Raw genomic sequence first — 144,179 nt, 5'->3', positions numbered from 1 at the left:
TATATGTTGTGTTTTGATACATTACATAGTTTAAGTTAATTCAGATCAGGTCAGAACATTTAAAAATATTTTAGTTTAGTTTAATGGTGATATATTTTGATACGATTCTATTTCAAATCGAGTTAGAGTTTAGAGTTTTCAATCTAAACTTGAACTAATACGATATTAATACAATCTAATAACACGAACTATCAAATCTATTTCAAGACTATTTGAACCCAAAATCAAACTAAAATATCAGATCTCAAGCTTGTTTCGCCCAATCGACAAGAGTAAATTTATGAATGGTTGTCTTAAATATCATCCAATCAAAATCACATGTCAAAGCAGGAGGAGTTTATCAAATGCTCCACCTTTTATTTATTCTGGTGAAGAAAATATGAATTTATGGTCAAACATCCGCAATCTAATTTCACGTAAAATTACACTTGCCTCATATTTATCATAAATGATAAGGATAATATAATACATATTTAATTTTAAATATTTAATTAATTATTTAAAAATAAATTTATATATATCTATTTTAAACACATAAATAAGTACATATTTATATATGTCATCACATGATTAGATAATTTTGAATTAAAGTTAAAATAATACCTAATTACATGATAATAATATGTATATTTTTATATACCTAAAATAGATACGTATAGTATTATTTTTACTGTTCAAACTCATTGTCATTAACAATAATTTATATTGATACGAAAATAATTAAAAGATCACTTGTGGATTAAGCTGTGATGCAAAGAGACCATTACAACACAAAGAACAGACCTTTTATAATTGGCCAAATGATTATTCTCACTTAAGGTATAGTAAAAACCCAAAGTAATTCTCATTAATTTTCAAAAACTCAATACCCATCTACTTGTTAGTTTTGACTGATACAGTTAGTGGTAAAATCATCATTTAAAAATTTTTACTTAAACAAAGAAAAGTTATTTTTTTCCCTCGTAGTTTTAAAAATTAACCATTTTCCTCCTAACTTAATTTAAAAAAATTAATCTTTCAAATCTATTATATATTTTTTTAGTGTTTTATATTTTAGAATGAATAGCCGCCACCTTCAAGTTTTGAAATATTACATTTACACATAAAAACTTCATTTCATCTTTTTGGCAACCATTCTTCTGGGCGTTCCTCGCTGACAACATCTTCCCTCCATTAATGGTGCCTTTTTGGTGTGAAAACTGCTAAGAATTTGGCTAAAATGGCCAAAGACACTATCTAACAAATCTGTGAGTCACTGACACACAAATTTGTTCAATTTTTGCACAAATTTGCGCACAAAAATCTGGCCATTTTGGTAATTTTTTATTGGTTTTTGCTTTAGAAAACAACCAAAGAGGGAGGGGAGATATTGTCAAAGAGAAACATTGGAAAAGACAGTCATTGAATGTGTTGTGTGCAACTTCTCTTTGATGAGGACGAAGATATCGTTGAAAAGGGAGGTCTGAAGAAAAGGGAGAAGGGATTTCAATCGTTGGAGGAATTCGTTAGAGAAATGAAAACCTAACAAGGAAAAATTGTAATATTTTAAAGTTTACTTTGAAGGAAAATTATTAATTTTCTAAATTAAGGGAGAAAATGAGATAAAATTTTATTATTTTTAATATATTATTAGTTGAATGATAATTTTATCTATTATACTAGTTGATTTTGTTAATTTTACCCATTCATAGGTAGGAGTTTAGGTTTTCAATACTTAATGGGTGGAAACTTTCAAAAGAGTAAACTTTGGGTGGGAATAAGTCTTTTGGCCTTTGTAAAGTAACCCAAAGTTGCAACATAAAAGCCCATTCAAATGTTGCTACTTACTGAAGACTCAAAAGTATTTGTATTTTTGTACCCCTATGCTTTTTCTTTCTGACGTGAGGTCTCTAAAATTGATGGCATTTTTATTATATTGAGATTCTCCTTTTTTTTTTTTTCAATATTGAGATCTTGACCATATTTTGTGTCATTATATTATGTTCGTATTATATTATTTTGAGTTTTGGATTAGAGATTTTTAACTTTAATTTTATCTAAATTATAATCGTATAAAAATTTTTAACCCAAACTCAATCTGAATTATGTTTAGGTTTACCTAAAACAATCTGAATTAACTCAAAAACATCTACTATTTTCACATTTTTAAGTATTTTTAATATTTTAATTTCTTCATCAAATTACTTCAATATACTATTAACAAAATATAATATTTTGTCTTATTTATAAATAGTTAAAAAAATTACATACCAAGATCCTTTAAAATATAAATTGAAGATAGAGGTTAGTAAAACTGATAGAATATTAAAATTTTCGTATTTACAACTTTGGCTCAAATTCTTGTGGCACATGTAAAATCATGAAAAGCAAGATATTAAAAAAAGAAAAGTATGCAATTGGGGCACCAACACTGGTTCACAGCCTCACCATGTGCAACCCACAAAAAAAGAATTTATTATTAATACAATTCATTTTAAATTCCCCCCAATAGGGTTTAGGGATAAGAATAGTCAAATTTGTGTCATAATTGAACTTTGAGTTAAAGGTGAGGCAAAATTTACAAATTTATTTTCCATATTTGCCTTCAAAAGCAAAGTGCATATATGGTCCTTTCCCTTATAGATAATTATACCATATTAGTTAATGCACAAAATTTCATTAGAATTTACAACATAAAAATAGATAATAAACAAAATAACAATCCATCTTAATATCTTTTATTTTGAAAACCATTATTTAGGCAATTTGAAAAACACTTTAATATCATTCACTTGCTTATGCTGCATGTCCTTATTATTATGTCTGCCATGGTTGCTTGAAACCTTGGAGTTTCAAAAAAATTCTCACCAGACTATTCCTTAATCCTATGAATAAAAAGTTTACCATGAAATGAGGCCTTTTAAAATATATATATATATATATATATATATATATATATATTCACAGTAATTCCTTACATTATAGAGTTACATACTATAAAGGGAAAATGGATCATCCTAGTTGCATTTCTTTTTTCCAACACCATGGTTTTAAAACTTGAATCAAATTGGTCAATTCAAAATTGGTTTTAATAGTTTTCACCATTGTATTGCTTCAAACTATAGTTTAATCAAAAAAGTTATATTGGGTTGCCAATGAACCACTGAATCAATCGCAAAAATGAGTTAATAGAAAGTGACAAGATTTATGTTAGGAGGAACTGTTAGAGAGGAGATTAATTTATGATAGAGTTAAAAATGACAAAATAGACATCAAAAGAAGTTGAAAATGACAATATTAATACTAGGAGTTGTTACAGAGGAGATTGGTGCATGATAGAGTTGAAAATGACAAAACCAACACCTAAAGAGTTGGAAATGAAAAGATTGGCACCAGGAGAAGTTGCCAAAAAGGAGATCAATGGCTGGCTAGGGTTTTTGTGGTTTATGGCTTACAATTTTTGCAACCTTTTAAAAAAATATCATTCACCATACGAAATTAAAACAAAAATATTACTCTTAAGTATATAGCAATTTGACCCTTGAGCAAAATAAAAGAGAAAAAATTACCCCAAAGCAATTCATCCTTCCCATCATTGATTAATTAATCCAACCGTTGATTGACTTAAATTAACCTTTTTATCTGGTCACTGTCAATTTGAATATGAAAATCAGGCCTATCACATGACATTCCTGGTAGCAAATTTATTCATGAGCATTAAAAAATATATATGGCATTTGTTTACCAAATTAATAGATTAACATTTAAAAAATTGCATATATATATGGATAAGTAAAAAAACATGTTAGACATGCCGTAATTTTGTACATCCTAACAAAAAAATATAAGGGACCTAAAATCTTACTATTGAATGGATCCAAAATATCTAAATTTTTTTTCAAAATATTTTATAAATGAATTAGTTTCATTCACTTTTGAAGTCAATGGGCCGGGCTAGGCCCTAGGCGGCACAGTAATAGGCCTTGGGCGGGGTTTGCCCATGGATTTTTGAAAACCCAAAGCCCGGCCCTATAAATGGGGTCAAGCCTATTCGGGCATTAAACCGGTTGGTCCACAGGCTTTAATCGGGTCGACCAAATTTAAACAATTTTTTAATTTTAATTAAAACTTTTAAACACAAATTATTTTTTAATTATTAAGACCGAAGACAGTACCCAAAATATTTTATTTATAATCTCTCACTTGTGACGTAGAAATATTGTGGTTATATAATAAAAAATATTATAAGTTTATAATATAATACAAATAAATTAATTTACATACTGTATAATTATAAATATGAATAAAATATATACACCATACCTTTTATCAACTCATCTTCAACATCTAAATTTCTGAATTCATTTGACATTGGATTCATTTGATATTAAATTTATTTGTAATATTTTGTAATGATAAAATTAAAATGAAAATGAAATTATAAATACAAAAAATTATTATTTATAAATTTAGACAATTTTTGAAAGAGAGTTGATAAGATAAAATGAAATTGAAAATATAATGAAAACATTAAGATTAAGAGATTTGTAAATAAAATTGAAAATAAAAATTTTTTTAATTGGTTTATATAAAAAAATTAAAAAAATAATTGCCACAAGGCTTTTGCTCGCGGTGGTCAAAAACCATGAAGGCTTTTGCCCCTTTTTTTTTTTTTAAATTTATGAACAATATTTGGTCGGGTGGTCCATATACTTAATATTAAAGCTCACAACTTGACACGAAAGGCCCATGGTGCTATAGTATCAGATCGTGCCTTCTTGGGTTGGATTTGAATTCCAAACTTTGGGCCGAAACTCCATTTGACTTTACCTAATTGTCATGTCTAAGCTAACTGAAACAAGCATAACTTGTTCAAACCCAAGCTTATAAAAAATTTTGGACCAATCTTTAGGCATATTCATTCCAGATTTTTTTTTTTTTGGTTTTTTTGTTTTTTTAAGCCTGGTTTATGAATTTTCTTCGGGTTTTGAGTCTATTTTGAATCCGTCCTATAGTTTTAAAATCATATAAAGCCCCCTATGATCTCTTACATGTTTGAAATCCTCATAAAACATCTCTACTTATAATAAAATTTTTTGGTAGACTTAGCAAAATTTAACACGATCCATTAATTCGATATGATATAATACAACAAATATCAGATAAAAGTTATGATTTTTAACATGAAAAGTAGTTTAAATTATATTAGAGTTGACATTTAAAAAATTAGATCGAGTTTGAATTGACACAAAACCAACTTGAATTAACTTGAAGATTTTGAACAAAATATTACATTACATGATGTCCAGAAAAAAAATCCAATATCTTTTATTTGTTTTTATTTGACAAAAAGAGTTTTAATCTACGTAATTTTTATTCTTTAATTCGAATCAACAAAGAAATTAATATTATATTACCAAATACCAAATTTGCATCACTTATCCACAGCTTCTTGAAATATTATACAGATTAGTTGGATATCTACTTTTTTTTCAATAAGTTCTTTTACTTTTTTTTTTTTTTTTAAGTGTGTTGCAGGTACCACTAAATTGAACTTATTATATTTGGTGTCTCATATAGATATAATTATTAATTATTTTAATATTTATAATGGTCACATTCATCATATAAAATGAAAATTAAATTTTTTAAATATTTGATAAATAATTGTTAATCTCATTAGTTATTAATTACATTATTTTAAAGTTGAAATTATAGACTTATATAGGTTCATAATTATGATATTATATTTTTCTCTTATAATTGATCATATGAAAAGACAATAAACAAATTATTAATATTCACTTGAAATAGAGTAATTTTGTTTTGACAAAATGTTTTTTCATGTGTTATTTTATAATAAGTCATGTTATTCTTTGACATTTGATAAATATATTGTTTCGTAACAAATTATGTTATTATATGTTGTGTTTTGATACATTACATAGTTTAGGTTAATTCAGATCAGGTCAGAACATCTGAAAATATTTTAGTTTAGTTTAACGGTGATATATTTTGACATAATTCTATTTCAAATCGAATTAGAGTTTAGAGTTTTCAATCTAAACTTGAACTAATACGATACTAATACAATCTAATAACACGAACTATCAAATCTATTTCAAGACTATTTGAACCCAAATTCAAACTGAAATATCAGATCTCAAGCTTGTTTCGCCCAATCGACAAGAGTAAATTTATGAATGGTTGTCTTAAATATCATCCAATCAAAATCACATGTCAAACAAGGAGGAGTTTATCAAATGCTCCACCTTTTATTTATTCTGGTGAAAGAAAATATGAATTTATGGTCAAACATCCGCAATCTAATTTCACGTAAAATCACGCTTGCCTCATATTTATCATAAATGATAAGGATAATATAATACATATCTAATTTTAAATATTTAATTAATTATTTAAAAATAAATTTATGTATATCTATTTTAAACACATAAATAAATATATATTTATATATGTTATCATATGATTGAATGATTTTGAATTAAAATTAAAATAATACTTAATTATATAATAATAATATGTATTTATGCTTATACCTAAAATAGATACGTATAGTATTACTTTTATTGATCAAACTCATTGTCATTAACAATAATTTATATTGATATAAAAATAATTAAAAGATCACTTGAGGATTAAGATGTGACTCAAGAGACCATTACAACACAAAGAAGAGACCTTTTATAATTGGCCAAATGATTATTCTCACTTAAGGTATAGTAAAAATCCGAAGTAATTTTTATTAACTTTCAAAAACTCAATTCTCATCCACCTGTTAGTTTTGACTGATAAAGTTAGTGGTAAAATCATCATTTAAAGATTTTTATTTAAACAAAGAAAAGTTATTTCTTTTTTTCCTCTTAGTTTTAAAAACTAATCATTTTCCTTCTAACTTAATTTAAACAAATTAATCTTTCAACCCCATTATATATTGTTTTTAGGCTTCTATATTTTAGAATGAATAGTTGCCACCCTCAAACTTTGAAACATTGCATTTACACATAAAAAACTTCATTTCATATTTTTGGCAACCATTCTTCTTGGCGTTCCTCGCCGACAACATCTTCCCTCCATTAATGGTGGCTTTTTGGTGCAAAAACTGTCGAGAATTTGGCTAAAATGGCCAAAGACACCGTCTAACAAATCTATGAGTCATCGACGCACAGATCAATGCACAAATTTGTTCAATTTTTGCACAAATCTGTGCACAAAAATCTAGCCATTTTGGTCATTTTTTTATGGTTTTTGTTTTAGAAAACCACCAAAGAGGGAGGAGAGATGCTGTCAGAGAGAAACATTGGAAAGAATAGTCGTTGAAAAGATGAAATGAGGTTTTTGAGATGTAAGTGCAATGTTTTAAAGTTCAAGGGGGCAGTTGCTCATTCTAAAATATAAAACCCTAAAAATCATATATAGTGGGGTTGAAAGATTAATTTTTTAAAATTAAATTAGGAAAAAAATGGTTAGTTTTTAAAACTAAAGAGAAAAAAGAAATTAATTTTTGTTTGTTTAAATAACTAAGGGGAAAATGATTAGTTTTAAAACTAAGGGGTTAAAAAGAAATTAATTTTTTATTTAAATAAAAATTTATAAATGATGATTTTATTCCTAACTGTAACAACCAAAACTAACATATAAGTGGACATTTGAATTTTTGAAAGTTAACGAGGGTTACTTTGGATTTTCAATATATCTTCGGTGGGAACAAGTCTTTCGGCCTTTATAATTTAACATGTTATTCTATGTAAACATTCATGATGAAATTCCCCTACCCCACAAAAAAATGATTTAACGAAAGTTTTCTCATATTATTTGGGCCTGACACTATTTCCACCCAAGGTTTCATAAAATAATATTTTCATCCTTTAAGTTTAAAAGAACTAATTTCTCATTTGTATATTAAAGTCAACTATTAATTTTAATAGATAAATTATATTTATGTCATTTTATCCAAATATTATAATATGGAGTTTAAGTGATGATGTAAGTGCCATTTTTCAAAATTTACTAGGGGGTAAACGACAATTTCCCTATCTTGTTTAAGAAATTTTTATATTCATCTTATATATTTTAAAAATATGTTTATAGTCCTAATAATTTTAATATAATATTTATACTCTTAATTTGTTGTATTTTATTCATTTTATTACAATGTTATTGTAATATTTAAAACTATCAAGAGGTATATTAAAATTTAAAAATTATAAAAAACATCTCTAAATTTTTTTAGAATTTATAAAAACTTTATAATTTTCATAATCACCCCTCATTTTTTTTAATTACACTTTATCCCAAACATATAATTATATGTCATTAATACATTTATCTATACTTGTATTAGTATTTTTTTCATTTTTAATTAAAACTAATATCAATTAGGGGTATATAAATTATTTAATAAACTTTTGGGGTATAGTGTTATTTAACTAGATGGTTTTTTATCTTTTCAATATGTTTATAAAAAATAGTCATTTGGCCTATTATTTGAAGAGACCATTGTTATATTGTGTTTGTTTCTATATAGATTTTTAATAATAAAACTATATATATATATATATATATATATATATATATATATATATATATATATATATGATTATATATTTATAATTGAAAATTTTTAAATTAAAAAAAATTAATACTCAATTATATTATGACATGCACTAGTGTATCTATTTATGTATATAAAATGAGTATGCATAATATTGTTTTTTTTTTTAACTTTTGTAAATAATAGAATTACAAGAGTGGTGCAAGGCAATATGTTCATAATTGAACTAAACAATGACCAAGTAAATGATCGGTTTGGGTCAATTAATGATTGAACTTAATAATAGATGGTTTGATTGGTAAATTGTTTGAATAAATATAAATTAATATTTAAAATGATTTTACTTATTTAATTATTAAGTATTAAATATGAATTATAATTAATTAAAATTGAAGATAGCCTGTGCTAAGTGTATATTCATTTTAATACACAAAGTGTTGGTGAATCACAAAAATTGTAAATGTCAAATAAAAAATTCTTTTAAATTAGACTTGACAGTTTATATCATTAGGTTGTATTTATATCATATCATAAATGACTTGAAATTATCTAATGTTTTTGCTTGTATAACTGTTTTTAGCGTTTTAATTTTTTCACTAAATTACCTTCAATATATAATTAACAATATATACAACGTAACATTTTGTCTTGTTTATAAATAATCTAAAAAATTTACACACAAAACCTTTAAATACACCAATAATCTTAGTATCTAAATCTCAAACCAAAAAAAAATAAAATAAAATTTTGTAAAGAGTAAATAATTTTTTCCACCGAAGGTTTGGTCTAAAAACACGTTTCCACCCCTAGTTGACATAAATAACACTCTCTCATCCAAAATCAAATTTCATTTAAAAAAAATAATGACATAAGCCCTAAACATTATAACATGAAAATTTAACCGTTATTAAGGTTTAAAAACTCACAAATTAATCTTTAAATTTTTTTTAAGTTTCTATATATCTTAAAACTATTATGTTATTTCAATACTTGTAATATGACATTTACATTTATTTTTTGTTGTATTTTGTTTAATTTTTTTGAAAATATTGGTTTTTTTTAATTTTGCATGGGGTAATTGATAATTCAAAAAAAGTTTTGGGTTTTTTGAAATATTTAAAATATCAATTTGCCCTTTAATAGTTTCAAAATGACGTTACACCCCAAAAAATTATAGTTACCCTCTAATATACAACCATACAACAAAAACACACACACACACACACAAAAACAAACATATGTATATATACATTCATATATATATATATATATATATATATATATATATATATATATATATAAATAAAAGAAGAAAGGAAGAAAGTGTATGAGTGAAAGAAAAGAGAAATAAAAGGATTCTTATATAATTTGAATATTTAAATATTGTTTTTAATTTTTGTTAATTTAGAGTTGTATTATAATTTTAAAAAATGAAATAGCCAAGACAAAATGGTAATTTTCCTTTTTAATATTGTTGTTTCATTAACATAAATAAACTTTGGGTAAGAAAATGTTATTTATTCTTGATTTTAAGTGGGAAAATGCTAGTTATGCTAACTAAGGGTGAAAAACTGTTTTAAGGCCAATCCTTAGGGGGGAAAAGGTAATTCACTCTTTTTATATAAAACTCAATAGTAATCGAGGTAATTGCAACCATACGAAATAAAAACTATATGCAATACATAAGAATTTAACTATTATTTATATTTGTCTTTCAACATTTTTTAATATGTTTTTAACAAATTCTATTATAGTAAATATTTTTCTATAGATTCGTGTCATATCAAATTACTTACATATTAACCTTAATTAGATTAGATTTAGTACTAAATCGTATCGGATTGATCTGAAGTAAATTTTATATCAAAAAATCTCAACCCTAATTTAATTTTGTATTCGTATCATATCATATTAAATTAATATATTATATTAAAATGGTCAAACTCTACTTTAAATAAGTTAATTAAAAAATATTTAAAGTTAGTTACACTTCAAGATCGATCACTAATATCACAAAACCTTAAAACCGTGAGCAATTCCATTCAATCTGTTACTCTTTAAATAAGCTTTATATAAAATAGAGTAAACAACATTTCCCACCCACCGTATGGTCTAAAAACAATTTTCTATTCTTAATTAGCATAAATAATATTTTTTTCATCTAAACTCAAATTCTGTTAAAAAATTAACGGTATAAAGATAAAATAATAATTTTATTATTCATTGATTTTGAAAATTAGATAAAACAATTTTCTATTATACCCCAAATATTTTTAAATAAAACAATTTAACCTTTAAAAAATTATATTGCATTATGTTTTTTTTTTTTTTACAAATGTAACTGTTATTTTTAAAACTATTAGATAATAACTGATATTTCAATAATTTTCAAAAGACCTCCAAACTTTTTTTAAATATCTAATAACCTCTTAAAAATTTTCATAAAGACCCCATATATTTTAAAAAATTATAGTTTATTTTCTAATATACCATCAAACAACAAAAATATCCATATTTATATGAAAGAGATGAAAAAGAGGTGAGGGTGAAAGAAAATAGAAATAAGAGGCTTATTACATTATTTGGATATTTAGACAATTATTTTTAATTTTATTAATTTAAAATTATATAATAATTTTGAAAAATAAAATAATATAAATAAAAAATGATAATTTTACTCTTTAATATAATTGATTTATTAATATAATTTAATTTTGAATAGAAAATTATTTATATTCAATTTTAAGTTTAAAAAAAGTATTATTAACTGGAATTAAAGGTGGCAAAAATTTTAAGGTCAAACTTTAGTTGGAAAAATTGTAAATCAGTCAGTAAAATAGTTCAACAACAACATTGGAAAAGCATAATGTACTTCATGAATGGTTCGTTGGTAATTGAATTCAAAAGTCTACCCACCTTCTATCGAACTAAAAGTAAATTAATATAGAATTGACTAATAGTTGACACTTGACAAAGACCCTCTGGAATTTAGAATTTAGTGGACTAGTTGCGAGGCCAATCAGACTTATTCCGCGTAGGATATATGAAAATCTAGAATGATTTTTGTTAATTTTAAAAAATTTAAATAGTCATTTATTTATTGGTTTTGGTTATTATAATTAGAGATAAAAATTATTATTTAAACAAAAAAAAATTATTTTTTTCCCCTTAGTTTTAAAAATTACTCATTTTCCTCTTAGCTTAATTTTAAACAAATTAATCTTTCACCTCTACCATATGTAGTTTTTAGAGTTTTATATTTTAAAATGAACAACCATCTCCTCAAAGTTTGAAATATTATACTTACACCTCAAAAACTTTATTCAATCTTTTCGATGACCATTCTTCCCAACATTCCTCTTCAACAATATTTCCCCCTTTTTTGGTGGTTATGGTTGTATTTTTGCATATAGATATGTGTGAAAATCACATAGATTACCCAACTAACATTGCATAGATGTCAGCCACGTCTATGCAATGTCGTTGGACAGATTTGTGCGTCCACTAACGTATAGATCATTACATAGATCTGTGCAATTTTAGCACAAATCTGTGTGTAAAAATCTGATTGTTTCAACCAAATTTTTGGTAGTTTCCAAGTTGAAAAACCACCAAGGAGAGGGAAGATACCACTAGAGAGGAATGCCAGAAAGAACGGTTATTAGAAAGATAGAATGAAATTTTGGGGTATAAGTGTAATATCTCAAAGTTTGGGGGGTGGTTGTTTATTCTAAAATATAAAACCTTAAAAGCTATATATGGTGAGGGTGAAATATTAATTTTTTAAAATTAAGCTAAGAGGAAATGGTTAGTTTGAAAACTAAAAAAGAAAAAAGAAAAAACTTTTTTTTTATTGAAATAAAAATTCTAAATAACAATTTTACACCTGACTATAACAATCAAAACTAACGGATGGGTGGGTATTTAGGTTTTCAAAAGTTAATGGATTTACTTGGGGTTTTCACTAAACCTTGGGTGGGAATAAGCCATTTGGCCATAGTTGTGACTTTATAAATAAAGAAGGGTTATAACAAGCACGAGACTTAATAAATTATCAATAAATGAAGGGCCAACACAATTATTTCCATCCAAGGATTAGTCCATTCTCAAATATTTATTTGTTAAATTTTAAAAATCAAAATACTTACTTTTTATTTAATTTTTTGTTAAAATTTTTTATTAAGTGAAAAAGTTTAATTATCATTTTACCAATAATATTAAAAACAAATAAAATTTTATCTCATTTCTTCATCTTAATTTTAAAAACTCATAATTTTTTTTTAGCTTAAGTTTTAAAAAGTTACATTTTTTTCTCTATAAAATTTCATTCTTTCCCCTTCCTTCTTCTACAACTATTCTCCAACAAACTCCCCATATCGGTGCTCCCTCTTAGCTCTTGGACAAAGACAAATCAATCAACCTCCAAAAGTCAGTTAACACACAGTCAACATGGATCTCTGCAACAGACATATGGATTGACTGACGCACAGCTCAATTGTTCAATTGATCTGTGTGTTGGCTAATTCTCGGGAAATTGAAATTTTTAGCACTTTTTTATTCCTTGTATACAAAATTGTCACCTATCCTAAAGCTTTCACAAATATACCACAACAGTACTCACCTTTCCCAAAATACCCCTCTTCAATCTTTCATGCATAAATTCTCTCTCCTCTTCTCTGCAACTTTTTTTTCTCTTCTTCCTCTTCTTCCAAAGTTATAAAGAAATCACTCTTTCTTCTCTCTCATCTTCAAAAACAAAAACAGGAAGGAAACAACCAAATTCTTCAAATTAAGAATTCTTCAAAGTAAGGATTTTAAAAAAAAAAAGGGAAAAAAAAGAGCAACCTACAAGATAAAAAATGACCATCGAAGAAATGACCATGTAAGATGATCATGTAACAGTATTTAACTGGAAAAAGAAAAAAAATTGATATTTAAGGATTTAAGTGAAACAAAAAAAACTGGGCATTTAACTTTAAAAAAAAAAAAAAGATTGGCGTGAAAGTTGTTGTGTAACGCCAACCCTTAATATATGTATATAATATTAAATAATATTATTATATTAATATAATATATTATATACTATAATATTATAATATATTATAATTTATATAATTAAATTATAATATTTTATAATATAATATTACATATATAATATAAAATATATTATATATAATATATATAATTATTACAGGGGTTGGCGGCATCGCCAGGGGTTGGCGATGCCGCCAACCCCTGGTAATATATATTATATATATAATAATAATATTATATTAAAATATTATAATTATATATTAATATAATATTAATATAATATTATTATATTAATATAATATATAAAATATATTATATTATATATTTTATAATTATATATTATTATAATATATTACATATTTTATATAATAAAATTTATATAATTATAAATATTATATTATAATATAATTTTATATTTTATAAAATATATGTAAAAGCAGTCTGGGTTGACGATAAGGGGAAATTGGCCTGTAGCATTAATGTAGGATGGGCCCACCCTTTATAAAGCAAAGCATGATTTTTATATATATATATAATTATTTAATTATATATATATATATAATTATATTATATATTTATATTAATATATGATATATTATATTATATTTTAATTAGAATATTATAATTATATATTATTTATATTATTATAATTATTATTTTATTATAATAGTATATTAATATTAAAATATATTATTATATATTATTATTATAATATTAAAGATATTCTAGTATTAATAATTATATATTATAATATATAATATTATATATATTAATATAATATATATAATATTATATTAATATATTTTTTTGCCAGGGTTGGCGGAATCGCCAACCCTTGGCGTACGCCAAAGGTTGGCGATTCCGCCAACCCATGACTTATATATATATAATTAAATAATTATATATATATATATATAATTATATTATATATTAATATATAATATATTATATTTAATATATAATATATTATATTTAATATATTATAATATATAATTATAAATAATAATATATATTATATATTAATATATATAATATATAATATTATATATAATAAATAATATATTATATATATAATATATAATAAATAATATATTATATATAATATAATATATGTATATATTATTGCCAGGGTTGGTGGAAACCCTTACCAGTTTATTTTATATATTAATTTATATAATATTATAATATAATTATAATTTATGTTAATATATAATATGTTATATAATATAATATATTAAAATTATATTATAATATATTTTATATATACCGCCAACCCTTTATATTAATATATATATTATATTATATTATACATAAAATATATATTATTATATTAATTTTATATATTATTATATATATTATTATAATATAATATATTATATTATATATTATTATTATAAAATATATTATTAATATTATTTATATTCGTACTTATACTATTATCAATATGTTAAATATTATTGAAATGCTGCCAATATAATAGCTAAAGAGGATTGTTTTTAAAGGTGGATCAAAATTGACCTAAAATCAAATTGACAAAAAAATTTATTAGGATTTTGGCAGTTAATTAATATTTTTATATAAGAAGAATAGTAAAATTAATAAAACAATTTGATTTATTATTTTTCAATGCAGCCCATACCGTGTTTCAATAAAACAATGTGTCAAATACACTATACAAATAATAAAAAATGACATCATTCAAAAAATAATAAAATACACCTTTCAATCAATAATAAAATACATCTTTCAAGCAATAATAAAATGACATCCAATTCGTATGCATGCCCGTCCATCCATGCCTGTTTAGAAATCCTCGAAACCTGCATTGTCACATTCCAATTGAATTGAATAAAGACAATCAATTTAGTAAACTTTGCTGACATACAAATAAACTCATAAACAGTTAATACTTACTGAGGGCCCTTCCTTGGAATATGGTTGTAGCAACGCGTTTTCTTAACCTCTTGGAATGTGCTGATGTAAAATTAAATGGGTGATCTCGGCAAGGTATTCCATAAACATGAGTAAAAAAATGCCACAGTCTCCACTTCCAACATCCTGTTTTGGGACATCACGAACACACCTATATTGTAATGTCGGTAGAGGATTTGGTGATGGAATTCCCTTTGATATATAGAAGTTACTCGCCTTCATTAGGTGTGTTAGTGTCCTAAATGGCATCAATAACTTCTTCACCCTCTCTATGCTTTCAGTATATTGGGCAGAGTCGTATATATACATCCTCCATTCATTTATATCCAATACGCCACACACCCAATGTTGGTTGTCGAAGTTGATCGGAAAGAATACCTGTCGACCAATGAAGATGAAATAAGTATCAATAATCAATCTTACCGTAAACAACTTACAGTTGTACACCACCTTGTCAACACTACTCCATGGGCGAAAGAATTCTTTTGTCCGAAGTGAGATTCCATTGATTTGATCTAGAAAAAACGTAGGCCACTCCATATTTGCACCCAATTGTTTAAACTCACTGTAACACTGAGGGAGAAGTGCAACAAATTGGGTGGAAACAGTAGTCCAGTTACCGTCCGGATAAGATTTACGAAGTATACTCATAAAAGCTTCAATATGCTGTGTTCATAGATTAATCACATCATACTTTGAACATGATAAGTAATAGAAACAAATATAAAGGAAGGGTACATACCATGTTTTCCAACCATTGCCCTAGTGTTACAATTTGGGTCCACCATGGTTTGGGCATACGGGCGGTCGTTCCGACTGGTCCCCCGAGGAAGACGCGTCGACTGTCATTATCAGACGCTTGATCATACCATATTGTGAACTCTGAATAGGACCCAGCCAACTTGGGGTCAAAATCAATACCCTTAATTACTGGTTGTTTGTTCTTTTTTTCCTTTACTGGATTTGTGAATGGACTGACCAACTGTTTCCCTTTTCGCAGTACACGACCAAAAGCTGACACTTTTTTAGTTGTTGTCGGCTTCTGAGCAGTTGTTGGTCGGTCCTGAATTTGTTGTTGGACTTCCTCGTCGGATGATTCGTCTAACTGGAAAAAAGTAAAAAAAAATAATGTTTATCATAACTTTATAATTAAGCAATTGAAAAAAGAAATTAAATAATAAAACTAATTGAAAAATAAAATTAAGTATGGTGGATAATAACCTGTACTGATTCAGATGCTTGAACATAAGAACCCTCAAGTCCTGTAATTCGATTATTTAATGATTGTATTTTTTCCTGCATCTCCCCTTGAAGCATCGTCGATTGTTGTTGCCATTGGTCTTGCATCTTCCCCCGAAACATCGATTGTTGTTGTTGCCATTGGTCCTGTAACTCCCCTCGAAACATCGATGCTTGTTGTTGCCATAGGTCCTACAATTCCCCCCGAAACGTCGATTGTTGTTGTTGCCATTGGTCCTGCAACTCCCCCCGAAATGTCGATTGTTGTTGTTGCCATTGGTCCTGCATCTCCCCCCGAAACGTCGATGCTTGTTGTTGCCAATACTACTGCATATCCTCACGAACCGATGCCGATTGTCGCTCCTACTTCGTGCGCATCATTGCACCGTGTTGGTCCAATTGTTGTTGCATCTGAGAGTTGATGCCTCTTTTATGTTCCATTAATATTTGTTGAAGACGGTCGTATGAAACACCACTGTATGACGTCCCATGGACCGAGTGTCTTGCAGGCTCGTGTACCGGATGCTCACGAGAATGGGAGGCGCGTGAAGTGGACCTTCGTGGTGGGGAAGCAGGTACATTAGGTGTGGCCCTATATGACCCTCGGAAGGATGACACCTGTGGAGGGGATGTACGTGCAATAGGAGACATCCTAGGAACCATGGGTCTGGCACCTCGTGATGACGGTCTTCTCCTGGAAGCAGTTAAAGACATAGAAGACCCTGTAGGGACTGTCTGAAAGGCAGCAGGAGGGTTCGACTGGGTGGCATCATCATCATCTGAATGCATAGATGGTGCGTGTTCTCCCATAAACTCCAAGGCTCGAATATACCACTCAGAGTAACGCTCAATCTCGATCGGATGTAATGCAGTTGTAATCTCCTCCTACAACATGAAAGAAATTTTTCATGATTTTTGAAATACAAAACAGAATAATAAAATATAAATGAGCAACATACCGGAGAAGTGTCCCAAAGTATCGATATGTCATCCCATGAAGGTAGTACAATTGTTTTCCATTTTAGGATACGAGGGATTCGATCATTTGCTTCCATACGGATATAAGGCGATAGATTCTGAATCGTCTCATAAATCCAATACTACACAATGTACAACAAAAATTATTAGTATTGATAATAGGCATTAAGTATGTAAACTTTAGCTATTATATTATACTTACTTGAAAAGCAATCGGGTATCCCAAAATACTGTAACTGAGAAGTGGGAGCGGACTTGTGTACGGCGGGTAATGGTCAACACAATATTGATATTTCTTATGTATACCTTTCCGTATCGAGTCGAATTTTTATTCCATGTCAGTGTTCCCCATGGATATCGACTAAATGCATCTAAATTATTTGCTAAATGCAAAAAATGATCAGGTACTTTGTTTCTGTTGTCCGCCCCTAATAATCCAGTAAATGCGCAATACAAGACTGCAAACTTCACTGCATCATCATCATTGTCCCCCCAAACTTCATTGTCGAATGCTTCTTCAATCTCCCCATGAGATAACAACCTGTGAATGTTCGGGAAGTATTGCTCTCTTAATCGAGGCGTATCCGTGCAATCAACGTAACTGGACATGTCCATGTCCTCCCCGAAAATTAAACCAGTGACGAGTGCAAACTCAACAGGGCTGAATCGGAATTCAACCCCATTTATTCTAAACCACATTTCTCTATCTGGGTTCCCACGATTGATCATACGTAGCAACATTGCTTGAATAAAAACGGCACTGAACCGTGGCTCCACCAAATCTAATAAATGTCCAAAACATGTTGTGCGGAAAATGGCTCTTTGACTAAATGTTAGTTTATTCCTAATTACAGTCAAAGTATCCATTTTTGTTCGAAGCGACATGTGCACACGGAATTGGTATGCATCGTGGAATCTGTAAGCCCCCTCTTGATAGTTGATTGCAAATGCCTAAAAATATATATTAATTCATTAAATTACACTACTGAAGGAAACTGAATGATTATTATTAAATTAACCACGTTGTGATGGATGAGATATTCCCTACTTTAGTGGTATGTTTGTTCTTACAACTAGAGAGCTGAGAAGAGATGTCCTAAAAACACAAAAACGAATATCTTACCAGATTCATAAATTAGAATTTGCACAGATTTAACATAACACAATTTCTCCAAATCACTACAATAATCAAATATGCATGGACTATATAGCTAGAAAGATATACCCAATAAATTAATAATAATTTAAAAATTATAATGTTAAAAATAAAAATAAATTAGAATGGAATTGGCTTCCCTGGACGTTCCACATGCAATGATTCTAACTCCTTTATAGTTTTTTATTTGTATTATTTTAATTCTAAACAATTAAAAATTCTCATGTTAAAATTAAACAATTGAAATTAAACAACGCCACCCTTTATAGTTTTTTATTAGTATAATTTTTGCATTTTATGCAACGGTGGGACCTCCTAAATGCTTGCTAAATTTTTTCGCTTTCTTCAACATTTTAAATTAACTGTAAATTATGCTAAGCTACATAATCTGACCCACAAAATAAGTAAATTGCTAAATGTTTTATACATGAAGAAGGACAAATATTGCTAAATTATGCTAAACTACATATTCTAACCCACAGGAAAAAAAAATCGTTGATCATATAATTAATCTAAGCCACAAGAAAAAAACTCTGAAAATATATATTATTACATTTATTATAACGAAACCTAACCTGTCTTCCTGCCATTATGTTGTAAGTATCGATATCCGATGAAACTATTTGATGGATTTTCCGCTGAACCAGAAAATTACCCGAACCAAGCAACTAAACAATTTGGTGGGAAATATGGATGCAAGCAAGCAAAAACATTACTGGGGAAAAATTGAAAACACATGCATATATATATATCCAATAAAGCAAAACACATTCCACGGAATTTTGTTGAATTATTAAGGGAACTGGATTGAATTATTGATGCAAAAAATTCAACTATGTCAGGAATGAATAATCAAAAAATGCTTTTGAACAAAACTATGCACAACAGTAAATTACTCAGAAGAATTATTAAAGGTGAGAAAAGGGTGCAAAAAAAAAAAAAAACCATCGGCAACATTTATTTTATAATGCAAAAAGGGCTGGCATTATAATAAAAAAACAAAAAAGGTTGGCCCCGCCAACCCTCCTGCTTTTTATACTTAATTATATTATTTCACAATGGTGGGGGGCCTGCGCAAAATCCATGCCAAATGTGTTTGCAGCATTATTTCACAACGGTGGGGGTCCTGCGCAAAATCCATGCCAAATTTCTTTATAGCAGCAGCATGCGAATATTGCAGAGGAATAATCGCAGAGGAATAATTGCAGAGAATACACAGTCTGGCAGGGATGCATTGATCGAATAATATTCACGTGCTACCATTTGTAATATATTATTACCTATTATTATTACTATTATCGATATAGAAGATTCACGATGAAAACTTGTTGGCGTGAGTCATGAACTTCGTATTGTTGCATGTTGATTGGTTTAACAATCATGTTGACAAATTTGAACACATGCCGAGCAAGCTTGTCCTCAGCCCATGGTGTTAACGGGTGAGATCTCTCACCTGCAAAAAAACAACTAAAATAAATGGGGTGAAAAAATGGAAACATCATAATAAATTTGAGTCATACGCACCAGCCATGTTTCGCCTATTGAAAAACCAATGTTGTAGCGTGCTTCGAAGAAACTCTACCAATATAGTGATAGGCAAAGCGCGAGCAGTCCGTGTTAAAGCATTGAAGGACTCAGCAATATTGGTCGTCATAATATTGTACCGCCATCCTCCAAAGTGCGCACGTGCCCATCTGTCATACCCAATGTCGGTCAAATAGATTGCTGCAGCGGGATTTACTCTAGCAATTCTATTCATAGCGGCTTGAAAGTCCGTGAGACGATATGCCTTAGCAGCTCTCCAAAATATTCCTTCAATATGTTTAGTATTTTTGAACTGCGAACGCATGTTACCCTTGATATGGAAATTACAAAACCCATGACGAGCGTGAGGCATTACGTTCGCGACCGCCGCAATTATTGAATGATGACGATCAGAAATAATAGTCAAATCCGGCAAATCACCAATGCACATGCGAAGGTATGTCAAAAATGGTGTCCATGTATCTAGTCCCTCTTTGTGCCCAATACCGAATGCAAGTGGGTAAATTTGATTATTACCGTCCTTGGCAACAGCAATGAAAAAAGACCCAAGATACTTTCCTTTTAAGTGTGAAGCATCAATGCATATCACCGGACGACAGAATTGTTGGAACCCTCGTATAGAACACCCCATACACATGAAAAAAAACTTGAACCTATTTTCCAGATCGACATCAATACGTACCATAGTTCCTGGGTTCTTAAGCTCCAAATTATGACAGTACTCACGTAATATACCGAAAGACTCTTCCGGAGATCCTTGTAATGCATTTATTACATATGTTTTGGCACGCCATGCTTGCGTGTATGATATGTCAATCCGATACCTATCTGCCATGTCTGAAATGATTTCCTTTGGTCGATAAATACGATCAACCACGAACATGGACTTAAGTATGTTACCTAACGATTCGGCATCTGCTTGTCTGTGATGTGGCAATATTTGATCTCGCAGACAAGTGTGGGTCTCATCCATACGTCGTAAGACCCAATAGTCTCCGTCTTGCTCTCTCGTCGCTCGTGCTTGCCATTTACATTGTGGGTGTACGCACTTAAGCTCGTACCGTATGTTATCGAAGTGACCAACCTTTCACTGAATTCCGGTCTCCAAGGCATACGTTCGAAATAGTGCTCTCAATTCAGCCTTGGAGTTATAAAAACCCATTATTTGCAAACGATTGCCCCTTTGTGTTGCCCGGTTAGTAATACCTGTATTCTCAACATCAACAGCAGGCTCAGGAACCCATTGAAATGGATTTGGATTATGGTGTTACTTGAATATGCTCCACTATTCATAAAGCCATGACGGCTTGTGCTACATTCAGCCTCATTGTAGCAAGGATGACTTTGACTTCTGCCAGCGTCTTGGCTCGGAACACCATATATGTCGTCACCAAACCCCGAGAATTCTTCGTCTTCATCATCATCATCCTCCTCCTCCTCCTCCTCCTCTTCCTCTTCATTACCTTCTACATCATAATCCTCATCCATGTTCTCGTCATTATCATCATCAACACCATAATTCCCTCCAAACTCTTGAAAACTTTGTGGATGTGCCCACTCATCTGTCGGTTGATTTGACCGTTCTTCATCATGAACATCTTTGCCTTGTTGATTGGCCCTTCCGTCAATTTGACTCTCGGTAACAAAAAGTTTTGTGTAACCTTGTGAACCTCTTGCTACAACCATCAAAAACTCCACATCATCATCGTCTACAATCTCTATTGGACCTATATCACCTACTGTAAATACACGCACAATTGACTGTCTTTGATCGAGTCTTAGACGAGAGCTGATTCTTCCAATGAATCCATCAAAATCAACATTTGGGTCAATACAAATCCCTCTCTCATTCCCACCAACATATCTTGTGACATTATCATCACCTTCAACCCATTGGTCTCTATATCGAATCTTAAATGCAGCTTTTTCCATCCTAACTAAAAATAAACCTAAAAAACATAAAAACTCCAAATTACACTATGCTTCCATTTTTTCAAATTAAGCCCCAAATGCAGTACCAATGACATCAAACTTCATATATACATATTTAACTATCATATCATCAACTGATGCACAAAAATGTATCAAGGCAAAACATGAAAAAATAGACAGTGGCAATTTCGTAATATATTATCTAACTCCCTGTCAATACAAGGAAAACAACACATCATGCAATAGAAAAAAACAGGAAAAAAAAAGCATAAAAAATAAAGAAATTGCTTACAATAGAAGAAAACAGGAAAAATTAAATAAATTCAGTGGGGCATATTTGGTGGCAATTTTGTAATATATTTTCTAACTCTCTGTCAATACAAGGAAAACAACACATCATGCAATAAAAGAAGACAGGAAAAAACAAGCATAAAAAGTAAAGAAATTACGTGCAATAGACGAAAACAGGGAAAAATTAAATAAATTAAGTGGGGATGAACAGGTTGGCGGAAACGCCAAGGGTTGGCGTTTCGCCAACCCTTGGCGATTCCACCAACCTGTTCATCATTAAACTGGAATTTTTTTTCAGCTGTATTTTGGTTTTTTATAGCTATCACAACAATATTAAACAATAATAACAACTTTAAACAATAGAAACAACATGAAATAATAGCATTAAACAATCTAACAACATGAAATCATAATAAAATTAAATTTTACATGAACATGAAAACACCATAATTATTTAATTTTCAGCTATTTATAAAGAAAACAAATAACATAAAGGGTTAAGTCAACACTAACCTGGACGTGGATGACTTTGCTATGAATTTTTTGCAGCAGGTGTTTATTCTCTTAATAAATTTATCAATGTTCGTCTCTCCCTCCCTTATGTCCATTTTGAATCTTTTATAATGGATTCTCACAGGTTTTATTGTTCAATTACATGTCTTCTTCCTACCATTAATATTAATATTTTAGTTTCATACTGCTGGGATTCCTTCCTCATATTATAGAGATTCTCTGCATGGGTCACTTCATGAGCATCAATCATTTAATTATACTAAAATATAATTTAATATTCCAATTAAAAATATAATAATATATATTATTATATAATATTATATAATAATAAGAATTCTTCAGAATATATATAATATATAATAACTTATTATATATATATATTATATTATATATAAAATTAAATAATAATATTATTTATTATTATATATTATAATTATAATATTAATATAATAATAATATATACATATAAGGGTTGGCGTTGGCAACTCCAACCCTTATACATATATTAAAGAAAATATTTTATATATTAATATATAATATAATTATAATAATATAATTATAATATTTTAATTAAAAATATAATATAAATAAGATAATATAATATATTATATATTAATATATAATATAATTATATATATATAATTATTTAATTTTATATATATAAGTCATGGGTTGGCGGAATCGCCAACCTTTGGCGTACGCCAAGGGTTGGCGATTCCGCCAACCCTGGCAAAAAAATATATTAATATAATATTATATATATTATATTAATATATATAATATTATATATTATAATATATAATTATTAATACTAGAATATCTTTAATATTATAATAATATATAATAATATATTTTAATATTAATATACTATTATAATAAAATAATAATTATAATAATATATAATTATAATATTCTAATTAAAATATAATATAATATATCATATATTAATATAAATATATAATATAATTATATATATATATATAATTAAATAATTATATATATATAAAAATCATGTTTTGCTTTATAAAGAGTGGACCCACCCTACATTAATGCTACAGGCCAATTTCCCCTTATCGCCAACCCAGACTCCTTTTACATATATTTTATAAAATATAAAATTATATTATAATATAATATTATATATTATATATATAATATATATAACCAGGGGTTGGCGACATCGGCCAACCCTTGGCGCCAAGGGTTGGCGATGCCGCCAACCCCTGGTAATAATTATATATAATATATTTTATATATATTATATTATATATGTAATATTATATTATAATAATATTATTTAAATTATAATATATTATATATTATATTAATATATTATTATATGATAATATTATAGTATATAATATATTATAATATATAATTATATAATATAATTATAATATTCTAATTAAAATATAATATAATATATCATATATTAATATATAATATAATTATATGTATATATATATAAAATTAAATAATTATATATATATAAAAATCATGTTTTGCTTTATAAAAGGTGGGCCCACCCTACATTAATGCTACAGGCCAATTTCCCTTATCGCCAACCCAGACTGCTTTTACATATATTTTATAAAATATAAAATTATATTATAATATAATATTTATAATTATATAAATTTTATTATATAAAATATGTAATATATTATAATAATATATAATTATAAAATATATAATATTATATATAATATAATATATTTTATATATTATATAATATTATATTATAAAATATTATAATAATATTAAAAAATAATTATATAAATTATAATATTTTATATATTATATTAATATATAATTATAATATTTTAATATAATATTATTATTATATATATAATATATATTACCAAGGGTTGGCGCCAGGGGTTGGCGATGCCGCCAACCCCTGTAATAATTATATATATTATATATAATATATTTTATATTATATATGTAATATTATATTATAAAATATTATAATTTAATTATATAAATTATAATATATTATAATATTATCGTATATAATATATTATATTAATATAATAATATTATTTAATATTATATACATATATTAAGGTTGGCGTTACACAGCAACTTTCACGCCAACCTTTTTTTTTTTTTAAAGTTAAATGCCCAGTTTTTTTTGTTTCACTTAAATCCTTAAATATCAATTTTTTTTCTTTTTCCAGTTAAATATTGTTACATGATCATCTTACATGGTCATTTCTTCGATGGTCATTTTTTATCTTGTAGGTTGCTCTTTTTTTTCCCTTTTTTTTTTTTAAATCTTTACTTTGAAGAATTCTTAATTTGAAGAATTTGGTTGTTTCCTTCCTGTTTTTGTTTTTGAAGATGAGGGAGAAGAGAGAGTGATTTCTTTATAACTTTGGAAGAAGAGGAAGAAGAGAAAAAAAAAGTTGCAGAGAAGAGGAGAGAGAATTTATGCATGAAAGATTGAAGAGGGGTATTTTGGGGAAGGTGAGTACTGTTGTGGTATATTTGTGAAAGCTTTAGGATAGGTGACAATTTTGTATACACGGAATAAAAAAGTGCTAAAAATTTCAATTTCCCCTAATTCTCACATATATGTGTCGATTATATGTTGACCAACCTTCAGAGGTCTACTAATTCATCTTCATCTAGAAGTCAGGAGGGAGCACTAGTATGAGAGGTTAGCCAGAGAACGGTCGTCAAAAAAGGAAGAGGAAAGAATAAAACCTTAAAGGGAAAATATAACTTTTCAAATTTTAAATTGAGTAGAAATTGTGAGTTTTTTAAAACTAAATTAGAGAAATAAAATAAAATTTTATTTATTTTAACATTACGGATAAAATGACAATTTTACTATTATAAATAGTAGAGAATTTTAATATAAATTAAATGACAAATAAATATTTAAATTTTTAAAATTTTGCATGTGATAGCTGAGAATAGAATAAACCTTGAATGAGAATCGATCTTCTGTCATAAATAAAACTAATCTTGACCTCCATTTCAAGTCCATAACTGAACTTATAAACGTTAAGTGTTTCCCTTTGTTAAGTATCTGTTAGGATCCCCTGCTTTAGGAGTCTTACTAGGGACGATTGTTATGCAAATTGGAAAGTTTCTTGGAAGAAATATGCTAACACCCTTGACAAAATTGAGGAATATTTTTTTGAAATTATAAATAACACAAAAATATATTATAAAATTATATATTCAAACAATTCTTATAAGCTTATATTATAAAATATAATTGAATGATGTAATTATTAATTTTTTCTTATATTTCGAAATATATGAATTATATATATATATAATATTGAATTTTCATCTTATTCACCCAGTTAATCATCAAGTAATAAAAGTTTGATGAAATTAAAAAATAATAATATTTTTATTGTGATTAAACATTCATTAGAAGTTAATGACATGATGGCTTTTATATTTGATTTTTGAATAATATTATATGTATATACTTTTTTGAGTATATAATTAAGTACAAAATTGATATGTTATCATATTATGAGTGTTATTTTATTATTAATTCAAAATTTTCTAATTACATGATAATAAATTAATTTTGTACTCAATTGTATGGTAAAAAATATATATACATAATTTTATTGTTGATTTTTATGAGTCATTTTGATAATTCGAATAGGGCCAAAGAACTATTTCTCACCCAAGTTTTAATGCAAAGAAAAATATACATCCGCAAGGTTTGAAAAATCTAAATACTCACTCGTGGGTAATTTATGTTAAAATTTTATATTAGAGGCAAGTGTAAGATCGTTATTTTATCAATAATATTAAAAAAATTATAAAATTAATTATATTTTCTCCTATATTTTAAAAACTAACAATTTCACCCCTGTCTAAAGTTTTCTAATTTTCGAAAGTAACATTCTCTCCCCAAGCCTAAGGTTTATTTTCTTCTCCTCTTTAGCCACTATCGATGAGCTTTTAACCCATGAAACGTCGGTCACTAGATCTTCATCTTTTTGGTACAAAGAAGGATCGATGAAGATATGTGTTTGTCAATTCTAAACAAATAGACAAAGATAAGCATCTTTGTTGACTCTTCTTTGCCTTGGAGAGATGAAGATCTGGTGACCAACGTTTCGTGGGTTGAAAATATCGTCATCGATGGCTAGAGAAGGAAACAAAATAAATCCTAATTTTAAAGGGGAAAATAGTATTTTTAAAAGTTAAAAAACTTTAGGTAAGATTAAAGTTATTAGTTTTTAAAATTATGAGAAAAATTTAATAAATTTTATATATTTTTTATATTATTAATTATAATAGGTAACTATATATATTGTATTAAAACTTGAGTGGGAACATAGTCGTTTTGCCTTTGAATAGATAGAAAAGAAAGAAAAAAGAGAACATACACATGGCATTAATTTGTTTCATGGAGTCAAATTTGAATGACCTGTCTTAGACGTGAAGAACGGGTTGTATTGTGGGACAATCTCGTAGATATATTGCTTGTGTGAAAGTAAAAAAACATAGACTGCATAATTTTCTTGGTCAAGTCGTTGGTCCACCGTCGAAAACAAGCCAGTTGTTTCAGTCAATTCCACCATTCACGTGTAATGTTAAATCCTCACCTAACAACTCACAAGTCAAGGTCAACCTACCACTAGCGGAGGACTTAATTGTTTTGTTTGCCCCATGGAGCCTCCTGTCTATTTGTATTACGCTGTTATTCACTCATTACCCTTGTAATGATATTGAAATTTATAGAATTTGACCCTTGAGAATTTTCCTCCCTACAACTAATTGACTAATTGGATACTATCATAATATGAAAACAATACATCTAAGTATATTTATTTTAAATATATAAATAGATACATATTTTTATATATCATCATATAATTGAATGATTTTGAATTAAAAATAAAGTAATATTCAATTATAAAATATGCATATTTTATATATTTAAAATGAGTACGTATAGTATTACTCGTAAAAAACATTTTTACTTTTACGGTCATTTACGTATCTTTTGAATTTACGCGTAATGAATGGTGGTATGTTTGAATGCACAACCACTTCAAGATGAATCGACTTTTTCTATTAGCTTAGTGTACACAAAATGGATCTTTCAACCCCAAAGGACCAAAATGCAAACAATCAAAAGTCTTGCATGCATGCAAATAAAACCAAGTGAATCAACAAGACTTGACTGAGTCTTAACCCACACCACAAGCAAAGTACGGAATCATATGCATTCATCAATATATATATGCATATTCATACAGAGAGCTAAACACTATTGTTTTATTATTTGTTCTTTCTTCTTGAAATCATCTCCCAAAGCCTCAAAGTTTTGCATTTATAAAACAGCTGTAGAAGTTGGAGTGCTGCCATGGGAGTTGGAGGTGAAGTTGCAGAGATGCAATATGTCAAGGCAAAGACTTCAGTGTGGTGGGATATAGAGAATTGTCAGGTGCCAAAAGGGTGTCAGCCTCATGCAATAGCTCAAAACATTAGTTCTGCCATTGCTCAGTTGAATTACTGTGGACCTTTGTCCATCTCTGCCTATGGTGACACCAATCGGATCCCTCAATCTGTGCAGCATGCTCTCTCCAGCACTGGCATCTCCCTCAACCATGTCCCTCCGGGTACTTCTTTCATCACCTTTCATCTCTACTTTTCTTGCTTTTAATACATCTGATATTAAGTCACCTGATACAATACCTAATTAATTTGTATTATATTTGGAGGAAATATGTTTTTTTGGTTGCACATGAAATTCAGAGAAATTTTATGGGTTATGTTGATTGATAAGCAGGGGTTAAGGATGCAAGTGACAAGAAAATTCTGGTGGAGATGTTGTTCTGGGCAGTGGACAATCCTGCACCTGCAAATATAATGCTAATTTCTGGAGATAGAGACTTCTCCAATGCCCTCCATCAATTGAGGATGAGAAGATACAACATTCTCCTTGCTCAGCCACAGAAAGCATCAGCTCCTCTCCTTGCAGCAGCCAAGAGTATATGGCTCTGGACCAGTCTTGTGGCTGGAGGCCCTCCATTAACAACTAAAATTGATGAAAAAATTTCTGTCCCTAATGATATTCCCTCTGTTCATGTTAAAGTTCCCCAATTGGGAAATCCTGATGAGAAAGTTTATAATAGTGCACTAGTTGAAATTCTGGAAGATCAGAAACCTGTAAATTATCACCACCCAGGTACTAATTATAATCCAAAGAGTTCCCTGATGGGGCCTTGCCCAGACGGATTTTCTCCTTTGAATCTTGATCAGAATGGTTATAGAAATAATTATCCATTGCCTTTAAAGCCAAACAATCACCCTAATCAATCTCTGAATTTTGTCCAAAGATGTAGTGGAGACACCAAATTCAATCCTGTTAGCATGAATCTGAAGCCTGCATCATTGAGTAAGTCACAAAATGGACATATAGAACATAGGAAACTGTATTTTTCTTCTCCAATGAACTCAATTAACATTCCTAGTAGTGTCATATGGGGGATGCCGGGGTGTCCAAAACCTACCAATTATTTGCAAAGCCTTATAGGTGTTATCTTACAGACACTGAACTCCTTGAAAACTGAAAAGATAATACCGACTGAAGGCAATATAGTCGATTGCATTCAATATGGGGATCCAAAGCACCGGAATACTGACATTAAAAAGGCTTTGAAAACTGCTATTGATCTACAGATGGTGGTGAAGCAGAACATTGGAGCTATGAACTTGTATGTTGGTAAGAATGAGAAACTCTGGAAATGTGTGAATCCTATTGCCGGAAACCCGTTAAGAATCTCGGAAAGGACCTGGGAAAGAATTAGAAAATTTCTGGTATCTACTGAAGGGCAGTCTGCAATAGTGGCTTCTCAATGCAGGTAATTTCCTTTGCTTGTTTAGTCTCATTTATTTAGCTTCTGGGATTTATCATAGGACTAATTTTCATTCTGTTTTGTGTGCTTTTGTATTTTTGTTTACAGTTATGAAGCTGGTACTATTTTGAAAAATATGTGCTTGAAAGAATTTACATTAGGTGACATACTTCAAATCTTGAACATGGTAATTACCATCAAGAAATGGATTGTACATGGCCAAACAGGATGGCAACCCATTAACATCGCTGTTGCAGAGCTCAACACTGAATCAGGCACTGTATCCAGTTTATAAAAGTTGAATGTAATCAGTAGCAAGGGAAAAGGACCTCTTGACCGTTTGAATTAAAGGTATTAAGTGCAAATAGATAGATGAATTGTTGGAATAAAGGTTGGCAAAAGAAAAGGGCTCTTTGTCACAAGACTGGTTGTGTAGATTTACTAGAGATGAAAGTTGTTACACATGATGGTCATTGTTTAGACTCTGGTGTATTAGAAATGCGCTAGTATTGCTTGGGATTGTGCTGCAGTCCATTCTGGTCTTTGGTTGCACCTTATGGATTCTAATGACAGTTGGAAGGATGATCCTTTTGCTTTGATTTTCAATGGAGCATATTTCTGCAGATAATTTTCCTCCCTCTCATATAGTTGATTGCGCCGTTAGAACTCTAAATGCAAGGTGTTATTTAAGAGTGAAACAGATTTTTGACATTGGTTGTATCTTCAAGAAGGGGCAAGCTTTGGTTACTTTTGCAGAGAAATTACACAGTTTAAGGAAGGAAACACTTAAATGTAATTAGATAAAATTTCTAGTGGAAGCTGAGAAATCTCCAGTGACCATATCAGAAACTATGAAAGATATCAAGATGAGGCATGCAAAAATTGCGCAATGCTGTAAAGTTCTTCTGGGTAAAATTCTTGAAGATTTGCTGAATCAACGAGTTTTCTGATTCATATTTTCCGGTACTCTTCTGCAGCATCAGTTTAGTTGTTTGTCAATATATTTGTTGTACTTCTTTGAAAGTTGTTTATGGTTTCAGCCCTAAGAAACCTCTAGTCCCTTAAGTATAAACCTTAAATTTGAGTCTCTTGTATGCAGAACTTTGATGGAATAATAATAAAAAGTGTTTGTTTCTTAATTTTGCTGCCAGTTTTATGGTTTCAAGCTTGAGAAAACAACAAAATACAGGTGTTGGATTTATCATCTATTGTGTTACAGCCCAAGAAAGGCCAGTGGGCCTATTTCCCTAGTTTATCCTAAACCAACCATATGACCACAACAAAAACAACCAATACAAAATCACACTCACGGCCACGGAGGAATTCTCATTTAGAAACAATAATATATTCCAGGATTCAATCTCAATCACCTTTGGCTCAGTGATTGAACTTCCTAGTATTGCTTATTTCAAGTTTCATTTTTTTAAGGGTTTCTGTTTTCAGTGATGCCAAGTTGTCTTAACTTGTTCATGAACTCCTTCAATGGCCGTTAATTTTTCATCTTTAATATTTTCAAAAAAAAAAAATCCTCAGATGGTTCAATTTAACTGCTTGTGTACAGTCCAGGTTGCTGATTTTGAAGTAGCACACTGCTGATACTTGTTCAATACAAGACTTCCAGTTTTGAGTATTCAATTGATATCTAGATAATATATATTATTATATAATTAAATGATTTTCAATTAAGTATAAAACAATAACTAACCACATAATGACATAAGTGGATATTTAAAACTTGCTGCACATAGTATTGCTTCTTACAGTAAGATGATTCAAATGCTGGGTTTGGTTGGAAATGTTAAACATATGAAGGGATTTTGACAACATCACAACTAAACAAATTCAAACTTCATCCTGAATACTGAATTTCATATTCAACCATGCAGAAATCAACTAGACGAAATAGTTCCATGCATAAAGAGTCAGAAAAGTTTTAGAAGAAAGTTATGAATAGAAAAAAACTTCAATTTACGTGAAACTGTCAACAAAATGATACTGTGAGCAGCATTGCAAATGCAAGAAATTTCTTACAACAGTTTGAACACTAGGAAAGAAAGGTAAATGCACTACAGTTGCTTCCACTTATTGGGAGACTAATCAACAAAGTTCTTCCACAACAGAGAGCAATCCGAGATCTCAAGACAGAAAAGTAAAATGACCATCTAGGCAAAATTTTGCAGTCATTGCATTTCTAACAGCTTTAAATAATCAGAATGATGAATGGATACTACACTAATATTAATATAATATCACATGTTGTCTGGTGAGGGAAATATACATATAGCAACATCTAAATATGAGGTTATCTCAACTTGAGATTAAGGAGAAACAGATGCAGAAACAAAAGGTCCCATTGAAGAAACAAGACAAAATATGCAACTAGAAGATTATTGAGAAATTCTATAATCTGATTACGTATGCTACAAGCTGATATGAAACAAATACCCTTCAAAATGGCAGAAGAGTGATGACAAAAATCAATAAAGCCTTAATCATAGACACAAACTGTAAAAAATCGTTCTTGTGAGAATCAAACAAATAACCTAACAGGACTTAAATTTCGCATCAAGGCAGTGAAATTTTAAAAATCTTTTACCCCAGGCACGATTTGCTGGGTTAGTTGAAACCAAGCATCCCAATGATGAGTCTGAGACATGCACACTATGCACCACGATACAAATAACATATTTGTTAAAAGCAAAAAACGCTTAAAAGTGATGAGGTCCTCATTGCATAGACCAAAAAAGCGAGATGAAAGCATTGCCTTTGAGCCAAAGGTGATAAAAAAAATTTAGAAGGGGCAATGAGTGAGCAAGAAAATGGAATGGAAGGTTAAGTGCAAGAGAAGATAGATCACTAAAATAAAAACTTGGTAGGTGGCTGCATTTAATGCCATAGGTGTAAAACTTTAATAAAGGAAAATATTATTATTTAATTGCCATCTCTCCAACAATCTCTATGACAACCTCAGAACTTGTCGATGATCTTTCCGACATCCTTAAATCTCTCCAACATCTCCGATGACCTCAAAATTGGTCAACAACCTCTTTGACGACTTTAAAACTCCTTGTTGACCTTTATGATAACCTTGAAACTTGTCGGTTATCTTCAAAATTGCCTCAAACATCAACAAAGTCTTGTGTGATAATAAAGCACACTTTTCCAACACCTAAGCTTCTCCAAAGGTGTCAAAAAAGCGCTAAAGGAGATCACCTTTGGACCACCAATCGCCTTGTCCATACTCAAGGCAGCGAGCAAACAGAATCATCCAAGAACTCATAACAAATCAGCCATTTGTTCTTTCATTCATTAACTTATATGGTAAAACAGAAACAAAATTTTTTTCTGGTAACATTGTTTATAATTAAGTGCTCTATCTGCACCAAAAGGAATTCCAGGTTATTGACCCATGTTTTGTTTCAACAACAAATGAATTAAATGCATCAAATGCCAACACCATAAACAATAACAAACACTAATGCTAAATTTAAAACACAGAGTGTAAAACAAAACGAGACATACTTTTTTCCTTTTTCACTAAAAGAAGATATATCCATATCCATATTTAGTGAACTTAGGTGAAAACTCAGGCTCCGCTGATCCCTTCAATCTGTAGGAATAACAAAACCACAAACTAACAGCTTTTAGTGACTAGTAAGGTCAACAGCCCTAATGGATCCAATCCTACACTTGGTGGGATCAAACCAGGAGGCTGAGTCACTGAAAACTTAATTTAGCTCTCAATCCTCAGTGTTTCACACAAGCTCTGCCACATGTACAACTATGTTCCCACTGAAAAAGATCAGCAGAGAAAAAATACAACCGGGCACATGATACCGAATTCAACTCTATATTCTCTTCACATGATAAAATCTAACAATTGAATGTACCTATAAAAAGTCACATAACAAGTTAAAACAATCATTACACAAAACAACTTAGAAACTCCAAAATTCTACCTCGTAGCTATCCATTTTCTAAAGAATTTCTTTTCCGAACTTACAAATTCAAACCAAATCCCTCTTCTACAAATTGTAGCTATCGATTATCATTAACAGTAACATTATTAACCAACTCCTTAGGAGACATGGACATAGACAAACTTTGTTGTTGCTTCTCATTAACCTTAAAACAGCTAGCGTTACCAGAGACAGAATGCTGAACAGACCCAGACCTATCAAAGTTTCTGTCTGTATTATCATTATTATTACTCTTACTTATTAAAAAACCCACATGCTCCAAGGCTTCTCTGGCCCTCTTCCTCGCTACGGCAGCCTCTTTCGACTTTTTCTCCGCCTCAATTCTCGCCACCAACATGGCCTTCCTCATCGACGCTGCTGCAATCCTCGCCGCACAGAGCAGCATCGCTGCTGACTTGGAGTCAATTACATGAACATTTTTATTATCAACAGAGGGCACGCTGTCCGTCGTGTTCGCATTCGGATTTGTGTTTGTGGTTTTTGCAGGTGGGGCTTTAAAAAAATTGAACGTGGTGGGGTCTTCACAACGAGGGCAAAGAAAGGGGGACGAAAGTGAGGATGACGTGGCGCAATGTGAATGGGTGAAGGAAGCGCATTTAGCGCAGGTGAGGCGTTCAGAAGGGTGAGGGGGATTAGAATCGTAGAAAATGAAGCAAATTGGGCAAAAAGATGAAGGGTAGAGGCGAAGAACACAGGAAGTGCAGAGATTCTGTTGGATGCCACGTAGGCGGACTCTGTGGAGGAAGAGACGGGTGTGGGTCCTGCAATTTCCGCATTCTCCAGAGGTGGATGTGGTAGCAGTGCCTGGTGGTGGCTGTTGTGGTTGGGGTGGTGCGTTCATAGAGGGGTGGTGGGTTTGGGTTAGGGTTAGGATTGTGCTTTTGTTTTGTTGGTTAATAATTAAGGGTTTATGGGGAGAGATTTGACACGGAGGAGAAAGACGAGAGTGCGTTCGTTTATAAAGAAATGATGTCGTTTTGAATGGGTAACGAATTATTTCTTTTTTAAATTTTTGTCGTTTTAAAAATATTAGTTTAAGCTTTTTGATAAAGAATCAGTGGTGGGAGTTGAGATGAAAATTTTGATTTGAATTTAGGGTTTTTAAATTGTTACAATTTTAATAGAAAAAATATTTTTTTAATAAAAATGGAAAAGAAAAAGAGAATTAGAATAAAAAATATTTCTGCAACCAAAGACAAAGATATATAAGTTTCCTTTTCAATTTATTCTTTTATATTAATATATTTTTTAAAAATAATAACATATTCTTATAGATTATTTATTTTTTATTAGGTATATTAAATAAATAAATTTACTATTTGTGATATTTAAAATAGTTAATTGATTTTAATTTTAGTTAATTTTATTATTTAATATATTTATATTATGTTTGTAGAGTATAAGGAGTTTTTTTTGTCGATAAAGAATGAAAAATCTTTATCATCCTTATAACGAGGATAAGTCAAGAATGAAAATTAATATTTTATACAAAGATAGAAACGTGAAATAGGATATTCAACCTTATCTTTTCTTGTTATCATCCCTAGGTTGAAGGTGGGTGGGATGATGATTTATTGATGATATATATAATTTTGATTAAGTTTAATAATTTAATATGATATAATGTTACGTAATTAATTGATTTTAAAATTAAAAAAAATGAAAATCTTGTTACTCAATGGTATATATACTATTAACTTAGGTTTATACGAATAGGCAAAGAAAATTTATTTGCTCACTTTGTTGGTTATCAATCTCTAATAAGATCGAGTTTAATTGGCCGATAAGACAAAGTATTGATTAATTATAGAAAAAAAAATTATGTGTTTTCAGAGGCCAAAAGACTACTTTTCACCCAAGGTTTGATACAAACCCAACCTTTTTATATGGTAATTATCAAACTCAATTGTTTATATGTTAATTATCAAAAATCTAAATACTCGTCTATATATTAAATTTTATTATTACTGTCAGAGATAAAATCATTATTTAGAAATTGTATTTAAACTCATATTTTGAATTATTCTCAAATTGTAATATTTTTATTTTTATCCCTTAACCTCATATTTTTTAGGTTTAAAAACTAACTCCCTCCCCCCCCCCCAAAAAAAAATCCAAGATTGCAAAACTCCCATTTTTTTACCATAAACAATTGCCCCCTAGAGTTTTAAGAAATCTCAGCTTAACCCTTATTCAACTTGGGTTTTCAGATTTTCATCCTCGGCTACCAATCACTTGTCAATGGTCGTCGACTCTCTCCCTCTCGCCTTTCCAATCGATTATTCTTCCTTCTCCAATTGTCTTTGTTGAAGATGAAGACGAAATCGTCTTTGTCTCTGATGAAGATGAAGACAAAGCACTGAGTCTTCGTCAGACGAAGACCGATCATCTTCATATTCATTTGAGACGAAGATGATTTCATCTTCGTCTCTGATGAAAATGGTCTGATAACAAAATGAGGGTGATCATGAGGGAAAGATAAGAAAAAGGAAGAGATTTGACCACCATCTCCGGTGAATCGTCGCCAGAGAAAGGAAATTGGGTTCAACTGTAACTTTCTAAAATGTTGGGGGCCGACATATATGGGAAAAAGTTTTCAACCCTAGAGTTGGGGGGAAAAAAGTGAGTTTTAAAACCTCGAAAATATGAGTTTAGGAGACAAAAATAAAAATTTGAAAACTTTGGGATAATAAAAAATATAAGTTTAAATAAAAATTTTAAATGATAATTTTACCTATGACAATAACAATGAAATTTAACAAATAGGTGAGAGTTTAGATTTTTAATAATTGGCAGGTTGACAGTTGGGCTTGCATCAAACCTTGGGTGGAAATAATCATTTGGTCGTTTTCAAATCATATTTTTGGCAATGTTTGCTTGATTTCAAAATTTGGCAAATAATTTGTCTTATATCTTTATAAGCACACTGATAGTCTTTATCGATCCCTAATGTAAGAATCAGCTCAAAAGTTAGGCGTTAACAAAAGTGAAAGAAAACACAAATGCAATTAATTGTTAGTATATGCAGTAGGAACCATTCGTATTGTCGATTTCAAGACATTTCATCTTATATGTAATCTTTTAAATAATTTATTAATAAAAAAGTGATTCTTTTGTTCATATACATAAATTGTTTCTTTTATTTTTTGATAATATAAAGTGTGTGTATAAATTGTCTGGATGACTCACTTAATACAAATTCAATCATCGAATTATTTCCTACAGATGTAATATAACTTAAACAATTATATCACATAGTAAGCATTATTGAATATCTTCGTTCAATGTCATGAGATGACATTAGTGTGAGTGACGATGAAGGTCATGTCATTAGAGTATAAGTTTAGATTAACAGTTAGAGAATCGTTTTTTGAATATGACCAATAACGATAAGTCACATGGTTATAAATTCATAGTTAATGACTTATTGTAAGATTATATTAATATACAAAATAATCATTTGATTCAAGACGTCATAGTCAAATTCGATATGGATACATGTGATTCATATGATGTATATATACGAGGTTAACCACATCTAATAAGACAAGTCATATTGGTCATGTGTTATTTGTATGTGGAGAAAAATGATGGTTAAGATGGGATCCGTTGACTTGGAAAATATTGAATTCTGAATATTCACTTATTCGATCTGAATCTGAGTTCTAAAATGAAATTAATAAATATTGGAAACCAAATCTTTAGTCAGAGTATAATGTAGGTCATATAAAAGATGTTCGTTATGACATGTTTCGAATATTTAAATTGATTATTCGTAATGAATCAAAATTAAGACTTTAATAATCCATAAATTCGAAATCGATCTAAATTAGATAATGGAAGGATAATATCTATATGGAATATATGATCGGAGATATTATGTTCGATAGAGTATTTCTTCATTATGGTTTAGGGGCTATAACATATTGCTAAATGTTTATCATAGTCATTGAGTTTTTGATATACTTTTGGATCGTTTAAAAAAAGACTCACAACTATGCTACGATGAATATAAAGGGTAATACCAATAAACCAAGCTTTCTAAAGGAAGGATTAATTATCTAAGGATGACTAGTACCTTTCGAAGGATAATGAAAAGGCCAAAGGACTATTTCCCACCCAAGGTATGCTGCAATCATAAGTTTCCACCCTTTAACTATGGAAATACCAAACACTTACCCATGAGCAGTTAAAATTAACGGTAGTAAGGGTAAAATAGTTATTTTCTTTATAATATTAAAAAATAAACTAAAATATAATCAATTTTTGCCCCCTAAACTTTAAAAACTAAAATTTTCCCCCAGCCTAAGTTTTAAAAAATGGCAGTTTCACCCTAGGGTTTCGTTTTGAAATCTCCGACGACATCTTCGGCTTCATTGCTGACGGCCTCTCCCTCCCGAAGCATCCTCTCCTTCCGACGATCTCTTTCTTCCTATTTAGACGCCCGATCAACATCGGAGAAATCTTAGGAGACGAAGAACTTCGTCTTCCCAGAGGTCTTCTTCTGGGAAGACGAAGAACTTCGTCTTTCCCGATGAAGTTTTTCGTTTTCCAAGGTTTCTTCGATACTGATCGGGCATCCAAATAGAAGGAAAGAGATCATCAAAAGGAGAGGATGCTTCATAAGGGAGAGGTCGTCGACAATAGAGTTGGAGATGTTACCGGAGATTTCAAAACGAAACCCTAGGGTGAAACTGTCATTTTTTAAAACTTAGGCTGGGAGAAAATTTTAGTTTTTAAAGTTTAGGGGGGCAAAAAGATATAAAATTTTTAGGCGTTAGGGTTCTGTTAAATTCAACCGATCATGGGTAAATGTTTGGTATTTCCATAGTTAAAGGGTGGAAACTTGAGATTGCAGCATATCTTGGGTGGGAAATAGTCCTTTGGCCTAATGAAAACATATAAAATGTTATACGAGTGTAAAAAAATAATATTTTAAAAGTTAAAATGTTAGTGAGATAAAATTAAGGTGGCTAAGGTATATATTTGATATACATTCATATTAAAGCTTTAAATTATGAATTTGTTGGGCTAAATAAGAATTTTGAAATTGTAAAATAGCCACCATTATATAAAGTGCATTTTAGTTTATTTTGAACTAACATAAACATTTTTGCACTTTACTTTCTCTCACAAAACAAACTAATGCTCTCCCCTCTCTGTAGGATTTGGCTTGGAAGGTGCACTCTTTTAGAGGTTGTTCAAGTGATGAGCTTAATTCATCATCCTATATCCGTATAGGGGGCAAAAAAGTTTGTAAAAGTTTTATCCTTCTATTATTTGTCTTAATTATACTTTGATTCTTGTCCTATCTACATGCATAACATTTTTGGCATCTTGTTTTTCACCTATTATTTTCATTAACAACACAAAAACAAATGCAAATGCAAAACACAATACACAAACAATTCAACCAACCACAAAACTCACTCCAATCTTGCAAATCATACGTCCGACAAGCACGAAGACACCCCAAAATGGATTCAAAGGTAAGTTTCCACTGCTTCTTTACCTTTTTCTTGTCTAGTAGAATGTTTATCAAAATACACATACACAAGCACATATGTATAGCATTTTCCAAGAAAATCACTGTTTTAGTTTTTCTTAGATTTGGACACCAATAATTATTCTAATTTGACAAAAACAACAAATATTACTTATCTAAAAGTAATGTAATTGTTTGAAGTTCCCAAAAAAAAAGCATCACATTCTTTTAAAGAATCAACATGATTTCATCTTTATTTTCAAATGCTTGAAACTAATAACACTAACACAAAAATATAGAAGTTTCTATTTAATATAGTCATGAGTCAAGATACTTGGATTGTGATGATCTTGTAAAAGAAAACAATGTTTTCAAATTTAAGTGTGATTGTCGTAAGTTAGAAGGGTATTTTTGGTACAAATAATAGGATTTGCCTAAATAGATATAGCTTAAATTTTGTTATCTAAATTGATATAAACGATAATTTTTTTGTTTATTTTAATTAATTTCCCTTAAAAAGAACATCTTTTATTAGCCATTATTGTACATTTGTACGAAGTGGTTATGGTATGCTTGAAAACACTTTGTTTCTCTTTCCCCATTAGCTTTTATTAATATAAGGTTGCAATTGCGGATAATTCACTCACCATTCAATTTCAGATCATCAATCTCAACTTGAGTTTTAGTTTGTGATATAATTATTAACACGGATTTGAATAGGACCACGTCTCTCATGAAAATGAACTTCCATTAGATTTGGAGGCAATGGAAGTTCATTTTTGTTTTAGGGTTATGCAAACTTTAGGCACACCTTTTCTTTTCTGCCCTTTTGAGAGCACGCTTAATTCAATAGTCCCAGAAAAAGAGAGAAGAATCATACCATTACCAGAGAGCTGATGAATGACTTTGAGCAAGAATGTTGACTTCAGCTCAGTTGAGATAAATGGAACAGCATTTACTTGGATAAATTGCTGCGCCAAACTTTCCTGAGATTGTTAAGGTCACTGACTCTATCAACCTACCCGGGAATTCAAGTTAAAATGTATACTTAAAAGAAAAAGACAAAAAGGTACTACTCCACTACATGCATCACTAATAAGCACTGCAGCATCTGGGTATTCTTTTTTTTACACTAAATTACATGTTTACATCTCTTAAATTTCCTTCAAAATACGGTCGTCAGACAGAGATTGTCATGTCCCTGGTTCTTTGATCCCTATCAACAGAAGAAAAAACTTAAGTCAATTGTTGAAAGCTTAAAACGACAACTGTGTGAGGGCAAAAACAAAAACAGAAACAAGGAGTAGGCTCCAAAATATCATTGCCATGTTGAGAATCTCCTAGAAAGTTAGTGCTTGTATGGTGATCTAGAGGCAATGGCATAAACTCATAGTTAGCCTATTGATAATAGTTTTTTCAGAAATGCATATAAAAAGAAGCAATTGAATCCCTTTTAACATCGTATTGAAAAATGTAATGCATGTTAAAAATGGATGGGATACATACAGTATCTTGACTATTACAAGGAGTCTTTGCAGGTTGATTTGTTGTGTCCGAGACCCCTGCATCTACTGCACTGGAGTTGCCGCTTCATTACATCTTGAGATCCAGATTTCTTTGTTGTAGGTCGGCCTGGCGGCCGACGAGTGGGAGGAGGAGTTACAGTCACAGCAACCTGGGAAGGATCAGACTGTGCAGGCCTGTCCAGATCAGGAATAGGATGTACCGTCTCTGAATATGTTACTCTGTACATTTCTGTCGTGAAATATCTGGAACAATAGTCATATGGACTCCGTCCAATACAGCTAATGACGGCAATAGCATGGCAGCATGGCAAACCAGTAAGTTGCCATCCTTTGCAAGTGCAATCCCAGTGATCCATATCAACCACTTCAACAGTGTCACCACGAACTTCACAGGTGCTCCCAGTTGACAGTAGCACTTGTAGATTACGGACTTTTAGGTCCTCCTTTTCCAGCTTTTCTTCCATAGATGGTGTCATTCGTGTCATCCAGAGATTTGAATCTGCTCGTCTTGTATAAGTCAATTCCATAATCTTACTCCGTATCATATCAACCATCTGTGTTATTGGTAATTCATGTGCATCTGACACCCAGCTGTAAAACAGCTCTCCGAAGTTTGATGCAATATGATTATATCGTGCACCCTGAAAGAATGCATTTGCCCAATTCTGGGGCTCACTCTGCATGATCCAATTGTAAGCTTCGAGAGAAATACTTTTGATGTTTTCAATGCTCCTTTGGAATCCTTCTGGTCTAGGCGCATAAGCAGCAGCATAAAGATCTTCAACCACAAGTCGCTTTACCTCATGAGAAAATTGTCCCTTCACGTCTCTTATAAGTTGTTCAGTTAAGTATCTTAGGCAATAAGCATGATATGAATCCTTAAATATCTCAGCAATAGACTCCCTTAGACCCTTCTGTTTGTCTGCCACAAATGTTATAGGACAAGGTGTTGCTGATAGTGCAGTTTTTAATTGTAATAAAAACCAATGCCAATTATTGTCAGTTTCAGCATCTACAACAGCAAAAGAAACAGGAAAAACTCCGTCATTACCATCTGCAGCTGTTGCAGCCAACAATGTACCTTGATATTTTGACTTTAAAGGTATGCTATCAAGAAAAAGGAGAGGTCGGCAACCTTGTAGAAAGCCATACAATGAAGCATGGAATGAGACAAATAGACGATGGAAACTTGAGTCTTCCTTAGTAGTGAAGGTGGCGAAACTACCTGGATTAGTCTCCTTTATCTTCTCACATAAAAAGGGTAATTGATTATATGCCTCTTTGTATGAACCCTGAAGCTGCTCCTTTGCTATTTCTTTCCCACGCCAGGCCTGAAAGTAATTAAGCTGGATTCCATATTCCACTTTGATATCATTGACAATATCCTTGGGCTTGTAGTTAGGGAAAATTTTCAACTTCTCCTTAATAATACCAGCCACCCAGCTCCTGGTCGCCTGATGCCCTGTTGTCACAGCAGCACCTTCACATGTATGAGTTGGATTCATCTTCTTGATACATATTAGTTGAGTAGTAGATAACCTTGATGCATGAATTCTCCAAGGACAACCTTCAGCTTTGCATTTGACAGTCACACGATGACTATCGTTCTTTTTATACCTAAAAGCAAACTGATGTGCAATGGCATATTTACGCAACTGTTCACGAAACTCATGAACACTGCTGAATCTTTGTCCAACACCTGTGATAGTATTCTGCCACTGATGAGCAGCTTTAGCATGCTTCTCATCATTGGAATCAACAAGAGGAAGAATGGGTGAAATTTCAGGTGGGAGCTCAGTCCGTGTATAATCAAGATTCACATCAATATGGGAGGTATTGACTACAACATCGAGTGATGCATCAAAAGGTATTATGGGATTATTAGTATTATCCACAATGTCTTCCACAACATCAAGGGGTGCATCAACTTGAGGTACTGCTTCCGAAAGAGTTGTTCTGCTTGATCTGCAGACTCACCAATAACTAAAGTTAGAACAAATAAGCCAAATATGAAAACAAATTGCCAACTTAGACATTGAGAAAACTACCTACTGGCAGGCATGTTTGAGACATCAGGCTCAACATTTTCTTCCATTATGATATAAACCTCAGCAGTAATAGAATCCCCATGAAACTTTATCATCCTCTTTAAGTCCTTGTCGTTGGAGATTGTAATAAGAGTTTTTCTGTTACCTGGGAGGAAGTACTTCAGAGACATTGTGTTAACATTACAACTAAACACTTCTGCTACTTCTGTCTTGAACTCATTAAACCTCATTTGGTCATCAATATCTATGGCATGTGCATCACCACCCTTATATGATAATGTGCCATCCTGTTCAGTCTCAAACTCACCACCTAGCTGACAAATTGCTATAATTTTGTTCTCCGCCATGACCTAACAAAGTCGAACAAAAAAAAAGTCAAACTCTTACAACTCTTGAAAAGTTAAGGCTACTAATTGCTGACACTATGAACTGTTAATAGTGAATAAAATCCATTTCAAATCACAAAAACCCTGAACCAATGAACTTTCCATACTTAAGCCTGGAACTTATGTCAACCAAATCCAACTTTTCGCTAAGAAGTCAAGCTAAACTGTCAATCTTGGACAACATTAACGTTAAAAGGCTCAAAATTTCCAACTCGTAACATTTGAACCAAAAAGAACAAAATATTCAAACACAGCTGAAATAGATGAAACCACCCATTTGGCTAGAGTTCAAGACTCAAACTTAAAATTAAAAAAACCATAAAAAAAAAAAGTAAAACAATTACTACCTTACAACTACAAGGTACTTTAAAAACAAAACATAGAATTCATTGAATGATACCAATTACAACAAACCATTGACACATGAATGACCTTAACTTTCACAACCCTAACAAAACAAACCTAAAGAGAAAAACTAAAAAAGCAATGAAAAGATTAACTAAAACCCCACAAGAGTTCCAAAAAACGAAAACTTAATCATAACATGCAGAACCCAGAAAATTTTTCTTAAATTTTCACCCTAAAACGCTAATAATCAAATACAACATTACAAATTCACCCTCTTCAAAGCTCAAATTAAACCAAAAATTAAAAACCCTAGAAAAAGAAAAACCGGGTCTGTACCTTTCATAAGATTGAAGAAGAGACGTTTCAAAAGTTCCAAATTTTGAGGTCTCACCACAAAAACTCAAAGCCAGAGAGAACAAAAGGTAACAGAGCACCAAGAGTGATGCGCTTTACTTTCAATTTTAAGCTAATTTTTAGGTTCCATTTTAGTGTTCATGTAAATATGACTAGGTTTTGAGCCAATAATATCATACCGCATCATCTTTACAGGGGTTTTTTTTTTTGGTGGATTTTGTTACCATGTCATATTGAAGGGGATGGATTAGGACCCATTTCGGTTGAGGGTCACTTTCTAATTTTTAATTAACAAATTTAATAATATAATTAAGAAAATAGTTCCAACTTAATCATTTGTTTTCTTTGTGGAATTAAAGTGTTAGAGTTCATTTTGTCCATCTTTCTATATTTATAATAGAAATTTTTTTTTTTGTTAACTGGGGACTTCGTCTATATTTGTTGGATAAGTAAATCCGAAACACAATAATCGAACTCATAATCATTATATCAGGTAAGTCAAAATTTTATAAATATAACAGAGACTCGAACACAAACTTTTACTTTAAAAATTCTAATACTTCACCTTGATGATTTTGTTTCATAATAATGGAGAAATTTATGAAATTCATCGGTCAATTTAATGTGACTATTTTCTATTAGTAATTACCTTATTAGCAATAGTGCTTTTGAAATTGAAGTAGAAGAATGTCTCCATTAAAGTAATATTTTTCAATTAAAATACACTATATATTTAATTAATTTGATACAGTTACTCCTGGTTTGGCTAGAAATGGTTTTAATAGCTTATTTATGAAAAAAGATCTAAAGAAATACATTAATTAATTAATAATAATCAAAATGAAGTTCCATTTATATGTAAAATATAAAAATAAGTGTTTAAATCAATGTAAAAATTTTGCAATTTGATTCAATCTTTTGAGCATATAATACTTTCAATAATATTTGAGTGTAAATTTAATCTTCAATTATTCTATATGCATCTATTTATACTAAAAGTTGATTCTGAATTATGTCATAATATTTGAATGTAAATTTAATCTTCAATTACTTTATATACATTTATTTATACTAAAAGTTGATTCTGAATGACATCATGACGGAAAATACAACATCAGTTTTTTAATGTATTTTCTACCATATAAGAATATCAAATTGATCATAATTTCAAATTAATAATTAGTATATATATAAAATTTGTAGATTCATTAAAATAAGAGTTCGAACAAATAGATTGTTTGTTTACCTTTTGTGAAGATAAACCCTACACGTTGTTTATATTTAGATGAACTTGAATTTAATCATGGTTGTTATGTGTTTGTATTGTTGAAATATTGATTAAAATAGCCTAATTTTTTCTTTTGTAGACATATGTAACTTTTTTTTTTTCTATTATAAATATATAACTCAAAATATAAAATATTTAAAATATCTTTATGTTTTGTATTCATCCAACCAAGACATAAACTCACTCAGTTAAGATATAAAACTAATCCACCCACCCAACTAATTTCACTATGGTGTGTTCTATGGAGGATAAAATGGGTAAAGCTAAATTCTAGCGGTCTTTTTTTTTTTTTTGTTTTATAGGGTTGCATAGTTTTAAAACAATCTCTGTAAGAAAAGAAGAGAAGATTAAACAAGCAAAGGTTGAGATACGGGGTAAAATGAGGTAAAAATATAAAAATTTTTGACAACTTTGATAATGGGAAGGTTCTTTAGGTGGTTGGTTGACAAGTCAAACACCTAACCAACTAATTTATTTTTAAAAAATTGATTAATCGATTGATCAATCACCAAATTAATCAATTTATTTTTAAAAAATTGGTTGATTGGGTTTTTGGTTAATTGGCCATGGCTGGTCGGCTAATCTATCCAATCAACCCCAAATTCTAAAATCTTCGTCTTTTAAAGGTGAAGTTAAATTAAAAAGTGGTTATATTAGTATAGGAAGAAAAAGTAGTTATATATGTATAAAAGATCAAAAAAAATATAATTATTTTAATTAATACCTTTGTATTATTTCTATATTTTATTCTAAATACATTTCAAATAAAAATTCTCTTACATTTTCTATAGTTAGTGATAAGAGAGTTTCTAGATTTTCTCCAAATAATTTTTAACAATTTTTTTACTTTTAATAATTTTATCTTAAGATCCATGTAATAGATACATCAAATGATAAGGGTGTATCTTCCCAAATGTTCTAAAGGTTTTTTTTTTTTTTGATTGATTTTCTATTAGGTTCAAAAATTTTATAATATTTATATTCTTTAAAAATATAGTTAATGTTCATTAAACAAGGTAAAATTTAATAGGTTGAAAAATAATAAATTTCAGAGCATTGATCAGTAAAATTCTTTAAAGGTTTTAACATATTCATCGAAACATTTTCGAATCCCAATCATGTTAATAAAAAATATGGGCTTTTTAAAATCTTTTAGTTGTGTATTAATATATTAAATAATTATATTTTCATAATTTTCACAAGATTTTAATATCAAATATTAAGTTCAAACCAGTTTTAACATCAATTTTTTTTATTCTCTTTTTCTAGTCCCATTTATTTACACATGTTATGCTATTCATTTAAATGTGAAACAAATGATGAAATATAAATAATTGCATGTCTAATTTATCCTATTTTTTCTTGTGCTAAACTTATTTTATTTTGTATAATTAAATTTATTATATCATAGACACATATAACATATAATAATTTCTTATCAAAAGATAAATTAAATATTGCAACATTAACTTAATAACTTTATAATTTGATATATCATTATCAAATGTGATAGAAAAATAGTTTTATTTATTTTATATTCAGAGAAAAATCTCAACTAATTCTCCGTTAAAACTCGGAGTGCAATAATTTTATTTTGTAATTGCTAATCAGAATTAATATAATTAGTTGTTGCACAAATATATCTCAATTATTAGATGTCTATAAATCAGAAGTCATCGAAATATCTCCAGTAAATTGACTAAATTCATTTATAATTTACAATTTTATTAATTCATAGGTTGTACATTATTTTGTACAAACTATTCTAAAATATTATCATCACCGAATGAAAAAAGTTGATCAGTTGCGATAACGTACATGTTTATATAGTCTCTCATGTTTTATTGACTACATATGAAGTTAGATATTTCCCCTATTACAGAAGTGGATGGACACTTAGTTCAAAAAATAAATATAATCTTTTGATTTAAATTCAAATTAAACAGATTCAAACCGAACTGAACATAGCTCAAAACTGGTTCATCCAACCATATTTATTTTCTTTTATAAAGCAAAAATGATTTTTTTATTGTAACTGGATATTTAATATATAATTACATATTATTTATTTCTTATTTTATTATTTTTTTGGCATGACAAAGCTTAATTATAATTTTTAGTCCATATTATTTGTTACCTAAGTTAGTGACAATTTGAAAGGTGGTATTAGTTTTTCATTTATTTTTTAAAAACATTTGTAATATTAAATTGAATGGGAAAAAATATAACAAAAAAATTTTAATTAATTTATTATTTTTTTAAAAAATATATCATGTAATATGATACGATATACGATATAAAAAATTAAATTTTTAATACATAATATAATATATAATTTGACTATTATAATTATCTTACTTTAAATGTAAAATTGTAATAAAATATATATTAAAAAAGTGGTTGTGAGTGTTATTAACATTATTACTAAAGCTGTAAGAAGTTCATCTTAGCAAGAATGATACAAGAACACATGAAATTAAATTATGCTCAACTAATTTGTTAATTAATAATTATATAATTCAATAATTTAATACAGAGAAAGAGAGCATCTTAAGACATTTGTTCACAACAATTATTGATTGTATAGGATGAGACTATCACTTTAGTGGATTATTTAAAAAATTGGAAATTAATTTCCTTGTCCTTTTTTTTTATGATAATAACTTGTTGCTTTCAATGTTTTTTCTTTTTAATTAATTGGATTAAACTTAAGCGACAGGAGTGAGGCAAAAGCTGACACGTCGGATACGGGCAAATGTCATTATTGCTCTACAGCATGGCCTCACTTAAATTTTCGATAAAATTTCTCTAACTTTTCTTTTTGTAATTAATTTAATATACTTATTATTTTAATTAAAAAGCAAAAGAACGACACAAGAATGGGTGGCTGAACACTGGCTCCAAAAGAAAAAAGTAGGAAAAAATCTAGTCTGACAGAACCCATTTTTCATAAATTACTATTTAATTTTTTTATATATTATTTTATTTGTGTACCAAGAAAGAGAGCATCTTATAAAATTTGCTTACTGTAATTATTGATCATATGAGACAAGATAGACTATTACTTTAAGAGATTATTAAAAAAATTGGGCGAACCCATTTTTTATTTTTAATTATGGAATTAACTTATTTATTTATTTTTTTGTTATTTTTTATAATGTTTATGATAATAACTTGTTGCGTTCAATGTTTTGTCTGTTTGACTAATTAGATTAAATTTTTGATATTTACCGAATCTTTATTCTTTTTTAAAAAGGAAAATTGAAGTAAAATACATTTTAATATTGAACACTTAGATCTATAATATTTTTTATTCCTAACCTTATTTCAGGTATGTTGGGAGTTTACTCTCTGCTACAAAGAATGTTAAAGCCTTACATATATTATTTCCTGTTATCACGAAGAAAAGTAAAATTTACTCCTAAATTGAATTTCTTTGCATAACTGTAATTATTATAGATTATAATGTCCACTGGATAATGCATGAAGTTGTTGGCATGTTGCTTTCTCTGTTGACTAACCAAACATTTTAAGTCTTTCATCTTTATCTCCTTTAAAATAATTTAATTAAAATAACCAATCAATACTACACACAAATGCCCTGTATCTCTTTGACCCCCTCTTGTTTTCATCTCTGAGTTCTCTTTCCTTTTCTTATTTTCCTTCTAATCTGTCTGATACCAAATCTTTCCTTGTGCTTGAGAATGGAAGAAACTGCTTGGAATGCTGGTTTAGAAGTCGGAAAGTGCTTAAGTGCTCCGATTGGCCGTCAGTTTATGTACTTGTACAACTACAAAACCAACTTTCACAATCTTGAAAAAGAAGCTGGAAAGCTGAAGGATGCAAGAGATGAGGTGAAGGCTAAGGTTGTTGCTGCTGAAAATAATGTGGAAAAGATCAAACAGAATGTTAAGGACTGGCAGGGGGATGTGGATTCCGCCATCGAAGAAACAGACATGCTGATTCAAGAGAAATCAAACAGCAGTTGTTTCAACTTGATCACTTGCTACAAAAATGGCAGGAAAGCATGGAAAAAGCTGAACGCTATAACTGAACTTCTTCAGGAAAAAGAAACATTTGCTGACGTTTCTCTTCCTACCTCTCATGAAGTCATTCGGCTCACTAACAAAGATTATGAGGAATTTGAATCAAGAAGGTCAATTTTCAACGATGTGCTGATGGCATTAGATGATCCTGAGGTTGGAATTATTGGGGTTTATGGAATGGGTGGAATTGGTAAAACCACACTGGTCAAAGAAGTTGGTCATCAAGCCAAGAAAAACCAGATCTTGGATGAGGTGGTTTTCGTAGAGGTATCTGATAAACCAGATACTAAAAAGATTCAAGATGAACTTGCGAATCAGTTAGGCGTGAAATTTGATACGGAGGCTGAACGAGTGAGCAAGTTGAATGCGAGACTGAAGAATGATAAGAAAGTGCTTGTAATTTTAGATAATATATGGGAACGATTAGATTTGGAGGCTCTCGGTATTCCTTGTGGAGATGAGCGTGGGGGATGTAAATTATTGCTGACAGCAAGATATCGTAATGTATTATGGAGTATGGATTGTAAGAAAGATTTCTCGATGGGTGTCTTAAAGGAAGAAGAAGCTTGGAGATTGTTTAAGAAGATGGCAGGTAATCACAGAATTGTTTCATATTATAGTCTTTTCTTCTGCATATCTATGAAAAATATTTATATTCATTTAGATAAATTTCTATTTACTGTTATATATTACGTGAAATAATAAAAAGCAAATTTACTCTGAGAAATTAAAATATAATTGTGCTAATTAAAATTCAAATTTCAATTTCTCTTGTTATATATCAGTTGTAAAAATAAATTTTTTGAAATTGAATACAAATTTAGTTTACTAGTAAATTAATTAAACATTGCTTTTTTAGTATTAAACATCTCTTTTTTAGTATTTCATTAACTAATATTATTTAGTTCTTAAGATGTTCAATATATAATTCGTATGAAAAAAAAAAAAACTCCCTTTGTTTTTAAATTCAAAGCACATAACAGAAATGCTATTAATACTTATGTTAAATGCATGATCTATAATAAAGAATTTATTAGTTAAAAAATTTCAATGTTCAAATGGGATCAATTTTATTATATTTGAAGCATATAGAAGACATATCTCTGCCTCTTGATCTAAAATCCAGTGTCCCCCTTGCAGGTGATGTGGTTGATCAAACAAATAAGTTGAATTCTCTGCCGCATGATGTATGCAACGAATGTCGGGGTTTGCCAATTGTCATTACTACTGTAGCAAGAGCATTAAGAAACATGAGACATCAATTTCAATGGAAAGATGCCCTGCGAGAACTAAGAAAACCTTCTCCAACAAAGTTTGCAGGTTTGCTAGAAAAAGAATATAGAAATATAGCATTGAGTTACAATTATCTAAAAAGTGATGAGCACAAGAAAACTTTGCTAATTTGTAGCCTAATGGTAAATGATACTACCATTTCAGACTTGTTCAAACTCATTATGGGTTTAGATATACTAGAAGAAGCTAACCTTACTATGGAAGAAGCACGAAATAAGTTGGAAAGTCTTGTTTGTGAACTCAAGGATTCTTGTTTGTTGCTTGATGGTTCAACCAGTGAAAAGTTTTCCATGCATGATGTTGTTCGTTTAATTGCCATTACAATTGCATATAGTGATCATCACGTATTTACAGAGCGAAATGTCATGGGGAGGGAATGGTCAAATGAAGAACTGAAAAAATGCACTCAAATCTCACTTGCTGATTGTAACATGAATAGCGAGATTTGGCCTCAAGGTTTGGATTGTCCAAAACTTGAATTTTTCAGTATGAGGATACAAGGTTCTTTTGAAATCCCTGAAAGTTTTTTCGTAGGGATGCGAAATGTCAAGGTTCTAAGTTTCGTTAACCTGAGGGCATTGTCCTTGCCAACATCTCTTGATCTTCTCATAAATCTTCAAACACTGTGTTTGAATTATGGCAAATTTTCAGATATAACAATCATTGGAGAGTTGAGAAAACTAAAGATTCTTAGCTTGCGACATTGTAAGATTAAGCAGTTGGTTGGAGAAATAGGTAAATTAACTCAGTTAAGGTTATTAGATTTAAGTGATTGTAAGAAACTAGAAGTTATAGTACCAAATGTTATATCAAGCTTATTCCGATTGGAAGAATTGTATATGAGCGGATGCTCTATTTCATGGAAGCTTGAAATACTTGGGGAGTTGAAGCATTTGTCTCAATTGACGACTTTAGAAATAGATATTTCTGATGATCAAATATTGCCAAAAGACTTCATCTCCAAAAAGTTAGAAAGGTACAAAATATCAATTGGAAATGGGGCTACTGATTTTGGTGGGTACCTCATAGATGGTGATTATGGGAAGGACATGGAGGTTGAAAGCTATTCATTAAATAAGCCTGCTGCTTTAAGAATACTGAAACTGAATCTTAATTCTTTCATTTGGCAAGAGGAATTGCAGTTGTTATCGAATGTTGAATTCTTATGCTTAGACAAATTGCAGGGTGTCAAAAATGATCTCTCCGAATTAGACCAGAAGGGTTTTTCTCAATTAAAATATCTTCGTATCCATAATAATCCTAACATCTTGTGCATTGTTGACTCAACAAAGTGCATACCTCATGATGTCTTTCCACTCCTGGAGTCTCTAATTTTTTTCAACTTGATTAACTTGGAAAAGATATGTTATGGTCTACCCTCAACAAAGTCTTTCTACTACTTAAAATATATAGAATTGAAAAGTTGTGATAAGTTGGAAAATATCTTCTCATTCTCCAATGCTAGCAGAAGTCTTCCACAACTTCAAAAAATTAGGGTGGATGATTGCAAGAATTTGACTGAAATTTTTGCTGTTGAAAGTAAAAATAGAGCAAACAAGAATGAAGTAATTGATAAGATTGAATTCTGCCAATTACGCTTCTTGACTTTGCTTAATCTTCCAAGGATTGCGAGCTTCTACTCAGATATCAATTATGAGGATGAGGAAATTGATGTTGTCATGCCATTTTTCAACAAAAAGGTTTGATTTGTGATAACCTTATCCTAATTTATTATGTTTCTAGATTTGAATTTCTTTAAATGAACTTCATTTTAGGTTTTATGCTATTATTTTAATTTTCAATTTATTTAAAAAAAATTGTTTGAGGTTAAAATTTTAGTATATGGACAGGTACATTAAATTTTGCATATGTTAGAGAGAGAGAAAAATACTTAAGAATATATCTTCAAGCCTAGTGACAAGAGAGAGTTTTATAACATTAATGGCATGTCATAGTATATAAATGAATAAAATACAACTTTTATTATCTGAGAAAATATTGACATTACATTAAATTTTAAGCAGGTTGTTTTCCCTAGTTTGGAAGAATTAAACCTAGAAGCAATTAATTCTGAGAAGATTTGGGACAACAAACTTCCAACAACCTCTTGTTGCTATCAGAATTTGAAAAAATTGATTGTGGATGGCTGTCAAAAGCTAAAATTTGTATTTCCATCATCTATAGTCAAAAACTTTGAGCAGCTTCAACACCTTGAGATAAGTTATTGTAAGGAATTAAAGGAGATTGTTGCCAGAGAAGAAACAGAGGGTACTACTACATTTAACTTTCCAAGGGTGGCCTTGTTGAAACTCAGAGGATTGCCAGAGCTTACAACTTTCTGCTATGGTAAACACAATTCAAATTGGCCCATGTTAAAGGAGTTGGAGGTGTGTAATTGTGGCAAACTAGATATATTTTCTTCAGAATATAAGGTATGAGTCTTATTTTCTTTGTTATATATCAAATATAAAAAGTAGTGCTGCAGATGGTGGCTATTCTCTTCAATTTACTCACCTTTTTAACGTTTTAGTTAGAATTTGTTGATCAATCTGATTTGCATTTTAGCCTATCAAGACCTATTCTACGTTATTTATTTCCATATTTCCATCCATCCACCCCAAAAAAAAAAGTTTTAATTATGATTTTACAGCATCACATTATATACAAAATTATAATTCTGCTTTTCTTTATTTTATACTGATGAACATTTGAGCGGTGAACCAATGTTATAGGGTTTCTTTTCTTCAAAAGAGAGACAATGAAAACAAACCTGGGTAAATTAAAATCTATTGGATAAATTATTTTGAATTTCTTTCTGAAAATGAATAAAGAATAAAAAAAATAAACTTGGTATTTCTAAGATTTAGGAATTTTATTAGTAATATTTTACAACAAAAAAATCTGTGTGCAGGTTGTTGTCCCCAATTTGGAGGTCTTAAAATTGGCTGCAGTCAATGCTGAAATACTCTGGGATAGTCAACTTGCTGCAACTTCTTGCTATCAAAACTTGACACGCTTAATTGTGGATGGTTGTGAAAAACTAAAATATGTATTTCCATCTTCTATGGTGAAAAGCTTTGAGCGGCTTGAACACATTGAGATATGCAATTGTAGTGTGTTGAAGGAGATTATTGCAAAAGGAATAGAAGCAACCAATACATTTGTATTTCCACGAGTAACCTTTTTAAAATTGAAGGATTTGCCCAAACTTACAACTTTCTATCCTGGAGTACACACTTCTGAATGGCCGGTGTTAAAAAAGTTGGAGGTGCATAATTGTGACAAAGTAAAAGTATTTACTTTAGAAAATATGAACTTCCATGATAATAATGAGGGTGAACAAAATATTTGGGAGAAACAATCCCTCTTCTTGGTGGAAAAGGTAAGTGCCTTTCGTTTTTACTTTTACTTTTCAAAAAATAATAAGTAGCATGAAAAAAATTTATGTGTTAACCTTTTGCCAATGTTGTTTGCCTTTAGTATGAGTTACTTTACGTGTGCATTGATTCAAAATATTTTCATATTATATTTCTGCTTAAATAAAAGACAAAATTTTTTTTGTCAAATTGTTTGACAACTTCAACTTGAGCTTTATTTTGTCTAATTTGTTTGCAGATTAACCTCAATTTGGAGAAATTAACCCTAAGCAGAGTGGATGACATGATGACATTGCTGCATCAGTTTCCAGAAAACTTTTGTAGATGTACAATTGAGATCAAACAGGATAAATCTTTCAATATTTCGGTTGGCATCCTTCAGAGATCGGTTAAGCTGGAAAAACTCAAACTCAGTGACTGTTCATATGAAGAGATATTTACATGTGGAGAGGATGAGAAAGATACAAAGATCTTGATACAAATAAAAAGTTTGGAGTTGTGTGATCTTTCCGATGCAAAGTACCTTTGGGGAAAAGGCTCCAAACTAGACTCTCTTCTTCAAAATCTTGAAGCTCTAAAAGTATATAAATGTGACAGAATGATAAATGTTCTGCCATCCTCAGCATCTTTTGAGAATCTAACAGTTTTGATTGTAGAGTGGTGTTATGGATTGATGAACTTACTCACACCTTCAATAGCAAAAAATTTGGTGCAGTTGAGAGAAATGAAAATTCAAGGTTGCGCAATGATAACAGAAATAGTATCAGATAAGACAGATGTAGCAGCAGAAGATGAAATTGTTTTTGGAAAATTGAAGTTGTTGTCACTTGACTACTTAGAAAGTCTCACGTGCTTCTGCCCTGGGGATTATGCATTGAAATTTCCACATTTGGAAGAATTGGTTGTGCATGCTTGTCCTAAGATGAAAACTTTCTCTGTAGGAAACTTATACACACCAAGTTTACAGAAAGTTCAACAAAATCAGTGGGATAAAGACAAAGGGGGTTGGGTGGGTGACCTAAATGCAACTATACAACATCTGCACGAAGAAGAGGTATGCATTTAGATTAAAGTTGTTTTACTTTGATTTTCTTATTCAACTTCAAAGTTGAATTCTCGATGTACAAAATAATTGAGAAGTTTTTTATAGAAGTAATATTGCTACAAGATTTTAATTTTACATGCACTAAAAATGGCTTCTCTTTTATGGATTCTTAACTCTTCAGCACACAAATTAAAGCTGAATAGTATAACCAATATTAGGATGGCATATTAGTTGCCTGAATTCAGAATGTTTTTTCTCCTTACTTCCTATTAAAAAAGTAGTGACATAAATGTTGAAGAAAACATTAACTTTTATGTAATTGTTTTGATCAATCATCAGGATAACTCCAAGTCAGACGAATTGACACTGAGTGGAAAAGACGTCACACTTGTATGGCAAAACCAGCTTCAAGAACATCAGTTTTTCAAAGTGAAAATTCTTAAGATCATTAAGGATGAATCATCTAACATTCCAATTGAAGTCCTTCAGAGATTTAACAATCTCAAAATACTTATACTACGATTGAGTTCATATAAAGAGATATTCTCATGTGAAAAAGACAAGAAACATGTAAGCATGCTCACACAAATAAAGGAACTAGAGCTATGGGGGCTTTTCAATTTGGAGTACATGTGGAAAGAAAAATCTCATCAGGACTCAATTCTTCAAAATCTTGAAATGTTAGATGTAAATTTTTGCCACAATTTGATTAGGATAGTGCCATCTTCAGCAACTTTTGAAAATCTAGCAACTTTAAATGTGTGGTGTTGTGATGGATTGATAAACTTAGTATCATCTTCAACAGCCAAAAGTCTGGTGCGACTTGAACAACTGACATTGTCAGAATGCAAAATGATGGCAGAAGTAGTATCAAGTGAGGGGGGTACAAAAGCTGAGGAAATTGTTTTTGACAAATTAAAGCTACTGTCACTTTTTAATTTAAAAAATCTCACAAGCTTCTGCTCCGGGAATTACAGCTTCAAATTTCCAGCTCTGGAAAAATTGATTGTTTTCAAATGCCACAATATGAAGACTTTCTTTGAAGGAGTCTTAAGTGTACCAAGTTTACGAAGAGTAGAACATCAACCAAATGACAAATTAGGATGCTGGAAGGGTGACCTTAACACTACTATTCAATTTCTACACAGAAAAAAGTGGTACATATTCATTTAACAGTTACTTATCTTTGTATTATCTCATTCCCCTTACTTCTAATCATTGTTTCTTGAGGATAAGGTCCTGCGTCCTCATGACCTTATCATTAACTTTCCTTTATATTAACATTATCTTGGAAGTAGTCAATAACTCTATAGACAAAAGATGCAAAAAAATTATTGAATTTATATATATATATATATTGTGGACACGTGTTTTTGTTTTTTTTATCTTCACATTTTTTTTCTCTTTACCAAACTATAGATCATCATTTTAAAATTTAAAATGACATTTCCCTGCAATTCATTTGTTCACTTTCACTGTGTTGTGCTATATTTTTACAGAATATTCAGAGTTCTGGAAGGATACAAAGCAAACTTCAATGAAGTCTCTGGAATAGGGCTCTTTTGTTTGTGGTTTGTGAGGCATCATTGCGGCTCAAGTTTCCTGTGCTGAGGTCAGAGATGGGAAGCCTTTTGTTTCCATCTTTATTGTTCTGCTTCTGCTTTTTTGTTTTGCCTATTGTGGTTCTTTGCATTTATAATGTAATATGAATTATGTGTCTACATGAATAAATGTCTGAATTTTGAAATTTGGGTGATTTGAGATTTGTGTCCTGAATGGTATGATGATTCTATTTGGTGATATTGTCTTTGTCAAAAGTTGTTAACAACAGACTAGATGTTAACAGGACATAAGACTCTCAAAAGGACATAAGCAGTGGACTAGATGTTAACAACAGACTCACAAAAGTTGTTATAATGTGTTTTCATTGTTGCAAAAGTTGCTGAGCATGCGGTTGCTCCATTAGAAGACTAAATGAGCAACTTGAGAATCCCAAAAAGTTTGTATTGATAACTATGATTTCATAATGTTCTTCATAGCTTATAAATAATTAATTCTTTTTCACGTGCAAGAGATATATATAAAAACATAGAATTTAAATTTTATAAGCTATTCATCAGTTTGAAAAAGTTTTCTGAATTTGAGAAATTGACGGTTGGTTTTTCTGGTTTTATTGCATGTACTGCTAAGCAGAGTTTCAAAGTATATCATTAGGTTACTAGAGATGTTTGCCTCATGAGTACAGAACAAAAGACATTTTGTGACTGAGGACAAATGATTCATTGAAGTGTAAACTTCAACTTGTTTCATAAAACCTTTCCCTATTGCAAGCTCAGATTTAGAAGGGTGTGGTACCGGGTACAAAAGAGCCTGAGATCACCTTGTTGAATCTTAGGTCCTCTTTAAGTCTTTTGATTGTTCTTCTTCAAAAATTGGTAACATATATCTGGTATTGAACTTATTTCTTGCTTTTGTTTTATTTATGAAGCAATTCTGGAATCAGGTCTGTCGCAAAGCTCTCTCCTGGCCATGCAGCTTATCGTCACTTGGCAAGCTATCAAAATGGGAAGTTTGTGCTTGCATACTGCAATTTTCCTTGCGTTGATTTATTGGAACTTGCAAAGGCATTTCTGTCCAAGGTCAAATATCAGAGCTGAGCTCTAAATCAATTTCAATTGATATTTTTGTTTATCTTGTCCAGCTTCTGGTTCCAGGTGTTCTGCTCCAGAATAGATTGTGAATCCTCTGCTTCCTTGGTTCCCTGTATTGTCCTGTCTTTCCAGAACGAAACTCTGCAATTGCTTACCTGCTGTGTTTGTCATGGGATTACGGCTGCTGTAGGTTTCTTCTGCAGGATCCAATCCCGGATTTTCTCTACTTCTCTGCCCAGATTTTCTGTTCTGCTCTCCTGCTTTCTCTGGTTGACTGTAGAAGCTCAACGTTTCTGCTTCCTGGTTTTCACTGCAATAGAATCCTTCTAATGCAGTCTGTTCCAGATTTTATTCTTCTCCAGTGCCCCAGTCTGTATGACTGAATTTATTCTTCTACTGCTTGCGGAGTTCTACTATGGAGATTTATTTTTGCTGTGTTCCTCTTGAGCTGTTTTTTTCTGGAGCTGAAGTCTGCACGAGAAAGCTGTCTGTGCAGTTCTCGGAAGAAGCAAGCACTGCCAATTTGCCTGCTACTTCGCCTTTCTTGATTGTGCAGCAGTGCAGCCATTTGGGTGAAATCCTGCCAATGTCCAAGCTGTCGGGGAATAGCAGCATTGATCACTGCATCCTTGCAGTTCTAGTTTTTTCCCCAGGTGCTGCAATTAGACAGAAGCAGGCCTTGCTCTGCAGATTTTCAGTCAGCAGCAGTTCTTGCCCAGGCCATTCTAGAACTTTTCCAGGTGCAGAAGTCAGGCAGAAGCTGATCAAATTATGTAAATTACGTGCTGGGCTTCTTTCTCCTGTTTCAGCTGCTGCTTCGACCATCTGTGAGAGTGCAATTTTTTTTCTGGATGTTTGTTGCTCCTCCCTGGTCCTGCAGCATTTGCATTATGCAGGTGTAGGTCTGAGTGATCAGAATCCTGGAGGATCTAGTTTGTTGCTGGCTTGGAAGAAGGCACCCTGCTGGTTTAGCCTCAAAATTAAAGTTTCGTTTTTCATAGTATAGGGTGTTGGCTTCCCTACAGAGTTGTCAGGATGTTTAGCTCCCTTAGAACTGATACAAATGCAATTTTTTGTGTGTTGTTTGGGTGAGAATTTTTGTATAGCATTGACAAACCTGCACATGTACTTGTAAAGGTACGTGATATAAAGGTTTTGTTTGATTCTCTTTTATATCTCTATGATTGTAAGAACTTTGATGGGTTTTCAAAAGGAGATAATGTCAATCTGTCTGAGGTCTTCTTGTGGAGGTATTGGCTACCCTTAATTTGTGTTTTGGGATGTCCATCTCATTAGAAAGGATGAATGTAGAGTGTTCCCAAGTCTTTCTGTTGGACGGCTTATTACTTTTTTGTTAATATATACTTACCATAAAAAAAGTTGGGTACTAGTTATCTTTCTGCATTGTTGATGTAACTGAAAGGCCACTCATTTCCATCCTTCCTAGTTAAAGTAAAAAAGGAGAAACAAATATAATTGATAATAAAAAAATCTTATGTATTGAGTTTAATTTATTTTAAGATGTAACAAATTATTTTAAAGATGAATATATGAATTATAAATACAATCAGTAGTATTTTAGCCCAATGCTGAACATTCTATATTTGTGTCTCTTTTTCAATGGATCAAAACATATGTGTTTTATATTATATTATATTATATATATTGTTTTTTTCCTGTTACTCTAGAAATTTGCATTGGGGAAAGAATCCAAAGGAAAGAAGATAATAAGTATATATTATTTTGGGAATGGACAGTGAGTATAGTTCTTGTTGCTGGATTTCTTGAATTTCTTTTCTATTCATGTGTATATATCTACAAGAGCCATTTGATGGTGCATTCAAAAATATTTTGGTAATTTTTGTATTTGTGTTTTATACAGTTTTACAAATTTAGTTAACCTGTTGCATATTTTAGTCTTTTCCAAAATGTAATGGGGAATGATTTCTAGCCCTTAAAGTTTTTCTCTATAACACTGCTTTAAGTTTTTTAGTGAGGATGAAACTGTTTTGTTGAATATAAAAAGGAGTATTCTTCTTCATCCATACTTTTAATTTAAAGCTTTATATTTATAGTTACTGAAAAATTAAAAATTCTAATTTATTTAATAAAACTTTTTGTCTTAATTAAAGAATAAAAGATACTCACCTAAGATTTGTTGAAACGACAAATTTATTGTTATTAAGTTATAAAAGGTCAGATTTTTATCAATATCTAATTCAATTAATAAATTTTGTTAAGTGAAAAGACAAAACTGTTATTTTATATAAAAATTTTTATTCAATTTTCTTTTTTTCAAAATTAGGGATGTTTAGATATGAACTATAACTTTTTTAAAAAATATTAGGGGTATTAATAAAATTTTAGAATATTTTGAAATTTTGAAAAAAATTTAGGGTGTTTTAAAATTTTTTATATATTTTTTGTGGTTTAAAAAATAACAGTTACACCCAAAAAATATTGAATAAAATACGACCTTTTAAAATTAGTTAAAGTTAAGAAATTTTTGATAAATTTTTTAATTGATAAAGATATATTGTTATTTTGATATTTATATTATATGTTAATAGAAGTTTCATAATTTCATTGAAAAGGTAAAATTATCATTTTCATGAAAGCCAAATAGAATTTATTAACAAGAGCAAATGAAGGGTAAAATTTTGGTTTTTTAAAAGGGAAATTAAAGTGATTGCCTAAAACAAAATGGGTTTAAACGAAATTACCTAAAAACTAAGGATTAAGTGAAAATGCACTCTTTTTATGCAATGACCAAAATGCCCTTATATATAAAGTAAGAATTTTACATATTCCTTCCTAAATTTCCCTTGATATACTGTCGAAATTCAAAGAAAATCACAGGTCTCCCACGGGTCTTCCACTGGTGTAGCAAACTGACCCAAATTGACAAAGAAGGTTAGTACATCATTCCTAATCTTTTTTGAATCAATTTATTGTTAGAATTATTTCGATTTGATAAAGATTTTGAGTTTTGAATGTTTAGGGTTATGATTTTGAACAATGCATAAAATATCTTAATTCTTGATTATTTTGGGTGAAATTTTTGAGGGCTATTGTGTTATAAAATGTGTAGATTTGATTTGTGTTGAAATTGGAGGCTAAAATAACGATTTTTGATTGAAAAATGCATTATATTGGCTGGAGATCCATCCCGAGGGACCTTTGGATCCCCCAGGTTGAATTAAGTCTCCCACGGGTTGGAACGATGGCCCTTGTGATAGGGGAAAATTTTGCTTTTTTTAAATATTAGGGCCTAGGAGAGGCAAGGGAAATCCATGGGGGCAAGTTGAAAATTTTACATTAACTCGGGGGGAGATTTGTGGAACACGGGGAATCCGGAGGGTTAGGCAAAAATTGACTTTTTTAAAACTGTAGGGCTTGTAGGAGATTAGAAAATTGATGAGGTGACAAAGGAAAACTATTGGACTTGTGTGAGAGTAGAAAATTTATAAGGGGGTAAATTGATATTTTTTACACATAGAGTTTTTTGACATGTAGTTTTCAAATTTCATATTTGTTTTTTCTGTTTTAGGGTTTTTCAATATGTAATTTTCAAATTTAATGTCTATTTCTTGATTTTTGTGCTTTTTTAAGCCTGTTTTACGATGTAATAATGAATTTCATATCATTTACCATACTAAGGTAATTCAAAGTTTAGTTTTCAAATTTCATTTCTATTTTTCCTGATATAGGGTTCTTGGACGTATCATTTTCAAATTTCATGTCTATTTCATTATTTTTGCACTTTCTAAGGTAGTTTTCTTATGTAATTTCCTAATTTTAATTTGATATTTCTATTTTTTCGTTTTTAAGCTATTTCAATATTTAGTTTTTAAAATTCAGATAAATTTTTTTATTTTTATTCATTTTAGAATATTTCAATTCATACTTTTCAGATTTTCGAGCGGCTTTTTGTTTTTTGACATTCTAAGGTATTTCAACATATAAAATTCAAATTTCAGTTTCGTTTGTTTGATTTTTGTTATTTTAAGGTTTTTGGACTTGTAGTTTTTAAAATTTCATCCAATTTTTTGATTACTGTCATTTAAGTGCATTTTCATTTGTACTATTTAAATTTCAAATGAAGTTTTTAGTTTTTGTTATTTTTGGGTATTTTAACGTTTAGTTTTCGAAATTCAAGACAATTTTTCTGTCAATCTAGGGTATTTTCACTTGTAAGTTTCGAATTTTCTACATTCTAGGATATTTTAACAAGTAGTTTTCAAATTTTAATTCTGTTTTTTGATATTTGTTATTTTTAGGTTTTTAAACGTGTAGTTTTAAAATTTTAGTTCAATTTTTCAATTATTGTCATTCTTAGATATTTCGATTCCTACTTTCAGATTTTCAAGCGATTTTTTAGTTTTTGACATTCTATAGTATTTCAACGTATAGATTTCGAATTTCAATTCCGTTTTTCAATATTTGTCATTTTTAGGTTTTTGGACATGTAATTTTAAAATTTTAGTTCATTTTTTTGATTGTTGTATTCTGGAATATTTGGACTCGTATTTTTTTAGATTTTTAAGCGATTTTTTGAATTTTGATATTCTAGGGTATTTCAACATATAGATTTCGAATTTTAGTTCTGTTTTTTCAATAAAAGACATTTCTAGGTTTTTGGACATGTAGTTTTCAAATTTTATTTCAGTTTTTTGATTTTTGTTATTCTTAGACATTTCGACATGTGCCTTTTGAATTTCAGTTTGATTTTTTAGTTTTTATCATTTCAGGGTATTTTAACGGTTAGTTTTAGCAATTCAGGGTTGTTTTTTTTTTGTTTTCATCATTTTAGGATATTTTGACTTGTACTTTTTATATTTTCAAGTGATTTTTTAGTATTTAACATCCCAGGGCATTTCAACGTGTAGATTTTAAATTTTACTTTTGTTTATACAGTTTTCATCTTTCTAAGGTATTCCAACATGTAGTTTTTGCATTTTAGGTCTGTTTTTTTCTATATTTGTTGTTTCCATATCTGTTTATATATCTAGTTTTTATGAAATTCTTATAACCTTTTTAATTTTTATACAGGATACTTCTTATAAAAGAAAACGTGAGGATGGCAAGTTGTGAATCTCAAATGAGTCATGACACTTTTGAGCAGAGGTTATATGTTGTGTCCAACGCATCACCATGTCGAAGATTAGGTCAACACTGACACCAAAGCAGCTGCGATTGTTTGAGAGGACATGTTTCAGGCATTTCCTTTGATTACCAGATATCGAGTTCTCTAGAGTGTTAGTGCACTTATTTCTGCTACGACAACTATATTGGGACTTAGGTAGAGATGAGTTTTGGTTTAGGGTGAATGGGATTGATGTGAGATTTAGCCTATTCGAGTTTGCATTGATGATGGGACTATCATTCAGCCAAATCATTGTACTTTCATCATATATTCCATGCGGATTTGAACATAAGATTAGGGATACCTATTTTCAAGGATGTCAGAAGGTGCAATATTACAATATTGAACATGTTTTCTTGGCTAGGTCTGAGGGGATGATGATATCGACGCCATCAAAATGACCTTATTGTATTGTCTACATATGGTGTTAAAGAAAAATGATCGATGAAAGAAGGTATCTATAGAGTACCTCCAATTACTTGATCACTTGGATGGGTTTAATTCCTATCCCTAGGGTGTTCTAGTGCAACAGATAACATACGAGTCAATATCCTAAACAAGTGACAAAGTCTGCTCTAACTAGATGCTCGACATGTGTAAATATGGCATGTACGGATTTCCCATTGCATTCCAGGTAAATGTATATTTCTTGATTATCTATATTAATTGGTAAGAACACAAATTAATTTAATTTAATCGTTAATGTTTTTATTGCAGTATTGGATATATGAGACGATAGACACTCTGTTAAATTGGGTGGATTTGGTTGATGTCCATGTGTCTCCACAGATTTTCAGGTGGCATATACGAGATGTACTTGGTTAGAGTCATATGGGCACTATTTTCACCAGTGATAAGGTATGTAATTATTAATTAATTAGTTAATTGATACCTTGATTATTACAAATATGTTGAATTATATATATAAATGAATAGTTTGATATCACTTTCCCACTCCATTTGAGACCGATTGAGGAGGCTAGACCATGGTATGTGGACATTATTCTGTACATGGGTATTTCAAATTTGCATTCCTCCTTATCCTCTTCGACACCCCCTGATAGAAGATAGAGTATCTTTGGTGATACCATATGTTGATATGCTGATTGGTAGTTCTGAGACACCTCAAAAGCTTATTCAACCCCCTGTTATGGAGCATCTTACGTGTCTCCCTGTTATCGAGATCCTAGCCATCAAGACCGTACACCTTCCTGAGGTTTAGGACTATGCTCCTTATCCTATCACATAAGAGTGTCCCATTACTGCATCACCCATTTTATCCCTAGTAGATGTTGCTTTGGCCATTGGGGCACTATGATATTATGTGAGATTTCTTATTTATAAGACGAGGTGTCTTCTCAGATGACTCGATTAGAGGATTGTTTGACTCATTTGGAGGAAATCATCACACATACACGCCCAGCTCCAATCGATTAGGTTACAAAGCCACATCTCATTTATTCCTTATAAAAATTGTATTTACCTATTTCTCTAACATCTATATTAACCTCATGTAGGGTACGCACAATGCTATTAAGACGACCTCACCCTTTGATTCCATCTCATCACCTACATGAGGTCTGTATTTAATTTATCAGAGATATTTAATATGAAATGTTGTTATTATATTTTAGGCCAAACGACTATTTCCCACCCAAGGTATGCTGTAATGACAAGTTTCCACCCTTTAACTATGGAAACACCAAACACCCACCCATGGCTGGTTAAATTTAACAAAACCCTAACGATGATAAGGGTAAAATCGTCATTTTCTCTATAATATTAAAAATAAACTAAAATATAATCTACTTTTGCCCCCCTAAACTTTAAAAACTAAAATTTTCCCCTAGCCTAAGTTTTAAAAAATCATAGTTTTACCCTAGGGTTTCGTTTTGAAATCTCCAATGACATCTCTGGCTCCATTGCCGATGGCCTCTCCCTTCCGAAGTATCCTCTCCTTTCGACGATCTCTTTCCTTCTATTTGGATGCCCGATTGGCATCAGAGAAGCTGTGGAAGACGAAGAACTTCATCGGGGAAGACGAAGTTCTTCGTCTTCCTAATCATCATCGTCTGGGAAGACGATCGTCTTCCCAGACAAAGACGAGACGACTCGTCGTCGTCTGGGAAGACAAGTCGTCTTTATCTAGAAAGACGATCGTCTTCCTAGATGACGTATCTCTACGTCAGATGGGTTGGGGTGGAGTTGAGGGGGATCGTCGGTGGAAGAGAAACCGTCGAGAGGGGAAGAGAGCCGGTGATGACGTCGAAAAAAGTGAAAGGGTTTGGAAATAAACCCTAGGGGGGGAAATGCGATCTTTTCAAACTTAGCTTAGGGAAAAAATATTAGTTTTTAAACTTTTAAGGGGGAAAATGAGATTAAATTTACCACCTTTAGGGTTTTGTTAAATTTAACCGATCATGGGTGGGTATTTGGTGTTTCTATAGTTAAAGAGTGAAAACTTGTCATTACAGCATACCTTGGGTGGGAAATAGTTGTTTGGCCTATATTTTATATGAAATGTCACTGATGAAGTTGTTATTATTATTCGTATAGGGTATTGGCTGTGAGGAGGTCTCGATTGGCCTTGCAGTTACATCACCTCCCTCATCCAAGTTTTGTCATTTATGTTTGTTACTACATTTTGTTTTGTATTGTTTTTAATTAATTTGTTTTACATATTCATACAGGGTCCTAGTAATAAAGGTATTCCGGTTGGCGCTTCGGTTACATCACCTCTCCCACCTAAGGTTTGAAAATTATTGTTGTTATTATATTTTATATGAAATGTCATTTATTAATTTGTTATTAATATTCGTATATGGTACTGGTCGTGAGGCATTATCGATCAAAAGTTCTTCTCATACACTTCCCCGACTGTAGAGGTAACGTATTTTTTTTTATGAAATGTCATTGATCAATTTTTTATTAATATTATTATGTATATTGAAATTGTTTTTTCTTCTTTTCAGGATGAGCGGTTATGGTTACTTGTTGATATCTCTAGCTCTAGTAAAAAAGTAATTGAAATTAGTTCACAAGAGGACGAGCTACTAGAGGATGTTTCACATGGAAACCAGGATGAGGAATATCCATTATAATTTGTATATATTCATATATATATAATGATCACTAATAATATAAAATTAATTTTGCAGTCCATCAGGGGGTAACAAATAGTTGACTTGATAACAATAGAGGATTCCTTTGTCAAACCTCTTCTAGCATACATCAATAAAGTAACATTAATTGATTAAATCATATTTGTTACTTAAGATTAAATATTGAATTAACAATTTTATGTTATTTTTCAGATGGTGCAAATTGCACATGGTCAGGCCACTAAAAGGGTTTGCCCGTTTGCACCCTGTATATAAATTTAATCAAACCGAGGGTGAAATGACAAATTTGGACCATTCCATCCTCTGCTGTAAAGTGCGAGGAATCTTTCCTCACGTGGTACATCAAAGTTGTAGCATCTGATGACCATGAGGTTTACTTTATTAGAGCTAAGTTTAGAGAAAGTTTTTGGAAGATTATTATCAAGGTGCGGGAGTGGCTGACCAACGATGTAAGTTGTTATATTTAATGAATTTGGTTAAATGTTTTATATATTCATCAAAAACTAATACAATTCAAGTTTTTTATATCCTTTTCAACATGTAGATTCTTTTTTGGTGATATTACGTTGACACTAACACGAGCCGCAAGTCGTCATTCCGCAGAGTTAGACAATAGCCTATAACTTCTTCGTGAGGCATATCAGGATGGCATTTTATAGTTAGAGTACCACACTGACAAAGGAGTACAAGTTTCCCGAGCTATTCATTAAGATGGTTAAGATAGATTATACCCCTGGTTTGTTTTACAAACGATGGCGAGAGGTCGACAGTGTAGAGTATAATAGTGTTTTCATTATAATTTACTTTGAATTAATTTATACACGACATGTGTATCCATTATAATTTCTTAATGTTTATAGGTTTTTATCCCTATAAAATTCGACTGTGCACATTGGGTAGTTCGAATTATAGATTTTTATGATTGGTCGATTACAGTATACAACTCTGAGGTATCGTACTCAAGGAGTTATAAGGGACTTGCATGGTGGATGTGACCATACACGACATTCATACTAGCATTCTTAGAGGCGACGAGTTTTTGGATGACATCTGAGCGCACACCATGAGTTGATCACCTGATACTACATCGAGTGGAGGGTATCCCCTAATAGGATGAGGGTTTTGATGATTGCGGTATTTTTATGTTACGCTTCATAAAGTATATGGCGCTATCACAGAGCCCAAATTTTCCCCGAGAGTCGTCCACCTCCATGCATTGGCGTTTAGTCTTGTAGTTGTATTTTTACTGTATCGAGTAGATTACAGATGTATATTTGTATTTACCATTGTTTATTTTACCGATTTCGGAGTTGTTGTGTATATATTTATTGTATATGGTTATGCGTTTAATATACATTGTTTTTCATTATATATAGTTATGCATTTGATTCCAATTTTTAAATAATTTTATATGAAAAAATTAGAGAGAATTGTGATGTTATTTACTTTAAATTATGGTATTAATTAAAAATTTGTCAACATTAAGATTTAGGTGAAAAAAATGTTAATAGTAAAATACTAAAAATTTCTCAACGTTAATGTCATTATTATATATAAAAATTATTTATATAGCATTATTCTATTTGAATTTTCAAATGAATTGATAAATTATATAAAATAAACAATAAAGATATAATTTTGGAAAGATACATTTAGTTATTTGTATGGACTTGATCATATTATTAGTTTAAAAATACTATTGAATCAATAAATTACATGATTTTTATAAGTTAATGTATTATGCTACAAGTCATTTTTGGTATATATTTGATGTTCAATAACATATTTTTACTATTAAGTCAAAATTGTACTACTTTATAATTTCTATAAATTAGGCCTCATATACAATTCCAATACATCCAAGCTTCATACACAAATATTTATAACACCCTAAACTATCATATTATCAAGTGTTGTACAAATATTGATCAAGGAAAGACAATCAAAAGAGGAAGAAAATGTTAAGGCAATTGTGTAATTTTGATACAACTCTCTGTCCTGACAAATAAAACAATGCACACACACACACACTCAAATGGCACCAAATTAAAACACAAGCATAACCAAGGTATAAAGGATAAATCCACCAACCTTGGAATTCCACCACCACTTCCTAAACACAAGTAAATCACACATTAATCAAACCACAAAATGTTCATTCTAATAACGACATAAATAATGATCATTATAACAATTATGTAATTAAAACATTATTCACACTAAATGTATTATATCACATATGAACATAATTACTCAACTGAAACATTAAACAAAATACATTGATTACATATCATTTGAACAAATATATAAATCATATAATTAATAAAACTAAATAGAAGGTTGCCAAGAACTCGTTCCTTTATTTCTTCTGGATGAATACTATTGGATGAAGTTTGGACCTGGTGTTGGGCTTTTACATTGGGTTCGGACATGCCCTGGTTGTTTACACCAATTATATACCTTTAGTGTAACAATCTCTCCTTGTGAGGGATGTCCATTTCTGTTTGAAAGGTCACCTAGTCAATGATGATTAAGAACGAGGGATAGATAAGTCTTTCTTTTAGGGCATGCAACCATTCTGATTGGTTTTCGAGTAGGTTGACAAGTTCCACATATATTGCATGGTAGAATTTGGTGCTGAAGAATGGATGAACCAATGCACTGACATTTGTGAGTCTCATGTGTCTTGCAACAACAACGACATGCTTGCATGGAATACGTAAAAGTTGAAACTTTCTGCACGTATAAGACGTTTCATTGAAGTTCACAATCCCATGTATCTACCAATACCAACAACCTAAAACCAAAGAGTTGTAATTGGCCAAACTTCCAAACATGCAGACTTCAACACATGACAACTGAACTTCTCCTCAGTCTATAGGGTAACATAGTTAAGGCATTCATCTGCAATTTGGAAAAAATAAGAACACATGTTAATAACAAGCATAAGGGAAGAAAGACATACTTAAACAAGTAATTATTAATAATTGGGTATGTACTTGCATAGTTTCTCCTCACATAAAATCATCGTTGTAATGTACCCCGAATGAATTTAGCGAGCATCATGACAGACATACCTCGTGCATGTCTGACAAAGGCATTAAATGACTCTGTAATATTAGTTGTCATTATGTTATATCAATACTTTGGAAAATATGCCCTACTCTATCGTTGAAACCCCACTTCACGTAGGTAAGCCCCAACTTGAGGATTTATCGCATCAAGAGATCTCATCATAACCTTAAAATCTACTTCTGTATATAATTTTGTGGCTTTCCACTATGAACACGCAACCTACAAGTTTATAATAATATGAGAACTTCATTATCAAAATTTATAAAATATTAAACGGAATAAAAATTTTATACATGTGTAAACACATTACCTTTGAGTCATGTTTGTATTTTGATCGCATGTTACATAGAAGATGATGGCAACAACACCTATGAAGGACATCTGGAAAGACTTCAGCAATTGCAGAGTATATAACATAATGTTGATCCAAGATTATTGCCAACTCGGAGGTTTACAACATTTTTCAAGTGTTGTTTGTTAAGAAAAATATCACCAAACTTTATAGCATTCTCCCCTCGGATCGATTTTGTACCACCTTATGATAGTGATAGCTATGGAGAAAAATCAAAAAGTCACTTAAACGGATTAGTGAGGACATTGTCAAAAAATGGTCATGAATAATTTCTGCCACCCATAATAGGATTTTCAAGTTGCAAACTATTTATACCCCTGGTAACAAGTGACATATCGTTGGACTCTACCTCATCAAGAGGAATATTAGTCATCTCGTTCCCTTTAAAGTCACCCCAATCGAGAATCCTATCTTTCTTTCCACAAGCCCATTCATTTGCAATATAGAATGCATTGTTACTGAAATCAATCAAGTCTTTCAAATCATATTCTTTTTTCACTTCACCAATTTTTCTGATTCTTCTTCTTCTTATCCTTCGATCGGGGTACATGTAACAAAAATAGAAATACATTCCTTGAAATATTGAGACATGCCAATAAGACCTTGGACATTTTCATCGTTTTGGATCTGTACTGGGTAGTCAAGTTTAATTTTTCTTGGTTTCATAGATAATTGAAAGTAGTTTCTGATTGGATCAAGACCATAATACTCACTTAAAAGTTGAATAAATCCCTCAAATGTTGTTTCGAAAGGAATTTTAATCAATTGTTTACATCTTCCAACATACTTCATTGTGTTGTCATCACGTTGAATCCATTTTCCTTGTAAACGAACAAATGCATAACTAGTTATTTTAATTATCAATTCTATACTGACAAATTTTTGGGAAAAATTAAACATTTATAAGAAAAACTTCACAATAACCATTTATTGATATATATGCCACATCTCATTTCTTAAAATGTCTCTACCTACTCTTAACATGTCATTTAAAGCTGTCTAAAAATGTTTAATATCAAAATACCCCCATATTTTTCTAATATTTTATTTAACCTCTATAATTATCTAATACTCCATTTAACACCTTTATATGTTGTCTTGTATCAGAATGCATTTATCTACTTCAAAAATTTCATTTAAAACCTTATTACAATATTTAATATTAAAATGCCCTCATATTTTTCTAAATTTTATTTAACCTCTATAATTATCTAACATTTCATTTAACACCCTCAAATGTTGTTTTGCCTCGAAACGTATCTATTTATTCCTAACATGTTATTTAAAAACGTCTTACAATGTTTATTATCGAAATATCCCTATATTTTTCTAACATGTTATTTAACCCTTATAATTATTTAACATTTCATTTAACACCCTTATATATTGTCTTGTATGAAAATGCATATTTTTTTAACATGTCATTTAACCCCCTATAATTTTCTAACATTTCATTTAACACCCTTATATGTTATCTTGTATCAAAATGCATCTATTTATTCCTAACATTTCATTTAAAACCTTCTTACAATGTTTAACATCAAAATACCTCCATATTTTTCTAACATTTCATTTACACCCCATAATTATTTAACATTTTATTTAACACCCTCATATATTGTCTTGTATCAAAATACATCTATCTATTCCTAACATTTTATTTAAATCCTTCATACATTGTGTAATATCAAAATGCCCCTATATTTTTCTCACATTTTAAACCCCTAAATTATTATTAAATATCCAAATACCCCTTTTACATGACATACGAACTAGATTTGACAAATAAAATTAAGTTTTGAATTAAGATTTATATAAATACCTTTTTCTCACAAATTGACTTTTCTAATTCAGAAATACGAATTTTTTTCTTCCAAACGAACTTGCAATAATTGATATTGAGTAAAAATGAGAGTGAGAGAATGATATAAGAGTGTTTGAAAGATATGAGAAATGTATGTAATGAGAGTAAGAGTGAGAGGTTTTATATAGATGTGGTGAAGGGTAGTTTTGGTATTTTAAAAAATATTTAGGGCATTTTTGCTTAAAGTTTGAAAAGTGGGTATTTTTGTTTAGGAATAAAAAAAGTGGGTATTTTGCTTAATAAAGAGCAAAATTGGAAATTAATTTAATTTTCCCTTTTTAAAATTTAGATAAATAATAGTCATTTGACCATGAATATTTACTTGTTTAAAACATATGTCGATAGTTATGGAGGAAAATAGTAGGGGCAAATAAATTGTTTACAAATTATTTTTTAAATCCTATTTTCCAAAAATGGCAACAAAAGTGATTTCTTTTTTTTCTTTTTAATAGAAAAGAAAAATAAAAAAAAATGTCAAAAATCCATAAGAGACAGGCCCTTAAACCTTCTTAGGTAATAATACAATGAAGCTGACATTTATCTTTTAACTTAAAATTAGAATATGGGAACAAATAATTTGCTAACAAGTTATTAATTATTATCAAATTATTGAAATTCCAATATATGTAAAATATAAGGACGAAATAAAATACAATAATACAGTCTTATTTTATTACTATATTTAGGAATACATACATTTACTTAGCAAGAAAAAGAAGATATTCAGATAATTACTGATAAAAACTCAAAGTTGAGTTTCTTCTAATTGACTTACAACAATTTCTTGAAAATTTTTCAATGGATAAATAAATGTCAATTAAACTATGTGTATAGAATTTTGAATACATAATTAATTACCCAAATGAAATATTATTATCAGTCATATGATAATACATCATCTATATATCTAATTATTACAACAATACAACATACATTACAATGTCAGACCCTTGAATTAATTTGGTATAATTGATAATCTAAAATGATGCAACTGATGATAGATCATTATTTTTAAATTAGGCCAAAAGACTTATTCCCACCTAAGGTTTGGTGTAAACCTAAACTTACACCCGCTAACTTTCGAAAACATAAATATTCACCATTCTATTAAATTTTACTGTTATTGTCAGAGATAAAAATGTCATTTAAAAATTTTATTTGAAGAAAGAATACTTTATACACACTCCTCTCCTTGACAATCATTTCCTCAAATTTCAAAACATTACATTTACAGCTCCAAACAGATAGTTGCACAGATCTGTGTAAATTTGCATAGATCCATGCACAAATATCTAACCATTTTGATCAAATTTGTGGTAGTTCCTACATCGAAAAACCACTAGGGATAGAGGGGAGATGTCACTGGAGTAAATTGCCAGGAAGCACAAACGTTGGAAAGATGGAATGAAGTTTTGGGGGGTGTAAATGCAATTTTCAAACTTTGAGGGGTTGACATGAACTCTAAAATATAAAACCTTATAAACCATAGATGATGGGGGTGAAAAAGTAATTTTTTAAAATTAAGTTAGGGAAGAAATGGTTAGTTTTTAAAACTAAGGTGAAAATTTTTTTTCTTTTGTTTAAATAAAATCTCTAAATAACAATTTATTCTTGATTATAACAGCCAAAATTAATAAATAAATAAATATTTGAATTTTGAAAAATTAATAAAAATGAGTTTAAGTTTACGATAAACCTTGGATGGTAATAAACCTTTTGGCCTTTAAATTATATATATATATATATATATATATTATTTCCATTAAAACGATAGTGCATTTGTTAGATGACCCCTTAGTTATTTTTTAAGATTAGACATAGTAGGGGTCCTAATATGCCATTTAAAATATAAAAATATTTTAAAATAAAATGGATGACCATTCTACACCCTCAAAGGCCAAGCCAATAACTGCTGAGCTCTAAGGGCAGTAGCTGTTGGGCTGAAAATTTTTTTTAATTTTTTGTTATTTTCTATATAGAGCCCTCTCCCCACACTCTCCAAACCATACTCAAAACATAATTTCTCAATCTCTCTATATCTTCTTCATTCAATTTCAATCCCAAACTCTCTCAAATATCAATCAAATTTTAATTTTGCCTAACAACTTAGTTTCTATTTGTTTAATATTTTATATTTTTTCAACTATATTTTGTGCTCAATTTTTATTATTAAATTAATTTTTGATTAATCATCAAATTTTACTAATTTATATTTACTATCAAATTAATATAACCGAGGACAATACTTTGTGAATGGTGGATCGACCCTCCAAATCACGTTTTGTGTTTATTCTAATTTATGTAAAATAATTTTCTATTATTTATTTTCGTATTGTAAGTCAAAGAAACTCTTCATTTTATCAGTGATGTCGCATTATAACTTGTTTACTCTAACTACATATTTTTTACTTACTCAACGCTTGATCTGGGGTAGTTGTTATATTTTTTTATTCATAAATATTAATTCAAATACCCAAATTTTATGTGTCAAAAACATAATTACCCAATTTTAGCAATGTTAAACCAACTTACCCATATTATGTGTAATGACTAATATGTCCATTTGGCAAACAAAAGGAATTGTAGCAAAATTTTGTTGTTTGCTAATCCAACCTTACAAATTCATAAGACATCACCCAACCGACTTCCACTAGTGATTTTTGTGAGTTTTTCAATGACTAAAATGGCTAAGAAGATTAGTCAATCAATCCTAGTCATGTTTTATACATTTTAGTGTAAATATTTAGGCAATTAAATGTGGTTTTTGGGTATTTTTAGGCTTAGGGTTTTGAATTTGAACATTTGATGAAATGGCTTGAATTGTTGGTGTTTTGGATTAATATTTCTAGGGGTTTTATGTTAGAATATGTTTAGATTTGCTTTTTGATGAAATGGGATTCAAAAAATGAAGTTTTGGGGGGGGGGGGGGGGGGGGGGGGGGACAATCTCACCACACGAATTTGCGTTGGGACATTGGTTGGAGACATGTAGGTTTTTGCCATTTTCTAAACATTATGGACCACATGAATGTGTCTGGTTAGGAGTTAAAGTGTGAGTTTACAAACAATTAACCACACATTTAAGGGGGAAAGTGCAATTTGTTTAAACAGTTTGCCACATGAATGCATATGGTGGGGGCCAAATTGTGGCTTTTCAAACATTTCCCACCATACAGATTCACGTGGTGGTGGTTGTAGCAATTTGATATTTGCATTTTGCAGGCTTTTTGATGTTTTCCATTTAAGGGGGCTTTATGATATTTTTCATTTAAGGTGGCAAATTAAAATTTTTTCATTTGAGGGTTTTTAGATGTGTAGTTTTCACATTTTAAGTCAAAATTTTCAAATAATGCAATTATCTCGAAAATTGACCTTATTTTTATTATTTTGGATTTTTTCATACAATTTAATGGGGTTTTTACATGTAATTTATAAATTTTTGGTATGTTTTTATGAGTAAAGTATTTAAATTCCCAAATAAAACATTCCATATAGTTTTTCAAAATTTTCAACTTGGGAATATTTTCATATTTTCCTATTTAATGAGTAAATTGGAATTTTGTTCATTTTAAGGTTTTTTTTAGATGTAGAGTTCAAATTTTTGTCCACATTTCTGAATAAAGTATTTAGAATTAAAATTAGAGAAATTAATTAAATTGCCCATATTTTATAGGCAATAAACAAATTACCCATAATTTTGTGGCTTAGAAGAAAATACCCAGATTTTAAAGGATTTAAATAAAAATGCCTTAAACATCCAAGAAAATACCAAAACTACTCATCATTTATTTTATATAAACTATATCTCTTCCTTTATCTATTAAGATATACAATTTTACTCATTATCCGAGAGAGATTTCTAGAGAAAGAAAAAAGTTCGTGATCGTGATTTTGAGTGAGAAGAAACAAATTCATGATATTGAGATATTTATACGTACAATAACTTAAATTGTTATTATTTTTATTGATAATACAATTATATGTGGTGTTTTATATAATTAATTAGAGTTGTATGTAAAAATTAAAATGATAAAAGTTATAGGGGATATTTTTTAATTATAATAGTAAGTGGTAAAATGATATTTTACAATAAAGGGTGTTAGAAATATTAGATAATATTTGAGAGTAAAATGATATTTGATGATATAAAGGTAAGTGATATTTTCAAAAATCAATATTAAGTTAATCAAAGTATATTAATAGTTACAATATGTAATAGAATTATAGAATAAGTGTAATTGTGCAATAGAAATAAAATCACAAAACTCAAACTTAATAATAAAATAATGCAATGCAAATCTTTAAATAATATTTTCGGTCATACTATTTATGTTGATTATATATTTTATTGTATGATTAATCTAAATGACAAGATATGTTTCAATTAGATAGGGGGAATGAATAGAAAAAGGTGACAATGTAATAAAATATGTTGGAGGTAATAGGAAATTGATTAAAATTCCAAAGTACACAATATTTGAGGGATTAATCTAAATGGCGAGCGAAAAGTGTAACATAAATTGAAAGATATTTAATATTCAGATAAGCATGAGACCAAGACATCTTGACAATGGCATCCCTATTAAAATTTTAAATGATAAAAATGTTGAGATTCTTAATGCTCTGTCTAACCTCTTTAAAGAATTTGTTCTAATTTTTTTGTAACAACTATACCTAAGTCAACAAGCAAATGAGAGTTTATAAGGTGGTGAGCCGAGTAATTATCTACAAGATTATGAAATTAGTTTAAGAAGGGTTCAAAATATTAGAATCAATCCGAAACAAGAATTTTTTGAGGAAGACTTTGTATACTTAAATGATGTTCATATTAATGTATTGTATAATGCAAAAGAATTTGTTCATGGCAATGAAGAAAAATTTCCAGATTGGAGTGAATTTGATGGGAATGTTATGCATGGTATTTTCATTAAGGAACCAGAGTTCAAAGAGAAGATACATGCTAATGAAGATATTGGAGATACAAGTAATTTCCCACAAACAAATCTTGATCATGAGAATATTCGTATTAATGTATTTCATTGGTTACCCAAATTTTCTGACCAGCCATCCACATCCACAAGTCGAGGAGTGCAAAGAGATAGTGACTTTAAAAAAATTGGTACATTATTTCCAAGTAAACAATATGTCATTGATTTAGTAACTCGATATGCTCTTGAGAAGGGATATCAATTTAAAGTGCACAAGTTAGACACACTCAAATGGGAGGTTGAATGTCATAATTAACAATGTAATTGATGTGCATGAGGAAATAGGGTGGGAGAAAATGATAGTTTCAAACTACGTCTTATGGATAACCAACACACATGTCTTAGAGATCAAATATTGCCTCATCATAGGCAAACGAGGACCCGAGCTTTACGGCAAATTTTGAGGACCAAATTTATATTTGTTGATTTTGTGTATCGACCTAAGGAGATCATTATGGACATCATCGACTAATATAAAATTGATATATTATATGCACAAGCATGGCGGACTAGAAATTAAACACTTCAGTTATTGAGGGGCATACCAAAAGAATCGTTTATATTGTCGTCATAGTATTGTTACAATTTAATGTATTGTAATTTGGGAACTGTGAAACATACACTAACAGATGAGCTAACATAATTTAAATACTTTTACATAACTTTGGGTTGTAGTATTCGTATATTCCAACAATATATTCGTCTAGTCATTTGTATTGACATTGACTTCTTAAAAGGTAGATATCTGAGTTAATTATTTATCACTATTACATTGGATGGTAATAATCAGATATACCTATTGACTTTTAGCATCGGTCCTAAGGAAGATCATGACACATGGCATTGGTTTTTAACAAAGTAGAAGGATTGTTTGGGTAAGGTACCTCATTTAGCAATGATTTCAAATCAACATGGCATTATCTTCTTTACAATGGCTAAAGTCTTCCCAGGTGTGCACCATGGCTATTGTTTGTTATCAACTTCATTGTAACATGCGATCTAAATACAAGAAGAATGCAAAAGTCACGTGGATGTATTGGAAAACAATTAAGGCATATACAAAGTATAAATTTTGAGAGATAATGAAGTTATTATCTCATATGCACCCTAATGCAATAGTGTAGCTATATGAGGTAGGCTATGAGTGATGGGCAAGGGCATATTTCCCAACGTATATGTATAATATAATGGCTATCAATATCGTTAAGTCATTTAATGTATTTGTCAGACATGCTCAAGGTTTGCCTATTATTATGCTTATTGAGTTCATCAGAGATACATTATAATAATGGTTTTATGAAAGCAGAAATCATGCAAGTAAATACATATTTAGAGATGTCAATAGGCCGAGTCGGGCCAGGTTAAGCTAACTTTGACTCGGCCCATTGGGTTAATGGGTCAGGCCGGGCCCAAGGCCCAAACAGTGATGGGCCTTCGGGCCAGGCCAACCTATTTAAAAATAAAGGCCCAAGGCCTAGCCCATTTAATAACGGGCTTTAAATAGGTCGGGTCGGGCTTTAATCGGGCCGGGTCAGCCTATTTAATCAATATTTTAAAAATTTTTTAATTAAAATTTTTAAACACAAATTATTTTTCAATTATTAAAACTGAGGACAGTACCCCAAATATTTTATTTATTTTTCCTCGCTTGTGGCGGAGGAATACCGTGGTTACATGATAAAAATATTATAAATTGATAACATAGTACAAATAAATTAATTTACATACTATATAAATTACAAAACATAAATAAAATATATCTATTATATAACATTAATCTACTCATCTTCTACATCCAAATCTCTGAATTCTTCAAAGACATCTTTTGCCACACAATTCTGTAATTTGAAATCAGCTTTGACCCAATCTTTTATGCACATTATCGCTTCGACCATATTTGGATGTAAATTAGATTGTCTATCATTCAGCACGCATCCCCCTGCACTAAAAGCAGATTCAGATGCTACAGTTGACACCGGAGGTGTTAGTAGATCTCGAGCCATGGCTGCAAGCATAGGAAAAGTTTATGCCTTATCTTTCCACCATGCCAAAACATCTAGTTTTTCAGCATTATAACTTTGAACAATTTTAGGATAATGGTCAACATTGATATAATCATAAAATTGACTATAATTTGTATTTTGACTAGCAGTTTGTTTACCTTTGCTTAACAAAGACCATATGCGTGACTTTTTTTTACTTGAACTACCAGAACTTACCTTTGGTGCATAACTTTGTCCAGTTTTTCCATATTTTTGTTCGCAAATACTATACATATCAAGTAAAAAATCTTGAACATATTCAACAGAATTTACATTGCTATTAATTGACAAATTTTCATTAATAACATCAAATAAATTTTGTAATCCATTAGTTTTTGCCCTAGGATCTAAAATAGTAGCTGTAGAATAAAGTAAAGGAATTTCACTTCAATATTTTTTAAATTTTTGTTCCATTTGCATACATATATTTTGAAAAGCATGATGAGAGTAATGATACCTATGTTCTTTAAAAATATCACTTATTTCTACCATACTATATATTATAGAACAGGTTGTTGGATAATACACACCTGAGCAATGATCTGTGGCTGTCTTCAATGGCTTTAACAAGTTCATTAAAGCCATAACTATTTCCTAATCTTGATCTGTAAAAAAAACAGGATCTTACGAATCTTTTGGTTGGGTATTGAACTATCGTGTTATAGGAACTCCATACCCTTCGCATGCTTTCAACATGAGATATGTTGAATTCCACCTAGTTCTAATATCTATTTTTAATTTTTTCCTTCTTAACCCCATTGATCTACATAATTGATGATATGGTTGTCCTTGTGATAGGGATGATGAAATATATGCAATGACATGTCTAATTACTTCTAAATGTTTTTTTGCCAAGCTCAAGCCTTCTTGAGCGATTAAAATAATAATATGACATGCACACTTAACATGAAATAATTTTCCATTAAATGAAGGAGATAAATGATTATACATATATTCAATAACTTTATCATTATTTTAGCATTATCAAAAGTAATTGAAAAAAATAGAATTATTAATCTTATATTCCTCAAAAATATTTGTTAATGCACGATAAATTGTAAGACCATCATGCGGATATTCTAAATTTCTAAATGCAATATTTTTTTTGCATAATTGCCAATCAAAATTAATATAATGGGCAGTTGCACAAAGATACCCTATATGTTGATTTGTAGCCGTCCATAAATAAGAAGTTATTGAAATAGCACCATTAAAATTACTTAATTCTCCAATAATTTTTATTTTCATTAATTCATAATTTCTCAATATATCTGACCTAAGAGTTTATCTAGGAATTCTTCTAAATGCTGGTTGAATACTATTTTGCATCATTCATTCTGAAATTTCATATTCTACATAACTAAAAGGTTGATAAGAAGCAACTATGTATTTGGCCATGTAATCTCGCATCTTTATTTAATCGTACATAAAAGTCGACATTTCTCCTATATGTCCAAAACCGCTCGAACCTCCTGCTGAAGTGGCGCCTGGACCAACGGATCGCGATCTGGTGAATGCAATTTGTTTTTGTCCTCTAAGTTCACGTGGAATTTTTTTATAGTGATCAGTAACATGTTGGTGAAGATGTTCCGTCCTACTTGTACTTACACATGTTAAACAAGAACCATAATGTTTACATACTACTTGACGAATTAATTTTCCGTCTATTGTTTCCTCTATTCTATCGAAGTGCTCCCATTCCATTGATGTTTGTTTTCTTTTTCTCTCTGTCAAATAATGCGAACCTGTACCTATATCACTTTCACCCGTTGGTGCTCCACCTATTCCACCTTGTGCATCGTCAATAATATCATCAGCACTAGTATGATATTATTCAAATGGATTGAATTCATTTGACATTAGATCCATTTGTAATATTTTGTAATGATAAAATTAAAATAAAATGAAATTAAAAATATAACAAAATAGTTGAGAGAGTTTGAGAGATTGAGAGATTAAGAGTTTGAGAGGTTGAGAAATTTGTAATTGTAATTAAAAGTGAAAATGAAAAATTGAAAATCAAAAATTGAATTGGTTTTTATAGGAAAAAAATAAATTAATTAAAAAAATTAAAAAAAAAAGTTAAGCAACGACTACTGGCCGCCTCTGGCTTCTGCCTTGTGGCAGAAGCTAGACTAGAGGCTTCTGCCAAGTGGCAGAAGCAAAATTTTGCTTCTGTCGCAAGGCAACACAGAAGCAGTTGCCTTGCGACAGAATCTGCTTGGGCCAGGAAAAAAAACTTTTTTTTTTATTATAAACAGTGTTGTGCCGGGTCGGGTCAACCCATAGGTCTAATATTAAAACCCTAAGCCTGGCCTGATAGACCCATGGGCCTGACCCGACACTCTATAGTACCGGGCCGGACTTTATCGTGTTCGAGCTTTTTTTCGTACTTCGATCCGGGCCTCTATTCGACCCGATCCAATTGACGTGTCTATACATATTCAATATTATAACATATTATAAATAATTTTATGTATACTTATAGTTAATTACTTACCATATCTGTTGGTGTTAAAAAACATAATTAAATTTGATTTGTGGAGAAATTGTGTAATGCAAAAACCTAATTAAGTATGAAATTGGGGGAAACAAATCTAATTAAGCTCATTGGGTTTTTTTTTTTAATTAAATGGGGTTCAAAGAATTTTATCGTTATTATTTTGTGAGAGAAGGTATGTACTTGGTCACTGGGGAGACCAATTCAAAAGAAACCTCACAACACAGGGTTAATTTGGGCATATGTAGTCAACTCAATAATCACATTTTTCTCTAAATGTGCAGGTTTTATTTAAATTACAAATCTATATATAATATCCAATGATTTGCCAATTACAGTCTTAATGAAACAATAAGAGTTACATTCCTAATAGATAGTGCACTAAGCTCATTTAACAATATGGTTTGTGGTTTGACAGGCTAATTAAAGCATGCTAGATGGTGCCAGACTATAAGCACTCTGACTATTTTTGCCTTTATAATTTTTTATTGAGGTCACTTAGGTTAAACAATATGATTTTATGGCTGAATTTGTCTTTTAAACAAACCATTAAGATTTAAGGAATTAAAATTGTCATAGTTGGTTATGTATGAGAATATTTGCAACTTAAACATGACTCTAATTTTGTTGGATGTATTCTAAAGTAAAGTGTTAGGCGTCTTATATCAAAATCAAGAAAGGTCCCAAAACACATCTCTTTGAAGAGTTAATTTTATTGTCAATGAGTCTCATCGAAATTTGTGAAAATGCATGTTTATGACTTTTCATTATCACTTCGTCTTTAAAAGTTGTGAGGAGTGAGAAGCTTCTCATCCACTTGCTAAGGCCAATCTATTGAACTTTAATTTTTTTCCTTTTTCATGTTGATGTTATGTTCTACAATAAAAGAACACATAAATTTGATTAATACTCATAAAATTAACAAATACAAAGACTTATCCAAAAACTGATGCAAATTTAAAAAAAAAAAGATTAGATGACCTAAAATTTTACGCTAATAACATATAGATTACCCTAAAAGTGTAAGCCTTTTAACACTCTAAAGATTTAAATTCTTACAATTACCCCTTAAATAGGATAAAAAAATTCACTTCTTATATATTTGTGAAAACTCTTACAATTATCCATTGTATACCTCAACTTTGACAATTTACTAATAATCATACACTATTAGCATAACGGTTAAATTAAAAAATTTTGTAAACCTCCTTATAGTATAAAGTTGTCACTTGCATGCCAATTTGACTTTTAGCTTGAGGATTAATTAAACCACATTAAACACGCTTAGAATATAAACTATCGTAATAAGCTAAATATTGCCTAGTTCGCCTAAAAGCTTATTTAAATACAATCCAAACTACAATGAATCTCCATTACATTCACAACTTAATCACTAAAACAACAATCAAGTCCACCAAATTCAAGCCTAAACCCTTAGTAACTTTTAGCTTAACAAAAATAGTATTGACCCCTAACAATATAAAATTTGTAGTTACGCCCTCAAAAATCTTTTAGTTTAATACGTTAAAAGTTTTTGAAAATTAGCACAATATGTTAAATGTTTCCCAATTTGTCTAAAATTTGATCCAGCCTTATTAAAAAACAATTCAAATTTAATGAATCTCAAACACATTCACAATTCAATTACCAAAATGATAATCAAATCCATCAAATTCAAGTTTAAAACCTTGAAGCTCAAATTTTGTTAAAAAATCTTCAAATCATAAATAAGTGCATCAACACTAAATTTTATCATAAAATATGTACAAAGTAGTCGAGAAACGAATACAACTAATCATTACAACTATGAAGAAAAAATAATGGTGAATGAGAATGACAACAAGAGGGAACAATGGCGATGGAGAACAACAACATAAGGGAATAGAATTTAATAATAGAATCAATAAATAATAATAATAATAACAATAGAATTTAATAAACAAAGCAACAACAATCAATATATTGATTAAAATTCAGTCCCTTTGAATTAATTACTAGTCTTATAAAAAAAAAATTGCATTTTAATGTGTTTTATTTGGCTTGCACTTATTCATTCATACATGAGTAATGTTAGGTGTATATATTTTTTATACACAATTTAGAGGTACAAATGATATGTTATCATGTAATTAGGTATTATTTTATCTTTAATTTAAAATCATCTTATTATATGATAATATATCATTTATATACTTAAATTATATACTAAAAATATGTTTGTATTATTTTATTGCTCATGTATTATATGTTATGTCATTCTCTATCATAATATTTTATATGAATATGATACCCACGTATCATATCTGATTTTAATATAATAATAAACAACCAAACCTTACTTTATCATATAATTAATCTATAAAATACTTCAAAAATCTTCTATTCAATTCCCTTCATAAATGACGCTGACAGAGAAAAAAAACTATTTTTGAATAGTTTTACAAATTATATTCATTTTTCTATCTTTTATTTAAAAATTAATAAAATAATATATATTAATTACACATTTGGCATCATTCTAGTAATATGTTATCAATCACATTTCCTAAATTGTTTTTTTTTTAATCAATAATATGTGTATCTAATTTAAAAACTCAGTTATGTAATTAATTGATCTGTTATAATATGATTAGAACTTACTTTAATTTTAATTCAAAATCATTCAATTGTATAATAATATATTATTTAAATACCTAATTGAATAAACAAAACTCGAATACATATAGTTTTATTATTTTGTAATATGTGTAGATAAAGTATATATAAGAAAAAAGTCAAAACATTCACACAAAATTTTAATATCCATTAGTCAAGATAATTACAATTAAATAAACATCTCCTATTGACGTGAACACTTATAAAATAACCTTATGATCAGATAAGATAAATTCAAATTCAAAAACAATCTTTATTGTAATTTATTTTACTCTTTTAATATCATTATTTCTTGAAAAAATGGGGAACAAAACTCTTGGTTTTTATTTATTTTTAATCTTACCACACAAAATGGTCTTTCTTTCGGGATATTAATTAAAATAACTAATTTTTTTTACCTTTTATATATATATATATATGTATATGTATAAAACTACTTTTTTTTCACTATGCAAATATAGCCACTTTTTAGTTTGACTTTCTCTTTAAAAAGGAGAAAAGTCTCTGAACAAAAAGCGAAGACTATCCAAAGTTATGGTCTACTTCCAACAACATTCTAACAAAAAAAAGTTGTTAAAATATTGTAGTAAACACAAAACAATATCCAAGTTTTAAATTTGCACCTTTTAAATGTTATTTACAACTTTTTTATATTATTTATTTTGTTAGAGCACATGTTTGTAGATAATTCATGATTGCTTGATAAAAGTTGTGGTTTCAAAGTTAAATTAGATAAAATATTGTATAAATAACAGGAAAAGTTCAATAGATCAAGATTTGCAGATGTTTTCTTATGCTTAAGTTGATTGGGTGCATGAGATCTGGGATTTTTGGGTTGGTCGGCCGGCCAAGTCAATCTCCTTTTATTTAAAATCAATTTTAATAATATCCCATGTTAATTTTTTTGTTAAATTATCTTACAGGTTTTATTTTTATTCAAAATGACCAAAGTTGCATTTATGACTAAGTTTAGAAGACATTAGGTTACCAAAGATGATGGTATTATGAGAAATGTCAGTGACAACAAAAGAATGGTAATAGTTGATTTCAAAGGATTGTTCAAGAAAATATGCTATCGTCTGAGAATCAACTGAAGGCAATCAAATATTCATATATATACGAACAATGATTTGGTAGTGCTTGGAAACCCGTATAAGCTCCAAGATGATAAGGAAGGCAATCAAATATTCATATATATATGGATAATGAGCGTGATATTCAAAGATGAGGTGTTCAGGATGTCCCAATAGTACGAGATTTCCCAAATATTTTTTCTGATGAGCTACCAGGTTTGCCTCTAGAGAAATAGTTGGAGTTCAGTATAGAGTTAGAACCTGGCTTAGCGCTAATTTCAAAGGTCCCCTACCGGATGGCTCTAGCTAAATTACAAGAACTTTTAGATAAGGGTTTTATTAGACCTAGTCACTCTCCTTGGGGAGTGCCCATACTATTTGTCAAAAAGAAATATGGGTCGCTTCGTATGTGCATAGATTACAGGGAGTTGAATAAACTGACAGTGAAGAATAAATACCCGTTGCTCAAATTGATGATTTATTTGATCAATTGAAAGGAGCTTTCATGTTCTCCAAAATTAACTTGAGGTCGGGTTATCACCAGGTGAGGATTGCAGAGCAAGATATTCCAAAGACAGTTTTTCGGACCCGCTATGGGCACTACGAGTTTGTGGTGATGCCCTTTAGATTGACTAATGCCCCAACAATCTTTATGGATTTAATGAATCGAGTATTTCATGATTGTCTTGACAAATTCTTGGTGGTGTTTATTAATGATATCTTGATATACTTTAGATCAGAAGAAGAACATACTGAACACGTGAGATTTGTGCCACAAAGATTGAGAGAAAAGAAATTGTATGCCAAATTCTCTTAGAGTGATATTTTTGGGACACGTGTTTACTAAGGAAGGTATAGCTGTAGACCCCAGTAAAGTGGAAACAATACTTGAATGGGTAAGGCCGAAGACGGTGAAAGAGATTAGAAGCTTTTTAGGGCTAGCCAGCTATTACAGGAGATTTGTACAAGGTTTTGCCCAGTTGGCCAAGTCACTTACAGCTCTTACTAGACAAAGAACTCATTTTCTATGGATTGGTGCTTATGAAAAGAGTTTCCAAGAGCTAAAAAGGCGGTTGACTATAGCTCCTATTTTAGTATTACCAGAGGAGGGTGTAGACTATGATATTTATTGTGATGCCTTGCATAATGGCTTGGGAGCCATGCTGATGCAGAGGGGTAAGGTGATAGCGTATGCCTCTTGACAGTTAAAAGATTATGAAACACGCTACCCTACTAATGATTTAGAGTTAGCGACAGTGGTTTTTGCTTTAAAAATTTGGAGGCATTATTTATATAGAGTTAAATGTAATATCTACACCGATCATAAAAGTCTAAAATATTTTTTCACTCAGAAAGACTTGAATATGAGACAGAAAATGGTTGGAGCTAGTCAAAGATTATGAATGTGATATTAAATATCAGCCGAGTAAAACAAATGTGGTAGTCGATGCCTTGAGTAGAAAGATTGCCATAGCTCATCTCACCACTCAGATAAAGTTACAGGAAGAGTTTCAGAGGGAACAGATTGAGGTTATAGGAAGTCAGGTGGCCAGATTGGAAATTCAACCTAATCTCCTCAATGAAATAAAAGAGAAACAAGTAGAAGATTTGTGGTGCCAGAAAATGAGTCAACAGATATGTGAGGGGAAAGCAACTGAGTTTCAAATGGTAGATGACATGCTCAAGTTCAGAAACAGGGTATGTATTCCCCAAGATCTGGAATTGAGAAAGAAAATCTTGAGTGAAACACATGATACACTTTACACTGCCCACCCTAGGGGAGTAAAGATGTATCAGGTTTAAAGAAAACTTATTAGTGGATAGGTATAAAAAAAGATATTGGTGAATATGTAGCTAAGTGCTTGGTATGTCAATAGGTCAAGGCCGAGCATCAGAGACCTTTAGGTTTGCTCTACCCACTTAGTATTCCTGAATGAAAGTGGGAAGATATTTCAATGGATTTCATCATTGGCCTACCTCGAGTACAAAAAGGCTATAATACACTATGGGTGATTGTAGATAGATTGACTAAATTGGCACATTTTATTCCAATGAAAGATAGTTTTGCTTTAGATCAACTGGCCCAGATTTATGTACGGGAGATTATGAAATTACATGGTGTACCCAAAACTATTGTGTCAGATAGAGACCCCAGATTTGTTTCAGCTTGTTGGGGTAGTTTATAGAGAGCATTAGGTACTAGGCTAGCATTTAACACAACATATAATCCTTAAACAGATGGTCAGACAGAAAGGGTAAATCAAATACTAGAGGATATATTGAAGGCCTGTTGTTTAGATTACAAAATGACCTAGCATGAAATGATTCCATTGATAGAATTTGCATATAATAATAGCTACCAGTCCACCATTAAAATGGCACCATATGAGGCTCTTTATGAAAAAAAGTGTAGATCCCCATTACATTAGGATGACATAGGAGAGCGAGATGATTTGAGTCAAGTTCTTAGGCCTGAGTTAACCTAAAGGATGGTGGAAGATATAAAGACTATCAAGACTAGATTGAAGCAAGCTCAGGACAGACAAAAGAGCTATGCAGATTTGAAAAGGAAAGAAATAGAGTTTCAACTGGGTGACAAAGTTTTTGTGAACATAGCCCCCTACAAGCATGTGATGAGATTTGGAAGAAAAGGGAAACTTGCTCCAAGATCTATTGGCCCATTTGAAATTTTAGAAAGAGTGGGCAAGGTGGCTTATAGACTTGCACTTCCACCTAGTATGGATCGAGTTCATAATGTATTTCATATTTCTTTATTGAGAAAGTACATTAGCGATCCTTTACATGTAATGAAATTAGATGATGTGGAATTAAAAGAAGATTTAGCTTATGAGGAGCAATCGGTGCAGATACTAGATAGAAAAATAAAATAGCTCCGAAATAAGACAATTCCATTAGTCAAAGTATTATGGAAGAATCATAAGGTGGAAGAAGCCACATGGGAGGTTGAGCAACAAATGAGAGAGAGATTTTCCAACCTATTTGTTTAAATTTCGAGGACGAAATTCTTTTAAGGGGGGGGGGGAGAAATGTAACACTCGGATTCAGGTATGCCAGTGAACTCTACTTCCAAAATTACCCCTAGAGTGGATTTTATAACTTGTTGTTTAAAGAAATTGTAAAAGAATTATAGAAAACTATTAAATGAGCAATAATTTTCAAAGAAAGTAAAATGGTCATTTTAGAAGGATTTAAGAGACAAAGTGGGAATGAAAATTGAATGGCACACTTGAAATTATATGGTGGTGCTAAGGGTTTTTGGTAATTGGCTAAGGATAAAATAGTTATTTTTGGAAAAGTTTAAGGGTAAATTGGTCCAAAAGGCTTATAAAACCAACCAACTATTCATTTTCTTCTTCATTAGTCGAGAACCTCCATAATTTGAACTAAAATTTTTCCTTCAAGCAAAATTCACCAAAAAACCTAGCTAAATCACTTAATTTCCAGAGCCTCCAGTTATAAAAAAGTATAGATCTATCAATTCTGGTAAGTTTTAAAGTAAACAATTTAATTTTTAAGAGATGTGAAGTTTAGAGTTTTGATGGATGATTATATTTTTGGTTGATTAAGGTTGCTAGGAAGAAGAAAAAAAGGAGAATAAACTTAAATCACTTAATTAGCAAAGAAAAGGTAAGAATTTCATACTTTACATACTTGAAGTAATTTAAGTTAGGTTATTTAAATAACTTTTACTTTTATAAGTGTGCACGGTATTAGAATTAAGGTGATTTATGTTTAAAAGGATAAAGAAATTCATTAGGATTCATGATGTAATTTTTTGCCATAAGGTTATTTTAGACATTTCATATTCTTAGAGTTAGCTTTGTGGATTTTGTGTGTTGGATATATGAGAAATGATGAATTGATGAAAGAATTTGCATTAAGGGTAAGCATGTAATTTTATCCATAAGGTTAATTTTACTTAATTATGTGCATGATATATGGAATAACCCTTATATCCATAAGGGCAAAAATGTCATTTTATGTGATGTAGGTTAATTTTACTTAATTATGTGCATGATATGTGTAAAGAACTATTATAATAAATATGTATATTCATATGGAATGCATGAGATATATGTAAATGCATGAGAAAATAATCTGATACTTGATGAGGCTTGAAAAGAATAAGGAAAAACAATGAATGAACATATTTCATGTTATGGTTATACATGTATACATGAGGAATCATAACATATGCATGATTTTAGAAAAAATAAAGATGGAGGAAAAACATTTTCTAAGTTATGCATGTTTTTAGAAAATGGAAAACAAATGTTTTTGGTTTTATAATGACTTATATGATATAGGAAAGCAGAAAACATGCTTAAAATCCTTACACACGAGCTGTATTGTATGGACAACAAAGAAAAAAATAGAGAAATATGCATGTAAGAAAGGATTGTACCTTGTGTGGTGACTGCAAGTACTATTATATGTAGTCTAGACCGGTCAATGAAAATATTTGAAAAAAAAAGAGAGAGAGAAAGAATTAGCAAATATTTTATGAAAGTCATTTGCATTAGAATCATGCATGCAAGCCTATGTGGCTGATAAATAGTTGAGAAAGATGTACAATCAGAAAATAGAAAAGTCATGACACTCATACATGCATAAATCATAACGAGTAAATCATATTTGTATAGTAAGGAAATGAATAAATGGGTGAAAGAAGAGAATTATAATATGTGTTTAATGCGTGTTCCGTATCAATTATTTTGTATGTGAATAGCCCAGACACGCTGAGTATGGAAGAGATTAGTACTGGTATGAAATGCTTTGAGTGTTGAGTATGATTTTCTTACTGAGCCATGGTCGCTCACTCTGTTTAATTTAATATTTTACAGGTAAAGAGTTGCAGCAAAGGTTCTCGAGGAGCACTAGTGAGACATGAGGCTAAAGGAGAAAAGCACCATGTTTTTGTTGATTTTTATACCTTGATGTATATGTGAATATATGCATAAATATATACTTGATATAAATATTGGTAGATATATCTATATATGTTATTTCCTATATATATATATATATATATATATATATCTATATGTGTGTATATCTATGGCTAGTCATGAAAATTGGTTATAAAGTTTATGTAGGTGCTAATCTTTATGATGGTTACTAATAAGTATTTATTTTATTTATTATGATTATGTGATGAAAATCTAGTCGATTGGTAGGACTGGTTTGTGTGAATTATTAATTGGGAGTGATACAGGGCATAATTAAAAAGAGAAAATATTCCCCGGGCCCTCTAAAATAGGGGAACTCTTGCCGTTTTTCTGTAATACACTTATTGGTTAGGAGAGGTTACAATCTATCTATGGAGTACGACCCAATTTCTCTCAATAACAACTCGCCTTCATCATATATGACAATGTCTTAAATAGTCGTATCCACTCCTTAAATTTCATAGCATCTTTTGTGTAATTAGCAAAATCATACACCATTAGTGACCATTCATGCAAACTGATCTCACCATAGACGCAATGCTCATTCTCAATGCATATGGGAAAGTGCACCTAGTACACACAACATTACAATAAATTGTTTAATAATGTTATAAAAGCCAATGTAATATAACTAATAGTTATTTATTATTTCATTACCTTATCAATCGTGCCCAATGGGTGAAAGTATGGGTTAATGCCCAATTCAGAAATGGCATTTATCTAATTGATGAAAAGAGGTGACCACTCATAGTCAAACCCTATCTTAAAAAACTCTTATACTTGCAGAAAGATATATGTAATAAACGATATAGAGATGGTCATCTAGTTTTGATCCTTGTATGCATGCCTCAAGATATATAAGTAACCATCAATTTGCTATGTTGGAAAGTAAAACATGTCACTTGGTCAATTTATAGAAAACAATCACTTAATATTAGATGGTATAGAAGTTAAAGAAATATTGTACCTTGTTTGTCAAGCCATCCAAAGCCTTCAATTTACGCTAGAAACCAACTTTTTTCATTTGACCTATCGAAAATATGTTTTTTACATTAGAATTACTAGTAATGTTATACCAATCATGAAAATCCTTATACCACGGGGCATCAATAAGATGTATTAACGTAGTTGAATGATCCTGGGGGTCTTTGTTCCTTTTTGGTTTTGTCGGGTTTGTGAATAAACTTGTTTTGTGTTTCTCTTTCTTAATAACTCAATCAAATATCATCTTTATAATGGATGTAAGTCCCCAGTGTTGGCCTTCCATACTTGTTGCCTCCTTAGGAAAGGGTTCTTTATTAGTTGGTGGCTCCTCTTCGGTTTCGTCCTCAGAAAGGTCCTCCTTCTACATAGTTATAATATTAGAAATTTCAAGTTAACACTGAATATTAGTTACAATGCTAATATAACATGTCAAACAAACCTAATCTTCTATAAGGGTAGAGTGATAGGATGACTCAATGGCTTTCAAACACATGCCCATTTAATACATATTTTTATCCAACTCTATCTGCATAAGATTGAATTGTCTGTGATGGTTAATAATTGTTGGTCCATGTGATTTTGCATTATTGTGGCTTGCTCAACTAGCATCTACTGCAAATGATCCATGGACAAATAGGATGGCCTAACAAATGAATCTCGTATTAGGGAATAACTAGGATATTACAGGTTGGAAAATTGTTATGGTGATGATGCCTAAACATGGGAAGAAATATGGGGAGTCATAAATTGTTGTGCTGGTGAGGTGTGAATGTGTGGCAAAATGTGCGGGCTCAAAAATTGTTATGCTAGTGAGATATAAACATAGGGGGAACCATGAAGGCTTGTAAATTATTGTGCTAATTATGGGCTCATTGACAGAACGAGTGCAAAAGGGGCATCCCAAACATGTGGATGGGTCAAGGTTCATACGAGTAGTGACACCTAGGGAAATTATGAGCTAACTCTACGAGGTGGGGACTGGTGGCTAGGTACAACATCAGCCTGCTCTATAATCTCATAATCCTCCTCCTCACCCATCTATGACATTACCTTAACAAATCACTTTGTCTCTCTCTCTCTAATAGTGTTAGAAGCAACACATGACAAAGAATGTCCTATTAAGTGAAATAAAGCAAATTTGGTTAAAAAATTATAATTAATGATTCAAACAACTATGAGATTTTTGAAATGAGTCCTTACAGGAAGAATGTCCATAATCATTGATTTGTGTTCCCATGTTAGGATGCTTAAGGTCTTCCATTTTAGCATTTGAGACGCCTGATCAACTCTTATGTTTTCAATAAAATTCCTGAGGTTGCCCAATGCCTCATAAATCTAGAACCACTTTTTCACCAAACATTTAGGTTAACAAGTATGATCGTGTGATAAAAAATTTCTTAGCAAGTAAATAACACTATTATCAAATAATTTATAGACCGAGGTACGACAAGGAACGGTGGATAATTATTTATCATGTGCTTGTATCTCGTGTGTATTGCCAGCCACATTAAGTCCTTTGTTGCATTCAATACAATGGTCCCCCACAAGTACCTACTAAATGTACTAATCGATATTAGATTACCTTTTTAGTGTCTACCCTTATTAGAGCACTATGTGCAAAATACAATATGGCTAGCTTCACCCTATCTTCATTGTCATCGCCCCAGCAACATGCCTCAATCGTTATTTTCATATCAATATAATTAATTGATGCAGTCCTCAGAAAGTATTGTAAGCCTCAATCGAGGGACTCGTGAAATGTGTACATATGATGACACATATGTATTATCGCCAAAAATTGGCCTTGTCACCAATGCAAACTCTACTAGGCTAAACCAAACATCAACACCATTTACTTGGAACCATAACTCTCTTCTATGATCCCGATAGTTAATCAGATGGAATAACATCAAGTGCATAAGTATCGAGCTATTTTGATGTTCTCACATGCTCAAAAATTGCCCAAAACATATTCCTCTGAAAATTTCTTACTGACTCATATTGAGGTTAGATTGAATCCTTGTAACTGCATCTAAATTCGCTCAGACAGTCACTTGGCCTCAGAATTTGTGTGTAGGGTGAAACCTATATTTATCATCCCACTTGTTTATAGGGAATTTCTGAAACAAAGTAGTAAAACATTAACTAATTAAAATCAAAAAAGTATTGAAACAACAAAGTTAAAAACAATTTAAAAAATTAAATTTAAAATAAAAATAATTAATAATTAAAAAATGGCCACCCAGCCAACCAATTTTAAATAAAAAGATTGTAAATAAAAAATGGTTAGCTACGCCAATGGTTGGTCGACCAATCAATTTTCAAAAATTTTAAAATTTAAAATTGGTTAGCTAGGTGATTGGCTAGGTGAGTGATTTTTATGATGGGTTGGCTGAGTGGGTGAGTGTTTTGCTTTATGGGTTGGCTAGGTGGGTGAGTGATTTTGCCCTGGCTGGGTGAATGATTTTGTTTTATAGGTTGGCTAGGTGGGTGAGTGGGTGAGGTTTATGGGTTGGCTGGGTGAGTAGAAATACTGAGGATATTTTGGATATTTTATATTTTGGGCTATGTATATAGTGAAAAAAAAGTGATTATATATGTATAATAAACAAAAAAATATTGCTTGATGGAGGTATAATAAAATACGGCAATGCTATGTGAATCGACCTCTTGGTGCAAAAACTTGTACAGATTGACATGGAAATTTATGTGGCAGATCCACTTAATGTGCCACATCAACACCAAAATTAAAAAGAAAAAAAATCACATAATAGTTTATAAATCATCCCCGAGTATTTTACCCATATCACAATCCATAAGAAAGTTAATACAAATTTCAATCATGGCCGCAGCTGGATATTCATATTCTCCCCGATGTCGGTTGGACACTGGGTCAAATTTCTTGATTATCTTCGTAGTATGTTCTTTCGCCTTTAACTAAAATTTCCCTCTATTGATATTTGATTTTGGTTCACAAATCTTAATTTTTCTTTTATTTTTGCACTATGGCTGGAGAAAAGTGGACAAGAAAATATTTGATTATCTTTTTATCATGAAAAATTGAAGCACATTTACCTGAAAAATTGCTTCTCAGATGTTGAAGTACTTGAACCACATTTGCCTGGTTCACTCTCCTCAGCTTGAATCTCTTATGCCAGATTTTATCATTGGTTTTTTTTGCTTTTTTTTCTTTTTTGAATCCTTGCTATTATAGATCTAGTTGTAGGATAAGTCTTTAGAGCTTGCACTTTGATGGCCATGATTTGATATTCTGAATGGGAAGGAATGATATTAGTTTTGACAAGAGAGGGATTGTATTATGTTGTTTGCATCTGCTTGTGAACAACTGTAATCACTTTCATCCGATGCTTTGTGCTCGTTCTTATTTTTGGGTTATCCCCACAACACAATAAATATACTAATGCAAGTTGGTAGTTTTTTTTTTTTTTTTTAACTTTGATATCTGCCATCTTAGGTTCCTCGAACATGACATGGACAGAGGTGAAAGAACTAGGTGGAACTTTGAGGATAATTAACTTTTCTTTTGTAGGTTCATTAAATCCCCATATACTAAATGCATTTTCAAATGATTTCATCTGTCAAGCAAGCACCAGTTTTGAAGCAAGATAATCAGCTACTCAACCTACTTGATGAAGATAATTTGGTATTTTTGTATACCGCAATTTTTGGGACTGGAAGAATCTTGGCTGGTTAGAAGACAATAATCATCTTTCCATCGTTAAGGCAACAAATGACCAAGTGATTTGTTTGGACAAGTATTATATTTATTTATTTATTTTTATTCAAACTAATGACTATTCTCTAGGTAGTATTTTTACCATTTACACAATTCTTTTGAAGATTGTTGACATGTAATTATAATTGGAAATCAGTAATACAACTTGCATTGATCTGTTTGTATAGTTGAAGACTGTTGACCTGTTCATATTTTTGAAGTATACGAAGAAGTGTTTACACGAGATAATACAACATTCTAAAAATAACGATGGATGAAGATGCAATAAAGTAATTATGCACAATTTTGCATTTGCGAGTTATGACGATGGGACCTCTGGCACCATCATGCATTTATGAGTTATGCTTAATAAGATTATTGAAACGAAAAAATGAAGCAACCCAAATCTGCATATTTCTATCACCAAATTCTCATCTACCACATGAGGAAAAAACAAATAAAAGAAATAAATTAGAAAATTATTATTCTAATCATCTACCACATGAGGGAAAAACAAATAAAATAAATAAATTAGAAAATTATTATTCTAAAAATCCTCTTGCGATAATATATGCTCAATTGGTAATTATGAAAAATTTACCTTCAACCTTGTTTATCATTTTCTTGTGCTCACAATTTCTTCTCTTTCACTTTAAGAATAATTTGATCAATCTTAAATTGCTTTTTTTTTTTTTTTTAATAGAGGACAACTTTTGCTACGAATTGCTCATAGAGTAAGAATTTTATTACTTCCCTTTTTAGAAGTATTTGATAGGTTTGGATTGTCACAAATTCTAACACTTTCATTCAACATCAATTTGCTCTTCATATCATTGATCTTTTGTATCACCATGTTGTAATCATCTTTATTGTTTGATGTCAAATATGTTACAATATTGAATGAATTAGATAATTGATCAAATCGTTGTTTTTGAAGATCAGTGCTCCAACTATTATAACTTATTTTGACTTTAGTATGACATTTATTTATATTTTTCCTCCACCGCCTTAAAATGTATTTTTTTGGTGCACAAGAAATTTGCTTATAATTCAATGCCATAATTGCACGTTGACATAAAATTTCTCTAAACTCAAACAATTGACAATTGCAACAAAAATCACAAATTGTTTCATCAAAGCAAACCACAAAAGTAATATGACAATGAGCCTATCCGAACATAACATCTTCTTTTATTATAAATTCAATATAAAAATCAACCTCTTTACAAGAAGAAAATTAACAATAGAGCTTAGCAACAAGCTCTTGTTGAAACTCTTTGAATTTTGCAGTGGTACATGCATCTTGAAATTATTTCTCAATAGGATTAGTGTTTATGCAATGGATCCATGATTTGAAAGATTTATAATCAACCTCCCTTTCTTTTTCCACTTTATCTCGCAATGCATTCTCATATTATTCCACAAATTGTTTTAATGTGGTTTTTGAATTAACATATCCATCAAAAAATGCATGCATACTTTCACTGCATTGTGTAGTAAACATACTTGCCCAAAAAGTATCTTTTACGAAAGCTGACACCCAATGTCATCTTTCATTATACAATCCAAGTAGCCAAACATTATCGTGGAGGTTGTGTTTAGCAATAAACATATTCCATTGTACTTCAGACTCCTCACTTGTCTATGAATCATACATGACTTGTTGCAAAGAAAACTCAATACTTTCATATTCACCAAACCTCTTAATTTTTCAGGCAATTTTTTCATTATATGCCACAAACACCATCTATGTTATGTACTAGGGAGCACAATTTCGATTACATTTTGCATTGCTTTATCTTGATCGATTATTATTGCCTTAGGAGCACAATTGAACATACATGCAAGCCAAGATTGAAAAAGCCATAAAAATGTCTCTATATCCTTTTTAGAGATTAACCTGTAACCTAATAGTGTTGAATGATCATGATGATCAACACCAACAAAAGCATCAAAGGGCACATCATACTTGTTGGTTAAATATATTGTGTCAAATGTCACAACATCACTAAATTTTTTAAATGTGAACCTACTTCTTGCATCCACCCATAAAACATTCTTTAATCGATTGTCATCATCTAAATCCATTATGTAGAAGAAATTTGAATTCTCATTTTTCAATTTCAAAAAATAATTTTGGATTGCAAAAGCATCACCTGTTGACTCAATGAGTCATTATGCTCTTATTTTGATGATAACAAACTAATATGTCCCTAAACATATTGACTAATGATTTTACTTGAGTGTGAGCTTAGATTGCAAGGATTTATCTAATGCACTTGAAGGAGTTTCAAGATGGAAATGAAAGAGAAGAGTCAATTGAAGAATTATTGAAGATTTGAAGAAAAACTCAAGTGTTAGGTAGATATATTTGTAATTTAGAGCATTCGTTTTGATTAGAATATTTATTTGCATGGGATAGCTCACTTAAAAACTCATTTTTATATCTTTCACATTTTGAGTTAAAATGTCGTTTTTCAAACTTATTGGGTAAAGCCAAGTTTTTCGCTAAAGTTTATTAATTCATTTAAAATGATGAAGTTTTGTGAACTACATTTTCATATCTTAAAGTTGGTTTTGAAAGAATTTTCAAAAATGGGTTAAATAGTCACTTTTCAAAGTTTTAGGGGTCAAATATGATTTTTAAAAATTTAAGGGGTAAAATATAATAAAATTTGGTCGACTGAATTTGACCGATCAAATCAGCTTCCGAATTATTCAGAAGCCATGTATTTTGGCTTCCAAAAATTTGGTCAACTGAATTAAATTCGGTCGACCGAATTTTGGTTTGAATTTTCCAACGGCTAGTGCCATGTAAGCTCCATGGAGGTGCCACGTCACATTTGGTTGATCGAATTACATCCGATCAATCGAATTGTGCGTTTTCTGGAAAACTAAAACGGCTATCTTTGTGCACAACGGTAACTTTCCTCATTTTTCCCTATATAAACCCAATCAAATTCATTCGAAAAGAACTTTTGCCACCAAAAACTTTCATATATTTGAGAGCAAATTAGTTTTGAGCTATTGACTTGCAAATTCTTCTCTCTAATTAAAACCCTTGCTCATACACTTTGTAATTTCATTTGCATTGGGTTGGACTAAGCTTCAACTTTCATATACACTGTTGAGAGAGATCATATTTCAATTTCGTACTAAAATTTGTGCTATAAAAGAGTGAGGTTCACTCTTGGAGAGATTGGAAAATTTCTTGTGAGAGAAATTGAGTCTTAACATTTGTAAAGGTTAATAGCACCTTGGAAGCTATTTTGGTTGTGAAGAAAAGCTTGGTTGAGGTTTTGGTGAACCAAGGATTAGTGGAATACTCCAAGGGAGAAAGCTTGGAGGAGTGGACGTAGGCCGGGTTGAGCCGAACCACTATACATTGCGTGTTTGATTTTCTCTTCCCTTAAACTCATACTTTATGTTATGTTATTTTGATTGTGTTGGTTATTTGAAATATTTTTAATTATTCTCACAAATTGGATTAAAAATAGGCAATATTAATTAATTTGAATAAATTGTTCTAATTCTCTAATTAGGTAAAGATTGTTTTAAATTGCCTAATTCACAACCCCCCCCCTCTTAGGCTATTCAATCCTACAATTGGTATCAGAGTTTGGTTGCTCATTCTCATAAACTTAACCGTTTAGAGCAATGGCCATGAACTTAGGAAAATCTCATACCGTTAGTGAAGGGCTTGCCCCTAATAGACCACCATTGTTTGATGGCACCGGATATGCCCATTGGAAAAATCGTATGTCGATTTTCCTTCAAAGTGATTATGAATTGTGGGATGTAGTGCAAGATGGACCTTTTGTTCCTATGAAAGAAGTAGATGGAAAACACCCTTTTGTTCCTATGAAAAAAGTAGATGGAAAACAAGTGCCCAAAACTAGGGAAGAAATGACCCCTCAAGATAAGAAGAATATTGCCATTAATGCTAGAGCTATGAATGTGTTATATTGTGCATTAAATGAATATAACTTTAACAAGGTACAAGCTTGTACCTTGGCTAAAGAAATTTGGGAATTATTGATGGTGTCAAATGAGGGGACTTCACAAGTCAAGGAGACTAAGGTTAGCATGCTCACACACTCATACGAGTTGTTTAAGATGAATGAAAATGAAACTATTAGTGACATGTTTGATAGATTTATTACTATTGTGAATGAATTGAAAAATCTTGGTAAAGTTTATACTAGCCAAGAAAATGTCAAGAAACTTCTTAGATGTTTGCCTCCCTCTTGGGATCCCAAAGTGACGGCAATCGAAGAAGCAAAAGATGTCAAGACTCTACCTCTTGAAGAGCTTTTAGGTTCACTTCTCACTCATGAGCTTACTATGAAGCAACGACAAATTGAAGAAGTGGAGAAGAAGAAAAAGAATATCATCTTCAAATCATCCATCAAAGAGAATGAAAAATTCCTAGAAGAAGAAGAGGAGACATCAAATGATGAAGATGAAGACATTGCACTCTTAAGTAGAAAGATTGGAAAGCTTATAAGGAATAGAAAACTAAGAAGAAATGGAAACTTCATAAAAAGGAATGCTTCTAAAGGTGAAAGGGGAGAAAGACAAAGGAGAGAACAAATTGTGTGCTATGAATGCAAGAAGCCGGGACACATCAAATATGATTGCCCTTTCCTCAAAATTGGTAGATCGAAAAAGAAAGCAATAAAGGCTATGTGGGATGATAACGATGAAAGTGAATCTGAAAAGGAGGATAATGAAGTGGCCAACATGTGTTTCATGGCAATTACAAATAATGAGGTAACTAACTCTAACTAATCTAATACTTTTGATGATTTAGATGACATAGATGATGAGATAAATGAAAACCCCTCATATGAAGAGTTATATGATACACTTGAAGAGATGAATGAAAAACTTGCTCTTTGCATGTCAAAAAATGCAACCCTTAAAAAGAAAAATTTTAATTTGGAAAAGGAAAATGAGTCTTTAAAGAAAGAAAATGAAAATCTTAACCAAAAAATCCTTAAGCTTAAAGGAAAAGAAAATAAAGAAAATAAGTGTTCCATTTTTGAAAAAGAAAAACAAAAGTTTGAAAATGACCTTTGCATAGCTAAAAGGGAAAAAGAAATTATAGAAAATGAAAATGAAGTTTTAAAAAGGGGAGCAAAGGATTTAAGTGAAATAGTTTTAAAATTTAAAATGAAAAAGATATTCTTGATAAAATGCTTGGTGTACAAAGGGGAGTTTTAAACAAAAGAGGACTTGGCTATAAACCTTTTATCAAGACAAAATACTTAAAAAATTATTTTGTTAAAGCCTCAACTTCAAGTGAATCAAATATAACTTGCAATTATTGTGGAAATAAAGGTCATATCTTATCATCTTGCCCAATTCAAAAGAAACATCATATGGGCACTAAGAAAGTGTGGGTTCCTAAGAGAACAAAAACTAACCACCAAGAACCCAACATGATTTGGGTACCTAAGACAAATTCTTGAATCTCCCATTGTGTTTAGGAACCGAAAAATAAAAGGAAGAAAAGCAAATAGTTCCTCGATAGTGCTTGTTCAAGACACATGACCGGAGATATTTCACTTTTCTCTACAATAAGCAAGAAAGATGGAAGACATGTCACCTTTGGAGACAATGCGAAGGGTAAGATTATTGGCATTGGAGATATTGGTAACAACTCTCATATTATCATTGAAAATGTTCTTTTGGTAGATAGTCTTAAGCATAATCTCCTTAGCATTAGTCAACTATGTGATAAAGGTTTTAAAGTCATTTTTGAGCCAAATAGTTGCACTATAGAAAATATGAATGATGGAAAAACAAGTTGTGTCGGAAATAGAGATGGAAATGTTTACACTATAGATGTAGAAAATGCATCTCATGAAAATCTATGTTTCTCTGCATTGCATGAAAATAGTTGGTTGTGGCATAAAAGATTAGGTCATGCTAGCATGGACTTGATTTCAAAAATCTCCAAGAAGGAGCTTGTAAAAGGTCTTCCGAAAATAGATTTTATTAAAGATAAAATTTGTGATGCATGTCAATTTGATAAACAAACGAAAAATTCTTTTAAAAGCAAAACTCATATTACATCTAGACCTTTACAACTTCTTCATATTGATCTTTTTGGTTCTTCAAGAACTGCAAGCCTAAGTGGAAAACATTATGCTTTTGTCATTGTTGATGATTTTTCAAGATTCACTTGGGTACATTTTCTTGCATCAAAAGATGAAGCTTTCCATGCATTTTCAAAATTTATCAAGAAAATACAAAAAGAAAAAGAAATGCATATTTCTTGCATTAGAAATGATCATGGGGGAGAATTTGAAAATCATTTATTTGAAAACTTTTGTGATGAGCTTGGTATTGAACATCAATTCTCTTGTCCTATAACTCCCCAACAAAATGGTGTTGTTGAAAGAAAGAATAGGACAATTTAAGAGATGGCTAGAACCATGTTAAATGAAAAAAACTTTACCTCAATATTTTTGGGCAGAAGCCGTAAACACCGCATGCTATGTTTTAAATCGTGTTTTAATAAGACCATTTTTAGATAAAACTCCATATGAACTTTGGAAAAACAAAAAACCAAATATTGGTTATTTTAAAGTTTTTTGATGCAAATGCTTTATTTTGAACACAAAAGAAAACCTAGGAAAATTTGATTCAAAATCGGACATTGGTATTTTTCTTGGATATTCATCATCTAGCAAAGCATATAGAGTGTTTAACAAAAGGACACTAGTTGTTGAGGAATCCATGCATGTTATTTTTGATGAATCTAATCCTTCAACTAGTGTGCAAGTTGATATTGATGATGGTCAAGTTAAAAATGGAGACCAAATGGAAATTCATGATTCACCAAATGATAATAAGGATGAAGCAAACCAAGAGCTAAAACATGAAGAAGATAAAGATAAAGATCTTCCTAAGGCTTGGAGGTATGCAAATGCTCATCCTAAAGAATTAATTATTGGTGAGAAAAATCAAGGTGTTAAAACTAGATCATCCTTAAATCTTTGTAATAATTTAGCATTTCTTTCACAATTTGAACCAAAAACACTTCATGATGCATTAAATGATGAATTTTGGATTTTAGCCATGCAAGAGGAACTAAATCAATTCAAAAGAAATAATGTTTGGGAACTAGTCCCTCGTCTGGATCATCAATCCGTTATTGGCACAAAATGGGTTTTTAGAAATAAAATGGATGAGTCCAGAGTGGTTGTTAGAAATAAAGCTAGATTAGTGGCTCAAGGCTACAACCAAGAAGAGGGAATAGACTTTGAAGAAACTTTTGCACCGGTAGCTAGATTAGAATGCATTAGGATGCTTTTGGCATTTGCATGTTCTAAAAATTTTATTTTATATCAAATGGATGTCAAAAGTGCTTTCTTAAATGGATTTATCATGGAGGAAGTATATGTTGAACAACCTCTCGGGTTTGAAAGTCATGATTTCCTAAACCATGTTTTTAAACTTCAAAAAGCTCTTTATGGTTTAAAACAAGCACCTCGAGCATGGTATGAACATTTGAGTAAATTCTTGCTTGAAAAAGATTTTTGCATTGGAAAAGTAGATACTACATTGTTTATTAAGAGAAAAGAAAATGATATACTTTTGGTTCAAATTTATATTGATGATATTATCTTTGGATCTACTAATGTCTCTTTGTGTGAAGAGTTTTCTAACCTCATGAGCAAAGAATTTGAAATGAGCATGATGGGAGAACTCAAGTATTTTCTTGGACTTAATATCAAGCAAAGCAAAGAGGGTATCTTCATCAACCAATTTTCATACATCAAGGACTTATTAAAGAAGTTTGGCATGGAAAGACTAAAAGCTTCAAGCACACCAATGAGTTCAACTATCAAGCTCACCAAAGATGAGAGTGGGCCAAATGTTGATGTTAAAATGTATAAAAGTATGATTAGCTCTCTTTTATATTTAACTGCTAGTAGACCCGATATTATGTTTAATATGTGCTTGTGTGCTCGATTAAAATCATGTCCCAAGGAATCTCATTTAAAAACCCTTAAAAGAATCTTCAAATATTTACATGGTACTAGATTTTTAGGGTTGTGATATCCTAGAGAAACATCTTTTGACCTAGTAAGCTATTCGGATGTTGACTTTGCCGGAAGCCAAGTCGATAGAAAAAGTACTAGTGGTACTTGTCATTTTCTAGCTCATGCATTAGTTTCATGGTTTTCAAGAAAACAAAACTCCGTAGCTTTATCAACCGCAGAAGCGGAATATATTGCCACCGGTAGTTGTTGTGCTCAAGCCTTGTGGATGCAACAAACCCTTAGGGATTATGGAGTTAGCCTATCTAAAACTCCAATCTTGTGTGACAACACAAGTGCTATTAGCTTATCCAAAAATCCCATTCAACACTTTCGAACCAAACATATAGAAATTAGATATCATTTTATTCGAGATCATGTTCAAAAGGGTGATATTTGTCTTGACTTTGTATCCACCGAAAATCAACTTGCGGATATTTTTACAAAACCTCTTGGGGAAGAACGTTTTTGCAAAATTAGAGGTGAGCTTGGGATCATGGAATCACCATATTAGCATTTTGCACTTACATATTATTGTGGTTATGGTGTTTTGGATTAATTGAGAATGTTAATATATGTTTTATGCATCATTTTATATTTGACCATCCTTGATAGTTTTCTTGTACCAATTATTCTTGCATTGATTTTTAGTGTGTTTGATTTAATTTTCCTCATATTTAGCATCAAATTTCATTGTACTTTATGTTATTGAGTCAAAATTGCATAGTTGGATCATTTTGGCTTGTTTATACTCAATATGGGACAACAAAGTGCATAAAATATACACTAGAATTTTGCAGAATTCGACTGACGAATTGGAAAATTCGTTCAACCTAATTTGTCAAAATTCGGTTGACCTAATTTCAAAATTCGGTCGACCGTTTTCTACAGTGTTCTGCAATGTATAAGGGCAAATGTTTCTCCACCTTTTTACATCATGTTTCTTCAACTTTTTTTTATCAAATTGGTTCCCAACATTTTTCTACACTTTCTAACCAAAATTCTCTTTCAAAAACATCATAGTTCACCTAAATTTTCAACAAAATCTCTAAAGATTTTAGACCCTAAAAATTTGAATTTTGCTCCAATTCATCCAAAATTCAGTTTTTGTCTTAAAATACCTTTTTTGGTCATCCTTTTTGGATTTCTCTCACCATTTTTAACTTGGGTGGGTATTCAAATTTCAAATGTGTGAATGTTCATTTACATTTTTGCCCTTGTACATACATTCGAAGCCATGGTGCATTTCATCTCATTTTATTGCACTCAATATGACATTTATACTTCTTCTCTATCTTCCATTTGAAAACTTACTCTTGTGTTTCATTTTATTTAAGTTGATACTTATGTGATTAGTTTGTGCATAGTTAAGCACTTGTTAGTTTATGTGATATATTCGTGTATTTTACATGAACTTACACTTTACATTGTCTAAGCATTAGTACTGTTACTTGGATGATTATGATTGTTTGGATTTTTTTTTATTGGTTTAGCCTTAATAATCATATCTTCTATGTATGTGTTAAGGTATTTTAGTCTTCCTTTACCTTAGTGGATATATACCTTGCATTTTTCTTTTTTATAATGACAAAAGGGGAGAAATTATACATGTTATATTCTATATTTGATTATGGATACATTTGATTATGATTATGGATGTGATATTAAATGTCTATGGATTTTCCACATGCTTTGATGTTTTATCTTGTTTGAATTGTTAATGCTCTTATTTTGATGCTCATATTTATTTAGACATTCTATTCATGCACTAAGCCTTAATGTTTATTTTTTGGCCATTTTGGTAATCATTTGTTTTTACATTATTTATCCATGTTAGTCTTCTTTTGTCTCCTTGCTTATATCATTTTATACATTGCCTTATTCTTTTTCATAATGACAAAGGGGGAGAAAAAGTTTGATTGACGATTGATACTTTAATTTCATTGATGATGTGGAGATTTTAATGAAGATATATGTTGTGGATATTGTGGATATTTTGATAAGGATATTGATGTTGAACATATTATTATTTGCATATATTCAGGGGAGGAAACTTGATTTTTTAAGGCGAACTCTTGCAAAATTTTTAAAAAATCAAGTGTTTCTTAACTTCAAGGAAATACATCCATTGATATATTTTATAAAATTCCTTGAAGTGCATATGTGTTTGTCATCATCAAAAAGGGGAAGATTGTTGACTCAATGAGTCATTATGCTCTTATTTTGATGATAACAAACTAATATGTCGCTAAATATATTGACTAATGATTTTACTTGAGTGTGAGCTTAGATTGCAAGGATTTATCTAATGCTTTTGAAGGAGTTTCAAGATGGAAATGAAAGAGAAGAGTCAATTGAAGAATTATTGAAGATTTGAAGAAAAACTCAAGTGTTAGGTAGATATATTTGTAATTTAGAGCATTCGCTTTGATTAGAATATCTATTTGCATGGGATAGCTCACTTAAAAACTCATTTTTATATCTTTCACATTTTGGGTTAAAATGTCATTTTTCAAACTTATTGGGTTAAGCCAAGTTTTTCGCTAAAGTTTATTAATTCATTTAAAATGATGAAGGTTTGTGAACTACATTTTCATATCTTAAAGTTGGTTTTGAAAGAATTTTCAAAAATGGGTTAAATAGTCACTTTTCAAAGTTTTAGGGGTCAAATTGTGATTTTTGAAAATTTAGGGGGTAAAAAAATAAATTTGGTCGACCGAATCAGCTTCCGAATTGTCCAGAAGCCATGTATTTTGGCTTCCAGAAATTCAATCAACTGAATTAAATTCGGTCGACCGAATTTTGGTTTGAATTCTCCAACGACTAGTACCACGTAAGCTCCACGGAGGTGTCACGTCACATCCAGTTGACCGAATTACATCCGGTCGACCGAATTGTGCGTTTTCTGGAAAACTAAAACGACTATCTTTATGTACAACGATAACTTTCCTCATTTTCCCCTATATAAACCCAATCAAATTCATTCGAAAAGAACTTTTGCCACCAAAACTTTCATATATTTGAGAGCAAATTAGTTTTGAGCTATTGACTTGCAAATTCTTCTCTCTAATCAAAACCCTTGCTCATACACTTTGTAATTTTATTTGTCTTGAGTTGTACTAAGCTTCAACTTTCATATATACTGTTGAGAGAGATCATATTTCAATTTCGTAGTAAAATTCGTGCTATAAAAGAGTGAGGTTCACTCTTGGAGAGACTGGAAAATTTCTTGTGAGAGAAATTGAGTATTAACATTTGTAAAGGTTAATAGCACCTTGGAAGCTATTTTGGTTGTGAAGAAAAGCTTGGTTGAGGTTTTGGTCAACCAATGATTAGTGGAATACTCCAAGGGAGAAAGCTTGGAGGAGTGGACGTAGGCCGGGTTGAGCCGAACCACTATACATCGCGTGTTTGATTTTCTCTTCCCTTAAACTCATACTTTATGTTATGTTATTTTGATTGTGTTGGTTATTTGAAATATTTTTAATTATTCTCACAAATTGGATTAAAAATAGGCAATATTAATTGATTTGAATAAATTGTTCTAATTCTCTAATTAGGTAAAGATTGTTTTAAATTGCCTAATTCACCCCCCTTCTTAGGTCATTCGATCATACATCACCAACATTGAGTCGTAACTTCCTAACTTTTTCAATGTAGCTCCCATAATCTTTTTATAGGAACAACAAATTTTTAGCTCCACCTGCGTCAGCCAAAAAGGAAGTCAAATTTTTATTTGGTCTAATCCCAACCCTATCATTCATTTCAAACTTTCTTTTCACATACGGTTGAATTATTCAATTGCTCTTAAAATAGTGAGTTTTGGTGGGACTACGAAGTTCATGGTTATAATTCAAAAAAACTGAACATATTTGTCATTTTCCATCAAAACGTAAGCATGCATCAATCTGAGCCTTACAATCAGTTTTTGTCATTAGATTTTATTTTTAAAACATTTTTGGAGTTGCTTCTCGACTTTCCAATACAAGAACAAGCCAATGTCGCATATTTCACCTCTTCATTGTCTCCTTTCTTTGAAGTTCTTAAAATAGCTTCAAAACCCATTTTATTCCCATATCTTTTGTTGTTTTGGAAAAGATTATCAAATGAATCAAAAACCATTCTTGTCTTTGGCTCCCATGACTCCTTTGTACATCTTGCATCTCTTATTTCTTCAAAATGATTACCTAATTTATTAATATTATAATAGTCAAAATTAGAATATAATAGAACAATAAAAATGGAGGAAACAACACTATATATAAAATTTATAATCATATAATTAAGTTATAAGAGATTATAAACAAAATATTACCTTTATATCATTGAAATGAGGGAAACAATTTTCTGATTGGGTTGGTTTCCACTCATCCATCTCTTAATATTATGCAGATTGTAACCTGCAAACACAAACAAAAATAGATATATTCAAAATTAAATATTTGAATTACCTAATTACTCTTCACTATCATAGAAAAATTAGGGAAACAAAAGAAAAAAAAATAGAAGAAATTAAGTTGAAATAAAAGGACAAAATTACCCTAAAACTATCTCTTCCATAATTTTGCTAAGTCCATTTGTGCTCCTTCGTTTCCATATTTTTACTTCTTTTTAATCAATTTTTGTCTTCTCCACACTTCTCAAGTCCTAGTGTAGAACAAAAATTCAAAGATTCATGAACCAAAATCAAATATCAATAGAGAGAAATTTTAGCAAAAGCAAAATAACGTACTAGGAAGAGAACTGTAAAATTCAAAGTGAAATTTTATGAAAGTCTATATTTTTTATAGCTAGGCGAATCAACTTAAACAAGTGTTATGTGAGAGAATGATTTACCTTAAAATGACGATTAAACAAAGTAGAGGGTCCATGAATGCTAAATACGGGGATGGAAGATGGGGGTGGTGAAGATTAGCTGACAGTGAGACTATGGCAAACGGTGGAAGACAAACTTTTGGATGTCATACTGATATTTTGGAGTTTTATTGTTTAAATACTGTTTTAATTATTTGAATATTTCTTAAATAAAAAATTTGTTTTATGTGATATTACGTGAAGCGGCTGATGAAGTGGCAATTAATATGTGCATAAACACATCCAGTCAGTTTATATTTTAGTATATTTGGCTGGTATCCATTGCATTACTCAATAAAATATACGTTTAGTTGGCAGGGAAAATTAGAGAGTCAGTGGTAGTTTTTGACACAAATGGTGCTCCAATTATTATTGCTTTTCTATAACACAGAAAAACAGAATCCAAGCAAGCAACACAAATTTCATAGGGCAAATAACTATTTGCCACTCAAGATTTGATGAAATAATAATCTATATCCTTTAACAATTAAAAAGTCAAATTCTCTTCTATTTGGTTTTTCTTAAAAATGTCTAATTTACCATTTTATTAAAATTACAAAACTATCATTAACACTTAATATAAATGTCAAATTGATAGTATATCCTTATCAATTTAAAAATTTCTCACTTAAACCCTTAAAAAATATCAAAAGTCTAACCAACTTTAAAAATGTTACACTTTTTCAGTTCTTTTGCGGGTTGTGACTATCATATTTGAAACTATCAAAGGGTATATTATAATCTTAAAAATTTTAAAAATATCCCCTAACTATCAAGGGGAAATGCTCCCATTTTCACCCAAGTTTACTCAGAGGCTACAGTAGTCCCACTGGTCTTTGATGTTTAGTCTTGACTTGTTGACAACTGAGACATCTTGCCATGAACTCACCTATATCTTTATTCACGTCTGGCCATCAAAAACTCTTCTTCAGATCTTGATACATTTTTACATTTTCAAAAGGGGCCATGTCAAGAAGACTATGAGTTTCGGTCAAAATCTTATGTCTCAAATCAGCTACCTAAAGGATGCATGCTCAACCTTAAAACTCCATAATCTCGTCCTCTACTTGGAACACGATCTCAAGTAAATTTGTTAATCTCTCTTTGATCTTACTACACCATTCATCTTCAATCTGAAAAGCTTGAATCTCATCTATAAGAGTTGATCTTATTTCTAATCTGGCTAGTGCACCAATCACAATCTCAATCTACTAATTGACTATCTCTAATTGTAACTCCTTATGTATAGATATATGTGCAAAGAAGACTTTCCTACTTAGTGCATCGACTATGACATTGGCTTTTTTAGGGTGGTATCTTATCTCAAAATCATAGTCCTACGCCAATTCTAGTCATCGCCACTATTACATGTTCAGCTCTTTTTGTGTAGAGAAAAACTTTAGACTTTTATAATCAATGTAGATATTGCACTTCACCTCATACAAGTAATGGCTCCAAATATTCAAGGTGAAAGCCATAGTTGCTAACTTTAGATCATGTGTAGGGTATATTTTATCATATTCCTTTATTTGTCTTAAGACATATGTTATCACTTAGCCTCTCTACATCAGAATTGCTCCCATACCATTGTGTAATGTAGGAGAATAGGAGTTAAAGTGAATCTTTTCTTTAATTATTGAAAGCTCTCCTCATAACTGAAACTAGGTTTCTTTCTTTATGATAGTTGTGAGTGGTCTAGCCAATCTTGCAAACTCCTCAACAAATTTTCTTTAGTATCTAGTTAATCCTACGAAACTTTTTGCCTCTTCCAATTTGAAACATCCTGAATCCTACTCGGATTAATAAAAATACCCTCAACTGTTACCATGTGTCCTAAGAAAGATACTCTATCCAACTAGAACATGCATTTACTGAATTTGGCATACAACTATTTCTCTCTCAATCGCTATAAGACCAGTTTCAGGTATTCTTTGTGTTTTCTTAGAGTACACCAGGATGTCATCAATGAAAACAATGATGAACTTATCAAGGTAGTCCTAAAATAATTGATTCATGAGAACCATGAAAATGGCAGAAGCGTTTATCAACTTGAATGGCATTACTATGAACTTTTAATGGCCATATCTAGTCTTGAAAGCTATCTTAGGTATATCTTTCTTAGCAACCCTTACTTTGTGATGACCAGATCTCATATCAGTCTTGGAGAACGTTGATGCTACCCCTAGTTAGTTAAGCATGTCATCAATCTTGGGTAGTAGATATATAACACCTCTTCTTAAAGTATTGCCTTTTAAAGGAAATTATCACTAATATTGATTATAAGAGCATATAATCTTAAATAAATATAGAGATGTTCGACAACTACACATATAAATAAAAAGACTTTAAAACTTTGTATTGAAAACATTTAGCAAAAGTGTGCAAAAGATGTCCCAAATACATGAAAAATAAAATACAAATAGTTCATGGAAGAAAATTCTATTACATAGTTTGCTTAACAACATAAATAAATGCCCAACATTGCGCATGCTACAAAAAACCGGCACTACAACCATTATTCAATCTTATCTCTTACAAAATAGACAAAATAGGAAAACGTGAGTGATAAACATTCAATAAGTAGGAATACATTGTAAAATTTCTAAATTCCTGTTTTGTCCTTGGACTAGGTTCACATTAAATTGGTAATCAAGAGTAAGTTGTTTACTCAATTTGGATGATATGAACCTTTACTTGACTATCTATATCTCATAATCTAATAAGTCCCTCATGACTGCCTCAATGACTTGATCTTTGTGTCATATATCTAATGATCTTTTAAGATCTTAATTTCACTTGACATACTACAAGTGAAAGCTTACTTAACATAAAACCAAACTGTAACTAACTTGTCATCAAACTGAGTCAAAATAAGGATTTAACACCTTGGCCATGTGAGTATTTTAACTATATAGTCTACTCTCTACACCATTATTTGATTGTAATCTAACTTAAGCCTATTGTGGCTTACCACACCTAACTGTAAGTGATCAGGTTCTACCATGAACCAAATGTCTTGTTGTAAATAGTGTCTTACTATAAGTGGTGTGAAAAGTATCTCATAAGTGCTTCCTCGTAATGACCTTAAGACTTGTACTGTTTCCTATGGTACAATCATACCACGTATGCATGCTAACTTGAGCTGCCTAATTATGAACTTGTAATGCTCTCACCTTTATTTACTTGACATTTTGGACTTTTAAGGTAGTATTATATACCATAGGTCTATTGTTATACCACTACAGTTTCCAAGATTCATGCCTTTGTTTCATATCTTATCAATTTCATTTCACAAGTCCATTTATATCTAGTGAATGGTGGTTCACTTTTGATGCAAGATGAATGGGCATCCATACTCTAATGAATGAGTGTTCATCATCTTTCGATGAATGACCACCATTGTTCATCATGGTCATTCCTAGTCCTAAAGGTATTTTTGTCTTTTTACTTTATGCACGACCATTCATATATGATGAATGGTCATTTGTAATATCTTTTTCCATGTTGATGAACAACAAACAACACACATACATATTTGTCCAACATTGTTTGAAAAATTTATGCTCATAATCAATTAACTAATTATTCTATTGAATCAACACTCGTCTTATTAGCATTCTAACAATTTAATGCATACCGTAACACTGCATTAACATGGAAATATTTAGTTTATAATGCAAATCATTATACAACCCTAGTTCATGTTTCTAAATACATAATATTCAACCAATTCATACCCAACATTATATATATGTATTTTGACATCAAAGCATCACCAAACTTAGCACAAGAACCTATTAAACATACATGGAGCCTTCTATTAGCACTGCAAAATAGTTTATCATGTTTGTACATATAGATATATCCATACACCAATAAAAATTTTATGAAAGCAAGAACATTATTCCATCAAGTCATATGATTCCACACTAATTCAATTACACATGTAACCTTAAGCTCTTTTACTATTAATTTAAAACGGTGGTGAGGCTAGAAGAAGACACTTTTGACACCTTATTAACATCCTAGCATTGTAATATAGCCATTTTATTTAAAGCACTCAAGTAATATCACCTTTGTGGACATGGTCTCTTTATTTCTCAATCAAACCATGCTACTATAATCTAAAGAAAAAAGTAAAACTATACGTATAGATAGATTGTATAGATTTATTTGTACAAACTGAGATGACAATTTATAATTGAGTCATGTGACTATTTACTTCTTTTCTAACTTTAAAATTATTAAATTAGACATTTTCACTTCAGTTTGTATATATAAATTTATAAAATTTGATTAAATATATAATATTAGTTCTAAATAAAATTTGCCATAGGCCTATTAATGGGACTTAATATAAGTTGTTGTGCTTAAAGCCCGTGGTTTGTCCATCTGGAAATTTGGTTTGAGTATGTCGTATTGTTTTTTGGCTCGCTTGAGCTACAGTCTAGAATCGTAATGTCTACCGAGAAATAAAAAAGGTGGTGTTGAAGCAATTAATGGAAACCTCAGTCACTTCTACATCCTTTCTTACTCTCCTTCCAATGCGTAACTTCTCTCTGTTTTTCTCTATTTATATTCTTGTTTAAGGAATCTTTACTTCAATTTCTTTGTAGCATGAAATCTTTAATATCTATTTTGAGTTTATTTTTAACACTCTTAGTGTATTAAAATTTGTTTGAAGGAGATCAGTACTTAGGCTAGTTTTTATCTTGAAAAGTAGTTGTATGTAAAGAGAAATATCTCTTTACATCGCTCAAAACTTTGAAAGGCACATACCCATTTTTACCAATTGCCTCTAGTCTTATAGGTGATTCTCTAATTACTAGATTGACAAACTGTTATAATACCATAAACACCCAACGAAGATATTGCAAACAACGACCAGAGTGACTAGACTTAACAAAATGACCTAATAGAAAGAGAAAAGTCTTTTAGGAGCAGAATTGATTCCTCAATTCAATTACGTGATTATTTTCCGTTGTATGAGTAAATTCATTATTTGCTAATTTTTAATCTCTTAAAGCAATATTTAGCATTCTAGTGTGATAGAATTTTCTAGAATAAAATTTGGTTTCTTTGGTGAAAATGTTGCTGGGTGTATCGCTACTGTATCACTTGCATTTGACTGCATTCACTATGTAATTTTTACTTTGGCCTTTTTTTTTCAACATATAAAGAGACTTAACAAAATAGTACACATCATATTAATAAAATGAACAACAAAACCAACCAATAAGTAACCATATTATTAATCATCACCGTTACTACACTTAAGACTCCATACTAGTTACTTGGGTGTCTAACGTGAAGAGTTTAATACTAATATATTTCTTCTTTTCAACTCATTGGAAAATGTCCTCAGACTACTAGAAAATCTGTTTAGAACCAAATACACACAAAACTCTCTCTCAGGATAAGAGTAAATATAAAAAAAAAATGGAATTGTTATGTGATCAAAACTCATTTTTAGTTAGATTCACAGATATAACATCTATGAAATGAACAACAACTAGCAAATATATGTCAAACTAGCCCATAGGTCAAGATGAGAATTAAATAAAACACAATCACATAAAAAAGTAGTAACAAGTAAACATAGATCAATATGTGCTATAACTCTCATAATCTCTCCAACATAATAAATAATAATTTCCTATTTTCTTACAATTCCAATAATTGCAATAAGAGTGCAATCACTCTCATCCTAGATTAGGTGCACATACTAATGTCGACACCCATCAAGTCATATGACTTCACACTTATTCAGTTATACATAACCCTAACCTACATTAATATCAAGTTAAGATGATGGTTAGACTAATGGAGAAACACTGTTGATAGCTTACTAGCATTCTAGCACTGTAATATACCAATTTTATTTAAAATACTCAGCTAATATCATTTTCGTGGACATATGTATTGATTTCACAGTCAAACTAGGTTGAAAATCATATTATTTCCTAACTCTCTTTATCTTTTTACACTAATTTCATAATCCTTCATTAGTGCTAATTTCATCATTCACACATTGAACAAGTTTTTCCAAAATAATAATCTAGGCCAGTAGTCTTTTCTTCAATCAAATGATTTATACCAAGTGGCCCTTTACTATAATCTAGAGCGAAATTAGGACAGGCGTATTAATGGGCCTGTTTACTATAAGCTATTGGGCTTCAAGCATACGGTTTGTCCTTCGGGATTTTCAACTTGAATGTCTCTAATCGTTTTTCGATCCGCTTGAGCTGCAATCTGGAGTCATTAGGGCAACCAAGTACTAAGAAAGAAAATGAAGGTCTTATTGAAGCAATTAATGGAGACCTCGTTCACTCTTGCATCCTTTCTTTCCCTCCTTCCAACGCGTAACTTCTCTCTCTTTTTCTCTATTGATATTCTTACTTGATGAAGCCTTTAGTTTACTTCAATTTCTTTGTAACGCGGAATCTTTAATATCGTTTTTGAGCTTATTTTTAACACTTTCAGTGTTAAAATTGGTTTGACGGAGATCAGTACCTGGGCTAGTTTTTATCTTGAAAAGTACCTGGATGAATGGATAAATATGTCTCTGCATTGCTCAGAACTTTAAATGGCACAAACCCATTTTTTACCAATTGGCCCTAGTCTCATAGGTAATCAAACGACCGTTATAATTGCATAAACACTTAGCGAAGTTATTGCAAACAACAGCCTGAGCAACCAAACTTAACAAAATGACCTAACAAAAAGTGAAAAGTATTTTAGGAGCAGAATAGATTCCTCAGTTCAATTACTTATATTCATATGTTTGGCCTTACATTTCTTCTATCCAACTTATTGTGAATTTATATGCGGATAACTTGTTGCACTAGAAGAGTTAAATAGTTTTGTTATTTACTGTAACATATTTAATCAGGACCATCTTTTAGCTGTTGACAACTAAGTTGCCACATTGTCATTATTTTCTGTTGTATCAGTAAATTTGTAATTTGCTAATTTTGAATCTCTTAAGCAATATTTAGCATTCTAGTGTGATAGATTTTCTTGAATAAAATTTCGTTCCTTTGGTGAAAATGTTGCTAGGTGTATCGTTGTTGTACCACGTGCATTTGACTGCATTCACTATGTAATTGTACTTACCTTGGCCTTTTCTTTTCAACATGTAAGGAGACTTTAACAAAACAGTACACATCCCATGCATGATCTAAAAAGTTTGCTCAATTTATGGACTTCTGCAAAATGTGTTTCAGTCCCATACTTTAGGAAGTTGAAAGAGCTGTGTTGTCTAGGTGAATGTTTATCGACAACAATGCCTTTACACTAAAGATTTGCGCACGTGTGTGTGTGTGTGTGTATAAAAACCTTACTTTGATTCTAGTTTTTTATTAAGTAGTATTAACCACTATTGTTTTTGCTTTTTGGTAACTTTAAACTTTGTGATGAATTTGTGTCTATTCATATCTTATCCTTTGCTTGATCAATTATTACGATATTAGTAATAGCATATTTTGCAAATAACCTTATCCTCCATACTATGTCGTTTGAATTTCTTAAGAGTTGCTCTTGTTTTAGCTGTTCCTCATATTTTCCTTAAAACAGGGAAATGTTGGGTTTCTTATGGTCTTAAACTAGGCTTTAGCTGGAAAAGGTGTAATTGTGAAGGATAAAGCTTTACAAAATTTGACATCATCTTAGCTACAAGAAAAAGGTGCAATGATTATAGACATGAGATATCAATTTGACTCGTTCTAATTCAGTTTTTTCTTTTATTTTGTTGGTTTGATTTTCCCCTACTTGTTAGCATCCTTATCAAGACTTCCAGTTCTTATTAGAGGAAATGTTCCTGGAGGAACTCTTGATATTTCTAAGTCACAATACACTAAACTACTGAAACATGCATGTATTTGGCTAAGCTTTCTGTACTATTATCTCATGGTTAGTCATTTATGAGAGATTAGAGGTGGAATGTCTTAATTTCAATGGGTGGAATTCTTATTCTGTTATGTGTTGGAAGTGTGTGAAGAGTGGTGTGATGGATGAGCATGGATAACTAGCCTGACAGAAACATAGGAAACATAAGTAGAATACTTTGGCTATAATAAATAATTTTGATGAATGATGTTGTAATAATTTGGGCAGTGTTGGCTGTTAAAAATACTTTACACAGCTATTTTATTTTTATTCATTCCAACCTATTTCGTTGGAATATAGTCTTATGCTTACCATGTTATACATTCATCCACAAATAATTTCCGATTCAGTTGATTGTGGTTTTTTTTTTTTTTTAATTTTTGTTTTTATTTTAACAGGGAACAACTCATTTGTCATCCATCTCAGATGTTTTTGTTGAAGAGAAGGTAATTGGCTCACCATCAGAATGTGATGCAAAAGTTAATGTGATAAGTGATCATCCTTCTGCCATGTTGAAATTTTCAAGCATTCTCTTGAAGATCTACTCATGTTGTTTCCCATGATTCCTTGTCCTTCGATAGTTTATTTTACCACATATATAAGGTATTGTTGATTTTATTCGGTCATTTATGTAGTTCCCCTTGTAGATTTTATCTACTAAAAGTATGGAGCTCTTTACATTTATGAACATATCTTTTTGTGTCTTCAGTGAGTGTTTTGATATGGCTAACTACTTTTGAAAAGTAGGAAACTAATTTTCATCGAGCTAGGTACTTTGGAAGTTGCGTGGGTTTCCCTTGAGAGAGACAAACAATTTAGAGAGGCGGAATTTCCACTTTGTAATCAAGTTGATTTTCCTGTAGAGAGACAGTGCTTGGCCTAGTTTGTACTTCTAGGCATTTTTGAACGAAAGTAGGGATGATCAGGTGGATCTTTTGGATAATGGCCTTGTGTTTTCATTCTTTAAGTATGTGGTCTATAATAAAGGTAATTTCTTGTCTAAAATGGATATGTTATTACAATAATTTTTTATTCATTCATCTGAGAGAATTTATACACATATGTTACATCAATTTAAGAAAATTCAAACCATACAAAGAGGAAATGAATAAAAAAGAAAATAAAAAAACTATATTACAATAATTTTTTCCCTAATCCAAAAACTTAATCAAAACTCTCTAAAAAAAGGGATCACATCTTCTATTTCCTAAACTTGAAATGGACCAAATCTTCCCGCTCATGCAGGTGAAAGATGTCAACCATTCCTAGCTTACATGTCAATGATTTAAAACCTGGTTTTAGCATGACTTTGGTCAAAATGTCTACTTATTGTTTTTTGGATGGAATGTATGATAGCTCAATTCCTCATTCAATTTCTGCCTTGATTAAGTTTCTATCTATTCTTACATGCCTCACTTGATCATGCTACATAAGATTATGGTAAGAGAACTCTCGATAAATAAAATATGATTGCAGACACTGATTAGTAGTGTTATTCTTTTTTTAATTTTTTATTTGTGGCGATAGTGTAGTTGTCGTGGACGCAGTTGGTCTTGGAGCTCAAGGAAGTAATGGGTTTATAGCTGCTGATATTTAGTGTTCTTCGCTCATTTTTTATGTGCCTATTATATCTACATGAGAGGGCCTCTTCTTTCTGGAAGGTAAGATATTTTGGTCTTCACCATTATTGAGTAAAAAATTGACATTTGACAAGTATGTGATCTGTACTTATATTTGAAGGATGCAAACAGGCTATTAGTGTTGGCTGATACTGTGATGTTTCTATTTGCCCCTGAAGATACCATTCTGAGCTGTGCCAATGTATTGGTGTCTGCAGTTGCCCCTGCAAGTCTTTCACCATTGTTCCAAACTGGAAATTCTGGTTGGCCAGATATGTTCAAATTGCCAGCTGCTATTGTCGTTGCATCATTTAATTGGTAAATATACCTCACACATCACATTTCTTTGACAGTAATATGCATTGGATTATGGCTTTTCTTTTTAGGCCCTGTCAGGCAAGATGTTCCTCACACTACAGATGCATATTATGTTATTTTAATCAACGGAGTTGTTTCAAAAGCTTTACCTTTGACTGTTCAGAACAGTGCTGCTAAAACTTTAGTTGCTCTACTTAAATTTCCAGTTTCCATATCATTTTTAACCAAAACTATAAATCAAGTTGTTTCAATCCTTGCATCCTGCGATAGATAATAAAAGCACAATTTGTGCTTTTTTTGTACAGTAATGTGGATGTATAAGGTACTCCAAACTGGAATACGGTGTTAAACAAAATTTGTTTTGGAGAGTGGGTAAAATTAAATTAAGGTGATTTCAAATATCAAATAAAATTATTATTGGTTATGAATAAGGAACTACATATTCAATTAATATCTCTTGTACAAAAGCATTATTGCAAGTAAATAATATCCTATAGTATCAATTGGATTTCTTAGTTATTCATGGCTCAAATTCTTGCAACATATATGTTTAGCAAGGCAACATTGCCTTGATAGATGATACCCTATAAGGCAAGGATGGTTGAGCTAAGAATGAGTTAGCTAGGCCCCCAAATTGTCAATTACTAAGACTTCTATCAGGGAATTTTTTGCTCTGATGTGTTTGCCATCACCAAAGGTGTTTATTCAATATATTTCCTCATTATTCTGCAATTTTACGTATATGTTTTTTATAATATAGTACCTGAACAAAGACATTCTGTATGCTTTGTGCTTTTCCATGGTTAATGAAACTATGCTTGAATATTATTCAGCTTTAGTTATATGACATTGAGGGGAAAAATTTTGAACTTTCAAAATGCTTGTCTAAATAAATATATTTATGGGATATTATTGTAGTAACATACCTACTGTCCTTCCAGATAAAAGAAGCTAATAAAATTGCTGTGCTTCATTGTTTCATGAATTCATAAAATTCATGGATTATAAACAGTACATTTTCACATGCAAGACATGTACTTTAATCAACATTGAGTATCCATCTAAGCTTTATTTGTTAATCATCAGTTTGAAACAATATTTTGAATATGAGAAAACGAAGGCTAGCTTGTCTAGTTGGATTACATATGCTGCTAAGCAGAGTTATCATTAGGTTCTTTGAGATATTTACCTCATGAATTGAGATTTAACTGGCAGAAACATTCATTTTCAATTAAACCCTTGCTTCTAATGCATAAACCTAAACTAAGGACAAAGGAAACATTGAAGTTTAACACTTAAACTTATTTCATGAAATCTTTTCCTATTGCAACCTCAGATTTACAGGGATGTGGGTAAGGGGTATAGGAGCCTCCTGTTGCAAAGCTCTCTCCTGGCCAAGCTGCTTATCAATTCTTGGCTGGCTGTCAGAATGGGAAGTTTCTGCCCGCATACAGCAAGTTTCCTTCTATTTATTCGAACTTGTGAAGGCATTTCTGTCCAAAGTCAAATATCAGAACCGAGTTTTAAAATTAATTTCAATCTATAGTTTTGTTTTCCATTCACATCTATTAGATGCTAATTATTTTTCTATTTTGTTGCTGTAGTTGAAAGACCACCAGATCCTATCCTTCCTATTTAATGTAAAAAAAAGAGAAATAAGTATAACCGGTAGAAAGAATTGTATCTATTAAGCGTAGTTTATTTTCGGATGTAACAAATTATTTTGAATCAATAATTATGAGTGCTATATATAGTGTTTAAGATGGGTGGTTCTTATCAGAAGAGGCAAGTTGCTGCACTAGTTTCTCTTATTTTTCCATGCATCACATAAAATGATATGATTATATTTTCCACTTTCATTTGGAGTATGGCTTTTTATTATTTTTCCTGCTATTAAGAAATTTGGAGAATGGAGACTGGGTATAATATATACATATCAAGAAGACCTCCTATGCTGATCTTTACTTTGTTTGTGAGACATTTTTTGAAGGGGCTTGTTTTGGCTCAGTTTATGAGGCTTGTTTTCTACTATTGTTGTATTCTAGGAAGCATGTGGTGCGTTTCCATGCTTTGGAAACATTTCGGTTTTCAAAACGGCCTGAAATGGAGACGAAACGTTTTGGGGCAGTTTTGGTAATTTGGGAGAATAAGGAAACGCGTTTCTGCAGAATACTTAATCGTCTCCTCTACATGTTTGTCAGCCTGTCATGAATCTCTCCATCTCCGTTGTCTAAAATTTTGACCTTCGCAGGCATCTTGAAGTCTTGGTGACTGCATATCCGGCTTCATCAGAGTGCATCCTCGGCTACGACACTCTGTTCCGTCTCTGGCTTGGTAGCTTTATGCTTTAGGTTCGTTTATTCTACACAATTTACGAAAATCCACGTTGCTTATTCTACTTTATCCCATGTATTATGAAAATCCACACTGCTGCAACTGATTCCTTAGCCATCAATATTCAACTCTGCAGTGCACACATGTAAATTATTAATTATGTAATCTGTAATTCTTTTACCATTAATAAATTTTTAGCTACATAATACATGGCTTATGAAAATCTGTAATTCTTTAGCCATCTTCTTATTATGTAAACCTGTAATTCTTTTTTGTACACAACTTCTTTAATTTCACTCTCTACTATAATGAATTTTAAAGACTTGGATATATCAGCTAGAAAGTGGTTTGTGGAAATTATTTCCTTCTATCATGAATAAGGGTAGATAGAAGGCAAATCGAGTCTAAACATCTTTTGTCTTTAGCTTAATTTGAATAAAAAATAATTTGACTCGAATTTGTTGAGCCAACATTGATAGGGGTTTGAGTTCAGTTCGATTTTGACTTAAATTTATAACTCAAATATATATGTGACTCATATTCATAATGTAAATTTATGACTTATTGACAAAACAATATTATTTAATAATTACTTAATATAATTCGAATTAAACTACTAGGCAAATTCAAATCGAATCAACTCTTCTATCTAGTTTGCAAGGGAAGCCGAACCGAACTTTCTCTATCTCAAATTCAGTTTGATTTTAAAATGAGTCGAACCTTTTAACTCAAACTCTATTCAAATTCAAATCGAATAAATTCTAACCGAGTTAAATTAAACTAAGTCAGTTTTCGAACTTAAACCAATACTAAAATTGAAAAAAAAACCTCACTCCTACATTGAACTATTGAAATAGTTTTGGGTGAATTTCTTTGCATTACTGTTATTATTATAGGTTTAGTGATATTATAATGTCTCTTAAATTGAACGGCAGTGTTCATGTTAACATGTCATAGAAAAATCATCCATGTATACTTAAAAAAATCAAAAAACGTTTTGAGAAACAAAAAGACGTTTCTTTCCTATTCAATTCTCATGAATTCATTTCTAAAATGCCTCCGTCTGATCAAGTAAGTTTGAGGCTGCAGGAAAATTCATCCATTTTTTTGGTAATTTTATTTATTTGTTAATTTATTTTATTTTTACTGAATTGGAGGTTTTTCACTCCTAAGTCTGGCGGCGACTCCCAAGGAAAGACGTTTGGTGGTTCAACGAGGTGCGCCCTTTTCAGTCTCTCTTTCAGATTCAATTACATATTTGCATACATCACCAGTTTTTAATTTAATAGTATTAATCATGAATAATTAATCAAGATTAAAGTAAGTCAACAATTGTATTGTGGCTTAAGATTAGGGCGACAAGACGATTTGTCATCATCACTGGATAAAGATGATTTTCTTTGTTTAAGGATAAAGATGAGTCATTGTGGAGAGCAGTACATTGAAGATGGGTTAGAAAATAAGAAAGTAAAGCTGTCAATTCCGATGCTAAAAAGAGGGTTAAAAAAAATCCTAAATCTTAGAAAAAAAATATTAAATTTAAAAGTTTAATATGAAAAAAAATTATTAATTTTTTAAATTTAAAAAAGAGAATAAATAGTATTTTATTAATTTTATTATATTATTAATTAAATAATAATTTTATTTTTAAAATTAATTATTTTATTTATTTATAAATTTAAATTTTTAACAATTAACGAATTAAAAATTATTGTCCTGATGCAGGTTACATCTCTTTCATAATCTAACTGTAATTTTTTAATTTAAAAAGAAATAAAAATATTCTATTATTTTTAATATATTATTAATTAAATATTAATTTTATTTTTAGATGTATTATTTTTATTAATCTATAAATAAGAATTTAAATTTTTGATAGTAAGAAAGATTAAGTTTCTGTCAATATGTTTTTAGGCCTTTAAATTATTGCCATGATGCAGGCTGTATCTCTTTCAGAATCTAGCGGTAATCACATTATTGTTTTGGTTAATTTAATTTTGTTTTGTTTATTGCCGTTTTACTCAACTTTGAATGTAAATTGGTGGACCTAGACAACTATTTCTCATTCTAAAATTAGGAAATATGACTATTTCCCACCTATTTTTTAGCCATATCTCAAATATATACCCACACTTGATAAAAGACCTAAACACCCACCCAAAGTTTAATCTGTTTACACTCGCCCACATATTTTTTGTTAGATTAAAGGATAAATTCGTTATTTTATCAATAATATTAAATAATTAATCTGTTTATTCTTTTTGAAAGAGAAAAATTGAAGTAAAAATACATTCCAATATTGAGCATTTAATCTATATTATTTTTTCACTCCTAACCTTATCTCAAGCGTGTTAGGAGTTCACTCTCTGCTATAAAGAATGTTAAAGCCTTACATATATTAGTTGGAAATTATTTCCTGCTATCAGGAAGAAAAGTAAAATTTACTCCTAAATTGAATTTCTTTTCATAACTGTAATTTTAATTATAGATTATAATGTCCCCTGAATAATGCATGAAGTTGTTGGCATGTTGCTTTCTTTGTTGACTAACCAAACATTTTAAGTCTTTCATCTTTGTCTCATTTAGAAGAATAATTTAATTAAAATTACCAATCAATACTACAAATGTCCTGTATCTCTTTGACCCTCTCTTCTTTTGATCTCTGAGTTCTCTTTCCTTTTCTATTTTTCCTTCTAATCTGTCTGATACCAATTCTTTCCTTGTGCTTGAGAATGGAAGAAACTGCTGGGAATGCTGTTTTAGAAGTTGGAAAGTGCTTAAGTGCTCCGATTGGGCGTCAGTTTATGTACTTGTACAACTACAAAACCAACTTTCACAATCTTAAAAAAGAAGCTAGAAAGCTGAAGGATGCAAGAGATGAGGTGAAGGCTAAGGTTGTTGCTGCTGAAAATAATGTGGAAAAGATCAAACAGACTGTTAAAGACTGGCAGGGGGATGTGGATTCCACCATTGAAGAAACAGACAAGCTGATTCAAGAGAAATCAAACAGCAGTTGTTTCAACTTGATCACTTACTACAAAAATGGCAGGAAAGCATGGAAAAAGCTGAACGCTATAACTGAACTTCTTCAGGAAAAAGTAACATTTGCTCAGGTTTCTCTTCCTACCGCTCACGAAGTCATTCGGCTCACTAACAAAGATTATGAGGAATTTGAATCAAGAAGGTCAGTTTTCAACAATGTGCTGAAGTCATTAGATGATCCTGAGGTTGGAATTATTGGGGTTTATGGAATGGGTGGAATTGGTAAAACCACACTGGTCAAAGAAGTTGGTCATCAAGCCAAGAAAAACCATTTCTTGGATGAGGTGGTTTTCGTAGAGGTATCTGATAAACCAGATACTAAAAAGATTCAAGATGAACTTGCGAATCAGTTAGGTGTGAAATTTGATACGGAGGCTGAACGAGTGAGCAAGTTGAATGCGAGACTGAAGAATGATAAGAAAGTGCTTGTAATTTTAGATAATATATGGGAACGATTAGATTTGGAGGCTCTCGGTATTCCTTGTGGAGATGGCCGTGGGGGATGTAAATTATTGCTGACAGCAAGAAATCGTAATGTATTATGGAGTATGGATTCCAAGAAAGATTTCTCGATGGGTGTCTTAAAGGAAGAAGAAGCTTGGAGATTGTTTAAGAAGATGGCAGGTAATCAGAGAATTGTTTCATATTATAGTCTTTTCTTCTGCATACCTATGAAAAATATTTATATTCATTTAGATTAATTTCTATTTACTGTTATATATTACGTGAAATAATAAAAAGCAAATTTACTCTGAGAAATTAAAAAATAATTGTAATAATTTCACCGATATATGCTTCATAAAATAATTTCTCTTTTTAAGTATTTTATTAACTAATATTATTTAGTTCTTAAGATGTTCAAAATATGCTTCATAAAATTTCACCGATACTATTTCATAAAAATACTCCTTTTGTTTTTAAATTCGAAGCACATATTAGAAATGTTATTAATACTCACTTTAAATGCATGATCTATAATAAATAACTTATTGTCTAAAAAATTTTTATATTCAAATGGGATCGCTTTTATTATATTTGAAACATATGGAATACATATCTCTGCCTAATGATCTGTAGTCCAGGGTCCCCTTGCAGGTGATGTTGTTGATCAAACAAATAAGCTGAATACTCTGTCGAATGATGTGTGCAACGAATGTCGAGGTTTGCCAATTGTCATTACTACAATAGCAAGAGCATTAAGGAATAGGAGACATCAATCTCAATGGAAAGAAGCCTTGCGAGAGCTAAGAATGCCTTCTCCAACAAAGTTTGCAGGCTTGCTAGAAGAGGAATATTCAAAGATAGCATTGAGTTATAATTATCTAAAAGGTGATGAGCTCAAGAAAATTCTGCTAATCTGTAGTCTACTGAAAAATAATACTACAATTTCAGACTTGTTCAAACTCATTATGGGTTTAGATATATTGAAAGGAGTTAATCTTACTATGGAACAAGCACGAAATAAGCTGGAAAGTCTTGTCTATGAACTCAAGGAATCTTGCTTGTTGCTTGATGATTCAACTAGTGAAGAGTTTTCCATGCATGATGTTGTTCGTTCAATTGCCATAACAATTGCATATAAAGATCATCATGTATTTACGGAGCGAAATGACATGGTGATGGAATGGTCAGATAAAGAGCAATTGAAAAAATGCACTAAAATCTCACTAGCTGATTGTAATATGATTAGTGAGACTTGGCCTCAAGGTTTGGATTGTCCAAAACTTGAATTTTTCAGTACAAGGATGAATGGTTCTTTTGAAATCCCTGAAGATTTTTTTGTGAGGATGGGAAACCTCAAGGTTCTAAGTTTCTTACACCTAGATGAATTGTCCTTGCCAACATCTCTTGGTCTTCTCACAAATCTTCAAACGTTATGTTTGGATTATGGGACATTTTCAGATATAACAATCATTGGAGAGTTGAGAAAACTAAAGATTCTTAGCTTGCAATGTTGTAAGATTAAGCAGTTGCCTGAAGAAATAAGTAAATTGACTCAATTGAGGTTATTAGATTTAAGTGGTTGTTGGAGACTAAAAGTTATAGTATCAAATGTTATATCAAACTTATTCCGATTGGAAGAATTGTATATGAGTGGATGCTCTATTTTGTGGAATGTTGAAATACTTGAGGAGTTGAAGCATTTGTCTCAATTGACAACTTTAGAGATATATATTTCAAATGATCAAATTTTGCGAAAAGACTTCTTCCCCAAAAATTTGGAGAGGTACAAAATATCAATTGGAAATGGGGCTACTAATTTTGGTAGTTCTCGCATACATGGTGATGATTGGAAGTTCATGCATGTTGAAAGCTATTTGTTAAATAAGTTTGCTACTTTAAGAACGTTGAAAGTGAATTTTAGTTCTATCATCTGGCAAGAGGAATTGCAATGCTTCTCGAATGTTGAATTCTTATGCTTAGACAAATTGCAAGGTATCAAGAATGACCTCTCTGAATTAGACAATAAGGGTTTTTCTGAATTAAAATATCTCTATGTCCATAATAATCCTAACATCGTGTGCATTGTTGACTCAACAAAGTGCATACCTCATGATGTCTTTCCCCTCCTGGAATCTTTGATTTTTTTCAACTTGATTAACTTGGAAAAGATATGTTATGGTCTACCCTCAACAAAGTCTTTCTACAACTTAAAATTTATAGAAATGAAAAACTGTAATAAGTTAGAAAATATCTTCTCATTCTCCAATGCTAGTAGAAGCCTTCCACAACTTCAATTAATTAAGGTGGAAGATTGCAAGAATTTGACTGAGATTTTTGCTGTTGAAAGTAAAAATAGAGTAGACAAAAATGAGGTAATTGATAATATTGAATTTTGTCAATTACGCTCCTTGACTTTGATTAATCTTCCAAAGATTGCAAGCTTCTACTCAAATACAAATATAGTTTCAACATCGCAAAAGACACAAAAAGAATTGACAATTAATTTGGAGTTCAATGATATCAATTTGGAGGATGAGAAAATTGCTACTGTCATACCATTTTTTAACAAAAAGATTTGATTTATAATAGTCTTATCCTAATTTATTATATTGCTAGATTTTAATATCTCTAAATGGACTTCATTTCAGGTTTTATACTTTTTTTTTAATGGCATTAAATTTTTGGCAGGTTGTTTTCCCTTGTTTGGAAGAATTAAAGCTTGGAGCAATTAATTCTGAGAAAATTTGGGATAACAAACTTTCAACAACCTCTTGTTGCTATCGGAATTTGAAAAGATTGATTGTGGATAGCTATCAAAAACTAAAATTTGTGTTTCCATCATCTATAATCAAAAGCTTTGAGCAACTTCAACACCATGAGATAAGTTGTTGTAAGGAATTAAATGAGATTGTTGTCAAAGAAGAAACAGAGGGTACTACTATATTTATTTTTCCAAGGATAGCTTTTTTGAAACTTAAAGAATTGTCAGAGCTTACTACATTCTCCCATGGTAAACACAACTCAAATTGGCCTATGTTAAAGGAGTTGGAGGTGTATGATTGTAGTAGACTAGACATATTTACTTCAGAACATAAGGTACGAGTCTTTTTTTTTTTTGATTATAGAATTTGTTGAGGCTTTATTTTGGTATCCATATGCATCTTTAGTTAACTGTCAATTAAATAAAAAATTTTAATAAACAAAAATTTTATTTCATTTTTTTCCTAATTTAAAATTTTTATAATTTCCTTCACCCAAAGATTTGAAAAGTTATTTTCCCCCCCTTAAGATACATTATGTGTAATGGCGTTTGTCCTCTGATCAAATTGCTAATTTAACTTAAACTATTTTTTGTTTTCAAGCTTGAACATTAACAGTCTTCTTTATTGAATTTTTTATTGATTGATTTCCTAAAGCATTAAGCAAATGAAGCAGATGGCATGAAAAACCAATCTTTCAACAACTTAACAGAACAAATTATGAAACCAACCAAAATGACGTAATCACGAGAAGGATGTAGTCTTCAATTGAATGATATGTTAGTAAAATCATTAGAAAAATCAAAATCAACAAGAATATGAATTAGAAAATTGAGAGAACGAAAACTAAGTAGGGTCACAAACAGTGGCCTTTTGTCAAACACCTACTGTAGACCCAAAAAAGCACTAGGGCAACTTCCAAATCACAACAAACTCCACAATCCAAATTCCCAACTTCAATAATTAATTCACAACACCAAAATTAACACTATCGAAGCCTCAAATTAAACCAAATTAGTCACCAAAATTAAGCAATTGCACAGAGGGAAGATGGTGATACGACGGGATGAATAGACCAGTGGTGGATGATTGACGGTGGCGGGCGGTGATGATGGAAGAGGGCTGGAGCGCCGGCAGTGGCGGGTGATGAGGTGGCAGTGGCTTGAGGCGAATCTGTGCGTTGACCGAGGGAGGAATTAAAGTCTTCTTTTAATGTTCAAATTATTAAAAGAAAAAATTGTTTGAAATTAGAATTTTAGTACATGGACAGGTACAATAAGATAGATAGGGAGATCATATTTATAAGCGTGGTGGCGAGAGAGAGTTTTATAACATTTAGTATGGCATGTCATAACATATAAATGAATGAAATACAGCTTTTGTTTCTCTACTTCATCTAAGAAAACATTGAAATAACATTAAATTCTGAGAAGATTTGGGACAACAATTAATTTTGAGAGTTTTATAACATTATTCTAAGAGAGATATATAATGCAAAGTCCAAGAAAATTAAAATCTACTAGATAAACTATTTGAATTTCTTTTTGAAAATGAACAAAGAATAAAATAAAAATCTTGGTATTTCTATCATTCTTGAATGTTTTTAGTAATATTTTACAACAAAAAAAAATTTGAGTGCAGGTTGTTGTCCCCAATTTGGAGGTCTTAGAACTGCGTTCAGTCAATTCTGAAATACTCTGGGATAGTCAATATGTGGCAATTTCTTCTTGCTATCAACACTTGACAAACTTGATCCTGAATGGTTGTGAAAAACTAAAATATGTATTTTTACCATCCATGGTGAAAAGTTTTGAGCGGCTTGAACACATTGAGATATGCAATTGTAGTGTGTTGAAGGAGATTATTTCAAAAGAAATGGAAGCAAACAAGACATTTGTATTTCCACGAGAAACCTTCCTAAAACTGGAAAATTTGCCCGAATTTGCAACTTTCTATCCTGGAGTACACACTTCTGAATGGCCAGTGTTAAAGAAGTTGGAGGTGTGTAATTGTGACAAAATAAAAATATTCACTTCAGCATATATGAGCTTCCATGATAATAATGAGGGTCAACATGATATTTGGGAGAAACAATCCCTCTTCTTGGCCGAAAAGGTAAGTGCCTTTCATTTTCACTTTTACTTTCCAAAAAATAAAAGTAACATGAAAAAAATTTATGTTTTAACCTTTTGCCAACGTTGTTTGCCTTCAGTACGAGTTACACTTTACCTGTGCATTGATTCAAAATATTTTCATATTTTATTTCTGCTTAAATAAAATACAATATTTTTGTGTCAAATTGTTTGAGAACTTCAACTTTAGCTTTATTTTGTCTAATTTGTTTGCAGATTAACCACAATTTGGAGAAATTAACCCTAACTAGAGCAGATCACATGATAACATTGCTACATCAGTTTCCAGAAAACTTTTGTAGATGTACAATTGAGATCAAACAGGATAAATCTGCCAATATTTCAGTTGGCATCCTTCAGAGATCGGTTAAGCTGGAAAAACTCATACTCAGTGGCTGTTCATATGAAGAGATATTTACATGTGGAGAGGATGAGAAACATACACAGACAATGATACACATAAAAAGTTTGGAGTTGAGTAATCTTTATGATGCGAAGTACCTTTGGGGAAAAAGCTCCAACCTAGACTCTCTTCTTCAAAATCTTGAAGTTCTAGATGTAAATAATTGTCATAGAATGATAAATGTTCTGCCGTTCGCAGCATCTTTTGAGAATCTAACAGTTCTGAATGTACGGAGATGTTTTGGATTGATGAACTTACTCACACCTTCAATAGCAAAAAATTTGGTCCAGTTGCGAGAAATGAAAATTGGAAGTTGCAGAATGATGACAGAAATAGTATCAAATAAGACAGAAGATGTAGCAGCAGAAGATGAAATTGTTTTTGGCAAACTGAAATTGTTGTCACTTGAAAACTTACAATGCCTCACATGCTTCTACTCTGGGAATTATGCATTGAAATTTCCGTCTTTGGATAAATTAACTGTATATGATTGTCCTACGATGAAGACTTTCTCTGTAGGAAACTTAAATACACCAAGTTTACAGAAAGTTCAACAAGATTGGCCGGATAAAGACAAATGGAGTTGGAAGGGTGACCTAAATGCAACCATACAACCATTGTACGAAAAAGAGGTATGCATTTAATTTAAGATTGCTTTTCTTTGAATTTTCTTATACACCTTCAAACTTGAATTCTTGGCATAAAAATTAATTGAAATTTTTTTAATAGAAAAAATTAATTGAAATTTTTTTAATAGAAAAAATATTAAGTTACAAAATTTTAATTTTACACACATTAAAAATTAATTTTCTTTATGTTCAACACACAAATTAAAGTTGAATAGTACAACCAATATTAGGATGACAAATTAGTTGTCTACATTCAAAATTTTTTTTTCTCTTGACTTTTTGTTAAAAAAAATAATGCTAGAAATATTGAAAAAAACATTAACTTTTTTATAATTTACTTAATCAATCATCAGGTTAACTCTAAGTCAGAGGAATTGACACTAAGTGGAAAAGACGTCACACTTATATGACAAGACCAACTTGCAGAACATCAGTTTTCTAAAGTGAAAATTCTTAAGATCACTAAGGATGAATCATCGAACATTCCAATTGGAATCCTTCAGAAATTTAACAATCTTAAAAAACTTATACTACGATCGAGTTCATATAAAGAGATATTCTCATGTGAAAAAGATGAGAAACATGTAAGCATGCTCACACAAATAAAGGAACTAGAGCTACGGGGGCTTTTCAATTTGGAGTACATGTGGAAAGAAAAATATCATCTGGACTCAATTCTTCAAAATCTTGAAATGTTACACTTAAATTTGTGCCACAATTTGATTAGTATAGTGCCGTCTTCAACCACTTTTAAGAATCTCATAACTCTAAAAGTATGGTACTGTGATGGATTGATAAACTCAGTATCATTATCAACAGCCAAAAGTCTGGTGCGACTTGAACAATTGATATTGTCACAATGTAAAATGATGGCAGAAGTAGTATCAAGTGAGGGGGGTACAAAAGCCGAGGAAATTGTTTTTGACAAACTAAAGCTGCTGTCACTTGGTAATTTAAAAAATCTCACAAGCTTTAGCTCCGGTAATTATGTCCTCAAATTTCCAGCTTTGGAAGAATTGATAGTTTGCAAATGCCACAATATGAAGACTTTCTTTGAAGGAGTCTTAAGTGTACCAATTTTACGAAAAGTAAAACAGCAACGACATGACGAATTAGGATGCTGGGAGGGTGACCTTAATACTACTATTCAATTTCTACACAGAAAAAAGTGGTACATATTCATTTAACAGTTACTTATTTTTGTATTATCTCATTCCCCTTACTTCTAATCATTGTTTCTTGAGGATAAGGTCTTGCGTCCTCATGACCTTATCATTAACTTTCCTCTATATTAACATTATCTTGGAAGTAGTCAATAACTCTGTAGACAAAAGGTCAAAAAAAATTATTGAATTTTATAGTAGCCTAAAGGCCATTTGAGGCAACCTTGATATATATGTATGTATGTGTGTGTGTGTGTGTGTGTGTGTTCTAGTACAACCATAAAACGTCATGATTGTGGAAATGAGTTTCTGTTTTTTTTTTTCTTCACATTTTTTTTCTCTTTACCAAACTATAGATCATCATTTTAAAATTTAAAATGACATTTCCCTGCACTTCGTTTGTTCACTTCATTGTGTTGTGCTATATTTTTACAGAATATTCAGAGTTCTGGAAGGATACAGAGCAAACTTCAATGAAATCTCTGGAATAAGGCTCTTTTGTTTGTGGTTTGTGAGGCATTATTGCAGCTCAAGTTTCCTGTGTTGAGGTCAGAGGTGGGAGGCCTTTTGTTTCCATCTTTATTCTTCTGCTTCTGCTTTTTCGTTTTGCCTATTGTGGTTCTTGGCATTTATAATGTAATATGAATTATGTGTCTACATGAATGAATGTCTAAATTATGAAATTTGTGTCGTGAATGGTATGATGATTCTATTTGGTGATATAATTAACAACAGACTAAGCAGTGGACTAGATGTTAACAGACTCACATAAGTTGTTATAATGTGTTTTCATTGTTGCAAAAGTTGTTGAGCATGTGGTTGCTCCATTAGAAGACTAAATGAGCAACTTGAGAATCTCATGAAAGTTTGTATTGGTAACTATGGTTTCAAGATTTCATAATGCTCTTCATAGCTTATAAATAATTAATTCTTTTTCACACGCAAGAGATCTATATATAAAAACATAGAATTTAAATTTTATCAGTTTGAAACAGTTTTCTGAATTTGAGAAATTGACGGTTGGCTTTTCTGGTTTTATTACACGTACTGCTAAGCAGAGTTTCAAAGTATATCATTAGGTTACTAGAGATGTTTAACTCATGAGTAGAGATATTAGAAAAAAAGACATTTTGTGACTAAGGACAAATCATTCATTGAAGTTTAAACTTTAACTTGTTTCATAAAACCTTTCCCTATTGCAAGCTCAGATTTAGAAGGGTGTGGTAATGGGTACAAAAGAGCCTGAGATCACCTTGTTGAATCTTGGGTCCTCTTTAAGTCTTTTGATTGCTCTTCTGCAAAAATTGGTAACATATATCTGGTATCAAACTTATTTCTTGCTTTCGTTTTATTTATGAAGCAATTCTGGAATCATCCTTTCTGTCGCAAAGCTCTCTCCTGGCCAAGCAGCTTTTCGTTTCTTAGCAAGCTATCAAAATGGGAAGTTTGTGCTTGCATACTGCAGGTTTCCTTGCGTTGATTTATTGGAACTTGCAAAGGCATTTCTGTCCAAGGTCAAATATCAGAGCCAAGTTCCAAATCAATTTCAATTGATATTTTTGTTTATCTTGTCCAGCTTCTGGTTCCAGGTGTTCTGCTCCAGAATAGATTGTGGATCCTCTGCTTCCTTGGTTCCCTGTATCGTCCTGTCTTTCCAGAACCAACCTCTGCAATTGCTTACCTGCTGTGCTTGTCATGGGATTAGTGCTGCTGTAAGTTTCTTCTGCAGGATCCAATCCCAGATCTTCTCTACTTCTCTGCCCAGATTTTCTGTCCTACTCTCCTGACTGTAGCAGCTCAACGTTTCTGCTTCCTGGTTTTCACTGCAATAGAAGCTTGCCTTCCCTCTAATGCAGTCTGTTCCAGATTTTATTGTTCTCCAGTGCTCCTGTCTGCATGACTGAATTTATTCTTCCACTGCCTTCCTTCTACTGCTTGCAGGGTTCTACAAGAAAGCTGTCTGTGCAGTTCTCGGAAGAAGCAAGCACTACCAGTCTGCCTGCTACTTTGCCTTTCCTGATTGTGCAGCAGTGCGGCCATTTGGGTGAAATCCTGCCAATGTCCAAGCTGCCTGGGATAGCGGCATTGATCACCTCATCCTTGCAGTTCTAGGTTTTTTTTCCCAGGTGCAACAATTAGACAGAAGCAGGCCTTGCTCTGCAGATTTTCAGTCAGAAGCAGTTCTTGCCCAGGCCTTTCCAGAATTTTTCCAGGTGCAGAAGCTGATCAAATTAGGTAAATTTCGTGCTGGGCTTCTTTCTCCTGTTTCAGCTGCTGCTTCAACCATCTGTGAGATTGCAATTTTTTTTCTGGATGTTTGTTGCTCCTCCCTGGTCCTGCAGCATTTTGCATTATGCAGGTGTAGGTCTGAGCGATCTGAATCCTGGAGGATCTGGTTTGTTGCTGCCTTGGAAGAAAGCACCCTGCTGGTTTAGCCTCAAAATTAAAGTTTTGTTTTTGTATAGCATAAACAAGTTGGTCTAGTCTGCACATGTACTTGTAAAGTTTGGTGATAAAAAAGTTTTTTTTGATTTTTCTGTTAATCTCTATGGTGGTAAGAACTTTGATAAGTTTTCAAAAGGGAATAATGTTTGTCTGTCGTAATGTTTGTTGTAGAGGTCTTGATAATAAAAGGAGAAACAAATATCTCTCCTTTCAATGCATCAAAACAAAGAAACTTAAAAAGGACCCAGACTTAACATTTGTGGTGGGTTTATATGAGTTATATATTATATTATATTATATATATTTATTTTTTTCCGTTAGTCTAGAAATAAGTTTATATTATTTTGGGAATGGACAGTGGGTATAATTCTTGTTGCTGGATTTCTTGAATTTCTATTCTGTTCATGTATATATATCTACAAGAGCCATGTGATAGTGCATTCAAAAATCCTGTGCCCTTAATCTGTAACCAAATATTTTGGTAATTTTTGTATTTGTACTTGTCTGTTGTAGCTTTGTGTTTTATACGGTTTTATAAATTTAGTTAACTTGTTGGGTATTTTAGTCTTTACCAAAGAATAACAGGAAATGATTTCTAGCCCTTAATATTTTTCTCTGTAACCCTACTTTAAATTTTTCGATAAGGAATGAAACTGTTTTATTGAATATAAAAAAAATATTCTTCTTCATTTATATTTTTAATTTAAAGCTTTATATTTATAGTTACTGAAAAATTAAAAATAAATTAATAGAATAATCACTAGTTTAAAACGGAACTTCAATAAATTTATTATTAATTTACAATAAGTCCATATTTTTTTCACCATTTATCAAAACCCATTGAAAGTTAGTCAGGTAAATTTTGAAATTTTAAAAATGTTACGAGTATTAATAAAATTTTAGAGTATTTTTAAAATTTAAAAAAAATTAGTAGTGTTTAAAAAATTTTTTAAACTTTTTACATATTTTTTTATGGTTTCAAAAATAACAATTACATCCCTAAAAAATTTAATAAAATGCAATATTTTAAAATTAGTGGAAGTTTTAAATTTCTTGATAAATTTTTTAATTGATAAAAATATTTTATTATTTTGAAATTTATATTAAATGTTAATAAAAATTTTATAATTTTACTGAAAAAGTAAAATTATCATTTTTATAAAAACTAAATAGAATTTATTATCAAAAACAAATGAAGGGTTAAAATTTAGTTTTTTAAATTTTGGATGGAGAATATGTTAAAATATGTCCTAAAAACCAATCGCTTTAATTAGTTTTAAGGGTTGTATATCTTGCATATATATTATTAATAAAAGAAAAGTTTTGTCATACTTCACATGTTTTCAACGTCACTTATATTTATATCTATGTTGTAGTTGTATATTACATCCATATTAGCTACATGCATACGACATGTGAAAGGTTCCGATGAGTTTTAATAAACGTCATCAAATCGTTCCATGCATAGGCAATCTGTTTGGGCAGTAGTATTATATAGTGGGTGTGTGCTATATCACCACAGTATATCAATGGATGATATTAGACATGGTGAATATACACATGGGTAAACAATTGAACCATTTGATGGTTAGAGAACTGATCAAAGGTTATTCTATTATATTGTTTATCGAACGTGACCGCTGAACGATGATCACATAGGCATTAATATGTAGTCAATGATACATCGTGAATCATACTAGTGTATAAATTCTTTGACTTGAGATATCACAGTTGTGCTTCGTTTCGGAACGTATGGTTCATACGGTGTATACCACGAGGCTAATCATGTCTCGTTCAGAAGTCGTTTTGATTATATAGTGCTTGAGCGAGAGGACAAATGATGATCATACAAGGATCCGTCAGCTCGACTGCTCCAAGTTTCCATACGAATATCGAGAAACATGAAAATCTAAGATACTGGCCAGTGTAGATAAAATACCACATGAAGAGAGTTTCGATGTGGCACGTTATGATGTATTACTTGATATTCGAAAAGATTAAATATTGGATTTTGACATTCTATGAATCCAAGTTTAATCGGGATGTAATGACGGAGGGATTGGACTACATAGTAAGTGTGAGTAAGAAAGGTTTATTTGACATTATGTGAAGCTTGTACTTCATTGTGATGTAGGGGTCATGGGACATTGCTAGATGACACCACATGATCAGTGGGAGCTTCGTTTTGTAACAAAAAATGAAGTATATCAGTTAACGACTATAATGATATAATGAAACATATCGTCTAATATGGGGCCCATGACTACGTCACTATGAACCTTGAAGGTCACACCCATATTTCAAGGAAAAAAATGGTGTTATGAAGCTGAAAATATTTATCCATGGTTGGCTAGCACTTTCTGAGAATAAAAATTGTGTTTTTCGAATAAGATTCGAAAAAGGGGCAAAATTGTTATTTTACACTTTTTAAATTGTTTAGAAAGTTAAAATGAATAATTTTGGGCACAAATTATTTCACATGTGTCAAATTCCAATTTCTCTTAATTATCAACCAATAAGAATTAAGCACATGTTATAACTTGATAAATATCAAGTTTTAATGTAATAAATGTGAGGCAAAAATAAAGAAATATATACATTTTTCTTTTCTTCTTCTTCTTTGCCGGGAAAAGCTTCTCCTTTCTTCCATTTTTCTTCCTTGAAGGGTGCAAGTCAAGAGATCACTTATTTTAGTGATTCAAGCTTCTAAATTTCAAATAAAATTACAAGGTATAAGGTAGTTTACATGTTTCTATGTTTTATTTCTTGAAAAACCATGTAAACTTTACAATACTATTGTTATATATGATGTGAACATAAATTAAAAATTTTAATTTTCTTGCCAAAATCCTTCAAATGGTATCAGAGCAAGAGTTTGATCCTTGAATGACAAGAACATGCCATAATTTTAGGTGTTTGGAAGTGTTAGTGATCAAAACCTAAGCTATAATTTTTGTTATATGTGATTAGTTCAAACCAAGTGTACATATGTTATTAGGAATGTCTTAATAGCATTGGAGAAGCTTTAAATTGTTGAAATTGTGTTGGATAACTTTTGACATAATTAAAATTAAAAAAAAACCCTAATTTTAGAAATTTAGGTGATTTTTAAATTAATGGTTTAATCATGATTTATACATGATTGTCATGATATACACATGAATTTTAATCATGACTTTACATGGGAATGTGTTTTTTAAGAAACTTAGTTTGTGAGACTTGGTGAAGGGCATGAACAAATTAACATGATTTCCATGTGTTTGGTTGATGGAAATAACATTCAATGTTGATTGAATTGTTATTAATTCCTTAAACTAGTGCTTGCCTTGGTTTGATTGAGAATTGAATTCTTAATAGCTTGGATTGGATAAATTACTTTATGAGTAACCATATTCATGCTTGAATAATTATTATATGGTGAGATGGATTATGTTTGAGTGATGAATGATTCATATATGTCATGATTTTGTGAAATGCATGACACTTGTGAATTTGGCTCATATTAGGCATGTGTTATGTATTTATATTACAATTTGTCATTCTAAAATCTATTCATATTTAAGTATGAATTGAAACATGGTTAGTGAGATTTTGGTGAACTTGGTATGTGTTTTGGAAACATCAAGAATTAGGGTTTCATGGTTGGTTTCAAGAAAAATGCAATATAGAATTTTGGTTTAAATTACTTTGTTTACTTGTTATGGTTTGATCTTGTAGACACCAAACATTGGATGTGTTTGTATTTTAGCAAACTTGAATAAAAAGCATGAAATATGGTAAATTATTTGTTAAGTTTACCAAATTACAAATTTAATTTCTATATTTGAATGTTTGACTATGGTGTTACAAATATTAATATGATGCCCAAAATGTCATGTCATTAAAGGTATATATGATAGTATTAATGCGTGACACGTGTATGCTATATATATGAGACATTGTGACATGGTACACATCATGCTTCTAGATGCTTAATATTATGTATGCTAGATTGAAATGGACTTAACATATTGGATGTGTTTGTTGTCTTAGATACATAAATAAAAACTCAAGTTTGCTAATCTAAGATTAAATTATAAGATATTGGAAGTCTTATATGCAAGATCAACCTAATGTACATTTTAGACATGTGATATGCTAAGTTGTATGAAAATATAATTTCTTTTGATTATTGAATAATATAATTGATATGTGTTCAATAGCATGCCTAAGTTTTATGTTTTATATTATCATGTAATTTATTTATGGCATATAACACATAGTTTTGTGTTTTAGAGAACTAAAACTTTTAGGCATGAAATATTCTTACAATACCATTTAGGATATTAGAAAAGTTTTCAATGGCATAAATTGTAAGAATATGGTTTAGTAACATGTCTTAGGTGACAAATACGTATCCAAAGATACATATTAGACTACTCAAGATATAAAATGACTCTTATTAACAATAATAATAAAATCTTCCCTAAAATTTTCATATCAAATTCGAGTCTTCCATTGTGGGTTGATTAGGGTTATGTCATAAGGCTAGAAATCCTAGATTTCTATTATATGACAGATACTATGTCATATGACGTAAAATTAGTCGATTGGTGTCTAGAGTACTATTTTTGTCATTCCCTAGATTCTATTATGTGCAGGAGTGATGAGGTATTATATTTGGAAAGCACGATGGGTTGAATTTGACTAGTTTAAAGTGCTTAGATCTATTATGTGAGGTGTTCAAAGCCAGAGGCTCATATGAATCATAGCTTGCATTTAGAATGTAAAAGGAAATCGATTCCTACTTATTGAGCTTGACAAACTTAGATCTATTATATGTGGTTTGTCAAGTTTGATAAGAACTTGATTCCCCACTAGAAAGTGATCCAATGAACTTTCCGAATCTTCAACCGAGGAAGTATAAGATTTGAATAAAATAGTGGGAGCTAATAAGATTAGGTTTATTGGTAATTTCTAATCAATTTGTTATTTCTTACAACATTCTCTCTTGTGATCTAGAATCTCAAAATGTCAACGGTAAACAATATACTTCTGAAATTGATGGACTCGCATGTGCTTATTGGTCCCAATTTTAAGGATTGGCTGAGAAATCTAACCATTGTTCTCAATCTTGAAAAGTCAACTTATGTCTTGGAGGCACCTTTACCAACAGCAGTGGACCTTAATGCCCCTGAGGCAAAGCAAAGGGTTTATGCTGAATGGGTAGATACTGACTTACGAGTTCACAGTTATATGCTAGTATTAATGAACTCTGAACTTCAAACTTGGTTTGAGAATGTGAAGAGTGCGTATGAAATTATCACTACTTTAAGACAATTATATAGTGAAAATGCTCGAGTGAAGGAATATAATATGATGACTTCACTATTCAACATGCGACTTAAGGAGGGCATTTCCCCAGATGATCATGTTATTAAAATGATTAACAAGACTGGGGAGTTACAAATTATGGGCATAGATTTGCCACATAATGTTTGGGTGAATTTGATTTTCCATTCACTCCCTCCAACTTTTAAATCGTTTATTACAAATTATAATCTCAATAGGATTGAGTGCACTCTCCCTGATCTTCTCAATGATATTCAAGAATTTTACAATAATGAGAAGAAAGGTAAAACACCAGTTGAGTTGCTAGCTACCTTTGTCACGAGAGGCAAAACGAGGCAAACTCAAAAGCCTTGGTAAAGAGGTTCACATATGGGATCTAGTGGACCAAAAGTACAAAGAAAGGGTTTTAAGAAAACCACTACCATACCTTTTAGGATGAAAGGTTTTGGCATCGGGGCATCATGTTCTCAGCCTCCACAACCATATGTTTCACAAAAAGAAAAGAAGCAGGAGAAGAGCAATTACTTTTATTGCAACCAAGAGGGGCACTGGAAGAGGAACTGCCCTCTATACCTTGATGTTCTGAGAAAAAGCAAAGCAGGTACATATCAGTGTTATGTTACTGAATTTGAATTAAATGTTAATTCAAACATTGATTTCTGGATATTAGATTCTGCTGCAACTTCACATGTTTATGCTTGTTTACAGCATCTGTAGAATAGTTCTGCCTTGAGACGTGATGAGATCATACTGAGACTGGCTGATGGGACACGAGTTTCTGCATAGGCTGTAGGTGTATGTAGTGTATAGTTACCTACTAGGCATGTAATAACTTTGTATAAAACTTTGTATTTTGCTAATGCCACCAGGAATATCATCTCTATTCCAGTTTTGTGTAAAAATGGTTATCAATTTACCTTTAATAGAAATGAATGTCTAATTTATTTTAGGAATAGATTAGTAGGAAATGTTATCAATACAAATGGTTTGTATGTGGTAGAGCTTGATTTACATAGCACCATGTATTCAAAATCATCTAAAAGAACTAGGGAACATATAAATCCAATAGTTCTATGGCATCACAGATTTGGTCATATTGGAGATGATCAGATTCGACAATTAAGAGAAAGTGGACTTTTAGGTTTATTGGGTTCAAAACCCTATCCTACTTGTGAATCTTGTCTTCAAAGAAAAATGATCAAGCTTCCGTTTAAGAATAAAGGGAAGTGAGCCAAAAATATATTAGAGTTGATACACACTGATGTGTGTGGCCCCTTTAATGAAATAACCTGAGGAGGTTTTTCATACTTCATTACCTTTATCGATGATTACCTTTATCGATGATTATTCTCGATATGGGTATTTGTATTTAATGAAATACAAATTTGAAGCTTTTGAAAAGTTCAGAGAGTTTCAAAAAGAAGTAGAAAACCAGACTGGAAATAATATTAAAGCTTTACGTTCAGATCGTAGAGGTGAATACTTGAGTACAGAATTCCAAGAGTTCCTAAAAGACAAAGGAATACTATCTCAGTTGACTCCGCCATTCACACCATAGCATAATGGTGTGTTTGAAATACTTTATTAGATATAGTACGATCTATGATGAGTTTTACTGATTTGCTAGTTTATTTATGAGGATATGCTCTTCAAACAGCACTACATGTGTTGAATAAAGCACCATCAAAGTCCATTCGAAAGACACCATATGAATTATGGTATGACAGACTTCCAAGTGTAAACTACTTGAAAATCTGGGGATGTCCAACATTTGTCAAAATGGTTAGAATTGATAAACTAGAGTCCCGAGTAGAAAAGAGTCGGTTTATCGGGTATCCAAAAGAAAGTTTAGGATATTATTTCTACTTTCACTCTGATCAAAGAATTATGGTCAGTAGAAATGCACATTTTCTTGAGAAAGAGTTCTTAGAGAAATGTGGTGCAGGAAGGAAAATTGTGTTCGAAAAAGAGTCTAGAGAGCTAGTAACCGAGTCTATTCAAGTAAATCCTTCAGGTATATAATCACCTATACCAACTACAACAGCTCAAATAAGAAAATCTGCTAGAGTGTCTCGACCTCCCGAGAGATATGGATTTCTGACAGAAGGAGATTTTGAATCTCTTCTAATGGGAGAAACTGAACATCTAGAGGATCCAAAAACTTACCAAGAGGCAATATTAGATATTGACTCCGATAGATGGCTAGAGGCAATGAATTCAGAAATTGAATCTATGAATGTCAATCAAGTATAGACACTCGTTGATCCACCTGATGGAATAGTTTCGATCGGATGTAAATGGATCTTCAAGAGGAAAATTGGCAAGGATGGAAAAGTTGAAACTTATAAAGCTCGATTGGTAGCTAAAGGTTATACTAAAAAACAAGGGTTAGATTATGAGGAGACCTTTTCACCAGTCGCAATGCTTAAATCCATTAGAATCCTACTAGCCCTCGCAGCACACTTTGATTATGAGATATGACAGATGGATGTTAAAATTGCTTTTCTCAATGGGTATATTAAGGAAAATATCTATATGGAGCAGCCAATCGGTTTTGTATCCGCTACCAAGAGGCATAAAGTGTGCAAACTACATCGATCTATATATAGATTGAAACAAGCTTCAAGAAGCTAGAATATCTGATTTGATGAAACAATTCGAGTATTCGGTTTTATTAAAAATTCGGATGAGTCGTGTGTTTATAAATTGGATAGAGATAAAATTGTCGTTTTCTTAGTCTTATATGTAGATGACATATTATTAATTGGAAACGACATTGGCACTATGACTGACGTTAAGCTATGGCTAGCAAAATCTTTTTCCATGAAGGATCTTGGAGAAGCAACCTATATTCTAGGTATTTGTATCTATAGAGATAGAGCGAAAGGATTAATAGGTTTATCTCAAAAGTTGTACATAGAGAAAGTGTTGAAACGTTTTCACATGCAAGACTCTAAGAGAAGTCTACTACCGTTTCCTCATGGAACATATCTATCAAAAGATATGTGTCTAAAGACTGATGAGGAACGACAATGAATGTTTGAGGTGTCATATGCTTCAGCAATAGGTAGTCTCATGTATGTCATGTTATGTATACGACTAGACATTGCTTTTACAGTTAGTGCAGTAAGCAAATATCAGTCAAATCCTGGAGAAAGACACTAGGCAACAATAAAAGCCATTCTGAAGTATTTAAGAAGGACCAAGGAGTTGATACTAGGTTATGGGGGTTCAGAGTTGACACTCAAAGGATACTCAGATTCTGATTTTCAGTCAGATATAGACGATAGAAAGTCTATGTCTACATTTATTTTTGTTTGTAATAGAGGTGCAATTAGTTGGAAAAGTGCCAAACAATCAACTACTGTAGACTCTACTATAGAAGCTAAGTATATTGCGCTTCAAAAGCTACAAAATAGGCTATTTGGATGTGTAAATTCGCTATGGAGTTGGGCATGGTTCCTCAGATGAGTCAACCAGTAATTCTATTCTATGACAATACTGATGTCATTGCACAGGCAAAGGAACCAATAGCGCATCAAAAGTCAAAACATGTTCAACGAAAATATCACATTTTGAGAGAATTCGTTAGAGCTAGAGATATTTTCATTCAAAAGATTGCTTCGGCAGACAATCTTGCAGATTCCCTAACTAAAACACTGACGTAAAGATTGTTGGACCAACATCTAGAGAGGATGGGCATTAGGTACTACAACGATTGGCTTTAGTGCAAGTGGGAGTTTTTTGTTAGAATATGCCCTAAAAACTAATCGCTTTAATTAGTTTTAAAGATTGTATATTTTGCATATACATTATTAATAAAAGAAAAGTTATGTCATACTTCACATGTTTTCAACATCACTTATATTTATATCTATGTTGTAGTTGTATATTACACCCATATTAGCTATATGCATACGACATGTGAAAGGTCTCAATAAGTTTTAATAAACGTCATCAAATCGTTCCCTACATAGGCAATCTGTTTGGGCAATAGTATTGCACAGTGGGTGTGTGCTATATCACCACAGTATATCAATAGATGATATTAGACATGGTGGATATACACATGGGTAAACAATGAAACCATTTAATGGTTAGAGAACTGATCAAAGGTTATTCTATTATATTGTTTATCGAACGTGACTGCTAAATGATGATCACATGGGCATTAATATGTAGTCAATGATACATCGTGAATCATACTAGTGTATAGATCCTTTGACTTGAGATATCACAGTTATGCTTCGTTCCGGAACGTATGGTTCATACGCTGTATACCACGAGGCTAATCATGTCTCGTTCAGAAGCCGTTTTGATTATATGTTGCTTGAGCGAGAGGACAAGTGATGATCATACAAGGATCCGTCAGCTCGACTGCTTTCGAGTTTCCATACGAATATCGAAAAACATGAAAATCTAAGACACTGGTCAGTGTAGATAAAAGACTACATAAAAAGAGTTTCGATGTGGCACGTTATGATGTATTACTTGATATTCGAAAAGATTAAATATTGGATTTTGAACATTTCATGAATCCAAGTTTAATTGGGATGTAATGACGGAGGGATTGGACTACATGATAAGTGTGAGTAAGAAAGGTTTCTTTTCTTCTTCTTCTTTGCCGGGAAACGCTTCTCCTTTCTTCCATTTTTCTTCCTTGAAGGGTGCAAGTCAAGAGATCACTTATTTTAGTGATTCAAACTTCCAAATTTCAAATCAAATTATAAGGTACAAGGTAGTTTACATGTTTCTATGTTTTATTCTTGAAAAACCATGTAAACTTTACAATACCATTGTTACATATGATGTGAACATAAATTAAAAATTTTAATTTTCTTGCCAAAATCCTTCAGAATAGTCATTTGACCGTGAATATTTACTTGTTAAAACATATGTATGGGCAAATAAATTGTTTATAAATTATTTTTTCAAATCTTAATTTCCAAAAATGGCAACAAAAGTGATTTCCTTTTCTCTTTTAATAGAAAAGAAAAATAAAAAAAAAACAAAAAAATGTCGAAAATCCAGAAGAAGCAGATCCTTAAACTTTCTCAAGTAATAGTACAACAAGCTTACATGCATCTTTTAACTTACAATTAGAATGTGAGAACAAATAATTTGCTGACAAGTCATTAATTATTATTAAATGATTCAAATTCCAATATATGTAAAATAAAAGGACGAAATAAAATTCAATAATACAATCTTATTTTATCATTATATTTAGGAATACATGCATTTACTTAGCCAGAAAAAGAAGATATTCAGATAATTACTAATGAAACCTCAAAGTTGAGTTTCTTCTAATTGACTTACAACAATTTCTTGAAAATTTTAATGGATAAATAAATATCAGTTAAACTATGTATATGTAATTTTGAATACACAATTGATTATATAAACGATATATTATTATGTGATTATCTAATTTTAAACTAAAAATAAAATAATATTTAATCATATGATAATATATTACTTATATATTTAATTACTATTAAAATTATGTACATATAATATTATTTAACAAATATAAACAAACCAAAACTTAATTAATAATATTATTACAACAATGCAACGTATGTTACAATGTCAGACCCTTGAGTTAATTTGGTATAATTGATAGATTATTATTTTTAAATAATTTTTTTATATATTTTTTTTTTATTTCCATTAAAACGATAGTACATTTGTTAGATAACACCTTAGTTATTCCTTGAGATTAGACATTTGTAAGATTAGACATGGAAGGAGATTCCCTATTTTCAGTCCTTATAGGTCATTTAAAATATAAAAATATTTTAAAATAAAATGGATACCTTTGCAGGTGTAGAATGGAGACCACTCTGCACCCTCAAAGGCCAAGCCAAGCCAAGCAAATAGCCGTTGGGCTCCAGGGCAGTAGCTGTTGGCTTAGATTTGTTTTTCCAATTTTTTTGTTATTTTCTATATAAACCCCCTCCTCCCCACACTCTCCAAACCATATTCAAAACATAATTTTAAATCCCTTTACATTTTTTTCATTCAATTTCAATCTCAATCAAATTTTAATTTTGCCTCACAATTTAATTTCTGTTTATTTAATATTTTATATTTTTTTCAATTGTATTTTGTGCTCAATTTTTTATTAATAAATTAATTTTTAATTCGTTATTAAATTTTACTAATTTATATTTATTATCAAATTAATATAACCTAGAATAATACTTCGTAAATGATGGGTCGACCCTTTAAATCATATTTTGTATTTATTTTAAATGATATAAAATTATTTTTTATTATTTATTTTCGTATTATAATAAAAAGAAACTCTTTATTTTATTGATAATATCGTATTAGAAATTTTTTCTCTTAACTACATCTTTTTGGCTTATATGACTTTGATTTGGGACAGTTGTTGCTCATAT

The 144,179-nt window shown here is 30.9% G+C and overlaps 6 protein-coding genes across 18 annotated transcripts; 3 read left to right on the top strand and 3 right to left on the bottom strand.

Annotated features, from left to right (window-relative positions):
* Positions 1–18,098: 18,098 nt before the first annotated feature.
* LOC123221453 lies at positions 18,099–21,411 on the bottom strand. Its single transcript, XM_044644302.1, has 5 exons — positions 20,418–21,411; positions 20,210–20,346; positions 19,469–19,531; positions 18,192–18,688; positions 18,099–18,108 (listed from the first exon to the last, which is right to left on the bottom strand). Exons 1-5 carry the CDS (start codon positions 21,409–21,411, stop codon positions 18,099–18,101), a joined length of 1,701 nt encoding a protein of 566 aa, XP_044500237.1.
* A 7,042-nt stretch (positions 21,412–28,453) lies between these two features.
* Positions 28,454–31,164, top strand: LOC123220537. Its single transcript, XM_044642784.1, has 3 exons — positions 28,454–28,786; positions 28,957–30,031; positions 30,134–31,164. Exons 1-3 carry the CDS (start codon positions 28,531–28,533, stop codon positions 30,318–30,320), a joined length of 1,518 nt encoding a protein of 505 aa, XP_044498719.1. The 5' UTR covers positions 28,454–28,530; the 3' UTR covers positions 30,321–31,164.
* A 2,614-nt stretch (positions 31,165–33,778) lies between these two features.
* On the bottom strand, positions 33,779–34,958 carry LOC123220330. Its single transcript, XM_044642516.1, has one exon. It carries the CDS (start codon positions 34,844–34,846, stop codon positions 34,064–34,066), a length of 783 nt encoding a protein of 260 aa, XP_044498451.1. The 5' UTR covers positions 34,847–34,958; the 3' UTR covers positions 33,779–34,063.
* Positions 34,959–40,384: 5,426 nt separating this feature from the next.
* On the bottom strand, positions 40,385–44,341 carry LOC123221657. Of its 3 annotated transcripts, none has more exons than XM_044644532.1 (5): positions 44,135–44,341; positions 43,065–43,414; positions 42,152–42,981; positions 40,997–42,028; positions 40,385–40,706 (listed from the first exon to the last, which is right to left on the bottom strand). In XM_044644532.1, exons 2-4 carry the CDS (start codon positions 43,409–43,411, stop codon positions 41,010–41,012), a joined length of 2,196 nt encoding a protein of 731 aa, XP_044500467.1. In that variant the 5' UTR covers positions 43,412–43,414; positions 44,135–44,341; the 3' UTR covers positions 40,385–40,706; positions 40,997–41,009. The 3 variants fall into 3 exon arrangements, with proteins under 3 accessions (XP_044500467.1, XP_044500468.1, XP_044500466.1); XM_044644533.1 differs by having other exon boundaries at positions 42,242–42,981; XM_044644531.1 differs by having other exon boundaries at positions 40,997–42,981; positions 44,135–44,340.
* Positions 44,342–49,019: 4,678 nt separating this feature from the next.
* LOC123220309 (probable disease resistance protein At4g27220) lies at positions 49,020–132,593 on the top strand. Of its 11 annotated transcripts, none has more exons than XR_006503021.1 (10): positions 49,020–50,078; positions 50,627–52,479; positions 52,804–53,211; positions 53,691–54,161; positions 54,395–55,210; positions 55,541–56,358; positions 56,701–56,813; positions 131,357–131,510; positions 131,586–131,708; positions 131,938–132,593. XR_006503021.1 is itself a non-coding variant. In XM_044642438.1 (7 exons), coding segments are annotated over exons 1-7 (5,301 nt in total). In that variant the 5' UTR covers positions 49,020–49,144; the 3' UTR covers positions 56,702–56,962. The 11 variants fall into 11 exon arrangements, 5 of the variants coding, with proteins under 5 accessions (XP_044498373.1, XP_044498372.1, XP_044498375.1 ...); XR_006503019.1 differs by having other exon boundaries at positions 131,586–131,851; XR_006503020.1 differs by having other exon boundaries at positions 131,357–131,708.
* On the top strand, positions 122,011–129,540 carry LOC123221451 (probable disease resistance protein At4g27220). Its single transcript, XM_044644301.1, has 6 exons — positions 122,011–123,090; positions 123,562–125,282; positions 125,599–126,006; positions 127,311–127,784; positions 128,018–128,836; positions 129,187–129,540. Exons 1-6 carry the CDS (start codon positions 122,157–122,159, stop codon positions 129,241–129,243), a joined length of 4,413 nt encoding a protein of 1,470 aa, XP_044500236.1. The 5' UTR covers positions 122,011–122,156; the 3' UTR covers positions 129,244–129,540.
* Positions 132,594–144,179: the final 11,586 nt, after the last annotated feature.

This window comes from Mangifera indica, chromosome 7 (genome assembly GCF_011075055.1).
Source record: "Mangifera indica cultivar Alphonso chromosome 7, CATAS_Mindica_2.1, whole genome shotgun sequence".
Classification (NCBI taxonomy): domain Eukaryota; kingdom Viridiplantae; phylum Streptophyta; class Magnoliopsida; order Sapindales; family Anacardiaceae; genus Mangifera; species Mangifera indica.
This window is presented reverse-complemented; position numbering and strand designations above follow the sequence as displayed.

Excerpts from the sequence above, each read along its gene's own strand:
- LOC123220330 (XM_044642516.1), bottom strand. The coding sequence starts at position 34,846 with ATGAACGCACCACCCCAACCACAACAGCCACCACCAGGCACTGCTACC.
- LOC123221657 (XM_044644531.1), bottom strand. The coding sequence starts at position 43,411 with ATGGCGGAGAACAAAATTATAGCAATTTGTCAGCTAGGTGGTGAGTTT. Across the intron at positions 42,982-43,064 it reads TCAAACATGCCTGCCAGTAG|ATCAAGCAGAACAACTCTTT; the intron begins GTAGTTTTCTCA and ends GTGAGTCTGCAG.
- LOC123221451 (XM_044644301.1), top strand. The coding sequence starts at position 122,157 with ATGGAAGAAACTGCTGGGAATGCTGTTTTAGAAGTTGGAAAGTGCTTA. Across the intron at positions 123,091-123,561 it reads ATTGTTTAAGAAGATGGCAG|GTGATGTTGTTGATCAAACA; the intron begins GTAATCAGAGAA and ends GTCCCCTTGCAG. Across the intron at positions 127,785-128,017 it reads CCCTCTTCTTGGCCGAAAAG|ATTAACCACAATTTGGAGAA; the intron begins GTAAGTGCCTTT and ends ATTTGTTTGCAG.
- LOC123221453 (XM_044644302.1), bottom strand. The coding sequence starts at position 21,411 with ATGGATGAGACCCACACTTGTCTGCGAGATCAAATATTGCCACATCAC. Across the intron at positions 19,532-20,209 it reads CACGCCAACAAGTTTTCATC|CGGAAAATCCATCAAATAGT; the intron begins GTGAATCTTCTA and ends TTTCTGGTTCAG. Across the intron at positions 18,689-19,468 it reads ACATAATGGCAGGAAGACAG|GCATTTGCAATCAACTATCA; the intron begins GTTAGGTTTCGT and ends ATATATTTTTAG.
- LOC123220309 (XM_044642437.1), top strand. The coding sequence starts at position 49,145 with ATGGAAGAAACTGCTTGGAATGCTGGTTTAGAAGTCGGAAAGTGCTTA. Across the intron at positions 50,079-50,626 it reads ATTGTTTAAGAAGATGGCAG|GTGATGTGGTTGATCAAACA; the intron begins GTAATCACAGAA and ends TCCCCCTTGCAG. Across the intron at positions 53,212-53,690 it reads TATTTTCTTCAGAATATAAG|GTTGTTGTCCCCAATTTGGA; the intron begins GTATGAGTCTTA and ends ATCTGTGTGCAG.
- LOC123220537 (XM_044642784.1), top strand. The coding sequence starts at position 28,531 with ATGGGAGTTGGAGGTGAAGTTGCAGAGATGCAATATGTCAAGGCAAAG. Across the intron at positions 28,787-28,956 it reads CCTCAACCATGTCCCTCCGG|GGGTTAAGGATGCAAGTGAC; the intron begins GTACTTCTTTCA and ends ATTGATAAGCAG. Across the intron at positions 30,032-30,133 it reads ATAGTGGCTTCTCAATGCAG|TTATGAAGCTGGTACTATTT; the intron begins GTAATTTCCTTT and ends TTTTGTTTACAG.